At 40.2% G+C, this 121,896-nt stretch overlaps 3 protein-coding genes across 10 annotated transcripts; all 3 read left to right on the top strand.

The window, feature by feature from the left end:
- Window positions 1–2,426: 2,426 nt before the first annotated feature.
- Window positions 2,427–36,947, top strand: elmo2 (engulfment and cell motility 2). Of its 4 annotated transcripts, none has more exons than XM_067431132.1 (21): window positions 2,427–2,639; window positions 7,899–7,978; window positions 9,579–9,619; window positions 10,412–10,484; window positions 13,622–13,672; window positions 13,797–13,966; window positions 15,071–15,170; window positions 15,886–16,037; window positions 16,265–16,343; window positions 17,964–18,014; window positions 18,611–18,733; window positions 19,573–19,692; window positions 21,308–21,412; window positions 21,761–21,869; window positions 23,859–23,995; window positions 24,560–24,723; window positions 25,932–26,044; window positions 26,127–26,234; window positions 26,313–26,395; window positions 30,485–30,562; window positions 35,581–36,947. In XM_067431132.1, the coding sequence occupies exons 2-21, from the start codon at window positions 7,901–7,903 to the stop codon at window positions 35,779–35,781; spliced, it is 2,136 nt and encodes a 711-aa protein (XP_067287233.1). In that variant the 5' UTR covers window positions 2,427–2,639; window positions 7,899–7,900; the 3' UTR covers window positions 35,782–36,947. The 4 variants fall into 4 exon arrangements, with proteins under 4 accessions (XP_067287233.1, XP_067287234.1, XP_067287232.1 ...); XM_067431133.1 differs by having other exon boundaries at window positions 2,427–2,658; window positions 15,886–16,031; XM_067431131.1 differs by having other exon boundaries at window positions 2,427–2,658.
- A 486-nt stretch (window positions 36,948–37,433) lies between these two features.
- itga7 (integrin, alpha 7) lies at window positions 37,434–84,676 on the top strand. 5 transcript variants are annotated; one of them, XM_067431156.1, is made up of 28 exons: window positions 37,696–37,765; window positions 41,566–41,649; window positions 42,091–42,303; window positions 46,176–46,492; window positions 55,772–55,893; window positions 55,982–56,061; window positions 58,468–58,723; window positions 60,029–60,133; window positions 60,338–60,545; window positions 60,616–60,809; window positions 65,220–65,308; window positions 66,118–66,245; window positions 67,490–67,585; window positions 67,763–67,824; window positions 67,917–68,086; window positions 69,979–70,128; window positions 71,540–71,655; window positions 71,833–72,016; window positions 72,094–72,168; window positions 72,250–72,329; window positions 73,700–73,777; window positions 73,952–74,054; window positions 77,046–77,246; window positions 77,327–77,440; window positions 77,536–77,649; window positions 79,267–79,365; window positions 79,446–79,571; window positions 84,102–84,676. In XM_067431156.1, exons 3-28 carry the CDS (start codon window positions 42,121–42,123, stop codon window positions 84,249–84,251), a joined length of 3,600 nt encoding a protein of 1,199 aa, XP_067287257.1. In that variant the 5' UTR covers window positions 37,696–37,765; window positions 41,566–41,649; window positions 42,091–42,120; the 3' UTR covers window positions 84,252–84,676. The 5 variants fall into 5 exon arrangements, with proteins under 5 accessions (XP_067287261.1, XP_067287260.1, XP_067287257.1 ...); XM_067431157.1 differs by lacking the exon at window positions 37,696–37,765 and adding an exon at window positions 81,590–81,750 and having other exon boundaries at window positions 41,581–41,649; window positions 84,102–84,240; XM_067431158.1 differs by lacking the exon at window positions 37,696–37,765 and having other exon boundaries at window positions 41,580–41,649; window positions 81,590–84,244.
- Window positions 84,677–103,532: 18,856 nt separating this feature from the next.
- LOC137058870 (uncharacterized protein DDB_G0286299-like) lies at window positions 103,533–108,709 on the top strand. The gene is made up of 11 exons (XM_067432372.1): window positions 103,533–103,757; window positions 104,848–104,905; window positions 105,004–105,083; window positions 105,881–106,035; window positions 106,127–106,183; window positions 106,477–106,729; window positions 106,824–106,958; window positions 107,123–107,268; window positions 107,360–107,416; window positions 108,428–108,596; window positions 108,686–108,709. Exons 1-11 carry the CDS (start codon window positions 103,629–103,631, stop codon window positions 108,707–108,709), a joined length of 1,263 nt encoding a protein of 420 aa, XP_067288473.1. The 5' UTR covers window positions 103,533–103,628.
- Window positions 108,710–121,896: the final 13,187 nt, after the last annotated feature.

Here is a 121,896-nt window from a genome sequence, read left to right as displayed (position 1 = left end):
TATATTTACAGTCCACGAGACAGAAAAGGACTGTAAACATCTCAAATGTAAAATATCTTATTCAGGACAGTATTAAATAATTTAAAAAAAAACAAAACATGATTTTTGTATAATCCCTCTTATTTTGTTAAAATTATTCACATTTTGCAGATTCTGAAAGGGGTGTGTAAGCTATTGAAGACGACTGTGAGCATATCTCAGATGGTGTGGATCACGCATACACTGTAAAAAATTATTTAGAAACAAAGTTACCTGGTTGCCTTAAAATTTTGAGTTAATACAATGAACAATTTTTGAGATTCGACAACCTTTATTAAAATATTTTTAAAAGATTGTGTAAGCATATTGGGTAATTGTGTTTTATTTCTGATGCTGCGGCCCGATAGTGCTATTTTCATGATTTATCAATTTTTTTATGTGGTTCAGATACAAGAATATTTTGAGTTTCTATTTATTAAAAAAAATTCCTTCATTATATCAACTAAAATTTTTAATTTCAATAAACTCAAAATTTTAAGGCAACCAGGTTACTTACTTTTTTAAGTTAAACCAACAAAAAACAACCAATTTTTTTTACAGTGTAGGCTGTGATGGGAACTTGGGAAGTAATGTTTGGTTGTGAGCGTCTGGGAAAGTGGAATCAGGAGTTTCTTCATGAAAACGCGTTTAAATAGACCATAAACAAAGGCATTACTACTTTAACTGTTCTCATGATGTCCGCCTGCAGGCAGATCTGGGGTGTTCCTCAAGGCTCAGTTTTGGGTCCTCTCATGTTCTTCGTATATGCAGCTCCTCATCCAAGCACTTGTCATTTCAAGACTGGACTACTGCAATGTTGTGCTAGCATTGCATCTTCCGGTTCCTCTACAACAAAGTCACCTTCCAGACCCTGAGCTGCCGACCTCCACCTTTACTGCTGAGAGAGACCATCACATCTGAAGCGGAAGGCACCCATCCACAAGCACTGATCCAGCCAAAGCCTCAAATGATGCATTGATCATTACGGAAATGCATCTTTCTGGTGTAATTTTAGAGTGACACAAAGCTGAATGTTATCTAAATGTTTTATAATGTGTTATCCTAACACAGTTCAAAATTCTGATGTTGGAGGACTTAAGCGAATACTCAAACCGTAGCATGTGGTGCTTGCAGTGACAATGTCACCGGGTTCAATATTCCTAGGGAACGAGCCAGCCCATCAGTGCTTATATGTCCAAAATCATTTGTTTCCATGACGACTGAAGCTGTAGCCATAGCACCGACTTGCGGCTCTAAAAAATGAAATTCTAGAGGTGACATAAGAGCATTAAACATGGTCACACTCAGTAAACTGCTGAACATGTGCGTCACGTTTCATTCAGCCCAGAGGAAGGCTCCTCTATGCCATTGATGTCACATGATGGAGCCTCCTGTCGTGATGTCAGCCTACAAAGCCATGAGAGGAGCCTGACGAATCAAACTTCACTGACACACACGGCGTGCATGTGGTGGTGTGCAAGATTTAATTCACGTTAACCAACTAAGACCCAGGAAAGAGAATGTTTTGAATTTAGTGTTTTTTTTATGTTATTAGAGCATAAATAAATAAAAAATTCCCCTTTGTTTCTTATTTTTATTTTTATTCATATGTTTTGCTATGCCATAAATGGGTTTTCCCATGTTGATTTATGATTAAAAAAATGTGAAAATCAGTCAGATTTAAATAAATATATTGAATATTTAATGCTAAATTTGATTGTTCAGTCATTTTTAAAGACCAAGGAGAAGTTTTCCTGGTAAAACCTCAAAACAAATGCCATTTCTGAAAAGCCCTGAATGTGCTCTACAGGACACTCAGACATTAAACTGAAACTCACTCAGATATAATGTTTGATTGAAACGACATTTGACATGCGCACCCTTCACTATAATGTGCTCCTGTGTGGACAGTGGCACCCAGGAGGTTAAAGTTTGATAGAAACGTGACACTTCACGTGTAACACACACACACACACACACACACACACACACACACACACACACACACACACACACACACACACACACACACACACACACACACACACACACACACACACTGTTAGATCTGATGTGTTGATGTGCATCTCTTCACTGCTGTGATTTAAAACTCTTTCTGCTTTTTTGCATTTAGTTCTAGGCTACTTAAGATGTACTGTATGAGCAGGTCATGATTGAGATATGTTAAATAAATCATCCACTTTATGATTTTTGCATGTTGGAATTATTTCCAGTACTTTTTTATACAGCTACTCTACCCATCTGTCTCGAGTCAACCAGTCATGAAGTCGTTAACCAGATCTAGTCAAGGACTGATGAGGTCTGCTGCAGTGAATCCTAGGGCGGGGCTTGAGCACATCAATCACTGCAGTCTGTGTGCTGATTGGCTCGTGCGAGCTGTGGGCGGGATGAGATGGAGGGCTGAATCATTCATGCACAACACACCGATTAAAGCGCGCTCTGTACTGGAACTGGAATATACAGAGGTATAGATCAGATGAATGTGATGATCAGAATGAAGAAGAGTGCGGTGATGAAGATGTAACGCCGTAAACTCCGCCCATCAGCCTCCATCTGAACAGCCGCTCACACATCATCGGTGTTTTATCGCTCGTTTTGGGGTAAGAACATCACATGAAGGTAAAAAAACAGCCTATGACAGCGGTGTCAGAATGATATTTGCGCTATTTGCATGCCTCCAGATTGCGATTCCGCGCAGATTCATCTCCATTTGACATTTTATGACCGATGCGTCTGCGATGGTTGCGGAAACGCGTAACGTGTGTGAACGCTGCCGAAAGCGACGCGATTTTAATTCACATTACATCGACGCATATTCAACAGCGTTCGGGTTTAATAGTGTTATTGAGTGGCATCGTGTTTGTGCTCATTCTGTCATGTGTCGAAGTATGCCATTAATAGAAGTGGCACTATCACACACAGACGCACGTCAGTGTTCATTTCGATGTGAGAATAGTCTGAATACATTCTTATTCTTTAGTTCTGAGTTGTGACGTCATCTCGATTATGTCATAGAGGGCTCGATTGTGTTGCAGAAACGTTCTAATTTAGAATCATGTCTGTTTAGTAACCATGGCGATTCAGTTCACTTAAGAAAATATAACTTTTTCAAATCTTGGTCATGCTTCAATTTAAGGTGTCCTTACCCTGTAATTACACAAATTAGTACTGTGATATTAATTAAAGGGTTAGTTCACCCAAAAATGAAATGTATAATGGCTCACCCTAATGTCGTTCCACACCCGTAAGACCTCCGTTCATCTTCAGACACAGATATTTTATATTTAGTCCGAGAGCGTATGCAAGTGTATGCACACTATACTGTCCATGTCCAGAAAGGGAATAAAAACATCATCAAAGTAGTCCATATGTGACATCAGAGGGTTAATTAGAATCTCTTGAAGCGTCGAAAATACATTTTGGTCCAAAAATAACAAAAACTAAGACTTTATTCAGCATTGTCTTCTCTTCCGTGTTTGTATTGAATCCTCAAATAAAGATTAGAACGGTTATGAATCAATGATTCGGATCACCAATGTCACGTGATTTCGGGAGTTTGGCGCGCGATCCGAATCATTGATTGATTCACTGATTCATAACCGTTTGAATCTTTATTTGAGGATTGAACACAAACGCGGAAGAGAAGACAATGCTGAATTAAGTCGTAGTTTTTGTTATTTTTGAACCAAAATGTATTTTTGATGCTTCAAGAGATTCTAATTAACCCACTGATGTCTCATATGGACTACTTTGAAGATGTTTTTACACTCTAAAAAATGTTGGGTTGTTTTAACCCAATGTTGGGTCAAATATGGACTAACCCAGCAATTGGGTTGTTTTAACCCAACAATTGGGTTGTTTTAATCCTGTGGTTGGGTTAAATATTTGCTTAAGACAACCCAATCTCTGGGTTAAAACAACCCAATTGCTGGGTTAGTCCATATTTGTTTTTTCCCTAGAATTTTTTAGAGTGTATTCCCTTTCTGGACATGGACAGTATAGTGTGCATACACTCATGAAGGAAGAGAAAAGCTCTCGGACTAAATATAAAATATCTTAAACTGTGTTCCGAAGATGAGCGGAGGTCTTATGGGTGTGGAACGACATTAGGGAGAGTCATTAATGACATAAATTTCATTTTTGGGTTAACTAACCCTTTAACTACATGGACTCTATTTTATAGTAGGCTACCTTTACCTTAAGTGTACTTACCTAAGAAAGTACTGAGTACTGTAAGGTAATTACATGGGTTAGGGTTAGGTTCAGAGTTATATTGCAATTACTATACATGTACATGGGGAACATGGCTGTAAAACAAAGTGCCACCTGGTTTAGGCTTGGAATTATGCATAATTTACTGTAGTATGTACGGTAAGATGTGTGACATCTGTAAAATAAAGTCAAGAATTAAGGTTGGGAAGATGAAATTGAGGAGAGGAAAGATGGAATTCACGGTGCTAAACCTTTGAGCTTTAAAGGATTAGTTCACTTCAAAATGAACAATTCCTGATAATTTGCTCACTCTCATCTCATCCAAGATGTTCATGTCTTTCTTTCTTCAGTCGAAAAAAAAGTTCCAGGATTTTTCTCCATATAATGAACTTCAAGGTCCAAATCAATGCAGTTTCAGAGGAAGGGCTTCAGAGGCTCTGCACGATCCCAGATGAGGAATAGGGTCTTATCTAGACAAACCATCTGTCATTTAAAAAATAAAAATAAATAAAAAATAATATAATTTTTAGCCTCAAACGTGTGACTTCTGTGTTCTTGTTCTTTACTGTGCATGACGTCATCACGTCTGAAAGGTGATGCGTGACGCTGGTGGAAGTACCAACCCAGTCTTAGAACAAACGTGCAATGACCAAATCAAACGCCCTTTACAAAAAATAAAAGGTAACAACGATGTTGGACCATTTTAAAGGAGTTTTCAGCACTGGGCTGGTACGTCCACCTACGCCACGAACGTGACCTTTCCGGCATGATGACGACATACGCTGTTGAGAAGAACAACACAGAAGTCCTGCAGTTGAGGTTAAAAAACTCTATAAACATTTACTCTCTACATTTTTTTTTTTTTTTTTTTTAAGAAAATGGCTGATAGCTTGTCCAAATAATACCCTATTCCTCAGCTGGGATTGTGCAGAGCCTCTGAAGCCCTTCTTTTGAAACTGCAATTGAACATTGGTTTTTGGTTCTAATTCATTACCATTTATAAAACTACAGTTTTACCACAAATACCATGGTTAAAGTAGCAAAACCATGGTTCATTTGTGGTTACCATGGTTTAACTATAATAACCATGTTTTTTTGGTTTTATTTGTAGTAAAACCATGGTTCGTTTTCGTAAGGGTATGTGGAGAAAAATCCTGGAATGTTTTCCTCAAACATTTCTTTTCAACTGAAGAAAGACATGAACATTTTGGATGAGATGGGAGTGAGTAAAATTTTCATTTTGAAGTGGACTAATCCTTTCAATCTGATCCAGCTAAGTCATTGAGGCTTATTTTAAAACTTCAGCTCTGGTGTCATTAATTCAGAGGTGGACAGTAACTAGTACATTTACTTGAGTACTGTACTTAAGGACACTTTTTGAGTATCTGTACTTTACTTGAGTATAATATTTTCTGGAAACGTATGACTTTTACTTTACTACATCTGAAGGACATATATCGTACTTTTTACTCCACTACATTTTTATTAAAGGTGCACTATGCAGCTTTCTGTCCACTGGAGGGCGCCTATTCAAAACAAATCGTAGTTTGATGACGCAAAGTGTGAGCGCAGCATCTTGGGAGATGTGGTCTTCTCATCACAGCCGGTGGAAAATAGGACTCGGGCAGAAATCACGTTCATGCATGCGGTTATTAACGTTACTGTAGTCTAAAGCAGAGCAGAACCGAGTGTAATGGACCTGAGCACAGCTGCTGGAGCGATTGTTAAACAAATACCCGCCTCGCGAATACCGGGACTTTTATTATGACGGGACGGGACACAGTCGCCGGGCGCCTGCACAGATCCGCTCTTCGGTTATGATTTTGAGGTAATGTAGCTCTGTTTATCATATTAGATACATTTAAGTGTGTTTAAAACGATGTTATGACTTTACTCCGTGCGTTCACTTGTTCACACTGCTAAGAGTAAAGCGCTCCAGCCAAAAGCCGAAACCGAGGGTAGCGCAGAAATGACGCAATTGACAGGCGACTCCCTCAAATGCAATGCTGAAACGTCCCTGCCCGTAGTTAAAATAGCAATTTTCTCACAGTTTACAAATAGTTGGAAACTTCTGGGATATTGTAGGTACTCAACTGAACAAAATATATAACACCGGCCTAGTGGTTTTTGGATATTTTACTGCAAAAATACTACAATAGTGCACCTTTAAAGTCGAAAGTCTTTTCTGTAGCGGCTTTGAAAGTCGGTGGATGATTTTTTTCTTCTTTAAAAGGTGTTTGGGTTTTTGCAGAAAGCCCATCAGTAATCACTTTTGTAGTCTCGTGAAGTTCAATGATTTCACAGCATTTATTAAACACTGATCAGTTTATAGCAAAACAGAAGAAGACGGATGTCAAAATGTTCATTTTGTCGAGTATTCACATTGAGTATTCACAACAAGTTGATTATGTCTTAAGTTAACGTAAATAGTTGGAGAATATCAGATGTGTATCAGTGTATTGGATCCGTGCATTTGGCCTTAAAGTGACAGCAGCTTTGTAAAGAGCTTTGTAACTTTTATACAAGTTTAAATGAGTTTAAGTTAGTCGTATGGTAGTATGTCAGATGGAGCATCACTGACTGGCTTAAACCATGATGGCATAGCTTATATTCATACAACAACACTAAAATAATGCGCTGACATAAAAAAAGAAATGCACTTTTGATACTTAAGTACTTTTGAAAACAAATACTTCTGTACTTTTACTTAAGTAAAAATCGTTTTTTACAACTTTCACTTGTAACAGAGTAATATTTGACCAGTAGTGCTGTTACTTTTACTCAAGTAATGAAGTTGTGTCCTTTGTCCACCCCTGGATTAATTATGGTTTTGACTCAGTTTTTCAGACAGTAAAATCAGAGTTTTAAGTCTTGATGGACATCTCTGTTGTGTCAGTTTCACACATCAATTTTGTCGCAGATGTTTGTAATAAAAGTACATTAGAGAAAGAAAACTATAGACTGGTAAGTGAGCATGTCATAGCAAATGTTACTGCCATTTAATATTTTATTCGATCGCATCACTTACTTTGAGTCATTTGGGACAGTTTGCTGCTGCCGTCTTGATTTTTGCTTAAGAGATATGCATTTTCTTGGGGGTTTAAAGCATTATTATTATGCTTTTCACCAGTATCTTTCATAGAAACACGGATGTAAAATGTTGGTAAACGCATTAAATGAAACTATTTAAGAATCTTATTGAGCCAAATTTAGATTTAATGTTCTCAATGTAGGCTAGTTATAGAAAAAATCTAGAGAAAAATGTTTCATCTTTTTCAATTAAAACAAGGATTTGAAACATAACATAAGTGTCTGAGAGATTCATCAGCTTTACTTGAACTCTGCTCACATTTCTATAAGAAAACATGTCAGAGTTTCTCGATGTGGTCGTGTGTGACATACTGATGTGTGTTCAGCGGTTCTCAGCCAGCAGTCATTGAGTTTCTGTGAGAGTTGCCGACCACTGGCGAAGCGACAAATATGCAAATGAGCTGAGAAGTGATGCAGAGACTACCAATGGGAGAGCAGGAACTGATATACTTTGCTGTGTAAATATGTTGTAAAGATGCCTTTGCTGATTTGATATCTGTCTGTAATGAGATAAGCGTGTCATTGATATGTGTGTGATCTGATGCCGTGTGTTTCAGTCATGCCGCCTCCGTCTGACATCGTGAAGGTGGCCATCGAGTGGCCTGGTGCAAACGCTCAACTCATCGAAATTGACCAGGTATTGTATATTACTCATATATTAGACAGATCGTTTTGTTGTGCTAGTGTTTTTTTTTTGACCTGCTGACATTTTTCAGGATGCACATACTCTTAAATACTCTTAAAGCACATACTGATTTTTTATTTTCTTACCAAAAAGGAACCATGATAATATTTCAGTCATAGTCATACTAGGTGAATCAGCCACTACTGACATTAAAAGGAAGAGGATAATGAAGGAGATCACCACATTCATCTGAGAGAATTTAATAGTAAAAACAATGTTTATAATTGTAGTGGTCGAATGATATTGATTTTTGATGGCAGATACCGATATCTTAGAGAGCAGATATAACACTGATATGATATCACACTAATTCAAAGATACTAAAAAAACAAATACATAACAGCTACTGAAATTAAATGTATAATTATTTTACTAATTTAGAAATAAATAATTTGAAAATGAACATGAAAAATATGAATATGGATTGCAACTTCTTGTGTTGGAACTTACGTATTTTATTTTCATTGTGTTTTAGTTTCAGTTCTGTTCTGTTACTTTTTGCCTGAGTTCCCAGTTCTATGTCTGAAATCGCCCCCTATGCCCTTCAATAGGGCATATTTGAGGGGACAGCCATTTGTAGTGCTGTCTGAAACCATAGTGTACCATCTATTTATTTTCCAAACCACTGGTCCAGCGTAATATAATATCATACAGGTATACATTCCTGTTTAAAGGTTTATACATATATACTATATTGCCAAAAGCTTTATTGCCAAGGTGCTCAGTGAATTGAAGCGTGGTATCGTGATAGGTTGCCACCTGTGTAAGAAGTCCATTCGTGAAATTTCCTCACTAAATATTCCACGATCAACTGTTAGTGAGATTATAACAAAGTGGAAGCAATTGGGAACAACAGCAACTCCGCTAAGAAGTGGTAGGTCACGTAAAATCATAGAGCGGGGTCAGCACTTGCTGAGGGTGTGAACTTTTAGACACTAATGCTGCATCCCAAAATCGCATACTTCCCTATAGTTGGTGAAAAACTTTATGTGACAAAAGAAGTATGTCTGAATTCATAGTACTCATAAAAGAGTAGGCTAAAAGTCTCCAGATGACCTATGAGATTCTGAAGTGTGCATACGATGGACACTTTACTATCCCATGAGGCCACGGGAGAGGATTTGTGAATGGCAGTGAAGCAACACTGGAAGGTCATGATAATGACAACATGGCGACTGTAGTACGTCCAGATTACATTCATACTGTACAGAACATACTTTTTTGGCAGTCGTAATGTAATTACTTATTAACAATTAGTACCTACTCAAGGGAGTATGTGATTTCAGACACAGCCTAAAGTGCAGGTGGTCTCATCGCTTTCAAAATAAAGTCCTGTTTCGAACACATGGCAGAAAACAGAAAAATCTATTAGTCGATGCTGATAATTTAAAAATGCCAAATAATATGGCCTGATATATAGGCCATGGTGATATATCGGTTGACCACTGGTAATTACTAGTATTTGTGCAGAAGCTACATGTGCTGTTTGATTAAAGAGATTCACAGCAGAGCATCTGTAATGTGTGTGTGTGTGTTTGTGTGTGTGTTGCAGAAGAAGCCGCTGGCGTCCATCATTAGAGAAGTGTGTGATGGGTAAGTCAATGTACACTGACAGTGTACTAAATTCACTCACTTGCGTCTCTGAACGACCTGAACCAAACCTGACCGTAGAGTTTTATATCACTCATTACTAACTGAACTCTCAGAGAAGCGCATGAATCTAGTATGAAATGAAAAAATATTGATAGTCAGGTGACAGATCTTCTGTTAGATCATGTAATGACTTGCTTATTTTACATCCCAGTAATGGTTTATATCACAATAAATTTGTTTGGTGAAAAATGTCTAATTTCAGTTTGTATTTAAAAAAAAAAAAAATGGTATAACAAGTCTTCTAGAACTGTATGTTTATACATGCAAACGAGTTATTGTCTAATTAAAAGTGCATTCATTTTCATGCATTTCCACTTCTCTTTCAGGAATAACATAACATCATGGTGTAAACCAGAAAGAATGATATATGATCAAACCTTCAGAATATAGACATGAATAAATCTGTAAAGTTTGGTGTGAGTAAAGCTGCTGAAGTGAAGATTTCTGATGTTCAAATATATGGATCGGAATTGAAATCTACAGACACAAATAGATAAAATTATTTTAAATTTTGAATATTTCTTTCTACTAGTCTGAAAGAAGGCAATGGAAGCAAAATTGACCAGTGCATGAAAAATCATATTTCTCTCTAGGGCTGATGTTTAGGTGATAATATTTCTGTAGAAACATAATTCATCATTAGAAAGCTGTGATTCTTTGGTGTGTGTTTCTGGGTCACAGTGACTGAAATGCTGGATCAGGTGACATGAATGTGTGTTGTGTTTGTTGTAGATGGTCTCTGTCGGGATCAGAGCAGTTTGCCCTGCGTTATGCTGACGGGCCACAGCTCTACATCACTGAACAGGTGAAGATCGACTGGAACTGGAGATCCACTGATACTCATAGTTTTCACGTCATGTCTCCATTGTCAACCTCCAGTCATTTTTACCAGTTTTGTACTAAGTACTAATGCAGCAAGACAGTGATATTAAAGACCAAATTCAACATACACTATATTGCCAAAAGTATTGGGACACCCCTTCCATTCACTCCCATGGCCAAAGACATGCAGACGCTTCTACAAACATTTATGAAAGAATGTGTCGCTCTCAGGAGCTCAGTGAACTCAAGCGTGAGACTGTGATAGGTTGGCACCTGTGCAAAAGTCCATTCATGAAATTTCCTCACTACTCAATATTCCACGATCAACTGTTAGTGGGATTATAACAAAATGAAAGCAATTGGGAACAACAGCAACTCAGCCATGAAGTGGTAGGGCATGTATAATCACAGAGCGGGGTCAGCGCAAGCTGAGGGTCACAGTGCACAGAACTCGCCAATTTTCCACAGAGTCAACAGCTACAGACCTCTAAACTTCATGTGGCCTTCAGATGAGCTCAAGAACAGTGTGTAGAGAGCTTCATGGAATGGGTTTCCATGGCCAAGTGCACTTACATCACCAAGTGCAATGTAAAGCGTGAGCTGCAGTGGAGTAAAGCAGCCTCCACTGGACTCTAGAGCAGAGGAGACGTGTTCTCTGGAGTGACCAATCACACTTCTCTGTCTGGCAATCTGATGGACAAGTCTGGGTTTGGTGTTGCCAGGAGAATGGGACTTGCCTGACTGCTTTGTGTCAAGTGTAAAGTTTGGTGTAGGTTCCCAACTTAGTGGGAACAGTTTGGGGATGGCCCCTTCCTGTTCCAAAATGACTGCGCTCCAGTGCACAAAGCGTCGGTTCATAAAGACATGGATGAGGAACTTGACTGGCCTGCACAGGGTCCTGAGCTCAACCCGATAGAACAGCTTTGGGATGAATTAGAGCGGAGACTGAGAGCCAGGCCTTCTCGTCCAACATCAGTGCCTGACCTCACAAATGTGCTTCTAGAAGAATGGTCAAAAATTCCCGTAAACACACTCCTAAACCTTGTGAAAAGCCTTTCCAGAAGAGTTGAGGCTGTTATAACTGCAAAGGGTGGACCAACTCCATATTACCGGTAAACCCTACGGATATGGAAAGGGATGGCATTAAAGTTCATGTGCATGTACAGACTGGCGTCCCAAAATGTTGGCAAAATAGTGTACATCTAATTGATGATGCATACTGTATACAGGCAAGCAGATGAACCCAAAATATAAACATAACACATTCATTTTTCAATACAAACATTTTTCCATAGAAAACTATTATAAAGAAAACCTTTCAGCAAATTGGTTTCATATCCTGGGTTCATCTGTTTGCCGGTATAGAGTATGCATCATCAACTTCTTGCTGTTTTAGTTCATTTGCAAGGTGCTTTAAGTGTTAAAGCATACAGTGAGGAAAATAAGTATTTGAACACACTGCTATTTTGCAAGTTCTCCCACTTAGAAATCATGGAGGGGTCTGAAATTGTTATCGTACGTGCATGTCCACTGTGAGAGACATAATCTAAAAAAGAAATAAAAAAAAGAAATCACAATGTATGATTTTTTTAACTATTTGTATGATACAGCTGCAAATAAGTATTTGAACACCTGAGAAAATCAATGATAAATTTTGGTACAGTAGCCTTTGTTTGCAATTACAGAAGTCAAACGTTTCCTGTAGTTTTTCACCAGGTTTGCACACACTGCAGGAGGGATTTTGGCCCACTCCTCCACACAGATCTTCTCTAGATCAGTCAGGTTTCTGGCCTGTCGCTGAGGAACAGGGAGTTTGAGCTCACTCCAAAGATTCTCTATTGGGTTTAGGTCTGGAGACTGGCTAGGCCACGCCAGAACCTTGATGTGCTTCTTACAGAGCCACTCCTGGGTTATCCTGGCTGTGTGCTTCGGGTCATTGTCATGTTGGAAGACCCAGCCTCTACCTATCTTCAATGCTCTAACTGAGGGAAGGAGGTTGTTCCCCAAAATCTCGCAATATAAGGCCCCAGTCATCCTCTCCTTAATACAGTGCAGTCGCCCTGTCCCATGTGCAGAAAACCCCCCCAAAGCATGATGCTACCATCCCCATGCTTCACAGAAGGGATGGTGTTCTTGGGATGGTACTCATCATTCTTCTTCCTCCAGACACGTTTAGTAGAATTATGATCAAAAAGTTATATTTTGGTCTCATCTGACCACATGACTTTCTCCCATGACTCCTCTGGATCATCCAAATGGTCATTGGCAAACTTAAGACGGGCCTGGACATGTGCTGGTTTATGCAGGGGAAACTTCCGTGCCATGCATGATTTCAAAACATGACCTCTTAGTGTATTACCAACAGTAACCTTGGAAACGGTGGTCCAAGCTCTTTTCAGGTCATTGACCAGCTCCCCCTGTGTAGTTCTGGGCTGATTTCTCACCTTTCTTATGATCATTGAGACCCCATGAGGTGAGATCTTGCATGGAGCCCCAGTCCAAGGGAGATTGACAGTCATGTTTAGCTTCTTCCATTTTCTAAAGATTGCTCCAACAGTGGACCTTTTTTCACCAAGCTGCTTGGCAATTTCCCCGTAGCCCTTTCCAGCCTTGTGGAGGTGTACAATTTTGTCTCTAGTGTCTTTGGACAGCTCTTTGGTCTTGGCTATGTTAGTAGTTGAATTCTTACTGATTGTATGGGGTGGACAGGAGTCTTTATACAGCTAACGACCTCAAACAGGTGCGTCTAATGGTGGAGTTGAGGTGGACATTTTAAAGGTAGACTCACAGGTCTTTGAGGGTCAGAATTCTAGTTGATAAACAGGTGTTCAAATACTTATTTGCAGCTTTATCATACAAATTAATAGTTAAAAAATCATATATTGTGATTTCTGGATTTTTTAAATTTAGATTATGTCTCTCACAGTGGACATGCACCTACAATGACAATAACCCATACAGTGTGTGATGGTAACTAAATAGTTTGTACAAAAACATAATATTCTTTATCAATATTTAATCATCATTACATATACTGTATATATTATTCTAACCGGAGAAGGTCCTTTTCTGTAGGTGGCACAGAAGTTTAATGGATATCCATCTGTCTTTGTCTTTCAGAGCCGTTGTGAAATGAAAAACGGCACCATCCTCCGACTGGCCATCTCTCCTGTGAGTCTGACAGCAATGGCAACACGTTGTGCTGGAGTGAAATGAATTCTGATTCCCCAAGATCAGCACTAGAAGTGTGAAGACTTGATGTTCACTATCTTGATGGGATTGTTTTGTGTGTTAGATGCGAGCTGCTCGACAGCTTCTGGAGCGGATCCAGTCTCATGGGATCGACGCCCGTCTGGAGGCGTTGAAAGAGCTCGCTAAACTCTCTGCTGACCCCACATTCGCCACAGAGTTCATCAACATGGAAGGCCTGGCGACGCTGGCACGGCTGGTGGAGAGCGGCACACAGTATGTGTCAGACACAAACACGGGCGGCCACATATGATGGGCTTGATGGAGGGGCAGCTCATACACAGTAGTGGCCAAAAGGGATGTTTGATTTTGTTTTTAGTGACCCTACAAGCTCGATTATGAACCATCAAAATATGAGGAAAATATATAAAATATGAGGGTAGAACATGTTGGTACTTATCTGACAAAAATTGTTTGGCAAAAAAGGCAAACTACAGCTACAGTTTTTTTTCTTTTTACTATGCACAAAAAAATTCATAGAAAGCAAATCGCTGACAGGAAAAATCACTCATCAGACTACAACATAATCAGTTATTAATGTTTGCCTGGTTCTGTCTTGTCGTGTTTATAATTTCTTTGTATCACAAATTAAACAATCGACTACTACGCAATATGACTACAAAATCCTTAACACATTGTTAATAATATTTAAATAAAGAGTGAAGATGTCAGTTTTCATCACTTTTGGCCACTACTGTAAAATCTTAATCATGCAAAGGGATCACAAAAATATGACAACATTTTACCTCTTGATAAATAGGTAAATAAATAGATACAGTATTTACACTATTAAAAGTCTGCTTACCAAGGCAATTTATTTGATCAAGTATACGGTAAAAACACTAATATTGTGAAACATTATTGAATAACTGATTATATTAAGTGTAATTTATTCCTGTGATCTAAACTGAATTTTCAGCAAAATTACTACAGTCTTCAGTGTCACATGATCCTTCAGAAATCATTCTGCTCAAGAAACATTTCTGATTATTATAAGTGTTTAAAGCAGTGGTGCTGCTTAATATTTTTGTGTCTAAACCGTCAAACATTTTATTTTTCAGGATTTTTTGATCAAAAAAGATAAATATTTATATATTATATAATATTTTATCAAATAATTTTTTTACTGTCTCACTTTAAGTATTGGTTTCTTTCAGAAAAAATCCTATTGACCCCAAACTTTTGAATGGTACTATATATATATATATATATATATAAACCATAATGTAGTTATCTTAAATAGAAGATTCAAGATTTCTAAGCCCCTGTTCAGAGACGTGTGTGTTTCAGTGCTTTCACGTGTGTGTTTTATATGTGCAGTTTTGGGGAGATGTTGGCCTTTACTCTCACAGCGTTTCTGGAGCTCATGGATCACGGCATCGTGTCCTGGGATCTGATATCTGTGTCCTTCATCAAACAGGCTAGTAAAACACACACAACGGAAGCCTTCTCAACCTCTTTTAGCTATTTGACTTTTACTCCCTGAAAGGTGTCCATCTGAAAATGGGAAACATGTTTTTTTCTCAGAACATGCAGTATTTCAGGACTTAATTGAATGTATTTAGCATCCCACAAGTCCACTGCCTGGTTTATGGGTCTTTGGCATTGGACGAGATATTTTCTAAAGATGATGATTGTCTATATCTGATGGGGGTTAGAGATCACTGCTGCGGTAGGTAAAGAGTGTACTGGACCAGTTGCAAATACTAATTTGTAACTAGTTAATAGCTAATTTCAAGTAATAATTTGTATATACACTATTGCTAAAACTACTAGCTTAACTAATCTAAATTTAATAACCTACATTTTTAAATACAAGTAAATAGTCAGTAATAAAAGAAGAACAACCTATAAAATTACAAGCAAAAACACAAATAAATGCTTTTCAGGCAAGTCTAATAGTTTTCAGGTACCGAAATGTAATAAAGTAGGCTAATCAAATAAACATCAATGCAATAGTCTTTATATCTTTTTTTAAATTCAGGAGCGTCGTTCACGTTTGTTCAAGTTGTCACAACATCGCATTGTCAGAATTCCAAATAAATTGTATTGTTATGTTTTTAATGTTTAGTTACATTTCCTTGTAGACTGGTGTTTATGTCATGTAATAGTCATGTCAGTTTGGTGTGTGACAGATTGCGGGTTACGTGAACCAGCCCATGGTGGACGTGTCCATTCTGCAGCGCTCACTGGCCATCCTGGAGAGTATGGTGCTCAACAGCCACAGCCTGTTCCAGCGCGTGGCGCAGGAGATCACTGTGGCGCAGCTCATCGCACACCTGCAAGTGTGAGCACATACACGCACACACACACGCACACACTCACTGCAGCGCAGGTCACGTGCTTCTCTCCTGCACGCACGCACGCACACTCACTGAACGTGCCTAGCTGTGAATGGAGACCTCTGATCAAAATCTCCAGAGCTCCAGACAGTGACATGTGATCTAGAGTCCAGAAGTGTTGGAGTCCAAGAGCAAGATACCTCTAACTGTGTGTGTACCATCAACTCTGCAGGTCCAATCAGGAGATCCAGACGTACGCCATTGCTCTCATCAACGCCCTGTTCCTCAAAACCCCAGAGGACAGACGCCAGGTGAACACACACACACGTTTGTTTTTGTGAAATGTGGGGACATTCCATAGGCGTAATGGATTTTATACCGTACAAAACCGTATTTTCTATCCCCCTACACTGCCCCTGCCCCTAAACCTACCCATCACAGGAAACATTCTGCATTTTTACTTTCTGAAAAAAACTCCTGTATGATTTATACGATGTTTTCTTCATGGGTTCCAAAAAATCTCCCCACAAGGACAAGGATTTTGGATATTGCCATCTTTGTGGGGAACAACCCACACACACACACACACACTAGTAACTGTGAACATGTACAATCAAAGTAGGAATGTCCACACTGTCTTTTACATGTTCAAAGGTAGGGACCATAGACCGTAAAACAATATGGACAATGCAACTTCATTCTTTTGTCAAGAAAACGGAAGCGACCCGAGGTCTGAATATGGCGCTGATATCTTGTGCAGATTTGGGACAGAGTCTACGTGGTAGTGACCATCTTTATGAATGAGTTATTGACTCATTCACTCAACCAATTTGTTCGTTGTGTATTACAGTTTTTCTCAGTCGCTTTGGTACATTTCTCGAATCAAACTCACAATTTGCAAAACTGTAAGTGCATTTCTCAAAACAATTTGTTCAAATAGCAAAACACCATGGATAACCTGCAATAGCCACTCTCTTGCTCAAAATCCTCCGTTCATCTCTCAAAAGGAAATATCTGTGTCAATGAACATGTCAGTGCCATCAGAATGACAAGTCATTGTGTACGGATAACACAGTCAAATTGTTTAGTCATGTTGTCAATATAACAGTTTACTCTGAAGGGATGTTCTGATGGAAACTATGGCTAAAGTTTTCATGACAATTATTGTCAATTGTAAGATACATCTTAGTGTGTGTGTGTGTGAGTGTAATTGCAAGAGAATGGAAAAGATTCAAATTTACACTCTTACTGTTTGTACTGTATTTTATTGATTGAACATGTCATTGAGATACAGAAATGAAAAGACAGCACTGAATAGCACACACACAAAAAACCTAAAGAAGAAATGTGGACATAGGAAAAACTGTACATGCGGTGCTGTAGAAATATATACCTGCTAGTTGATGTTTCATGAGAAGCACCTTCGTTAGAGAAAGTCAAGATTCACCTGGGAGCAATTTACCAATTCAAAAAGTCTAATGGAAATATAGAAAGTATAGAAATATGCTTGACATATTATGATAACTTGTTCAACCATTTTGCATGTAAAGACTTATACTATGAGCTTGTGCCTAAATGTTGTGGGGGTGAGACTATTCAACAGAGACCCAATATAATACATTCTGATCAACATGACATGAGCAACTGATAATGTAGGGAACAACAGAGAATTGTACACAATCATTTGCATGGATGTACCAAAGCATTTGCAACTTGTTCAAAGAAATGAGAAACTGCTTTTTTGATGTGCACAAGAGACACAATGATGTGAGAATTGAACAGGTAGTTTTGAGAATTTCAATTCTGATCTGAAAAATGTACCACAGCGACTGAGAAAAACTGTATTTGCTGTGTATCTGTCTATAGTCTGTGTTTGGAGTTTAGACATTCACAGACCTGATGATGTGACTCTCTGTGTGTGTTCATGGCAGGAGATGGCAAGTACACTGGCACAGAAACACCTCCGTGGCATCATCCTAAATGTAAGTGTCAGCACGTCTGCACATAATGGCATCAGATTCACCGGTGATATCACTAATGACAAATCCAGCAAAGAGCAGGTTAAAAACTTGTTAAAAAATAGTTTAATGAAGCAATGAGGATTCTTTGTGTGTTTTTAGCATTTTCCCATGTTCTGCCACCACATGTATCGAAGAAGAAAGGACTCAAACACAAAAATGTAGGCAAAAGCTCACAGAAATCTTAAATCAAGGCCATCAGAAAAGTAAAGAAGTGACAAGAGAAACGTTTTAGTTCAATCTTTTGCCAGTGCTACTGACCAGTCCCTTTGCAAGCCCTGTCAAGAAAAAGGATTGATTTATTGGTTGTTTAGTTAGTTTGTTGGTTAATTGATTGATTGTATGCATGAGGGATTTGTTGATCGATCGATCGATCGGTCGGTCGGTTATAGATAGATAGATAGATAGATAGATAGATAGATAGATAGATAGATAGATAGATAGATAGATAGATAGATAGATAGATAGATAGATAGATAGATAGATAGATAGATAGATACAGTATTATATCTAGAAATAGATTTCTTAAGGAGTAACAGTATTGACAACCTGTTTTCCAGCACATCATCCGCGGGAATCGACCCGTCAAGGCTGAAATGGCACATCAGCTCTATGTGCTACAAGTTTTGACCTTTAACCTTCTGGAGGAACGCATGATGACCAAAATGGACCCCAATGACCAGGCGAGTCGCACACCACTGTAGCAGACACTCTCAATAATTATGGTGTTAGATCACTAAGATCAATAAAGCACAACAGAACTTCCTAAAAATCCGTATATATTGGATTTAGGCTTTTGAGTCTGTCTCTTCATGTAATCCCAGACTGACTGATGATGTTGAGATCTGATCTCTGTGTGGATCAAAACATCTGTTTCAGGACTCAGAAATGTATTATTACAATATTTCCAAAGGAACGTTTGGAAATGTAAGATTGATATTTAATTTAAAAATGGACTTTAAGACCAAGCACAACATCTGACAAGCCTCAGTTTGGGTCATTAAAATAATTAAATAGTGTAGTAACATTTATGAGAGAATAATAGAGTGGCATTTAAATTGCAAAATTGTTTTGTGCAATTATGCTTTAATTTATTTACCGGTACATGTTCAATAATATGTAGACTATTCTGGATCTGAATTGTTCATATGCAAGATCTGAATCCATGTCATACTAATAAGAGTCAATGCTTCGAACACAGATCAAGAGCTGTAGTTCAGCCACACAGTTTCGTGATGCTGTTTGAAAATGTTTGTTAAAATGACGATTTTGGAAAACAAAAAACATTTGAACATCGGTAACAATTGAACATGACTGACTGTAGAATATGCCTTATATAAACTTGAAAATTAATGAATAGCTAGCTACTGTTTGGCCAGCATACGCATCAACGCATGGCATGAAAAGCCCAAAATTAATGATTTGTTGTCATACTTGGAAAAGTTGCGTTCTTTTATCATCTTCAAACTGCTCGAACTATGTAATTATGTTTTTGTTATATTCCGGCCTCTCTTATCTTTAGACACAGAGAGATATCATATTTGAACTCCGAAGAATCGCATTTGATGGAGACAGTGATCCAGGCGGAACAGAAAAGAGAAAAGCCATCTACACTAAAGACTACAAGATGCTGGGCTTCACCGTGAGTGATGTTTGTTGTCATAACTTATGTCAGAGTCCTGCACGGGTCCATTTTTGGAGACCCGCCCCCGCCCGTACCCGCAAGGTTTAGCACCAGATCCGACCCGTGACCCGTGAAAATTTCAAAATTAAATCCGTACCCGCCCAGACCCGTTAATATTTGGCCCGTTACCCGACCCGTGCCCGCGATAAATCACACACGCTAAAACATTCAAATTAAAATGCTTTATTTTTTTATCCTACACCTCTCTCAACATCAACAGCGTCATGAATGGGCTAATGAAACAGGCAAAAGTGCCTTTAAAGACTCATTGTCAACAATTTCATATAGCTACTCCACTCACCAGCTTTACTTTTACTTCATCCATTGCTACTCCTGCAACGCTTGCTCCTTCAGCGCTACGAGAGGCATCAACAAGTTTCAATGTCGCAGTGGTGGTGACGTGGATGGGTCAAATGGTATATCATTGTTGCGTGTATGTGTAATGGTAATTTGGACATAGAAAGTGTAATATCCTACAATATGTTGGATGGGGGAAGAAGGAGGCGGGAACCGGCGAACATTTAAAAGACTTTAACCAAACAAAACGAAAGTAACGTAGCCCTTCATGGACATCTCCCATGCGCACACGCATAATAAAACATAAACACAACTCAACGTCAAATCCAGGTCTGGTGATCTCTCGTCCTTATATGCTTCCGAGCTCCCTCAAAGAACTCGAGACCGGTGTGGCTCGCAGGTGACGCTCATTCACAATCACGCCCTGGTCTCTCTCTCTCTCGCTCTCGCGTTCACTTTGCCACAGAAATATTGCACATATTTTTCATCCGCCCATCTACTACCCGCCCGCACAGAGTTAATTATCCGCCCGCATCCCCGCCCGTGAATTTTATAAATGTCATAATCCACCCGTTTTAGCCACTTTTATGCGGGTACCCGCGGATACCCGCGGGTACCCGACCCGTTGCAGGACTCTGACTTATGATCATTTAAAAGATGATATTAAATTGCAAGAGATATTTGCATTTCCTTTTCAAAAGAGATGCTAACATGTGTGAAGTAATATTCTATTTACGATCAGAAAATTTGGAATAAACCACTGATTCGTATCGATTCGTTTTACAATCTCTTCATGAAGCGTCAAAGGGGAGGTTGCTCGGACTGTCGATGGAGGGACAGAACGTTTATGCTTAAAACAAGAACAAATATCTGTCATTTAGTATGAAAGTTACTTATATTTGAATAAGGTTGATTCCTATGAACCAAATGGCAGATATTTGTTCTTGTTTTAATCACTTTCACAAGAGAGATTCACAAGAAAATAAGATTTCTTATTTCAAAATTTAGGCAATTTTTTGGTCAAATTAATTAAGTTAAGTTTTTAAGGAAATTGTATTTTCAAACTTTGAAATGTTGCTAATACAACTCAATGTGTGCTTCCTAGACATTTACTTGTAAAGAACATATTGATGTATTTCCCCTTCAATTTATTCCTTAAATGTTTTTTAATTGAAACCTGTGCTGTGTTGAACTGTTTGTGATGTGGTTTAATGGTGATCAGTGATAGTGATATGCTGATGTGTGTGTGTGTGTGTGTGTGTTGTTTTGTGCACAGAATCCTGTGAATCCTGCCATGGATTTCACTCAGACGCCACCGGGAATGCTAGCGCTCGACAACATGCTGTACCTCGCCAAACTGCATCAGGACACGTATATCAGGGTAAGACTTTAGTTCATCTTTAAAACACCAGATATTTTTAATGAAACCTGAGAGATTTCTGAAAGTACCAAAGCTCATAAAGTAATCCATGTGAATCGATCGGTTTGATCCAAGTCTTCTATAGAGACGTGATCACTTTATATGATCAATGACAGATTTTAAGTTAATATCTTATCAAATCTGGTAAACAGAATATCAAACATACTTGATACGCAAGAACAAACCTCAATGCTTTTCGTCCGTCAAGCAAATGTTTCTGTTTGTGTGGAGTTGGGAATACAGATTCTAAAGCAAACTCAAAAGAGTCACATGGCTTTGGTCTGTACATGTCGTGCTTTCATTTTTCAGATTGTCCTAGAAAACAGCAGTCGAGAAGATAAACACGAGTGCCCATTTGGTCGCTGTGCCATTGAGCTGACGCGCATGCTGTGTGATATTCTACAGGTCGGGGAACTGCGTAAGTGTGTTGCGATGTCTGCGATTCCTCAGTTGACTCTGAATGCTGAGGCTCTGTTCGCTTTAGTTCTCGCATTTCTCAAACTCGCATAGGCTGACTCTCAGCTGATTCATTCCTGCCTATAGGAATACGGCACCTATCACAGCATATCTCTTTACACCGATTAGGCAGAACATTACGACCACTGATATGTAAAGTGAATAACACTGATTATCTCTTCATCACAGCACCTGTTAGTGGGTGGGATATATTAGGCAGCAAGTGAACATTTTATCCTCAGAGTTGATGTGTTAGAAGCAGAAAAAATGGCCAAGCGGAAGGATTTGAGCGAGTTTGACAAGGGCCAAATTGTGATGGCTAGACGACTGGCTCAGAGCATCTCCAAAACTGCAGCTCTTGTGGGCTGTTCCCGGTCTGCAGTGGTCAGTATCTGACAATCAAAGTCAATCAAACAGACTTCAGTACTGTAGCTCAAATTGCTCAGGAAGTTAATGCTGGTTCAGATAGAAAGGTGTCAGAATACACAGTGCATCTCAGTTTGTTGCGTATGGGGCTACACAGTCGCAGATTAGTCTGGGTGCCCATGCTGACCCCGACCCCCACCGAAAGTGCCAAGAGTGGCACGTGAGCATCAGAACTGGTCCACGGAGCAATGGAAGAAGGTGACCTGGTCTGATGAATCACGTTTTTTTTTTTTACATCACGTGGGTGACCGGGTGCGTCCTTACATGGGGAACACATGGCACCAGGATGCACTATGGGAAGAAGGCAAGCCGGCGGAGGCAGTGTGATGCTTTGGGCAATGTTCTGCTGGGAAACCTCAGGTCCTCCATCCATGTGGATGTTACTTTGACACGCTCCACCTACCTAAGCATAGTTTCAGACCATGTTCAGCCTTTCATGGAAACGGTATTCTGGTGGCTGTGGCTCTTCCAGCAGGAAAATGCTCCTTCCACAAAGCACAAATGGTTCAGGAATGGTTTGAGGAGCACAACAACGAGTTTGAGGTGTTGACTTGGCCTTCAGATTCCCCAGATCTCAATCCAATCGAGCATCTGTGGGATGTGCTGAACAAATAAGTCCGATCCATGGAGGCCCAACCTCGCAACTTAAAGGACTTAAAGGATCTGCTGCTAATATCTTGGTGCCACATAGCACACATTCAGGGGTCTAGTGGAGTCTATGCCTCTACGGGTCAGGAGTGTTTTGGCAGCAAAAGGAGGGACAAGACAATATTCGGTCATAATGTTATGCCTGATAGGTGTATAGAGTCCATTCTTTGTTTTATTTGTTTTATGTGTAGCACTTTGGGATTGTTTTTAACTATGAAAAGGGCTTTACAAATATATTATATTATATTATTATTATTATTATTATTATTATCTCTACCTTATATTGTTTCTGTTCTGTTTACCCTAAGGGGTGTTATCACTGCTCTCCCTGCTCTTATCCATGGATGCTCAGGGAGTTCTTGCCCAGAAGGGAACCATACCTCCAATCTCAACTATATGCTAATTGTCAATCATCTTTGGTGATAGTGATCCAGCGGGGCAGTTCTGCTCCAGTCAGATGCTATTGAGATGCTATTATAATAATAACCCTGCAGTGTTAAAATCAGTGTTTTTTTGAACAGTGGCGTAACTTTATTTAAAAAAAGTAGGTGGGACAGGAATGAGGGCAGGGTTTTTAATACAGTGTCCAGAAATCGATTTCAATAGCACACAAGTTGACTTTGCACAGGAGCCATTTTCCATTACAGACATATTTTAAATATTTGGTGGGAAATAGAGATCTGATAAGTGTCCTGATTGGATGCTTGATTGGATCACAGTGATCAACCATCGATGTCACTCTATATTCAGGTTTGTTACATTTTTAGAAGTGACAAATGTTTCTAGTACAGTCAGTGTGTGTATTTCTGTGATGAACATGCGGGCACATTAAGAGAGGCCTGTGGAAATGCAAACGTAAACTTGTTTGTCTCTGCAGCGAATGAAGGGTGTAACGACTACCATCCTATGTTTTTTACCCACGAGCGCGCTTGGGAAGAGTTCTTCTGTGTTTGCATACAACTGCTCAACAAGACATGGAAAGAAATGAGGGCCACTGCAGAAGATTTCAACAAGGTGAGTGTGTGTGAGTCAGCTAGAGGACAGACGGGTTGCGGAATGCATGTTTGCGCCAGTGAACACTTTGTGTGTGTGTGTGTGTGTGTGTGTGTGTGCGTGCTTGTTTTTGTGAAATATCAGGACACAAATTTGTATAATGACATGGATATTCCCTATGTCCCCACTTTTCAAAAGTTTATAAATAATACAAAATTAGTTTTTTTTTTTTTGAGAAAGTAAAAATGCAGAATGTTTCCTGTGATGGGTAGGTTTAGGGGCAGTGCAGGGGGATAGAAACTACGGTTTGTACGGTATAAAAACCATTACGCCTATGGAATGTCCCCACATTTCACAAAAACAAACGTGTGTGTGTATCCGCTAGAGGAAATATGGGTTGTGGGGTGCATGTTTGTGTCAGTGAACACAGTTTGTGAATGTGTGTGTGTGTCAGCTAGAGGATGACGGGTTGCATCTTTGTGTGAGTGAATACAGTGTGTGTGTGTGTGTGTGTGTCTGTGTCAGCTAGAGGACAGACGGGTTGCATGTTTGTGTCACTGTGAACACTGTGTGTGTGTGTTTCAGGTGATGACGGTTGTGCGTGAGCAGATCACCAGAGCTCTGGCCATGAAGCCGCCGTCACTGGAGCAGCTGCGGGTCAAACTGCGCAGTCTGAGCTACTCCGAGATCCTGCGTCTGCGTCAGTCTGAGAGAATGAGCCAGGATGACTTCCAGTCGCCTCCTATAATGTGAGTCAAGGCACTCTCATTTATCTCCAATCACTCTGATGTACTTAACACGCTAATGATATGTCTTTTGAAGGAAAAAAACAAAATAATAGGTCAAAGTCAGCATTAAATAAAAATTGCGACCGTTATTGTTGTAAAAAACTGCTTTTTGAATGAGAAGAAATAATGGGTGGTTCATTGGATCGCTGTCGTTTGCAAATTGACAATTGAGATAAATTGTGATTTAAAAAGTAAAAATTATGACACAATTTCAAAATTATGACATACTAATTTGAAATTATGGGAATAAAATGTAAAAATTAAGAGAAGAAGTTACTTAAAAGTCATAATTATGACATAAAACTATGAAACTAAGAAAATATGACTAATTATAATATCATACTAATGTGAAATTGTGACTTGAAAAGTCAAAATTATGATTTAAAGTCAAAATTATTACATAAAATATCAAAATAATGACTAATTTGATATTATGAGAATAAAAAGCCACAATTATGAGAAATTCTAAATTGACATACTAAGTTAAAATCATGATTTAAAAAGTCACAATTATGACAATAAATCAAGATTATGACTTAAAAGTCATAATTGAGATAAAAAGAGAAAATTATTGTTAAAAGATACTTATGACCAAAAATGTAAAATTGATGACATACCAAGTCGAAATGATGACAGTAAAGTCATAATTATGACAATAAAAGTCGAAATTTACTTAAATAGTCAAAATTATGAAGTTGAAGTGAGGATTTAAATGTTAATTATGAGATGAAGCTGGGCGGCAAGGTTGGTGGTTCAATCCCCGGTTCCACCTGACCAAGTGTCAAGGGGTCCTTGAGCAAAACACCCAACCTCAGCTGCTCCCGACGAGCTGGATGGCGCCTTACATGGCTGACACCGCCGTCGGTGTATGAATGGGTGAATGTGAGGCTGTTAAATAGGGTCTGTTAAAAGTGCTATATAAATGCAGTCCATTTACCATGAAAAGTATGACAAATATATAATTTCTACTTTATGAATTTACAAATACATAATTCCTTAACAATTATAACTTTTTCATAATTCTCATAATCTACTTGGTGTGTCACAATTTTGCTGCTTGGAAGTTTCTTAAGCTGCACAGTTGAGCCACTTAACATAGAGTAAAGAGCAAACGGCTCATCTGAAGGACTGAGATCCGCTGATCTGACGTGTTTTCTGTTGACCGTCAGTGAGCTCCGAGAGCGGATCCAGCCCGAGATTCTGGAGCTGATCAAACAGCAGCGACTCAATCGCCTGTGTGAGGGGAGCTGCTTCCGCAAACTCGGCAATAGACGGAGACAAGGTGACGTGACCTCACATCTGCCGCCATCGATCATTTAATGTTTAAAATGAGTTTTTCTGATGATCTTTGGTTCCTCTCACAGAGAAGTTCTGGTTCTGCCGTCTGTCGTTGAATCACAAGGTCCTTCACTATGGAGATCTGGACGAGTCTCCGCAGGGTGAAGTGGCTTTTGAACTGCTCACCGATAAGAGTGAGTCGATATAAAACCACTCTGTATTATTGGCATGTCTGCACAGTGAATTGAACTCTTGTTGTCACTGTCACACAGTTCCTGTGTCGGACATGAAGGCCGTGCTGACAGGGAAAGACTGTCCACACATGAAGGAGAAGAGCGCACTCAAACAGAACAAGGTAAAACACTGACTTCGGTTCCTATCATACACTCGGTGCAATGCGACTGCAGGTGTTATGCAAGTGTTTTTTGCTAGTTTCATCCCGACGGAGTAATTATTTTCACGTCCAGCGCGATGTTTAAATATCAAATGCACTCGCACTCATCTGTTCACCCATGGGCATCTGGTCTGTAAACCAGGTGTGTTCAGGCGCATTTTTGGTATGTTGCTATTTTGAGGAACTGAAAACAACTGTGCCTTTGACCAACAAAAACCTGGGGTCTGTACCATGAAGCTGGTTTAGCCGGCTAGCCAGATTTGTTTAAGCTTAGTTTGTGCCAATCCTGGGTTTTAGGTACCATTAAAGTGGTTTGGCTTTTAGCTGTGTTCATCACCATAGTAACTTATGCTCCAAGGCTAACCTGCTCCAGGGCAGGTTATGTAATGGATAAGAGATCTCAATCTGAAATTGGGCCAATCAGCTGTGAGTAAAGTGACACACCTCTGATGCCTCTGATAAAGCAGAGGTTTTTCTACTCAAAATTAAATGTCACTGCATACTAGCAAATGGTTTTTAAAGACTAAAGTGTCTGGCTTTTAACAATGCTTATTTATAAAAACTAATAATTTTGAATGATTTAGATATAATTTATGTAATTATTATACCTTTAATCAATTACACATTTTATCATTTTAGTTAATCAATCATTAATAGGCACTTTGTTAAAATTAATACATAAGTCATATAAATAACATCACCTGCATAAAGTCATATGAATAAGCTTTAAAATCAATAAATAAAAAAACTAAAAGCTTTAAAATCAATTTAAAAAAAAAGAAGCTTACTGAGCTTAAATGTTCAATTTTCTCTATATCAACTAAACTAACTTCATAACTTTTACTTGCATTGACGTATACTTTTTTTTCTTAAAGTTGTCCTCTTTCATAGACAGCTTTTCTTCCTACTCTGTATTTTTTTTTTTTTAATTCTTAATATTTTTCAATCATGTAATATTCTGCAGAAGAGAGAAATTAATCTCACTGATTGTCTCGCGAGAAGTTCATCTCAGTTCCACAGCGTGTGATTGGCTGTTCACTGCTGATGTCACAGCTAAACTCCTGAACTCAGGATCAAAGCCTGAGTTGACAAAGAAAGTTGATGATCAGCATCATGGGACCAACAAAGCCTTAATACAATGGTTTGGTTTTGTCAACTCAAAACTAATCCTTTAACCCTTAAAGACAGAGACAGCCGCCCGCGGCTAAAAATAACTATCGTTCTAAAATGTTTAATAACTTTTAAACCGCTAATCCAATCTGTATGCTGTAAACTGCACCATAAAGAGGAGAATCTCCGCTTTCCATTGGTATAATATGTCTCGCGATTGATCATTCAGAGGCTCCATAGTCAGCGTGAATGTGTCATCAAAATATGCAGCATTGATTTGTCCAGGAAACACACAGGGGTTGTTCCCCTGAGCCAAACAGAATTTTTTTTTTTTTTTATTAGTCCCACCCCCCGTGCCCAGATTCGTTTGAAACTTTCATCAACTCAACCAATAAACACAGTGTTTGGTCTTTTGAACCACGAATCACGTTTCTCTGAAAAATGAACGTGGGTGTGAATTTGCGCGCATCATGAAACCAATCAGAAATAAACGCGTGCAAAGCGCTCTCTCTCAGAGCACAGCCAGTATATTTCTCTATTTGTATGTAGTTTGTGTTTTACACAATTTTCACTATAATATTTTCCTCAATTTGTGTTTGAGAAGATTATGTGCAGAGAAGTTGAAATGTCCGTTTATGAAAATAGCCGCCCACATGTAAAAGTAGCCTCAGTATATTTCATTTCACGGTTTGTTGTCACAACTTGATGTATTGTTTGCGTTTGTTTTTCATGTTCTGAAGAAAAATGTTTGTTTCAGTGTTGTTATTATATAACAATCTTTCTATTTACTTTATTACTTGAACTTTTTAGGACACATTATCAGTAAATTAAATACACCTGTTTTCACTCAAAAACCTAGAAACGCCTAGAATAATGTTATAATAAATGGCTATAACTTGCTGAGGGATTGTTACATGTAGACAATATTTAATCTGGAAGTGTAAAACAACCAAGTCTAGCTTTCTAAAGGAAAAAATCCAAACTTCATGAAGTTCTGTTCGAGTTCACAGTAAAAACATCACATTTTTGCTGCCATTTTTCTTGAAATTATATTAATTTAATCCATTCTCAAAATAAATAAATGTAAAATTGGGACATCAAATGAGCTAGATGGAAACTTCAGGTTCTCCTGTTTAAAATAATATATAGCACTTGATGCTAACTGCTAGAATGGGGGAGAAAAACAAAGAAAAGTAGAGGCACATCAGGCGCCCCAAAAATGTTCTAGGTCTTTAAGGGTTAACCCTGAGTTTGACTACCATCATGGTACAGGCCCCTGCTCTAGAGTCAATACACGCATACACTCTGCTTATTACACACACAAGGATGCGCAGCAGCACACAAACATGCCAAATATAAAAAAAAAAAAAAATCTTTCTGGAGAAGCTTTCGGTCTTTCCACCCACAAATTCCGCCATGTAAATAGTGAATCTGCCAAGGTGCAAGAGCAACTGGCTTTTAAAGGGTTACTTCACTGCCTTTTCAAATTAAACTATGTTATTCCCTTAACTTAAACGAGTTGATACATACCTCTCTCGTCTCAGTGCGTGCACTTAATCTCTCTGACGCGCGGTGATGATCTGATAGCATTTAGCTTAGCCCACTAAGCCCAGTTCATTCACTATGGTACCAAACAGAGATCAAGTTAGAAGTATCTAACACCTGCACGTTTCCCTATTTAAATACAGTTACACGATTAGTTGAACGATCAAGTATGGTGACAAAATAAAACGTGGCGCGTTTCTAATCGGATTAAAAAGGAGAACTATAATGTAAGGCGGATAAGCACTTCTGAGAGTACTTCGGCTCGGCGCAGTAAAAAGTCCCGGCCGAAACATCTTCCCTCACATCTCCCTATTGACAGAAATGAGAGAGGGAGGGGGAGATGTGAGGGAAGATGTTTCGGCCGGGACTTTTTACTGCGCCGAGCCGAAGTACTCTCCGAAGTGCTTATCCGCCTTACATTATAGTTCTCCTTTTTAATCCGATTAGAAACACGCCACGTATTATTTTGTCACCATACTTGATCGTTCAACTACTCGTGTAACTGTGTTTAAATAATGTATTAAAAAATAAATGTATCAACTCGTTTAAGTTAAGGGAATAACATAGTTTAATATGAAAAAGCGGTGAAGTAACCCTTTAAAGGAAATGGGAGATGAGACTCTCCCAAAACACACCCATGACTTAAGAGACAAGGGACAACACTTTAAGACCAGGAACCAAGGCCAATTGTATAAAAAACAGCACTTAGATCAAATAAAACTAAAGCAACATGTTGTCCTATATATATATATATCATAGTAACCTTAAGCAATGCAGATTCAGTGCTGTAAAAGGTCCTTAAGCCTGCCTGGAATGTGTCTAAGATATTAAAAATATTCAAATTTTAGTTGAGCTGTGTAGTAGTAGACCACTTTTTCTCGGAAATATAGAGATAAGAGACAGTTTAGAAATATTTCTGTAGTTATTATATACTGTATGATCCAAATGAGGAGTTCCAATCCACTGAAGACCAGACAACTTTGTTGTCTTAACATTTTTGGAAGAATGCTTGCTCATAACTTTGAGAGAACCTTGTTCTGAGAACGTTCCCTGTTAGCTGGGTTGGAATAATATGTATTATAAACACAGGAAAATCAGAAGTAGTTTAGAACACAAACAGCTGGTTAACACTCACACTTACAGCAAGCGTCTCTATTATCACTACAGGTCTACTGTACGTATTATCACTGGTCTACTGTACATATGTTACATTATATTTCACATTAATGTCACCTTTTGTACATTTGGTTACTTGTTTACTGAACGCTCACAGACCTCATCAAAGCATGGGGAACAGTATATCAGGACTAGTGAATCTGGATTGTGTTAATGTTTCTGCAGGAATCTGTATTCCCTGACTAACAACACACTTTTTTAACTGTGCTGTGTTTGTAGGAAGTGTTAGAGCTGGCATTTTCCATCCTCTATGATCCTGATGAAGCTCTCAACTTTGTGGCTCCCAACAAATATGAGGTGAGTCTGAAAAACATCTTAATGAAATCACAATGATGACAGTCTGTTAAGAATGTGACTGTTTGACTGTATGTTAATAACTATACTCTATATAGTTAACTCTTTCCCCACTAAACACAGAATGTTTCGGGTTTCCGTGTTTTCACTGTCAGACGCTAGGGGGCGGTATTACACATCTTCTGAATGAGTACAGAAGCTCCTGATCAAAACACACGTGAGGAAGACGCAGTAAAACAAGCGATCGTATGTAAGCAGATGCATATGAAAAATAACGTGATCATCCTCATTAAACATCATATAAATCATAACTATCTAATGTTACTGAATGAAATGGTGACCCATGACGAGCTACAGGACTGTGTAAGCATTAGGGGTGTTAATGGACTCGATCTAGTCCATCTGTGTTTGATCATCACTCTGAATCTGATCTGGGTGTTGTTTTTGACAAAAACTTGATGTTTCTCAGCTTTTTTATTAAAAATGTTGCTTTTTTATGAAACTTACCCACATTCAAGTGTTGATAAAAAAGAATGCATGGTTAAAAAAAGAGGGTCAGCTTTTTCTTTTGATATATTGCATACTCAGATATTCATATTCAAAACAAAATATTCTATGGTCTATTACATTTTTGTGAAAACGGCCAAAAACCCTGGCGGTGGCTGGTTTCTTTTTTTAAAGCTCCACTGTGTGATATTTTCCCCCATCTAGTGGTGAAAAGATATATGACCATCCAGTGAATAATAGTTTCTGCTCCTCTCAATTCTGTTTTCGTTTCAACTCCTACGGTGGCCGATTTAGTCATGGCTTCCAGTTCGACCTCGGTGAGTGTTGCTTCAACTCAAGTGATGAGCTAATTTTTGAAAACTATTATAATTTGCAGTTATTTCATTTACCAAATGATCTATGATCAAATTAATCTATGTAAAATGAATAATAGTTTTACGTTTTCGTTATTTTTAACCAGTTCATTGCTAACATCAGCTATCGGGTTCCCAGACGAATGCAAGCTAATCTTAGTAAAGTAACTTTTATCAGTGCTATCGTTATTCTGTATATTGTACAACACCACTAGCCTAAGGCAAACAAATTATAATGCAGTTAAAATATTAATCTCATGTTATCCGTCATAGAACACGGATTTATGTTATAAGGTAAACAATACTTTTTCATCATTGACGCGAGGAAAACTATCCTAGACGTCGTTCTAGTGTTATGCACAGCACACCATGATATAATTAGCAAAGCAACAATAAAACTTCCAATATACACAAATAGGCTGAATTAATATTACCTGTCGAGAAGAAAGCAGGCAACGTCGGCGTTCTTCTTAAAATCGTTGCTCCTCATGAGCTCTTTCCATCTTGGAAAGGCCACTCCAATATTGACTTTTGTCTTGTTGATTTGCCCGTCGCGTTGCCGTCTTAATTCTCTTTTCCGCTTCCTTGGCGACTCTGATACATATCCCGCAATGTTACTAGGTCCCCGACCCGGGTCGAATTCGGTAATCAATTCTGGGACGTGGTTGCTTTCATACAAAAGGCGACCCGGCAATGCTCCGGGAATATTGCGGGTCCGACGTGCAGTGTGAAAGGGGCTTAAGAGTGATCCTCCATCATCATATAGCAGCCTCAAGCAATCCTCCTCTACACATTCGACACGGTGCCATCGAGTGTAAAAACGCGAAAAGCGAAGCTTGAATTTACAGGTATGTCCCTCTTTGGCTAATTTACTTTCAAGATGGAGGAGCAACATGGCGACCGCCATCCGAACCCTCAACACGTATGTATTTTCAATGGTATATTATAAAATTACGAGAATGCATTATTACTTGAAAGAAGTAAATATACATTAATGAGCACATATATTTTTGAAAGAACTACGTGATTTTAGCTAAGAATAAACTAAAAAAGTTACACAGTGTAGCTTTAAAAACGCTGGTGGGGAAAGAGTTAACAGGGCTGTGAATCAATTAAAATATCAATAATTGCACGGATATAGTTGTCACATTTGATCTGTTCTGTTGTTTTCCAAGGAGTCTTATTTTGATCTCTTCCATGGACTGTCAGTTTGTATTTTGTTTCATTCTAAGAATATTCTCTTCCTGTGTTTCTTCCTCATGTGTTTCCTTGGTTAAAGATGATGTGCACCTGTGTCTAGTTTACCCTTTGTTTCCTCAGTTGATGGTCAGTCCTTGGCCGTTTCTCAATAGGCGTTCTTGTCTGTACTCATGTTCTTGTGAAACGTCATCAGTCGCTGTTCAAGTACTGTTCCGATTAAAAGTTTACATCTAGTCAAAATTTGTCCCCCTTTTTCCCCCAGACCTGCTGCTGTCTGTATTTCCATCGCGGTCTAAAGTACCATGAAGATTAGTCCGGCTATGTAGGACTGCATAAGAGTCCTCTGCAAATAAACGTAATAAAGCCTGAACCTCGTCGGCAGCCATTTTCCATTGTTGATCCGTATAGCAAACAACTCTTATTGCACACACCGCAACAGACTTTTAGGTTGAAATAAAATGCTGTGTGAACTCAACCAATCAGCATGTTCAGCGCCCAAGTCCCACCCCCGAAACTTCTATTAAAAAAGTACTACCTTGTGAGAAGGCCTGTTTTTAGAGGGAAATCTTTACCCAGAACTTTATTTAGACCCCGGTTCCTTCAGTCGTACCACCCCAAAGTTTAATACAGTTCCTTTTATCTAGGATGCATCAAGAGCTGACTTGTGCAGTCATTTTGTTGAGTCAGCCAGGTATCCCAGAATTCAAAAAACCTGCGTAATTACAAAATACTATTGTTATTGTGTCACAAAATTAAGTTTTAATAGTTTTTCTAGCAAGAACAGTTTTTTTAAGCTCAAATCTGGGTTTTAATTTTTTTAAGAGAGTGGCCATTTGAAAATACGTTTTTGGAGATTGTGAGATCCAGTCGATCAGTGGGCGCTCAGCGCTCATTACCCCGCTGAGACCGGCTCACCTTACCCTTACCTCTGCTAGACCTTCTGATGTCTACCGCTGGCTCTGATATTATTCGTCTTGTGTAGATCTAACTGCCGATCTTTGGTCTCGTGAATCTATAATTTGTTCCCTGGCAAATCGTTTTGGCTGAGAGCAAAGTGAAATTTCAGCTGACTTTGTATGTTTGACTGAATTTTTTTCTATGTTTGCCTTATTTTTTATAATCGCTATTATTGATCATTAACATTTAACAAAAAGAGACAGGCTTGTGTTTTATGTGGTATTTAACTTTATTACAGTGAAGATAATCAGAGTACATAAGCACATATTGCCTGAACCACATATTAATGTTTAATATTTAAATGCAAAACGAAAAGAGGCAGGGTTGTGTTTTATATTTCGTTTTGTTATAAATATATATGCAGCGAAGATAATTAATGTACTGAACCAAATTTGTGTGGCTTTTTTAATGTAAATGAAAAGAGGCTGAGTGATGTTTTATAACATATTTCGTTTTATTGTAGCCTAAAATAGGCTACAATAAAGCCTCTTCTCCTTCCTCTTCCCTGCCCCCGGTCTCCTACCTCTTCCATTCCTCTTTCCCTTCCTCTTCCCCTTCCTCTTCCCCTTCCTCTTCCCTGCCCCCGGTCCTCTACCTCTTCCCCTTCCTCTTCCCTGCCCCCGGTCCCCTACCTCTTCCATTCCTCTTTCCCTTCCTCTTCTCCTTCCTCTTCCCCTTCCCCTTTCTCTTCCTCTTCCCCTTCCCCTTCTCCTTCCTCTTCCTCTTCCTCTTCCCCGGTCCCCTACCTCTTCCATTCCTCTTTCCCTCCATCTTCTCCTTCCTCTTCCTCTTCCCCGCCCCTGGTCCTCTACCTCTTCCCTTCCTCTTCTCCTTCCTCTTCCTCTTCTCCGCCCTCGGTCCCCTACTTCTTCCCTTCCTCTTCTCCTTCTCCTTCCGCTTCCCCTTTCTCTTGTCTTTTATTTTATATTGCTTCCCTTGCCCTCATGTGATCGTGTCATGTGCTTCCCTTGTCTAAAGTGTCATGTTCTGATTGGTTGTTTTGGTTGTTTTGTGTTTTCTCATTGGTTCATTGTCTTGATTGCTTTCAGGTATGTCTTCTTTAATCTTACTTTTCTGCATCCCAATTTGCCTACTTTGCCTAATATAGCCTAGAAGTATGGACTGTTTTTGTGATGAAAAAGTTTATACTTTTGAGTTTGTCTTTATATTTACCACACACGTAAAAAATAAAAAGTAAACACTATGAAAAGCAGTTATAACTGTAAATAAAAATTATTTATGAAAAATAAGATTATTTTATGATTAAAATACTTTACAAAAAAATTACAAAAATGTTTAACATTTATTTTAACATTTTAAAATATTTTAAATAATAATATTTAATATTCTCATTTTCACAAGCTTTTTTGCTTATTCATTTTCATTTGGACATGCTCTTTTTTAATATATATATAATGTTTAAATATATTTGGTACGGTTAGCAATTAAATAGGTAAAAATTAATAGGAAATCAAATTTACAGAGATTCTGCGGCCCCCCTAGCCAGTTGTCATGGCACCTACTTTGGGAACCACTGCTATTGACCTTATGCACCAGAGAAACAAGCATGTAGCAATCTTTCCAATTGTGTGTTTGAACTTCCATTTTTCCTGTAGCTCTGTATATTTCTATGGCATTGATGTCGAAGAGTAAATAGCTGGTGAAGAGTACAATTTTACTTATTGTAGAGTTCATTAAAGTTGTCATGAAAGCTGTAATGTTTGGAGCAGATGTCATAACAGACGCCAGTAGACCAAATGAGCAGTTCTTTCATAAATCTGTAAGATCTTACCTTCATGCTGTGGAAATACAAACCGGAAGACTGAACACAATAAGCGTGGCGCTGAAAAGGGGCAGGGTTTCAGAAGGTCTATAGGCCATGTGACCCCAGTGGATTGTGTAGTTTGAATGGGATATTTGACACTTAATTCTGGAGAATTCAGAGTGTTAGAACAGATTATTTGTCGTAAGATAAATGACATTTGTGATGTTTCTGTCGAGCAGTACTGCATCTGGACGGATGGACTCTCGGCTCTGTTGGGGAAGGAGTTGGGCAGCGACCTCACACGAAGTGACCTTGACACATTAATGAGCATGGAAATGAAGCTTCGCCTCCTCGATCTGGAAAACATCACCATCCCCGAGGCGCCGCCCCCTGTGCCGAAAGAGCCCAGCACGTACAACTTCACCTATAACTACGGCTGAGACGTTTGTCCATTCACGCAGTCTGTCTGTTTCTGTGTCAGAGGTGAAGTGTGTCACTAACATACTTTCTTGCCAGTTGAGTCCCTGGTAGTTTGACGTGCTGAAGAGTGTGGCGATCTGTTAGTTTGAGCGACATCCGACGCGACCGACAGCACACTTTCAACATGGAGCAGAACTGACACACTTCACCTTTCAGCTAGTGTATGTGCCTACTACACATGAACTACAAGAGTATTTTTTCAGTCCCTTTTCAAATGTTTGTAAGGCAGAAAAACAAACGGTTCTTCTGTCTTCAATTATTTGAGTCAAACAAGAAAAATTCATTAGACATCATTCAGTGTTGAAATATTGTAAGGCATCTACTTCCATGTGCTGATGTGATGTTAAAAGCTTAGATGAGTAACAAAACTGAACAATTAGTAACTTTGTACCTGTCCGAAGATAACTAATATTTACTGACGTTTGCTTTTGTCAATAGAAATATATTTTTGTACTTGATGTGAAAGACACTATATGATACATTAGTTTGCATGAAACGGTGCAAGAAGATGGAAAAGTATTATGCTGAATTTTGACTCGTAGTTGATGTTAAACAGGATGAACTGAAGTACTGCGACTGCGCTGTGATATCAGCATTGAAAAATCCCCTGCTCCTTCAGAAACCGTTTGTGATAATAGCCATAAGATTTCTTTCGGGTTGTTACAGTGTCCAAACAGGGAGACATACCTGCTGAAGATGTTTGTCTTCTCTCTGACTTTAATATTTTCTTGTCATAATATAACACAAAAAAACCAGAGATGTGTCACTGACAGTTTCATTAATTATGACAGACTTTAATTATTTACTCAGATTTGCGTCGTTTTAGTGACAGGTATCAGTATTTGAGCTGAAATATTGTACACATTATAATTATATAGTGCCTTCAGAAAGTATTAATTCCCCTTTATTTCTCATTCAAGAGATGATTCCAGGTTGGTTTTGCTGTTTTTGATTTGTAAGTGTTTTGATTTTATTTTCATTGAAGGAATACAGAAATATGTCAACATTTAACAAAAGGGTGTGAATACTTCCTAAAGGCCACTGTATATGAACTGTATTGTGCTGCCTTTATCACAGTAATTGCAATGGATTTGTGTGCAATAATAAAATGTGATTTTGCCTCAGATTTTTAATGAATCCTTTGAGCTGTGCTGCACATTCACTATCAATTGCAGTTATCTTTTCAACTAGTAGTAAACGTAAGTTGATGAAATATCTTATAAGATGGACCTTATACCAGAGATATACCAGACAGCGATGGCCCCATTTATGCAGTAAACTTAATTATTTGCACCATTACATGAACACAAGTGGTGGTTAGTAAACATGACAAAATAAAAATGAATAAATAAACATTTATACTTAATAATAAGGTCTCTTTTGTTAACATTAGTCAATGCATTAAGAATATATATTTAATTTTTTATGTTTATTTTTGTCTATGTTAACATTAGTAAAAATGGAACTGTTCATTGTTTGTTCATGTGTCACAAACTCCCATCACTAGCCCAGTCACCTTAGCACACTACATTTCCCAGCATCCCTCCTGTCCCTCACCTGCACCACTAGCATATAATGGTGCCAGTACGTGCTATCGTAAATACGAGTTTCCTAGTTAAAAACGACATGAACTCCATCTCAGGTCAAAATTTCAACGCAATGAACTCGTATCACGACCTCAGAAGTGGAAAGTATACGTTTTACGATACCACGTGATAGCGTCTCAATCAGTTCATTAGCTCCCTACCGCGTGAATCAATATATCGTGTACATGAATTTGGGCACTAGTACGGACGCTGGCTCTACACATTCGGACACTGATGACTATTTCCGGCGACGGGACGGGACAACGTCCTCTTCTTTGTACAACATCACTACTGGCCAGTCAGAAATACCAAATTGCTCTGGAATATCCATCCATTCCTTCTATCGAGACTCTTGCAGGTAAAAAATAAATTAAATTGTAGCATCAAGCAATATCTAATGAGTTAAATTGTCCAAGTATAGATTTTAGAACTCTAAATAATCATCTGTCCACTACTGTGGATATCATGCATCAATATTTCAGCTATGATTGATATTATTATTGTGACTGTTGTTTTGGAAAATACATTATCTGCAGTAACTTTTCCTGACTGTAAATAAATGTGTTATTAGAATGTTATTTGCATTAACATCAAAAAAGTAATGTGATTACGTAATGTATGACTTGTAATTCATTACTTTACTTGTTACATCAAAAAAAGTAATCTGATTATGTAATGCACAGTACTTGTAATGCATTACTTGTTAGATAATAAGTAATCCGATTGCATGTTGCTTGTAATGCACCTGTGTTTTGTACCGGTGCATTCTGGGAATTTTTTAGGGTGCGAATGCCTTAAACTTTAACATGTCTGACTCCCTGATCAGAACCCTGGTTACTGAACTAGGGAGCTGATTGAGATGCACCTATTGGCTGTGCCTGAAATTGTCCCATACCCTTTGATAGGGCATTATTTCAGGGGACATTTGCAGTGGTGTCTGAAACCATAGTGGACGGATTTAACTAGGCTACTATATGGGCTTATACACAAAATATACTCGATTTAAATAGAATAAATATTATATATAATATTATAAATTATATTTACACCAAAAAAAATGGTATATTTTTCAGACAAGCACCTGTTTTCTCTGTCTAGATTAAGAAGCTGTACACACAACCGTATCAGAGCTAAATGGGCATATTTGCTGACATGACATGTTATCATTTTTGCGTAGACTTGAACATGTAGAGTTGGCGTGTACTGTGCTCATTCACATATAGCCAACAATACATTTTGCAGCAACTAAATATTGGCCAGTGAAAATTCTGAGTGGCTAGTAAATTTGTGTAGTAACGACAGTGGCTGGTGAACAAAAATGTCAATGTCAAGCCCTGCTTGGCGAGTCCAACGATACCAAACGATTTTTTTGCTTGGAAAAAGTCTCCAAAAGTCTTTATTTCCTCATTATAGCTGTTGGTCTGCTCACTGCTGATATCTTTGTTGCATGCTTCTGTTGTGTGCGGCCCCCACAAGTGCTGCTTGCAGCTGTATTTTATTTATTTGAAGTGTTTATTGTAGTATAGTTGTATTTATGTATAAACAACAAAATGATATCTTCTTTTAAGAAAATTAATACAATTATGGAAATGGGAATAGGAAAAGTACAGAGTTAGTAGTACATCACACTCTTCCATGTGATGAGAGTGAGGATAAGTTAGAAGGTTAAATGTTGGGGATCTACTTATTTTTGGTTTGCTTGAGTTCTAACTTTCAAGTATTTATATTGATCGATTTCTAAAAGAAATGTGAATTTAAATAGAAGAGAAAATCGTAATTTTATTGAAAAACTACTTTTTCCATTGTGGTACACCATATAGTAAAGTTTCCCCATGACTGCTGTGTTTTCATAGCCTGACAAGCCAGACCCACATCTCACCATAGACAGGGCTCAATCCGAGGGGCGGGATAAACGGTTGTCTTTCAAACTCCCTCTGCACGCGATAGGATAGCGCTACACCAACCAGAGCAACGACGGTGAAGGGGAGCTCGCTGACTGATTAAACATTCGCCGTATCCTGTCGGCTAAACTCCGAACACATCTTCCCTGTTTAAAGCCCTATTCCGACTGGATTAGTTTAACATGGGGACATGGGGGTAAAGTCATTTTACCTCAGGACGTCTGTAATATTAATGGCCAATTCGCACGGGATAAGACATCTCAGTAAAACTAGCAGAAGTGGGAGGAGTAACTCGCTTTACGCACCTTCTTGACGTCATGTGCGTATGACGTTACCGTTATAACGTGAGCAAACACAACCTGAGCGCCAGTCTGAACTCCGTCTCCAATATATATGTGTTTTAATAAACAGTTAGGTTCAGTCTAACGATTCTGATTGGATTGTGTTGGTAATAGACACTTTCCTAGAGCTAAAATGTGTTGTGCCTCTAATAAGTGCTTTTGATCGTCTTTTTGCTTTAAACGATATGCGGAAAATACTGGACATTTTCCACAGATTTGTCCCAACACCTACAACGCAACCGAATGCTTCAAGCGCCTCCAAGGTCGCAAAATGCGCTTTTTTAAAAAACTTTTAAACAGGAAATGACGGAATTTTACCATACATTTTTACAGCAGGTCTATTCGAACGGGACTAGTATTACCCGAGGTCATTTTTCCAGACCTTTTTACAGAAGGTAAAAGTCTCGGTAATCTTTACTGACATTGTCCGTAATGATTACCGAGATGGCACATTCGGACGGGACTAAAATCAACGAGAACCTCTGGTAATAATTACTTTACCCCCACGTCCCCATGTTAAACTAATCCAGTCCGAATAGGGCTTAAGAATGACTTCAGTGCCGCTCTTTGTTCTTTTCTCAGAGGAAAGCTTAACTCTAAAGCCTCGTTCACACCGCCAGCGATTTTGTCGCTGCATGTCGCCAGCGCCAGAGATTCATGTCGCTAGTGGGCGTTCCCACTACGGGTTCCCTTTAACGTCATTAGCAGGGAACACCCTCCCAGTGCAGAACAGACTGATCACATGCACTCCACTGACTTCACTCCTATTGGTTGTCGCTCGCGATAATCGCTTCTCATTTGCATAAAGTTGAAATTTCTGAACTTTTGTCGCGCGTCTCGTGTCGCTTGACACGCCCACATTCTGTCGCCAACGGTCACTGTCGCTCGTGTCGCCGGAAGTCGCCAGCGCTCCATTGAAATGAATGGGATCGTGTCGCTTTGTCGCTGCGTGTCGCTGGCGGTGTGAACGAGGCTCAAGTCTTCGCGGGCAGAGCTGATTCGAAAGACCGCCGCCGTTCGCCAGTTTCTGTGTTACTAGAAGCACGCAAACGCAACTCGGCCGTCGTCATTATGGCCCCCCCCGCCGACTCTATAGCCTACACGATGTGATTGGGCCGTCCAGATTCTGAGGAATACAGCTCAGATAGGTATTGAGAGTTGCTAGACCACACTTGCGGGCAAATTAAATATGCTGCCGCTAGGGTGCGTCTAGATTTCTAGGCTAATGTTTTCAGCCAAACGGGCAACCTGTGATGTCGAAATACTATTGGGTAAACTGGCTGCGTCCGGGTTCTCACAGACCATAACAAAAACAGACAATCCGCCACGGAACGCACATTTCAAGAGAATAACTGGCTGTAGCATTGCTTTTCAGAGAAACGAGTTTGTGAACTTAGAAGGTTTCCTAAATATCTGCAAACATGGTATTTTTATGCTTTAGTTTTAATGATTTAGTAAATGTTGAAATTACCATAGGGTTCATAAAACACTAGGATTATTTCTTATTGTTCATTTGTTAGTTCTTAATGAAACCTTATTGTAATGCATTACTAATAATACTACTAGATAATAGTGGGTAGTAGTAAAAAAGGTTTCAAATGTTTCATGCTTCATTGAAGTGATGCTGAAAAAGCTCCTCACTCTGAGCAAAATCACACTCTGCTTCCCAATCTGAAGCACACATTGATTTATATTACAAGAAGCATTTGAAGGACAAATAAGTAAATAAAGATAAATAACATTAATGTAAATGGCAAAGAGTTCACAAACATTTAGTGGTGAAACAGATGTACAACGGGAACTGTTTATCCTAAAATATTTAACCTATATATTCACATAACTATTAAACTACTAAATGTCAATCCCCTTTCTGTGTACAGAAACATGTTTATAGCTTGTGAGATCTTGACTTATAGTTGCATGAGGTCAGAGAGGAAGAGAGGAGGTCACATGACTCATGGGAACAGCTGTGGCCACATGTCACACAACACTGCCAACAGGTCAGGCCAGGATTACTGCACAAAAGCATCTTTACATTCTCTTTATCATTCATTCATTCATTCATTCATTCATTCATTCATTCATTCATTCATTCATTCATTCATTCATTCATTCATTCATTCATTCATTCATTCATTCTCATTACAGCTGCATCAGTGTCATTATCTGATCTTTTCTGTCTTCTTTCTTGCTTTAGTGATACACAAGGGAACAGATGTTCACATGTCCATAAAATAAAGAGTGGATGTTATCAGAAATGACAAAAGTATCTTGAAAGTTCTAGAGTCGTCTGTATTTTCACTGCTTTGTGTGAGGAACGGACCAACATATAGATGTGTATTAAAGGGTTACTTCAGCGATTAGCATATGGCTTTGTATCAGTAGAAACCCTGGAGTATATTCAAATGATTGTGCTTCCCCTCCTCATATCCCCCTGACAGAAGAGATTTATTTCTGGAAAAATTCCTCCCATGACGCAAATATCGTCAATTTGCGTAATGGGAGGAATTTTTGGCCAGAGGCTAAAGACTACAGCCAGCAGAGGGAGCCATTTCCACATGTTTTCAACTCGCACATGGGGGATGGGAGGTCACACTCACAGCTCAGCTGGCACCCTCAGGCATTCATGGAAACAGTTCGGCCGGAGGAGCAAAGTAAGTGTTTCAACTTCTCAAATTAATTCCTATTAAAGTTAAGCTTCCAAAGGCATGAAGTGAAAACGCGCCAGACTGAACACGCGCTGTGAATCTATCCAGCGAGTGTGGTCGCGTTTACCTCAGCTCTCATGACGAGATCTCATTCAACGCATCACGAATGAATGTAATTTGACTCCTGCAGTTTGCGCTGTGTGACACTCCCTCAGCGGCTACATCACATTATATTGAACAGACACGTTCCGTTTTTAATTGTAGTGTCTGTTCTCTAACTGAACTGATTTTATGAAAATGGTTGCGGTGGGAAAGTGAAAGTGATCCAGTCACAGTGATTCAGTAGTGGTGGCTGTATTGCCAAAAGTTTTGGGACGCCTGCCTTTACATGCACATGAACTTTAAAGAGATCCGATTCTTAATCCGTAGGGTTTAATATGGAGTTGGCAGCTTCAACTCTTCTGGGAAGACTTTCCACAAGGTTTAGGAGTGTGTTTATGGGAATTTTTTACCATTCTTCTAGAAGCTCATTTGTGAGGTCAGGCACTGATGTTGGACGAGAAGGCCTCGCTTTCAGTCTCCGCTCTAATTCATCCCAAAGCTGTTCTATCGGGTTGAGCTCAGGACTCTGTGCAGGCCAGTCAAGTTCCTCCACACCAAACTCCACATCCATGACTTTATGGACCGACGCTTTGTGCACTGGAGCGCAGTCATGTTGGAACAGGAAGGGGCCATCCCCAAACTGTTCCCACAAAGTTGGGAGCATGAAATTGTCATTTACACATTTACACTGTAGGTCTTGATGAACAATTCCTATTTGAGTGACTATTTCCCGTTTCCTTTTTTTTTTTTTTTTTTTTGACAAATGCAATATGCGATATGCAATTGATGCAACTGATGCAGACAAAATGATTATTCAGTGATTTGCTTTTCACACCATCAGTTGACGTCCTTCGCCTCTGTCCCTTTTTCCAATTACGTACAATTCTCATTTAAATCATGGAATATCCGATTTGACTGTTTACATGGCAGACGCAAATGCACATATCCGATTCACATCGGATTTATTACCACCATCTAAGGATATCGGAATTCATGCATTTTTTTCCTGCAGGGGAAAATTGGGTCCCTTGACCCATGTAGCGTAAATGGGGCCTAAGGGTTCCTTTCACTGGAATTAAGGGGCCAAGCCCAACCCCTGAAAAACAACCCCACACCATAACACCCCCCCCCCCCACCAAACTTTACACTTGGCACAATGCAGTCAGGCAAGTACCATTTTCCTGGCAACCGTCAAACCCAGACTTGTCCATGGGATTGTCAGACAGAGAAGCATGATTGGTCACTCCAGAGAACACGTCTCCACTGCTCTAGAGTCCAGTGGCGGCTGCTTTACACCACTTCATCCCACGCTTTGCAGTGCACTTGGTGATGTAAGGCTTGGATGAGCTGATGTGGAAACCCTTTCCATGAATCTCTCTACACACTGTTCTTGAGCTAATCTGAAGGCCACATGAAGTTTGGTGGTCTGTAGCTGTTGACTGTAGCTGCAGAAAGTTGGTGACTTCTGTGCACTGTGACCCTCAGCTTGCGCTGACCCGCTCTGTGATTTTTACGTGGCCTAACACTTCGTGGCTGAGTTGCTGTTGTTCCCAGTTGTTTCAATGTTGTTATAATACCACTAATAGTTGAGTGTGAAATATTTAGTTGTAATAAAATCTCACAAATTGACTTATTGCACAGGTGGCAACAATAGGGTGGAGGGGTGTCCCAATACTTTTGGCAACATGGTGTATGTTGCATGTATTAATAACTGTAAATTATGCATAATTGCATGCAACTAACCCAAACCCAAACACTACACTCACCTAAAGGATTATTAGGAACACCATACTAATACTGTGTTTAACCCCCTTTCGTCTTCAGAACCTCCTTAATTCTACGTGGCATTGATTCAACAAAGTGCTGAACGCATTCTTTAGAAATGTTGGCCCATATTGATAGGATAGCATCTTGCAGTTGATGGAGATTTGTGGGATGCACATCCAGGGCACGAAGCTCCCGTTCCACCACATCCCAAAGATGCTCTATTGGGTTGAGACCTGGTGACTGTGGGGGCCATTTTAGTTCAGTGAACTCATTGTCATGTTCAAGAAACCAATTTGAAATGATTCGAGCTTTGTGACATGGTGCATTATCCTGCTGGAAGTAGCCATCAGAGGATGGGTACATGGTGGTCATAAAGGAATGGACATGGTCAGAAACAATGCTCAGGTAGGCGGTTGCATTTATACAATGCCCAATTAGCACTAAGGGGCCTAAAGTTTGCCAAGAAAACATCCCCCACACCATTACACCACCACCACCAGCCTGCACAGTGGTAACAAGGCATGATGGATCTATGTTCTCTTTCTGTTTATGCTAAATTCTGACTCTACCATCAGAATTTCTAAACAGAAATCGAGACACATCAGACCAGGCAACATTTTTCCAGTCTTCAACTGTCCAGTTTTGGTGAGCTTGTGCAAATTGTAGCCTCTTTTTCCTATTATGAGTGGTACCCGGCGGGGTCTTCTGCTGTTGTAGCCCATCCACCTCAAGGTTGTGAGTGTTGTGGCTTCACAGATGCTTTGCTGCACACCTCAGTTGTAACGAGTGGTTATTTCAGTCAAAGTTGCTCTTCTATCAGCTTGAATCAGTCGGCCCATTCTCCTCTGACCTTAAGCATCAACAAGGCATTTCTGCCCACAGGACTGCTGCATACTGGATGTTTTTCTCTTTTCACACCATTCTTTGTAAACCCTAGAAATGGTTGTGGGTGAAAATCCCAGTAACTGAGCAGATTGTGAAATACTCAGACCCGGCCCGTCTGGCACCAACAACCATGCCATGCTCAAAATTGCTTAAATCACCTTTCTTTCCCATTCTGACATTCAGTTTGGAGTTCAGGAGATTGTCTTGACCAGGACCACGTCGTGCGCCTAAATGCATTGAAGCAACTGCCATGTGATTGGTTGATTAGATAATTGCATTAATGAGAAATTGAACGGGTGTTCCTAATAATCCGTTAGGTGAGTGTTTATTAAGTACATCATTAATATTACACAGTACTTAAATATACAATTACACTGTAACAAAGACACATTAAAATAAAGTGTAACCCAGATTTTACTATAATGACAGCATCATTCTTTTATCAACTTGTCAATCATATTTTTTGTACATACATACATCTTATGTTTTGTTAGGTTTGTCGGTGGGATGGTCTATATTAGTCATACCTGATACTATTATATGATGCTGTCATTATAGTAGAATTTGGGAATTAGTGTAATTATACATTTAAGTACTGAGTAATATCAATTAACATGTACTTACTATAGGGTTTGGTTTAAGTTTAGTTGCATGTAATTATGCATAATTTACTGTCATTACTACAGTAAGTACATGTAACGTGCAACAAGGACACTGTAAAATAAAGTGTTACTGCATTAGCTTCTCTTCGTAATAAATGCATTGAAGCATCAGGAGGTCTAGTGCATGAACTGTAAGCAATCAACCCAGTTAGTCACACAGTAAGCCTGTCTATATCATCTATAAAATGTAGCCTGAGCGCCGTCAATGCAATTGAATGACACTTTCACATTATGTGTCTGAGGGCATGTTTGAAAAGTTACATGAATTTACATTGGCCTTTTCTAAACGTAAGTTTTGTGAAGTGACTCAACACAGATCTGCAGCTGCGGGTCCTTGTATTCTTCAGCGTATCCTGATCAATGTGGCACGGATCGCTGAGTGATGATGTCAGCTGAGGGGGGTGTGGGTGGTCTATTCACGGCTCTGCGTGTGTGTGTGTGTGCGGCTGTGCACTTGTGCAGTCTTTCTTTGGCAGTCTTAGTCCCGGCTGGAGCCGATCTCAGACTGGCAACAGCAAACAGACACTTATCACTTCTGAAGACCTTCTAGTGTCTTGTGTTGGTGATCAGGACTCATCCAGGACTGTCATGTCCGTCTGGTACACGCAGCGGAGGAGAGCGGATGGACTCCTGCTCCTGATCCTGCTCGCTTTCTGCTCCCGGATCTCAGCGTTTAACCTGGACACAACAACCATCCTCATCAAGGAGGGAGAGGAGGGAAGTTTCTTCGGCTTTTCTTTGGCTTTACACCAGCAGCTCACACCTGAACCTCACAGCTGGTGAGTCTGCCACAATATGATTTTCTAACTTAGTATTTTTGTCTTGCTTTCCAGGACGAATATCTTAACATTTTTAATTCAAGATACATTGACATAAGCAAAATTACATACGATATTAAGTCTCGCTTCATGTAAAATGTATAAAAATGAAGTTTTTGCTTAAAACAAGAACAAATATCTGCTAATGGTGTTATCCCTTTGTATTAAGATGATTTGCGCTACACTTTATTACACTGTAATTATACATTTAGGTTCTCAGTAATATTAAGTAACTACAGGGTTAGATTTGAGGTTTGGTTTAGGGCTAGTTGCATGTAATTATGCATAGTTTATAGTTATAGTAACTAAATGTTACATCTGCAACAATGACAACGTAAAATAGTGTTTACGATTAATTTTCAGACCCCACTAGCAGATATTTGTTCTTGTTTTAAGCATAAACTCACTTTCCAGTAAACAAGACATAATATCTGAGGTCATGTTGCTTCTCCTGTAAATGTATCTTGATTTTAAGAATGTTTAGATGTTTCTGCTGGAAAAAACAAACAAAAATATTAAGTAAGAAAATAATTTTTTTGTAGTGCATGTCCTGCATTGATCCAGCTCATGTTAACGGCAAAAGATCTCATTGCCGAGAACGACTGTGACTTGAAACATGATCTTATATAGCAGCATCAGTGCAATACTTAATAAATAACACATGAAGGCTGTTATTTATCTATTTGGCATGTGCATCTGTGTGTGTGTGTGTGTCATGCTGAATGACTTTGCGATCAGAGACGGATCTGTTAATATTCAGGATGATGTTCAGTCAGTGACACAGCAGATCTGATCAAACACATCTGACACCGGTAAAGCTGGACGCTTCTGTTCTGTCAGACATACAGTATGTGTATGAGATGAGTTACAGTGTGCTGAGCTGAGCTCACTGCTTATTATCAGCTATTATTAGAGGCCAGCATCACTGTTATTGTTGCTCACTTAACACTTCAAGCAGCATTTGTGCTCCAGACAGAAATGATTCCTCAAATCATGTGATCAGATGGACCTTTTTCACCGGCTGGACCAGAAAACAGAGGAAAATACTTGATAACAATGTTTAAACTATTGGTGCTTAATAATGTGGAGTTTATTTCAATAGTCTACTTAAGATTTTCTACTAACTATATTTAACTACATGTTAACACTCAGTAATTAGAGTATTCGTAGACTGTTAGTTAAGGGTTCGGGTTAATAGAATAAGTTGATATGTAGTTGTAAAGTCACTTATATTCAGGAGACTGTTTGTTGAGGAGTATCATAATGAAGTGTCTCTAGTTGACATGTAGTTGCACAGTTATTAAGCATGTCTAAGTGGACTATCAAAGTGTTACCAAATTAAAGGCATGTATATTTATTCAATTCATAGTTCTGTGACAGTGTGAAGAACGAGTCAGGACTGACTTCTATAAGTCCCACGATCACAGCAGAAGCACAGCTTTATTCACGATCATGCTCTCAGAGAAAACACCAGGCTGCACCATGAACTAAAGTGCTACTTTGACCTGTCATTGAACATTAATCTGCAGTAATTTGAATGGAAACCAGGAGCAAAGCATTTATCCAGTGCTATAATCCAGTCTATAAATCATAATTCATAATAGTGTAGGTCAGGATGTGGTCAACTTGATGCACACAAAATGGGAAATACTTTTGAAGTCGTCATCTGATTGGTTGAATTCTACGGGATTTATGGGAGACGTGTGTGTCCCTCTGGAAACAAAGCCGTTGTGATGCCAAACCCTCTCATGGAAGAAGAAAGCTGTCATGTTTATTTCTAATGAGCTCTTATCAGAAACGACTAAACACCGCATTTTAAAAAGAATGTGAAGTTTGACGTGCCATGGTTGCAGCAAACTTACTTGCTTGCTTACTTACGTTCTTGATGAATAATTTATTAGATGCACACCACACTCAAAAAATAACTCAATTGAATTGAGGGCAGGTTTATCATCCAATAATTATGTGTAGCCCCAACTCATGAAAAACAAATTCATGCAATGAAATGTAATTGAGCTGTTCCAACTCAATTTGTGACAAGGTTATGTACAATTTTATCAGATACAGTTTAAATGATATTTATATACTTATAACATCATACACAATGTATGAAATGAAACTATACAAAAGACACTCCAGACATAAGCATAGATCACTGAGTGGCCACAGTCTAGGCACAGGTGCCAGTCTTCAGTATAGTTCAAACCACATCATTCAAAAACATTATAGAAAAACCTCTAAATGTCCAACATAACTGAACTTTAAACACTAACATCAACTACCAACATATTTTCCTTTACAGAAAAACACTTTAATCCCTAAATTCACTCCCTTAATGCAGTCCCTTGCAAAGCATGCTGGGAACTACACATCCAATGTACCGCCCAGTTAATGTCAACAAAACTAATTTTTAAGTAGTTTAAACCCAAATTAATTAAGTAAACTTCAGTTTTAAACATATTAGGCTGACAAAATGTGATGTTTTTAAGTAAAGTGAACAGAATTTAAATGTCATGTCTATGAAGGGCCTGCATAATTTTTTTGAGTAGGACATCGACTTTACCTTTTCACACCCATGAACGTGAAGCAGTACAAAACAAACTGTGATTTGTTGCTTTATCAGTTTTGTCTCAAGATGCACACCAGTAATGCTTTTTTCTAAGGCACTTTTATAAACTAAAATGCCCTAATTGAACTAAGGCTTAACCCTGGCTTAGTCTAAGACCTGTCTTTGAAACCAGGCCTATATTAAATATATTATGTATAAACACAGTCAGAGCCTTAAAGGAGTCCATCAGGCGCTTCATATATAGAAGCTTCCCATCATGGGATCATTTTTTATGTGGTTTTAATTAATTGAACCAAGTTTTAAATCATTTTTATTTTGTATTTTTTGAGTTCTTATCCAGGAGTTTAAGTTATATATTTATAACTTCTCTGAGAATTATTACGGTGCTGACAGAAACTATACTGTAAAAAAATAAATGATCAATAAGTTATGACGTTTGAAGTTATGAAGTTATGATGTTTTTACATTGCTTTAAAGGTGGAGTAAGTGCTATCTGGTAACCGTTGTTGGTATTTCAAATCACCAAAACAAACACGCCCCTTCCCCCAAAAGGGTCTCGCCCCTATTTTGATAGCGCCGCCCCACACATACGTAAACCCAGAGGCATCAACGGCTATGGCAGAATCTCTGTGTATCTAATCCAGGTCGAATATTCAATGAACAAGTCATCCCTTCTATCACAAAAACACAACCCGTTCTCATGAACAACTCGATAGTACACGAGCACGACAGTCCAACTAACGAACATATTACAATTAAGACAAGGTTATAGTTATTGCGATCACAACTCGATAGTACACGAGCCAACAGTCGAACTAACGACATATTACAATTATGACATGATTAGTTATAGTGATCACAAAAACACAAACTCTTCTCATGAACAACTCGCTAGAACACGAGCCGACAGTCCAGCTAAAGATATATTACAATTATGACCGGATAAGGGTTATATAGATCATGAAAAGAGGAAACAAACATATAGAGTAAAGTATCCTACTTGTTGGACACATTGTGTGAGCTGATGCTTGAAGCACACAGTGAGGAGATTTAGATGCTCCATACGGTGTGGAAATGAACGGGGCTTTATCATCGCTGAAGTGAGACACAATACGATCGCAAATGGACTAACAAGTGAACATGACACACGAGCATAGTCAAGCAAAAGCAGCATATATTAGGCTAGTTCTCGGCTAATGTCTGTCATGTGTGACTCGTGTGTTTTGAATAATGACGTGCACCGAGCGAGAGCGAACGCTCTTCTCACCATCATTAGACACGCCCCTTACCTGCTGATTGGCTACAAATCTGTTATTCCACTCGGCCCGTGTCCTTTTTCTAAAACGGTTTTCAAATAACACTTACCCCACCTTTAACTCATCAAAATAAGTTAAGCTGTTTTCAACTTTTTTTATACAAGATTTACAAGATATTATTACAAGACAAGTTATACAAGATTTAACACATTTAACACATTTTTAAAGTCAATTTAATGTAATTTAAGTTTAAATGACTTTGTACTTTGTGTAAAAATAATAGGCATTTTGCTTTTTATTGTATTGAGTGTTGTGTGTAAGATGTAAAGTTAAAATGGTTTAAAACGTGTCTTTTTCACACACCTGTGATGTGATGTGTCTGTGTGTGATTTATACAGGCTTCATCATTCCTATCTCTGTGTTTTGGCTTTGCCTTCTCTGTTTGTCGCTCTCTAAATGATGTGTATTTCTGTTCATCGTGTCCATCAGAGCTGTATATTTACTAGTGTCCGACGACTCACACTGGAGCCCGTCTGTCTCATGAGCATCTAAAAGGAGGTTGTGTGTGTTTAAGCTATAAGGTTACAAGATGCTTTTTTAGCAAGAAGCTGTTAAAAGCCGTCACATTAAAAAGGATTTTAGTCTAGGCCCGAGGCAGAAAGGGTTTGTAGGCAGTTGCATAAACTTAGCCACTATTAAGAGTTAGTTTGACCAACTAGCAATTAGTCTTACTTGTGATTCAAAGTAGGCCGATCTACCTTGACTTTTAAGAAACTTTAGTCTAAGCAGTTTATGAAACCAGCCTGATGATCTTTCTGTTCACTTGTTAAAAAGTGACAAATAATGTGTGTCCAGTCTTGTTTGCATTGCTTTATGAGCTGTTGTCTTATAGCATTAATGTATTAACGGTTTTATTTCCATTTTCTCAGGTTGTTTAATATATAATATATATATATATATATATATATATATGTATATGTATATGTATATGTATATGTATATATATATATATATATATATATATATATATATATATATATATATATATATGTATATATGTATGTATATGTATGTACGTCTATTGATCCTTGAGGGGAAACTTCAGAACTGCAGTCAGACATAAACCCAATCTCCATGACGCACTGACTTCTGGTGCTTTTCTCCCTCTTTATAAATGTTTTAGATTACGAAAGTTAGTGGATTTAGAGTTTCATGTTATCCGATCCAGGGAAATTCCCTGAATAAATGACTGTAGACCGACATGCAGTTTGTGAGATCTTCATTACCGACGCCTCTGGCATGCCGGTTGAGTCCAGTGATCTTTCTCTGACTCACACCGTGAGATCAGATCCACCTTTTCCCAGTGTAAAGGCAGTAAATGCACATTTGGACACAATTGATTGGCCTTGTACAAGGAAGTCATGTGGTGTCGTCTGGCCTGCTGTTACTGTGTGTGAGCTCTATTTATACTCGTGTGAGAGCGGCTGCCCGTTATAGCCACTGCTAAAAGAGACGTGACTCGACCTCACAGCCTCCTGCACTATAGGGCAGGCCTGTTTGCTGCATATTCGGATGATTATGTAGTTGTTTAGAAGATTGTTTAGGGAACTTGTTTTTTGTTAAATACTGTCACTGTCGCCCACATCCATCTACAACATAACTTTCTTACAAAGGTTTTCAGAGGGTCATGATACAAATACTTTATTTTGACAGTCCCCCAGGGTACAAGAGGCAGACCTTAAAGGGTTAGTTCATAGCCTGACGTGGTCATACTCAATTCTAGTCAGAATATGAGTCTGATGCTCCATTGGGCTGTGATTATGGGGCGTGTTTCAACCGAACCAGGAAAGACCTCAATTGGAGCGACCTACAACCAATCAGAGCAACGAAGCGACGCATTGTCAAATGTCAACAGAGCTCAACTGCACTGTGTTGCCAAGTCCGCGTTTTTTTGTTTTTCATGTTTTTCATGTCAGTGGGTTGAAGCGACTATTATGTGATATATAGACCCATGAGTGTGAATTTTAGCAGGCAACCTTGCCTAAATAACACACATTTTACCCCCCAAACGTCATTTTTTTCCCCCCGGAAAACCCCCTCTCGAGAAGCTATTGTTTAGGGCTAGTAGTTGGCGGGTTTTGTTGTAAAAACTTGGCAACCCTGTCTGCACACGCGCTGGAATAAACGATCCGGTGTTGTAAAAAAATAAAAGAATTTAATGATACACAGAGTACTTACCCAACATGATCATCATTTTTGAGAGAAATAGTGAAGGTGAATGCAGATACAAACAAGCTCTCCGTTTAGGATTCGGAAAAATATAATCCAAGCCCCTTTGATGACGTGATGATTACGTTACTGTTGATCATCTGTCCGTCATCGTCTAAAGCCCGCCCTGATGATTTCATTGGTCCGAACAGTTTCTGTTCGGGGATAATTACTCCTCTATGGAGCAAGGCCAGACCGAACCGCCCGACCTAAAAATGTTGTGGGCGGGGCTAAATTCGGCTGGCATCCAGGCTAGTTAGTTCACCCCAAAATGAAATTTCTGTTATTAATTCCTCACGCTCATGTCATTCGACAGCTGTAAGTGCATCTTCAGAACACAAAATAAGATATTTTTGTTGAAATCGGATGGCTCAGAAAGGCCTTCATTGACACCAATGACATTTCCTCTCTCAAGACCCATAAAGGCACTAAAGACGTCGTTACAAAGCCCATCTCACTACAGGGGCTCAACAATCACTTTATGAAGAGACGAGAATAGTTTTTGTGCGCAAAAAAAAAAACTAAATTGCAACTTGTATAGTGATTGCCGATTTCAAAACAAAGCTTCGAACCGTTATGAATCAGTGAATTGATTCAGGATTCGGATCACCATTGTCACGTGATTTCAGCATTTCACGCGATCCGAATCATGAATCGATTCACTGATTCATAACCGTTCGAATCGTTGTTTTGAAATCAGTCATCAATATATAAGTCGTTATTTCGTTTTTTTGCGCACAAAAACTATTCTCGTCGCTTCATAAAAGGATTCTAGAGCCACTGTAGGGAGATGGGCGTCTTTAGTGCCTTTTATGGAAACAGAATCAACTTAGTAATATTAAACACATTTTAAGCTTAATATAAAAAAATGCATTGTGCAATTAACTACTCCCAAGTAAAGTTTAATTTTAATATTTAGTCTAAAACTATATGTTAGTAAAAAATGTAATGTTGCAGATTGTCACGTTTGAGTTGAGACCAGACTCTTGCTTGTTCAATTGAGCTAAGTAGAAGAAACTTGTTCTTTTCTGTGTTCTGTATGACAATGAAAAGTGTATGTGTGTGTAATGTCCCATATATACTGATCACAGCCTTTACTAAAGGAATGCTAAAATGCATTAAACGAGAGGCGCAGTAAATGTACAGCTGAAAGAATTATTGAAATGGAGCAGGAGGGGAGGATCAGCTCATTGTCCTCCATTTAGATGCCTTTCACACAGAGTCTTTCTCATGCTAATGAGTTCCCAGAGTTTTTGGAGCACTTGTACCACATCCAGGCGCCTCAACACAAAACCAAGGGCAAGACTCAGACCCTCACATTCTGTCTTCAAAGATCTTCAGCTTTCTTTCCCACTCAGTAATACAAAGCTTGTTAAATACAGTCAGGGGCTCAGAAAAGGATATGCAATGCCTGGACATTTGTGGTTCTTGCAAAACCCTTGTATTAAGACAAATACCTTAAAAAAACTTACAAACTGGCAAATTTAACAGTTTTTGCTTCACTCTCTCTAAACCATTCATTTTAATAGCCTCCTACTTTCTAAATAACACTTTAAAAAAGTGATTATAGAGCATGAAATCAGTCGTCAGTCTACAATGTCAAAAGGCATACATACATGAATGTAAAAATTGCCTGTAGGCTCTGAAAACTCAAGCAAATGTGTAGGTTTTTCCCTGTCCCGCCATAACACTTTATTTAACAATTAAAGCAAAGCATTTATTTTAAATAAAATATGCACTAGCACAATCACCAATACAACATTTAAAGAGGCCATATTATGCCCTTTTACAAAGTCTTGATGTTGTTTTTTGGGCTCTACTACTACTATTACTACTACAATTTGTTACATTTACACAACATTTACATTTGCGTTAAATTTACATTTGTCACATAATAATTGTAATTGAATAGCGCTTTACATCTGGAAGTGGGGAATCTCCTCAACCTCCACCAATGTGAAGCATCCTCCTGGATGATATGACGGCAGCCATATTGCACCAGAACACCCACCACACACCAGTTTATTTGCAAATTGATTCAGCTGAATAACTCTTATATGTATCACAAAGAATAAACAAGCTGACCGGCCACCAGGTCCTGGGGACAAACTCCAGCTGGAGTATTTTTGGACTCAACTGTCCACATAATAAAGTAGTTGTAACTAAATCCCACTGAGAGGCGAGGTTTAGAAACCAAACACAGTTTTATTAATTCAAACTTAAATCTAAACATAAATAAAAGACTTGGCTTGGTAAAAAACAAAGAAAAGAGTTGACTTAACATAAGTTCACCAACAACAGGTTACAAATACAATAAAAGGCAAGGACACGTGTCAAACATGAGGGCTTAAATACACAAAGACTGAGGACTAGACAAGACCCGCCTGTGAACAATGAACAAACAATGAACCAATGACATGACAGAACACAAGACAAGGGAGCACATGGCACGATCACATGACAAACCAGGAAGTGCATGACAGAACATGACAGTGAACATGAAACATGAACCCAACACCAAAACACCCTGTGACAATAGTGTTCTGGTTGATCCACATGCACTTTGGCAAACTTACAATTCCTTCCTTCTTGTTTTGAGAGTACATCATTGTTGTGCAGTGTTTGCCTGATGGAGGAGCAATAACCTAAGCCAAAGCAAGAGCGGTCAGAAGATCCGTAGATGTTTCCCTGGGGTTTTACATGACCACCTGGAAAATTCTGGAACCTTCATGCTTAAGGAGTAATTTTTGTTGGACACCCATATTTGAATGACCAACATTTAAATTATTATATACCAACAATCCTTATGAGGTAGATACATGTATATTAAAGAACTACAACTGCATAATTTTAATGTCTCCACACATTACACGTCCTAGACTTTCTTCCATTGATCTGATTTGAGTGCAAAATGTGCAGTGCTGAAGGCCTCTAGGATAGGGTTAAGAAACACTCTGCCACTATTGAAATGAATTTGATGTCCAATTAGAAGCTTTCTCCATGTACTTCAAAGCAAATGTATCACTAATGGGAGAAATTGGTAAGGCCAATATGGCAGCTCTAGTAAAGTAAGTTCTTCATAAACAGTGTTTATTAGTTTGACTTAGATCTAGGGACAGCCTTTAAAGAGTTAGTTTTCCTCTACAGGATATTGGTTGGGGCCCCTCAAGCCCGAGGAGTGGGACCTTTGCAGATGAGCCGCCCTGGTGCCCTCTATCGCTGTCCGGTTACATCGGAGAAGTGTGAACGAGTGGACATTGATGGAAATGGTAACATTTCAGCTTCATTTTCATGTGATGAGCTTTTAGCTCTGCTAAACTATCCATTTAAGGTAAACATGTTTCTTGTTTTCTCAAGTGAGTCTGGACCAAGAGAGCAAAGACAACCAGTGGTTGGGAGTCACAGTCAAAAGTCAAGGGATTGGTGGAAAAGTGGTGGTGAGTATATCTTATACCTATGACAGGTTGATCAGAGATCTGATGTGAAGTGGTCATTGGCTGCGTATAACATTGTAACGAGGCATGGTATTATGGGAAGAAGGAGGTGGGAACCGGCGAACGTTTAAACACTAGGAACTTTGGGTGGTACTTCGTGTGTTTAGACCGCAGGAACCAGGGTATAAATGAAGTTCCGGGTAAATATTTCCCCCTCCAAACGGCCCTGCTCGCGAGGTAGTACTTTTTCAAAGATCAGGAACTTTCGAGGGCGGGACTTGGGCGCTGAACATGCTGATTGGTTGAGCTCACGCAGTTCAACCGGCATTTTTAAAAGTCTTTTGCGAGGTTCGTTCTGCGTTCAGTAAATATCAGTCTTGCTCTCTGTCTGATGGCGCGCGTTTGTCTCAGCCATCTCACGTTCAATGTCCGTAATAGCTGATAATAATATACATTGTCATTTTAAATCTAGCTTTACAAGCTTTCTGAATATGCTGCATGCTGCTGAATCTGCATATTAGTGCTCTTTTCTGTCATTGTTAATTACCTCTTTAGTAAACCTATACATAACCAGCAAAAGCAGCACAGCTTGAATCTCTTCCATACTCGTTATTAATTTTTTTTCACCATGTAAACGACCTGACCGATTACTTTTAAGTGTGTGTCCTTACATGACGTGACGGCGCGCGCCGCGCTCATGTTGACAAGAGAGGAAAGCTCATTTTTCTGAGGGGTAAACTTTTTATTTCGTAAGTTATGAAGATAATGTTGGAGTAATGACACAGCGTATATTGCCCCAGGCAGTTTTTACTTTAACTGCGCCTGACAGAAGATTTTTTTTTCTGAGATGATTATTACACTTTACAACAAGTCCTGGTGGCCGTTAAGAGTTGCTATGGCTACAGTTAACACACTCCAGCTGCTGGAGAAAACAGCGTTGACATTTTTAGGTGCGGCAGACAAACTGCATGTCACAAAATGATTGCGATTGAAAGTCATCACATGTAAACACCAGATCGGTTTAGATAACGTCTCATGTAAACAGTTCACTAAATCTTTCAATCGGTACACTTAAAAATGATTACTGTCCTTCACTGATTTGGAGGAGCAGTCGCGCGCAGTCCTACATCACCGGACTAATTTGCCTAATCTTCTCGGAACTTTATCGCGGTCGAAACGCAGACAGCTGCAGGTCTGGGGGGGAGAAAAGTTCCTGTAAAAAAGTTCCTGGTACAAATTGTTCCGGGTAATTTTGGTGGAAACGGGGCTATACATTAAAACATAAACAAAACACAACATAAAGTCCAGGCCTAGTCCTTTTTTTATCCTTCACTGTTGTCACTCCTCCTTTTATGCATCCAAGCTCTTCCATGAGAGATTCGAGTTCGGTATGAATGGAGGCCATCTAGTAAGAGCTGACGCTACACACAGAGAAAAATGGTGTCACAAGTTTACCTTTAGGGGGTACAACCCCTTGCCAGTATCCTTAAAAGGACATCTTTGTACCTTTTTTGTACTCCTTAAAACTGCATATTCGTACCGTAGAGTACAAATACGGTACTACAATAAAAATGTTTGTGGTAAAAAAGGGGTATAATTTCCTTTTAAGGGCACTGCCCCAGTGACAAGCTGTTGCCCCTAAAGGGACAGTCTTGACACCTTTTTTCTCTGTGTAGCGACTGCAATCTTTGGTGTCCTTGTTAGCGCACCTGTCTAGCCTCCCACACTGGAGATGTCAATTCGAGTCCCGCTCGGAGTGGGCGAGTAGGAACAGAGGGGTGGCAGCTCCTCCTGGAGGGCTACTTAAATGCAGATTTCGGCTGCGTCCAAAACCTGGAAAATGCTGCCTTCGGAGGACACATTTGAAGTCAGGAAGGCATCAATCCACGTCCGAATCTAATGTTTGCTTCACTTCCTGTCTCCTGAGATACCTTTATCTGATCGATTTTTGAAGGCAGCATACATGTGTCCTTCGCTGCCTTTGATATCCCACAGTCCTGTGCTTTCCATTCTGTGATAGTTGAGCTGAGAAAATAAGATGGCGTCTAAAGGTTGTGTTTGCTGGTCAGTTTGTGTGTAAATGTATGTTTTTTTTTTACCAATATTTTCCACTTGTGATGTCATTTCTAGCGAGAAATTACTAATGTAGTAATTAAATATGTGTTTAGTTCTCACCAAAGCTCGCTCTATTTTGCTGTAGATCATTAAACTATTACACTGCCTAAGAAGTGTGCCTGAAATTAGTTTTGTGAGGTGCCTTCATTCACACAATGCTGATAAGGCAACGAGTCAGCTGCCTAGGTTCTCGGACGCAGTCAGTATCTCTAGTCCTGCTCCATCAGCAGTGGACTGGCAATGCTAAAATCAATACTAAATGGGTCTTGTCTTTGTTCTGATGTCATCTTACAGACGTGTGCTCACCTCTATGAGCTCAGACAACATGTCAACCAGACGTTTGAGACACGTGACCCGATCGGACGCTGTTATGTGCTGAGTGAGGATTTGACTGAGAGAGATGATCTGGACGGGGGCGAGTGGAAGTTATGTGAAGGCCGTTCTCATGGTCATGAGCAGTTCGGATTCTGCCAGCAGGGCCTGTCAGCTAGTTTCACAGCTGACAAAAACTACATCCTGTTTGGGGCTCCGGGTACTTACAACTGGAAAGGTAATGGGATTGAGAGCTTTTCAAAGATTTATTGGACCACGGATCAGAATGATCAGTTACACTTTATTTTGATAGCCACTTGAGATGTTCTACTAACTGTAAGTCCTATAATGTCATCTAGCAGTCATTAGAGTATTAGTAGACTGTCTGCTTAATATCTGCTAACACTATATTAAGAGATCTCACTCCTTGGCCTCAAGAGGCGCACTAGTAACACTAGATGCTGCGGTCTTTGGCATACTTGTTAGTGAGTCCACCTCCCACGCGAAGACCTGGGTTTGAGTGACCTGGATGGAAGTGAGATTTAGGGGTAACGAGTTTAACGTAGGTCAGTAAGAGCGTTGTGTGGAAGCCTCACTGGCCTGAGCTCAACAGCTCAATGCTGTGGTCTTTGGCATCCTTTTTAGCACGCTTGACTCTCATGCCGGAGACCCTGGTTCAATTTGCAAGTACATCAACGTATTCTACTAGCCCTAACCCGAACCCTAACCTAACAGTCTACTCATTTTCTCAGGAGAATTAGTTGACATGTAGTTTCAAATGAATGAGAGATAGCTGAGTTTATATTTTATAGTTGGTAGAATGTCTAAAGTTGACTGTCCAAATAAAGACAAATGATCACATAGGCCACAAATGTTTTCTTATGAGTTGGTCATTATGTTAAGGCACACATTTTTAGCTATTAGGTATTCTAATATTTATTTGTATAGTTGTCCCTTTGTTACGCCTGGTCTAGGGTTGAAGGATGCAACATGAACTTGAGAATGAAACAATAATAGTTTGGGAAAATTGAACATTTTAATGGCTGTGATAAATGGCAACATATTTGGCGATTTTTGAGTACATGTGCCGACTAGGCCAAAATAACAATTAGAAAAGCTAATCAGTATTTCCCTTTTACAAATCCTAGTCACAAAAAATAAAATAAATAAAAGGATAAATTAAGGTCCCTAACCCTCTAATCATAAACAATAAATACGTTCAAACAAAAATGGTGTCAGACTCCCTACCTCCCAAATACTATCTTAAATTATATACGAATGGAATATTTACAATGATGAGCATACAAATCCATAAATGATAGAATTGAGAAGCTCTACAAGATGGCTAAGTTTGATCAGTTGGAGGACGAAGGAGTGAGAAAATTAGGAAGCGTCCATCTGAGTTTTAGGGGCACGCAAACTTCCCCCATCAGATCAGAACCAAGGGACGTGCCACCCTGGAGTATTGTTTGTGATTTAATTGATGTGGATGTTATTTCTGTAAATCATCTGAACTCTTCTCTCTTCCTGTCTGTACTCTCAGGGCTGTTATTTATGGCCAGTCCCGTTGAGGATGCTCTGGTCTATAAAACTGTGGAATCAAAAGCCAAAAGCTCCTTTGAGGACGTCTCTCAGAACAGCTACCTGGGTTTGTAGACAAAGACCATTATGGCAGAACTCCTATGCAATATTTGAATACCTTTTTCAATTGCAAACTCCAAATGTATTGGTATTGACTGCTGATAGTGGTATCCTGACAACACCAATACACTCACATACCACATTCCTATGCAAGACCAAATTAAATCAGGTGCAAAATCACATGTGTTCAGTTGGCATTATTCTGTCACAGGTTTCTCTGTGGACTCAGCCAAAGGTCTTATGAGTAAGTCTGAGCTGACGTTGGTGGCCGGAGCTCCTCGAGCCAATCACACAGGAGCTGTGGTTCTGCTGCGGACGGACATAGTCTACCGGCTGATGCCTGACCATATTCTGTGGGGTGAGGAACTGGCCTCCTCCTTTGGCTATTCTGTGGCCACTGCTGATCTGAACAGCGACGGGTAAGGCACTTTACATGCCCCTGTGTAAAGCTGACGCGCTCAATACCTAACAGGGAGATTTCTTCTACAGTTGGACAGATCTTGTAGTGGGAGCTCCAAATTTCTTTGACCGAAAGGCAGAGATTGGAGGTGCGGTGTATGTGTTTCTGAACCCAGCCAGCCACTGGGAAAAGGCACGGCCGATCCGTCTCAACGGAACGTATGACTCCATGTTTGGGTTGACTGTCAGCAGTACTGGAGATTTGGACCGGGATGGTTATGAAGGTAAGAACAAAACAAGTGCGCTTCGCCTTTGTGGTATCTTAGATTGACCTCTGGGTTTGGTTCTTTGTGCAAAGTTACACAGGTAGGTGATTCTCTTTGATGGTAAATTTAAAAAGAAAAAATGTTTATGTAAGATCATATTACAGTTACAGTACAACATGAAGTAATTACACCTCTGTGCAACATAACTTATCAAAGATTGAAAACAGTACAACTTAGGTGAACAGTAGGATATGTTCTCTAACTGATTGGATTTACTGGATTAAAAATACAGGCCCCCTCAATAGGAACTCAATGCAACACAATTTGTGATTCAAATCTGTTACTTTATGCTTTCTTTGTCCGCCTTTATTTTTGATCATCAATCCTTCTCAGCACGGAGAATAAACAACAAAAATAGCCTTAAGGTGTATTCAAGTCAGACGACATACTTGGCCAGGCCACTTTTTCCATCTTTTGAAACTGATTTTGGCTGATGTACAAAAAAATCCTCTGCAGACTGTCAGCCAGTATTTTGGTATATCCACAGGAATTCTTGGTGCCTAGCCAGGTTCATCTGAGATGGACACATTTATCTTGGTCTCATTTGATCTCATCACTTCTTTCATATCCTTTAGCGAAGTTTAATCTTGCAGTTTTGTGCTTTAGAGGAAACAATAGGTTATTATGCGATACAATGTCTTTCACACTGTCAGAGAAACTCTGATTCAATTGATAACCCTTGTGCCATGTCTAGAGCACTAGCTTGTCTGTTTTTCAAGGACATGAGCACAGTGTCTGTGGCGTTATTTTAGGAGAATGGTCACTATGTCTCTGGATCATCTTTGTGAAGTCTCACAGTCCAAAACTGAGAAGGTTCTGGTGTTCACAGCTCATTTTATAACCAAGGTCATTGGAAATCACAGATGTTCTCAGTTTTGTTCCAATGAATACAGGTTTTCTAACTTGTGTGTCAGTCATAATCTTTTATTGCATTAGTGGCCGAAAGCAAGCCTGCAAGTGCGTCCCAGGGCCAGTCGAGTTTCCACTTCCTCGGGGCCAACGACCAGGAGTTTTTGGCGCGTTGAATGTAGAGTCAAGAGACGGACAACACCGCTGAACATTTCTGATATTTTCTTATCAGGCTACCAGATATCCTCAACATTTAAGTAATTTTAAAACTCTAGACACCAGAAAGTGTCTAAAATACACAATATTGCCAAAAGTTTTGGGACGCCTGCCTTAACATGCACATGAACTTTAATGAGATCCTATTCTTAACCCGTATGGTTTAATTGAGTGTGCCCAGCCTTTGCAGCTATAACAGCTTCAACTCTTCTGGGAAGGCTTTCCACAAGGTTTAGGAGTGTGTTTATGGAATTTTTTAACATTCTTCTAGAAGTGCATTCTGACGTCAACACCTTTGGGATGAATCAGAGCGGAGACTGAGAGCCAGGCCTTCTCGTCCAACATCAGTACCTGACCTCACGGTCTCTGCTTTAATTCATCCCAAAGCTGTTCTATCGGCTTGAGCTCAGGACTCTGTGCAGGCCAGTCAAGTTCCTCCTCACCAAACTCGCTCATCCATGTCTTTATGGACCCACGCTTTGTGCACTGGTGTGCAGTCATGTTGGAACAGGAAGGGGCCGTCCCCAAACTGTTCTCACTAAGTTGGGAGCATGAAATTGTCCAAAATGTCTTAGTATGCTGTAGGGGTGGAACAGCTTCCATTTTTTTAAAGTTGACATTTATGTGATGAAAGTCGAGTCGACAACGACTAGTCGCTGATGACGTCATTAATTAACGAATAAACCTGAGCCTCGAGCTGAGACGCGAACACGGGTCTTCTTGTGCACAGGACAGCTATGACATATGACACAGAACTGCCCATAAGGATATTGGTCCTACATAACAGCTTTTGTATCAGTTCTTTTGTCTTATGGTCGTTATATTTCTCACAGATTTCTGCTCGTTCTGAATAAGATACCGATAAAGTAGCACAATAAAGTGATTGCATGTGAATGGCTGCCAGGTAGAGTTACATTGCATGTACCTCTACCTGGCAGCATCTCTCTACTAATAGTGAAGCTGTGAGTTTTAGTTATCAAGAAATATATGCCAGAACTTTTCAGTTTCTAAGCTATTTAATTGATAAATCACAGAACAGTGTTGATACATTTCTGCGCTACTGAATGGTTTTCTGTGAGGCGCGCGATCTCCGCATGATGTGTGATCGGCTATGTGTGTGTGTTGCAATGCAGCACGCATTAGTTTAGCACAATGATTTTTATAGCGCGATGATTAGTTTAGTGCGATGAACTTACCTGTACAATAAGCGTGCATTCTCCCGATACATTTTGAGCATCCAGATGGTATAGTCAAACATGTCTTGTGGAGAGCTCTTGGAGTATGCATTAATTTGTCATTTTTAACTGTTCAAAACAGAGCCTGCATGTCAGGAAATTGTTTACCCTGTTGCGCCCTCTATAGGCCAGCGACTAGTCGACGTCAAGCTTAAAGCGTCATGACAGAGCATTAAGGTCTAATAGTCGGTGCAACCCCTAGTATGCTGAAGTATTAAGAGTTCCTTTCACTAGGACTAAGGGGCAAAGGCCAGCCCCTGAAAAACAGTCCCATGCTATAACACCCCCTCCACCAAACTTTACACTTGGCACAATGCAGTCAGGCAAGTACCATTTTCCTGGCAGCCGTCAAACCCAGACTCATCCATGGGATTAGCAGACAGAGAAGCATTATTGGTCACTCCAGAGAACACGTCTTCACTGCTCTAGAGTCCAGTGGCGGTGTGCTTTACACCACTACATCCCACGCTTTGCAGTGCACTTGGTGATGTAAGGCTTGGATGAGCTGCTCAGCCATGGAAACCCATTCCATGAAGCTCTCTACACACTGTTCTTAAGCTCATCTGAAGGCCACATGAAGTTTGGAGGTCTGTAGCTGTTGACTCTGCAGAAAGTTGGCGACTTCTGTGCACTGTGACTCTCAGCTTGCGCTGACCCCGCTCTGTGATTATACATGCCCTACCACTTCACGCCTGAGTTGCTGTTGTTCCCAATTGCTTTCATTTTGTTATAATCCCACTAACAGTTGATCGTGGAATATTGAGTAGTGAGGACATTTCAGGAATGGACTTTTGCACAGGTGGCAACCTATCACGGTACTACTCTTAAGTTCACTGAGCTCCTGAGAGCGACCCTTTCTTTCTCAAATGTTTGTAGAAGCGTCTGCAGGCCTAGTGCTTCATTTTATAAACCTGTGGCCATGGAAGTGATTGGAACTCCTAAATTTAATGATTTGGAAGGGCGTCCCAATACTTTTGGCAATATAGTGTAACTTCCTATTGCTAATAGATCACTCAAACCTGCTCAGATCGCATAATTCTGTGTAAAATTAATATAAATCATTCTTTCTTAAGATATGTGAACAAATGGTATTTTATCAATATTAAAATATTATAAGCCTTTGGACTTAACCTTAAAGGTGCACTATGTAGTATTTTTGCAGTAAAATATCCAAAAACCACTAGGCCGGTGTTATATATTTTGTTCAGTTGAGTATCTACAATATCCCAGAAGTTTCCAACTATTTGTAAATTGTGAGAAAATTGCTATTTTAACTACGGGCAGGGACGTTTCAGCATTGCATTTGAGGGAGTCGCCTGTCAATTGCGTCATTTCTGCGCTACCCTCGGTTTTGGGTTTTATTTGGCAGGAGCGCTTTACTCTTAGCAGTGTGAACAAGTGAACGCACGGAGTTAAGTCATAACATCGTTTTAAACACAGTTAAATGTATCTAATATGATAAATAGAACAACATTATTTGTTATGGTATTTGTTTAACAATCGCTCCAGCAGCTGTGCTCAGGTCCATTACACTCGGTCCTGCTCTGCTTTACACTACAGTAACGTTAATAACCATATGCATGAACGTGATTTCTGCCCGAGTCCTATTTTCCACCGGCTGTGATGAGAAGACCACATCTCCCAAGATGCTGCGCTCACACTTTGCGTCATCAAACTACAATTTGTTTTGAATAGGCGCCCTCCAGTGGACGGAAAGCTGCATAGTGCACCTTTAATTAGTAGTTTTTTGCACTCCTGTGCTCACAAAAAATGGAAGGAGGCTTGACTAAATAAGCATATGGTTTTATGTGAAATAAATGATAAATACTGTTTGATTTAACATGATTGGGGCCTGTGCTTTCACTAATTGTCTTTCTAAAGTATTAGTTTTTTGTTTGTTCATAAGATGAAATACTCTACCTGTGAGCTTGTAAATAATGCAGTTATTATCAAATATCATTTGATAGTTCAGTGATATTACACAGGGGTGTACTCATTTCATGTGTATATAGTATAGTATTTTCTCTAAAATCTAGTTAAATTGGAATCTGAATGTGTTTGTTTTTAGACATTGCTGTTGGAGCCCCGTTTGATGGCGATGGGAAAGTTTTTATTTACCGTGGCACTTCATCTGGCATTGATACCAAACCTTCACAGGTAAACCTCTCTCTCTCTCTCTCTCTCTCTCTCTCTCTCTCTCTCTCTCTCTCTCTCTCTCTCTCTCTCTCTCTCTCTCTCTCTCTCTCTCTCTCTCTCTCTCTCTCTCTCTCTCTCTCGAGCACAATCACACACGTACACACACGCACACATGCTGGAAAAGTCTTTTTTTTTTGTGTCAGTAGAAAAAATAAATAAATTTACATTTAAGAATATTCCATATGCACATATTACAGCCATTGAGATTTTTGTTAAAAAAAAAAACACTTCTGAGTTGTTCTATAGAGTCACAATTATGAATTAAATGATATCAACAGTTCTTGAATATTAACATATTCAATATTCAACAATTAGTTCTGGTCCCCTAATCTGATTGGCTGAGAGTGTCCAAGAGTGCTGTGCTGATAGAGCAATCTAACAGCACTGGGTCAGCACTGCGTATGAGTGAGTCTTTGAATCCTTCACTCAACTGATTTTTTCGAAAACACTGATTCATTCAGAAAGATGTGCAATGGTTAATTATGCTGCAATGTTTTATTGGCAGAGCTAAGTTAAAGCAGTATGGTGTAAAATGTCAGTTATCCAATATTAATTTCAACTGAATGAAAGCACCATTACATGTGCTCCATACTTTTGGTCTGAAAATCAGCAAGGCTAATCATGCTGATATTCAGAACAACAGCATGACTTCTTGTGTGATATTGATTCATTCTAACAGCTTTCAGTAACACGTTCAAGGTTCTATTTACTGAAAAGATTTATTGATGTGTTTTGAGTTTAATTGACGGTGAATTTATGATCATATAAAGGTTCTGGATGGGCTTAATGCAGGAGTCAAGCGACTGGGCTATTCCATATCTGGAGGACTGGATATTGATGGAAACTTTTATCCAGATCTAGCTGTCGGCTCCCTCAGTGATCAGGTTGTGCTATACAGGTGAGATCTGAACTGCTGGTTTATTTTTTTTGTGACACTGGAGTTGCAAATGAAAATGTGTGTCCGGAATAAAAGATGTCTGCTGATGAATATTAAAAAAGTAGATGAAATGGCAGTTATTTAAAGCCTAAAGCCCCGTGTATACTTCAATTTCCACGTCCGGACATGTCTCGCACTCAGTCGTGTCCACATAGTAAAGTATACTCAACCGCGGGTGGGCGAGTTCGACACATGCGCAGTACAATTTTTAAAAATACTTTTATACTCTACTAGACATCAGAGGGGAGCACTGAGTTGTCATCAACAGGACATTCGATCGGCAGGAACGGAAAAAAAAAGTAGTGTATCACCATTTCAACATAGCTCAGAAGAAACAATGCACAATCTTCGCACAAACGCACGTCAAATTTGCCACTCATTGTGTTTTCCTCCTCCTGTTTCAAGCGTGTTGTTTTTTAATCACTCTGTCCACACTCTTCTTCGATGACTGCACACTGTGCACAGTACTGTGCGTATAGAGTGGTGCAGGTATTACATCACTTTGTAGGCCAAAAATTTAGCTAAAAACTAAATTTTAGCACTTAATTGTCCCAAAGTCAGTAGGTTTTTTGAACGGTGTTTTGTTTAAAGGGCTGAAATAAAGTCTGTGGTGAACACAAGCCCAAGACACTTTCATGTTTTATCCTACGACCCCTACGATTTTATTACCCCACTCGTGATGTTTTGAAGCTATTACGTGTCTTGAAAAAGGCTAACAAGCAGCTAAATGAGACTATTGAGGAGATTAAACGTCATCAGTTAAACAGGTAAACTCAGTCCGCTTTTAACGACTCATTATGCTCATAATTGTACTCTTATAAACTAGTCTAACTCAAACATTCTTGGAAGTATCATAAACTTGTGTTGATTACGGAGCTTGTTTTTTGCGATAATCCAAAAGTCCATTGGGTTTTTGTCGAGGTGACCAGCGTAATGCAAACTGCCGGTCGGCCTACAAAGTGACGTTAAATCTGCACCACTCTATTTCAACCTGGTGGACTCTTCTGTCGTTCTTGTGCATGCACTGTTGTATGTGACTGTCTGCATGGTCTCAAAAGTTGGGCTGCACATGGACGGGGTGTGCAGATGTCCGCAAACACTCCTGATGATGGGAATTATGGACAGCCAAAGTATACTTTAAACTTAATCAGTAGCTACTCTAAGATGCAAGATGTTTTCAGACTCGTTGATTGTTTGTCCCTCAGGTCACGTCCAGTGGTCCATGTGATCCGAGAGATTTCCATCGAGCCTCAGTACATTGACCTCACCCAGCAGAGCTGCCAGGGCCAAGATGGTGTTTGGTCAGAAGTTACTTATACATTTTCTAATGCTTTTTCATTGTGTACATGACATTTTGCTTGGAAATTAAAAGCACAGTGATTCATCATACATATATTCATTACATAAAGTATAGATAAATCCATTTCAAAATGATATTTTAATCTGTAACAGCAGCATTGTGTGTTGTCTTCATCTAGTGTGGACGTGAAGGCCTGCTACACGTACACCGCCTATCCAGACTCCTACTCGCCACATATCAGTAAGATATTCTGCATCTACAAGCACAACATTTGCTGTAAGTGCAGATATACGTGGATGTGTGATTGTTTCTGTGTTGCTTCTCCACATCAGCGCTCGGTGTACATTTTGAGGCGGACTTGGAGCGTAGGAAGTTGGGTCTTCCTCACAGAGTTCAATTCCTGGAGCGCAGTTTATCAGAGCTGGAATATGTTCATTCTGTGGAAGTGGAGCTACGTGGACAAAAACATCCGGACTGTCAAACAGTGACTTTTGTTGTGCAGGTACAACTAGAGATGCAGGTGAATGTGTCCTCTTTCCTCCTGGTATGGAGATGGTATATGAGGTGCTTCTTTGCCGAACTCTAAATACAGGTGGAAACAGGGACTAAAACATTTTATGAATGCAGACACTTTTATTTATACCACTTTTTTTGTTTCAAAGCCGCAATCACTAGTATCATTATACATATCTCCATCTAAAGTTGCGAATTTAACTTTGGCGTAAAATTTAAATATCGCATAAAACATTTCGGAATAAAGCATTGTCTCTATCCCATGTGTACAAGAGAATAAAATGGTCACTTCCTTGTAAATTGGCACAAAATATCTGTAATAAGGCTGTAAGTTGTTGCAACCGGCGAAGCCACTGTGCCCTACGGTGCGTCTTCATGACGAAGGGGCAGACGAAGACAATAAATGTCTGTTATGTTCTCTTGCATTTGGGAACAAAATAATGTGAGACGTTTCTCAAACCAACCTTTGAGATATGGTGCAATGCGAATGGTCCACTGGTTAGTCCAGTTATCCAATCAGATCGTCTTAGACAAATTCATGTTTTTCATGTTAGTTTCCATCGTAGTTTGTGCATTAGGGGTAGAACGTTTAAGTTGACATTTATGTGATGAAAGTCGACTAATCATTAAATTTCCGTTCTTCGCGTGTTTGCGAAGCTTTGATTATGTTTACAGTGTGCAATATAACATGAGTTCATGTTTCGCATTTAAAAAAACAAAGTATTTTTCACACAATTTACTTATCTGTACAGCGCTGTTTCCTCTGTCCTAAAAACGGCCTGATGATTTCCTTGTTCTATGAAGTCCCTCCTTCAGAAACACGTAACAAGTTCTGATTGGGCCAGCGTTTCCCGTGTTGTGATTGGACAGCAGCTTAGCGCACTTTGCCTGGAAAGGTCCCGCCTCTTACCATAACGGGGAGATACAAGCGCTGAATGTGCGCTCTTCTCCACGTGGGAGAGCAACGAGACCACGCCCCCTGTTTTGCGTGTTCTTGTGGGCGGAGGGTTAGTCAACAAACGGTTCTAGTGACGTCATTACAGCAGGAAGTGCAGCGGTGTAGTCCAAACCGGCCGCTCGCTGTAGGCTTTGAAAGGGAACTTCTGTTAAATAAAAGATCTCGCTTGGCATTGAACTTTGAGCTTTATAATTTTACAGGTATTATTTATGCTCTAACAGCAACATTACACACTAACTAAAGTTTGAAAGATGGAATCGCGAAGAACGGGACCTTTAATGAACAAATAAGCCTGAACCTCGAGCTGAGACTCAAACGTGTTTAACGTGCAATAAACCAATCAGTGTCATCTCGCATTCCCTTTAAAAGCCAGTTGCGCTCGCGCCATGGCGAAGAAACTGGTTCATAACTCAAAACAATGAAACAATTCAGATTGCTTAGTGTGTGAGTTGTGTGAATTCAATGGAAAAAGTATGTTTTAAATTCTCATAAAAGTTAATTTGATTGAACTAGTTTGTTTAATTGAAGTTTACCCTACTTAAACCAATTCATTAATTTGAGCATTATGGTTTACATTGTAGCCTTAGATAATATCTCACATGCTCTGCTCCAGAGTTCGCATTTGTCATCCGTACACGTCATTGGGAATGTCTCATTTGAACAAAAAAATTAAAGTTATTCCTCGTGTGGCAATACATTGGTTATTTTTTCCAAATGAGACAGACTTCCCGAGGGCACAGCCTTCAAACACAGCTAATTGAAACCTGAACATTGTGAAAAAATCAACACGTTGAACATAAAACAGGGGATTCAAACTTTGCTGCCAAATCAACAAAGTCCGTACACGATCGGTCAGAGGAGATGCATGTTAATCTCAGGGCAATCACAGGGCAATATGAACTCTTCTGTTCTCATTTCACCAGGAAAACATTCTGGACAAGCTGCGGCCCGTCTCTCTGGCTATCACACACACTATACGGAGAAGCAGACATCACCATCACACGGGCCATAAACACCATAACCAGCTGAGCCCTGTCCTGAGCCTCAGTCCCTCCAACACACTCTACTCTGAGGTACAACAGATGAACATTACATGCTCTACCAGCCACCATTTCTGATTTGGTTTGTCTGATTTTGGTTGTGATTGGTCACTTAATGCATTCTGTGTTCAGATGCTTGTGTATAATGACTCTACACTGTACTTTTGTCTCAAGAAAGAGATTCTTACATTAGTTTAATATTTCTCTCATATCACTCTATGTAGGGTTGGACAATTAACCCTCTCGGGCTTTTTGTCTATAGGTCATAACACACCTTTTTGTTAATTATTTTAATGAAATTATTTAATACCTTTATATTTTAATACCAATTTTTGTTTTGTTTTGTTTGATTTTGTATTTTTAGTGTATTTTATGGTGCTCAACTTTATTTATGGAGTAGTTATCCATTTATTCACTTTGTGAGTATAGACCTTAAAATTTAATTTATTCTAGTGCCCTATTTTAATGTTCTGAGCACATGGTGCTTGTGCACTTTAGGCGTGTCCGAAACCGTTTTGCTAGTTTAACGGGAAAATGGTCGTCACTCCAGGCGCATGGTCTAAAATTGGACCACTAATGAGTAATGGGTGTGTTTTGGGCTTAATGTGCTATAAACCAATCAGAGTCTCATCTCTTATTCCCTTTAAAAGCCAGTTGCACTCATACCATGGCGGATTCGCTATTTATGCAGTGGAATACAGACACCCTCAACCTGATGAGTCAATCGAAATACATGTGTGTATTGCTTAAATAAGTAGCCAAGGATTGGTTAAATAGCCATTTTCAGTTCCTCAAATATCAACACGCCAACAATGCTCCTGGACACACCTGGTTTTCTGACAAGATACTGTTTAAACAACGCGCCGCTGGACAGTGTTGATAACGGCATCAGCAGATTATTGCTCAAGTAAAAAAAATAAAAATAAAAAGTTGAAAAAATTTTACGTGGAAAAAATACCATTTTCAATTTTTATATGAAAAATATATTTTGCAAAACACGTTTTACTCTAAAACTATGACAAAATCAAAGCCATAAATCTAATCTAGCTGTGTCCCGAATTTAAAGTTGATATTTAAAAAAAAAGTTTCAGCTTTAGTGAAATATCCTGATTTTTTATTTCTTTATGCCTTATAGTCGCATTTGAGGTGCACGATTAATATAATATATTATATATTAATATAATATAATTACATTTTGTTCTATAGGCCTCACTGTATATGAGTTTACATTTATATCTTTCTTTGGAATTATTAACATTTTTTTTTTGCTTTTAACCCAAAATCAATATTGCATGTATCCATTTAATTAAGTATGAAGTCTGCTTCATATCAGAGTTTATTTTGTAAAAATTACAATCTGTCTGTATATTATCCCTCATATGTTTATTAAATTGTAATTCCAGTCCATCAGGAACCAGTAGTATACGTAAATGTCTGTTCTCAGGTTAATTTCGTCAGGGAAGGATGTGGCGAGGATAAAATATGCCAGAGCAACCTTCAGCTCGTCTATCAGTTTGGCACAAAAGCACCCATTTCAAATGCCTTCACTCCTCTACCGCGGTATGTTTCTGGAGCGACGTCTCAGTTGCTACAAACCATTCATAAATTGCCTGTAAATATGAAAGTATTTTTCCTAAACCAGTGCAAGTATTTCACTCACAGTGTAAAACATGTTCTGGGTTTAATAAAATAACAAAATCTCCTAATGCATAGAGGCCCTCATTATTTTCATTTTAGAGACGGCTCTGATGTGCCGGTGTTCTCTCTGTCGGATCAGAGGTCAGTAGTTCTGGAGGTTACGGTGACTAACATGCCGTCTAACCCAGAAACCCCGCAGGAGGACGGAGATGATGCCCATGCCGCCCAGCTGCTGGTGTCTCTGCCAAACACGCTCTCGTACTCCGGACTCATGGGGCAGCAGGTACACCATCAGCAATACTGAGTTGTTTATGTCGTATGCCGTTCTCATAGTCTCCCGATGCTGGTCTTGTGTTGAAGGTGTTGTGTGAAGTCAATCAGAACGGCTCTCAAGCGCTGTGTGATCTGGGCAATCCCCTGAAAAGAGAAGCGACGGTACAGTAACGCTCTCACATGCACAGTTACGCAATTCTGACCTTCAGGAAACTCAAATTGACCATTGATTCTTTATGTCAGGTCAAATTTTATCTCATTCTGAGCACTTCTGCGATCACTATAGAAACGACGTCACTGTCTGTTCATCTCGCACTGTCTACGTGAGTTTCACTTCTGTTTTCTGCCTGACATTTGAAAATCATGCAAATTGTTGGATGAATCTCACAAAGAAATGTCTGGGCCCTGAAGATTATGACCATATTTATTTCGCATTGTAACATTTTCATGACAACAGCACATTTCCCCCCAAAATACCTTTTACTTTTATTACATTTTTTTTGGTAGTTCTTAATTTTACAGTCCTGTACTTATTATAGTAAAGACAATAACTGGGTAATAACTTGGTACGGTACAACGGGGCTAAAGGCTCCATGGGATAAAAGGCTCCTTTGATTTTATTTTCCTCTAAACCACTAGATGGCACAAAAATATATTTTAATTTGTTTATTTTTTACATTTATTGATCGATTGATTCATTTATTTTAACTTTCCCGTGTGCGACATGGAAATGAGGAGGGCGGTCCTTGTGTTGCTTCAGCGCATCATTTTTTCCATCGACTGCGTATGCCTCAGTCATAGCCAAATGTTTTTGTACATTTTGTTTGGTTTGATAAATTGGTCAAAAAAGGAGTAGCACCTTTATGACCATGCTTTAGCAGTTTGCACAGCTTCCACAAAACATTTTCATGAGCTTCTGGGATTGTAAATTCAACTTTTTTTCTATAGCGTTTTGTACAATACAGATAGTTTCAAAGCAATTGTCAGGGTTGGACAAATGTAAGACAAATTCTGCTGTATAACAGCTCTACAGAAGACAATCGTGTCATTATTAATCTTAAATCAATTCATTGTTGATTCAATAACTGTAAAGTTTATCAATTATGAAATAAGTTAAATTTTGGTATAATCAGCTCTATAGAAGACAATTGCTTTGTTATTCTGTTCAGTGTTTCAGGTAATCCTGTAATCCAGTCTTGGGATGTGAAGTCAAATGGATCTGTGCTGTTTTAGTCTTTAATTTGTCTAAACACTGTTGCTTGGCATATAGTTTATAGTAGTGATCCTCACAAGATGGCGCCACTGTCCTAGCATGCCACATATATTCACATGCTCTATAAGGTCCGCTGCAAAAATAACGGTGTCCATGCCTTTTCATGGCTAATTTTTCACTGCATGTCTTCAGTTAATCTCTGTAGTATTTTTTAACAGCAGAAGAGGGATTGCTGTTAGTAAATCTGGCCCTTTGAGTGTAAGACTATTATTTTATTTCTTCTAACCACTTGCTATTTGGAAAGGAGGCCATTTAGCACCTGAACATAATAATATATTTGTTTGCTCAGCACAAAAAAAAAAAAGCTTCCTGGTGAAATGTAACCTGGACATTGTTGTGAGATTCACCCTGTTGCAAAAATGCCAAAACAAATGGAATGATTTCAGCCATGCTCATGCCATATGTGTCAATCCCACACAGGATAAGCGAGCAGCCGGCTTTGGTCCCCGTCACGGCGTATGCGCGAGTGGTGATCGAGCTTCCTCTGGTGCTCAGCGGGTGTGTGTTCACTTCCTTTTCTCTCTGATCATGATCATTAGTGTTTCTGAAATAGCTTATTATCTCAGGAATGCTGATGACGCTATAGTGTATAATCTCATAAGTGGATCTAATATTAAATGTTCTCAGAAGCTATTCCTAAAATGTGGTGTGGTGATGGTGGTTCTCCTGTAGGCTGGCCCGCCCTCATCAGCTGTTCTTCAGCGGAGCGGTGAGGGGCGAGAGCGCCATGACATCACTGGAGGACGTCGGCAGCGCTGTGGACTATGAATTTATTGTAAGTGTGTGCTCAGAAGATTTGATTGCTCAGAAGGTGCTCTATCATATCTCATATATTTAAAGCTGCACTATGGTCATTTTTGGTTTAAAAGTAAAGCCATTCCATTATTATACAACAAGTCTGGTAATAAAAGCCTTTATGCAGAAGGCATTATAAAGGTGTACCTAATGTAGGCTACATTTAAAATGCATATTTAAACAAACAAAAAAGGTTGTAACCAAAAATTAGTCACGCGTTTTAATGCATTATACTATCTAAAGATGTGTTCAGTATAAGTATTATAATATATTGTAACTGTGGTTACAATATTTTGTATACACCTAATTATAAGGTGTATAACAAGGCATAATTAATGATTTTAAATATTTTTGTAATACATTATATAAAAAGGCTTTAATTAAAATGTAAATTTTAGTTCTCAGTGTTACTGAACACTTATTTTAAACTTTTTAACATTTGATTTACATGATTTAATTATAAAACTACATTTCGTAGAGCTTTTGGAACCCAAAGTGAACTGAAATACCGCAGAGACCACACATTGTAGTGTTGAAAAAGCTCAGGTTTCTCAAAGAATCGATTCAGAATCGCTAAAGACAGAACTTTCTCTCCTACCACTAATAAGTACTTTGTGTAATACTCTGATTTGTGGGTCTCGATGAATCCGTGCTTACCGAGTATTATGTTGTGCCCACTGGATAGAGGAGTCAGACCAAGACCCCTGTGCTCAGCGCTCAGAACTTCTGTGTTTATTTCAACAATCTTTTACTGTTGCCTCCTCTCTTCTCCCGCACTTCCCCTCTTACGTCTTTTTTCTCGCGTAGCAATCTAACTTTATTTAAACCTCCCCATCTCACTTTTTACATTTGTATTAAATCATATGGATATTAACTGTGCTGGGGAAAGTTACCTGTAAAAGTGATGTTATAATATTGCTTTACTTGCTAAAAAGAAACTATTTTTTAATGAAAACACACAAACACACACACACACACACACACACGCACACACACAACATTTGACCAATGCTATGGCCCTTTCACACCAAAGGTAACATTTAAAAGTCTCAGGCTGAAGGAAATGCAAATTCTCGTCTGTACGGTAGAGAGTGCCGCTCAAACCTTTCAGCTGTGATGTCATTCTGTATCGAAGAACAGGACGCAGGAGAAGAAAGTTTATCACCCTTACTTCAGCAATAAAAACAATCAACAAATACACAGACGTGATGTTTAAAGTCTCGTATGTTTAAAGTTAGTATGGATGAATTGGATCATCGAAGGTTAGCAGCAAAGACATTGGTTAATAAAGTGAGATTTAATACATAAAAGTATAAAAAAAAAGTAAAGTAAAAGTATATTTGTGTTATTTAACATTTAATTCTTGCAGGTGTGCATAGTATTCTGAGATTGCATTTGACTGATTTTATTCATTTTGAGGAATGGTGAATCTGTTTTTGTGCAAGTGAGATAAGAGAACTACAATAACCATACATTTTACACACAGCGAGAAAACATTCACGGTTTCTCTCAACATAAGGACAGGAGAGCTGTCAGTTAGTAAATAGTAAACAAAGTAACTCAAGTTACCTATTTGACAAAGTAACTCTGATATTTTGTTGTAAATTAAAGTTACTTGACAAAAGTAATCTGATTACATAATACACCAGTCTGTCACCAGTGTGTTTAGTTTCTGTCTATATGAAGAAAAACTCCTTCAGAAAAACACAATGTGTTCTGATTGGTCGGCTAGACCAGTGTATTGTGATTGGTCAAGCGCTTTGAAAGTGTCCCACCTCTTACCATAACCACCAGTTTCAACGCGCTACTAATGCTTCACGTGCTTTCGGAATTATCATAAATACACTAAAATACTACATGGGTACTGACGTATAATTTTGGTCTTTATAAGATTTTCCCAATAAATAGGCAAGAATAAACCTGACAAGCCAGACCCACATCAAGATGTTTGGTCTGGAAACTCACCATTGACAGCTCAATCCGAGGGGCGGGATAAACGGTTGTCTTTCAAACTCCCTCTGCACGCGATAGGATAGCGCTACACCAACCAGAGCAACGAAGGTGAAACAGAGCTTGTTGATAGATTAAACATTCACCGTATCCGGTCGGCTAAACTCTGAACACATCTTCCCTTCTTAAGAATGACTTCAGTGCTGTTCTTTGTTCTTTTCTCAGAGAAAAGCTTAACTCCAAGTCTTCCACAGTCAAAGCTGATTCGAAAGACCGCCGTTCGCCAGTTTCTGTGTTTAAAAGAAGCACGCAAACGCAACTCGGCCATCGTCATTATGGCGCCGCCCACCGACTCTATACACGATGTGATTGGCTGGCAAGAGTTTGGCGATTACAGCTCAGAAGGGTATTAAGAGTTGCTAGACGACACTCGCGGGCAGATTAGATTTGCTGCAGCTAGGGTGCGTCTAGATTTCTAGGCTAGCAAGAATAAGGCTGGTTTCCATGATGCCTGTTCTTTTCGAGCACAAAGCACCTCAATGCAACAAGCTCATAATCATGACTTCTGAAGTGGAAATTATGACATTTTCAATAGAATGTGAGGGTAGCATTACCAACTTAAGCAGGCCCCTTTATTCTGCATATTAATTATTTAAATTAGGAATATTGTGACATGTATGTTTATAGAAGAAAACTCAACAAATCACTATATCAGTAACACGGATATTGAGAAGGGACTATGGAACTTTGCAGAGCTCAAACAGCAACATTACACACTAAAGAAAGATGAACATGAAAAAAAACATAAGAGGTCAAGTAGAAGTTTTAACTCCGTTTCAGAAGAGATCTAATCCTATATCTCAAAATTGCAGATTAGATCCTTGTGAGATTACTGTGAGAAAATGGAGACTTTAACAGAAGTTTCTATTTGCTCTCCAAATCATCTAGTTTTTGGAGAAACTGTATGGAGAAATGGAAGGAACAGGATATAAATAACTGATGTGGCAATGTGTGATAACAGGTGTCTAATACTGGGCAGCCTCTCCAAACGTTCGGCTCGGCCTCTCTGAACATAATGTGGCCGTACGAGCTGATCAATAAGAAGTGGCTGTTGTATCCGAGCTCTCTGCAGGTCGGCGGCCATCCACACACTCGCTGTGAACCACAATCTGCGCTCAACCCTCTGAGCCTCCATCAACCGTCACAAGCAGAACACCTCAAGGTACTCGCAAACACCAATAAAATGAAGCTGCTGGTCATCAATAAATGCAAGAGATGTTAAAATGGGTCATCTGTGAACAGAGCAGCAGAAAGGTACGCTCGCATCCGACCGAAGAAGACGTGGCCCCCAAAAACCCAGTTGGCAAAATCACTCCAGCTGTGTCTGCGTCTGAGAGAAGGAAGTCTCTCACACTGGTGAGTTTCAATCAGAGAGTAGACATTTGCACCCTACATATTATTCCGTAACCTGCTGTTGACTGTGCTTGATCTGAGCTACTGCTGTGTTTCAGGATTGTTTACTGGGCTCTGCCCGCTGCCTGCTCTTCCGGTGTCCTCTAGACACGTTCTCCGACTCCATCCATATCAGGATCCGAGCAAACTTGTGGAACAGCACTTTCATTGAGGTGAGAGCCACTCGATGCTCTTGAACGATAGTTTTCTCTGTTGATGTTAACTTATTGTCAGTTAAAAGATGGAAATACATTTACAGACAATCACCTCAAACACATAATTCAAGCCCACAGTCAGTGAATTACTGTCCATAATTGTGCCCAGGGTTTATAGTGTGTCTATATGTACACTATTTTGCCAAAAGTACTCCGCCACCCCTCCAAATCATTGAATTACAATCACTTCCATGGCCATAGGTGTATAAATCAAGCACCTAGGCATGCAGACGCTTCTACAAACATTTGTGAAAGAATGTGTCGCTCTCAGGAGCTCAGTGAACTCAAGCGTGGTACCGGGATAGGTTGACACCTGTCCAATAAGTCCATTCATGACATTGCCTCACTACTAAATATTCCACACTCAACTGTTAGTGGGATTATAACAAAGTGGAAGCCTTTGGGAACAACAGCAACTCAGCCACATAAGGCCACATAAATCACAGAGCGGGGTCAGCACATGCTGAGGGTCACAGTGCACAGAAGTCGCAAACTTTCTGCAGAGTCAACAGCTACAGACCTCTAAACTTATGTGGCCTTCAGATGAGCTCAAGAACAGTGTGTAGAGAGCTTCATGGAATGGGTTTCCATGGCTGAGCAGCTCATCCAAGCCTTACATCACCAAGTGCAATGCAAAGTGTGGGATGGGATGCAGTGGAGTAAAGCAGCTGCCACTGGACTCTAGAGCAGAGACGTGGAGACGTGGAGATCTCTGGAGACGTGTTCTCTGGAGTGACCAATCACACTTCTCTGTCTGGCAATCTGGGTTTGGGCGGTTGTCAGAAGAATGGTACTTCCCTGACTGTATTTTGCCGAGTATAAAGTTTGGTGGAGGGGGGATTGTGGTGTGAGTTGTTTTTCAGGGTTTAGGCTTGGCCCCTTAGTTCCAGTGAAAGGAACTCTTAATGCTATAGCATACCAAGACATTTTGGACAATTTCATGCTCCTAACTTGTGGGAACAGTTTGTGAATGGCCCCTTCCTGTTCCAACATGACTGCGCTCCAGTGCACAAAGCGTCGGTCCATAAAGACATGGATGAGCGAGTTTGGTGTGGAGGGACTTCACTGGCCTGCACAGAGTCCTGAGCTCAACCCAATAGAACAGCTTTGGGATGAATTAGAGCGGAGACTGAAAGCGAGGCCTTCTCGTCCAACATCAGTGCCTGCCCTCACAAATGCGCTTTTAGAGGAATGGTCAATAATTTCCGTAAACACACTCCTAAACCTTGTGGAAAGCCTTCCCAGAAGAGTTGAAGCTGTTTTAGCTGCAAAGGGTGGGCCGACTCCATATTAAACCCTACAGATTAAGAATGGGGTAAAGGCAGGCGTCCCAAAACTTTGGCAATATTGTGTATGTGCAACAAGGCCATAACCATGTATGGAACCAGTTTTTTAATAAAGCATAAAGAAATGGAACAGTGAAGGAAATAGTTTGGGAAATAATAATTTTGAAACAAATTATATTTTCATTAATTTGTCTATGGTGATTACAGCCCTGGTGTGGAGTCTAATGGACACACAAATGGATTACAGATGCAAACTCTCAGTACAGTGTTCACTCTTTCCGTTTATTAGGAGTTTTCATCTGTCAGTGCCGTGGAGCTGCTGGTCAGAGCCAATATCACCATTAAATCCGACATCAGGCATCTAGTGCTGAATGATGCTGCTACACAGGTCAGACAGCACACATCATCACACATGCTCACACCTCTGTGTGTGTTCTTGTTAGTGCATCAATGTTTGTGTTTGTGCAGGTGTCAGTAATGATTTACCCAGAGCATGGGCTCACAGACCAGCACAGCATCCCGTGGTGGATCATTCTCATTGCCATTCTGGCTGGAGTTATTGTTCTCGCTCTGCTCGTGTGTGTACTTTGGAAGGTGAGTGTACACCTGAAGCCACTAAACAAGCATCTGCTTTTATTGCACAACATGCACACAGCAAAAGATGAGTTTTTTTCTCAGTATTTTTGCCTTGTTTTCCAGTACAAATATCTAAACATTCTTTTTAAATCAAAGATATTAAGTCTTGTTTTTTGAAAAACAGAAGTGCCCCTATTATGCTATTTTAAAGCCTACTAATATAGTTTTGACGTCTTCTAGAACAGGTTTACATGTAGCTACGTAAAAAAAAACACTTTAATTTTCTCATAATATCCATTGCAGCATCAGCTCTTTTCTCACAGTGTCTGAAACGCTTTGATCAAGGATTCGGTCTCTCCGCCTTTCCGGGAGCCTGCTCTGCTCTGATTGGTCAAATGGCCCAATCTGTTGTGATTGGTCAACCACTAACAGCTTGTGTTGGAAACCAAACATCCATTAGCATTTCTGAATTTCAGCTCTTTCACAGCACTTCATACACAGCAATTGCAGCCGTTTTACCGTATGAATCTCTTCCATTTGGATTTGCTTTGGCAGCAGAAAACAGCGTCTTCTCCACATGAACAACACCGACCAAACTCTTCCAGTCTCAGACACAACTACAGCGCTCGAGGGGCAAAGAGACGCCGTTCAGCCAATCAAGACCAGAGACTGGCATTATGCAAATCAGTTACAAACCTACAGCAGGAAGTGAGACTGGATTTACTGACGACTTGTTTCAGTTCAGTTCTTTTACATTCACAAACAGCTCTATTACACACTATATGAAAGGGAATATCCAAAAAAGCTTAATAGGGACACTTTAAAACAATAAGCAGATTTAAAGCAAAAACTTACTCAGTTAGCTTGTCATTTTTCTAATCAAGTAAATGTACTCTGATATAAGAAGGTTTAGATAGTTGAATTGGAAAAACAAGACAAAAACGCTGTGGAGGAAAACATTTTTGCGGTACAACCATGACCTCGATAAGGATTTTTCAGCCGTTTGACCATGTACAGTCATTGTGGATGCCCAAAAGAATAATTTGTCATGCTGTTTGACCAGTCAGTAGAGTGGTGGTTTAGTAATGTTGATCATGGTGTGATTAATAGTGAACTTACTGGTTGCCATGTTGTCATGTACTTTTATTTTTCTGGCCAAAAATCACCCATGTTTTATGAACTTTTTAACAAGTCATGTGATTGAATTGATTGCCTTTTCAAATTATTCATACTGTTGTCTATATAATATTTCACCACTTCTAATGATTTAAAGGGTTAGTTCACCCACAAATGAAATTTATGTCATTAATGACCCGTAAGACCATTCATCTTCAGACACAGTTTAAGATATTTTATATTTAGTTCCAGAACATATGCAAGTGTATGCACACTATACTGTCCATGTCCAGAAAGGGAATAAAAACATCATCAAAGTAGTCCATATGAGACATCAGTGGGTTAATTAGAGTCTCTTGAAGCGTCCAAAATACATGTTGGTTCAAAAATAACAAAAACTACGACTTTATTCAGCATCTTCTCTTCCGCATTGTTTTCAATCCTCAAATAAAGATTCAATTGGTCATGAATCAGCGTATTGATTCATGATTCGGATCGCCAATGTCACGTAATTTCAGCAGTTTGACACGCGATCAAAATCATGAATCATTCCGTTGATTCATGAACAATTGAATCTTTATTTGAGGATTGAAAACAATGCGGAAGAGAAGACAATGCTGAATAAAGTCGTAGTTTTTGTTATTTTTGGACCAAAATGTATTTTTGATGCTTTAAGAGATTCTAATTAACCCACTGATGTCACATATGGACTACTTTGATGAAGTTTTTATTCCCTTTCTGGACATGGACAGTATAGTGTGCATACAATTACTTATGTCTTACGGGTGTGGAACAACATTAGGGTGGGTCATTAATGAATTTTTGGGAGAACTTACCCTTTAACCACCCATGGCTAGTTCAGGTTTTCTTGTCTCTGTACCTACGCATATGTCTGTTATATTTTTCCCGTCCGCTGGCAGTGTGGTTTTTTCAAGCGCAGCAAGAGGCAGCCTCACTATGAGACGGAGTATTACAGCGCTCAACTGCAGCTGCAGCCGTCTGATGTCGAGAGGAAGCAGGCCACTGAACTTCAATAAGAGCCTCGTCCAGCCTGATCTTCCTCTAGCACATCAGTCATGTGGTACAACTCAGTTCTGCCGTGGAGTGTGTGCTGCTGTGTTGTGGCTTTCCAAACAATGGCATGATAACCAGTATCTACATAATAATAGGAACGCCTAACAAGAGCTTAAAATCCATGATCTAATAAGAGATGCATTGAGGCGATGACACTTCTTGGCCAGACCTTCTTGTTTTACAGCACCACTAGGGAATTTATTTAATATTATTCTAATATTTTGCCGTAGGGAAGATTCAGAATTAATTTATTTGAAATGTATATTTGTATAAATACAACAACTTTTGACGGCAGTAGTGTAGGATGTAAGGCCGAACAAGCAATCACTCTCTGTAATAAGAGAAAGTCAATATTGAATATTGTTGCTGTCACAGGGCTTGAATTTTGCCGTGGGCATACAATTGTGCATAATTTTACTCTTTCCCGCAGTTAGGTGTGCGCACACCCACACATAAAGCTGCCTCTCTGCACTAAATTGAGTTTTTTTTGCTGCTCATTGACCTTTTTAATGTTTTTTGTTTTTACCTTTGAAGTGAGTGTAAGCGCATGTGTAACAGTATAATGGATCTGTGCAACACGTCTTAAAGTGACAGCAGCCTCATAAACCTGCTGCCAAATTATAGATAATATAAAAGATATCTATATGGCAGTTTTCAAAATTGAGTCACTAGTACCTTTGAAAAATTACTAGCCACAGTGGCTGGTGATCAATTTTTTTTATGTCAAGCCCTGACCACAATCGTAATTTCTTTTTAGAAGTGGAAAACGTTGGTCAAAAGCGTACATTAACACACAAACTGACCACCAACTGCAACGTTCAGACACTCATTTTATTGTTGTTAGCTCAACTATCACAGAATAAAAAACACAGGATTGTGGGATATCAAAAGCAGTGAAGGAAATATCTATGCTGTCTACAAAAAACAATCTGATGAAGGTCTCATGAGACAGGAAGTGAAGTTAGCATTGGATTCGACGTGCCTTGGTGCCTTCCTACCTCGAAATGAGTCCTCCAGTGGCAGCAATTTTAAGCTTTTGGACGCAGCCAATGTGATTTGAGCACTTAAAAATGAAAGTCCACTAGATCTTTCCCTGCATCTTTCTACGCTCACGGCCATGGAGTATACTTTAAATGGGACATCCCTTTTAGCTGTGCCTAAATGCAGGACCAGTTATCATTTAAATTTATAAATTGACTTGAGTAATGAGTAATGATAATGCAAGAGGGCTTTGTATGCATGTAATGCACAAATAACGAACAATAAGAAACATTCTTCAAGACTTGTGGCCTGCAGTCATATCACCCTGTAGCCCAAGACTGGTTTCCCACTGAAGCAGGGCTGAGCCTGGTCAGTACCTGGATGTGAGACCAAATGGGAAAACCAGGTAGCTGCTGGTAGAGGTGTTAGTGAGGCCAGCAGGGGGCGCTCACCCTGTGGTCTGTGTGGGTCCTAACGCCCCAGTATAGTAATGGGGACACTATACTGTCAAAGAGCACCATCTTTCGGATGAGACGTTTAAACGGAGGTCCTGACTCTCTGTGGTTGTTAAAAATCCCAGGATGTCCTCCGTTAAAGAGTAGGGGTGTAACCTCGGCATCCTGGCCAAAATTTGCCCATTGGCCTCTGTCCTTCATGGCCTCCTAATCATGATACTGATTGGCTTCATCACTCGGTGTCCTCTCCACCAATCAGCTGGTGTGTGGTGAGCGTTCTGGCGCAATATGGGTGCCGTCGCATCATCCAGGTGGATGCTGCACATTGGTGGTGGTTTAGGAGATTCCCCCTTCTATGTAAAGCGCTTTGAGTGCCTAGAAAAGCGCTATATAAATTGAACACATTATTATTATTATTATTATTATTAGTTGTTTGAAGAATGATTTTGTACTTAGTGCTTTAGAATGTTACATAGAGGTTGATGTTCAGGACAAGGAATACTACTGAATCCTAAAAGTGTGATCAAAGTATAAAAGATGTGCAAAATATTAGTGTTTAGACTTTATCTTCTCTGAGAAGGGCATCAAAAGACATCATGTTCTGTTAAAATGTGATGAGCACTGAATAACTTTATCACCTTAAAAATAACAGTAAAAGAAAAAAGCAGCTTCAGCTGAAACAGACCAAGCATGGCGTGAACGAATGCCAGTGGTATCATTACTGTATGCAACTATGGAATGCAACTTTGAACGTAGACCTCATGTTCTAACTTTATTCTCTTGCATTTTATGCATTAAAAAAAGCTGTGAGCCAACCATTCTTTTATACCCTGAGATCAAGGTTGCACAGCGTGTCTTAAGGTGATTTTATTTTGTGCTGGATATAAATCTTTATCTCATTCAACCTCTTTCTGTCTTGCAGTGTGGTTTCTTCCATAGGGTTCGGTATGAAGATCAAGTGCCTCAGTATCAGGCTGTGAAGATCCTTCGGCAAGAGACGCCATTTCTGGACAAGACTTTTATTTTGCACAAAAAGCAATGGGCGACCCACTGGAGTGATGGGACGAACTAATATTCATCCTTTTGTCCTCAGAAACATGGACGCTGACCAGAGACTGCAGTGGACTTGCACTGACCATAAACATACACTTCTACACATTTTTATTACAAGTTTTCTTCAGTGTTCTGCAGATCGAAATACATTTTTAGGAGGAAAGCTGGATATAGCTGGAGATAGACAGTATATAAATATGCACCTAGTATTAAAAGTGTTATTTAACGTATTAATGTTGAATGAGTGTGATGGTGTTTGTAAACTCATAAAACAGCTGCAGTTCAGTGCCTTGGGCAGTTGGGAATTTTGAAACAGTTGTTTCATGTTTAAGGGTCTTCATATTTTATCATGAAGTTTAGAAACTTCATCACTTAAGTACACATCATCCTAAAACCATCATGACATAAAGTTAAGTACATTTTATTTGTATAGTGCTTTTTTTTTTTTTAACAAAACACATAGCAGCTTTACAATAGTCATACTGTTGTCTATAATGCCATAATGCTTTATCATCGCCCTATGGTTATATGCAACAATGACATAATAGATGATATCAATTAAATCTTCCTCAGCAGTAAGAAAATAAATGTCTTTTAAAAGAAACATAGGCAATATATAACATTGTAGGCACATTTTACGATGGCAATCAACAAAAGAATCAATTATCTGATCTGTTCTGAGTAAATACTTAGGTCATTTGAAGCATTTATTTCGGAACCTAGTGTATTTCTCCCTTAGTTCAGTGAGTTTAGGCGTATATGAACATGGCAATTGCACTGAGATATACAGCTCTGGAAAAAAATTAAGAGACCACTTAACATTGTATATAGCTGTATATAAATATGGCTATCATTTATCAGAGTGTGAATATCGGCTAGTTGGTGTGTATCTCAACAGCTACTGATAAAGCCATGATAAGCTTGTAGAGAGTTCTAGTCATCTTGATGGCTGACAGAGGAAACTGACCAATAAGAGGACAGTTGTTCTCACGTGACTTTCATAAACACATTTTGGTGTGCTTTTAAATGTTGCCAAACCAAACCAAAAAGTCCTGTTTCAAAACAAAGCAAACAATGTACAGGTCTGAAACACAGACACTCGTCCACACAGAGACACATTTAGCTATTTACGTAAAAAATGTTTTATCGTATCAGTGTTTAGTCCAGACGGATCTAGCATTTTAAGAGCCTGAAACCAGGTCCCAGAGTGAATAAATCTGAAACCGTCACTCTTGCGTTTTCGTGTCCAATCCGTATATTTATTGAAATGGTGATGTAATCACACCACATCTTGCGCATACTTCAAGTGTCTCAGGAGACAGGAAGTGAAGTTAACTATAGATTCGGACGAGGCTTGATGCCTTCCTGCCTTGAAATGTGTCCTCCGAGGGCAGCAATTCCCAGGTTTCGGACGCAGCTGTCATCTCACCACGTCTCGCGCATGCTTCAAGTCTTCTCCGTTTTTAGTGTAACCCTGTGGCAGAATTACAGCGCCACATACTGGTCTGGCAACTGCTATGAATACTACATTGTTTTGAGTCTTGTTCAGTAGTTTTGTATTTATGGAGACAATATTATAGATATTTATGGAGACAAAGGGAAAAAAGATTTGATAGGGAAAGCTTTGGCTTCATGTGGATGTGGCCTTAAATGTTGGCTAGATATGGCTTGGATTCATATTTGGAGGGCAACTTGTGGCATTACTTTGGGGTCCATGTCTTGCAGTAAAAGTCTGCTTGCAACTGATTTACTAAAGAATCCAAAGTGAAATGTACTAAACAAACAAATAATGCGGAGACATTGACATACAGTAGTTGAAAATAAATGAGCACTTTCATTAGCACTAGCATTAGGACCCTTTGGAAGGTAATGTTTTTTTTATTCCAGAGATCCTGTTTCTCTCTTCTCTCCTCGTCATCTCACTAACATGCTAGTGGGCGGAGCCAAAGATCTGATAATGTGGAAGTAGGCATTGATCTGATTCTGCAGTCTTGCTTTGCTTAATGCAAGCACATTACGTCATAATGCGACAAAATACAAAACAAGTCATTGGTTTCAATGAATGCTGTTTTTGGACTAACAAGGACGTTTTTAAACTTACAGGATATTTTTATAGTATATTGACCTATTGTATGTCAAAATATGTGGATCATATGTTTCTGTGTGGAAATTAATCGATTTCGGTCTCCTATAAGATGTTTTGAACAATCCATTGCATTGATCCCCAGCAGGGATCTCTTTAAGGGCCAGAAATGGCTGTGGATGTTCAGAAACTGATCATTCAACAGATACAGACACATTTACACTAAAGCCACACTGCAGTCACTGGGAGATTGTGAAGCAGAAGATCTTTGGCACTGGGGTGATGGTGATTATTTTGAAGTATGTGGGAACAACAGTCTGTTTTCTCTCAGTTCACTGCTTCAGCAAAGACACATCAAACTGTGTCCCTGTTTAGGACCCTTGGATCTCCACGTGTAATTTGTTTATCAAGTTTACCGTACATAGGGGCTCTTGATAATGATTTCAATTAAATAAATACACATAAACAAATATGAGTACATTGTGAGGAGAAACAACTCAAGGCCACACATACACTCTTTATTCACAGGTGTGTGTGTGTGTGTGTCTACATCATACATTTATACTTGTATTTATAGTTTCACATGTATGACTGTTTATAGAGATCTATTGTAATTACCCCTATTCTTATTAGCTGTATGAAAAAACTGATCTGTAATAAAATAATAATACAGTTTATTAGTTGCATTTCAAGACACTCAGATAGGTTACAGCATAGAAAGCTACACTATATTGCCAAAAGTTTTGGGACACCTGCCTTAACATGCACATGAACTATAAAGACATCCTATTCTTAACCCGTAGGGTTTAATATGGAGACGGTCCACCCTTTGCAGCTATAACAGCTTCAACTCTTCTGGGAAGGCTTTCCTCAAGGTTTAGGAGTGTGTTTATGGGGATTTTTGACCATTCCTCTAAAAGCGCATTTGTGAGGTCAGGCACTGATGTTGGACGAGAAGGCCTGGCTCTCAGTCTCCGCTCTAATTCATCCCAAAGCTGTTCTATCGGGTTGAGCTCAGGACTCTGTGCAGGCCAGTCAAGTTCCTCCACACCAAACTCACTCATCCATGTCTTTATGGACCGACGCTTTGTACACTGCTGCGCAGTCATGTTGGAACAGGAAGGGGCCATTCACAAACTGTTCCCACAAAGTTAGTCCCATGAAATTGTACAAAATGTCTTGGTATGCTGAAGCATTAACAGTTCCTTTCACTGGAACTAAGGGGCCAAGCCTAAACCCTGAAAAACAACCGCACACCATAACCCTTCCTCCACCAAACTTTAAAATTGGTACAATGCAGTCAGGCAAATACCGTTCTCATGGCAACCGCCAAACCCAGACTCGTTCATCGATTGGCCTTAAGACAGAGAAGCGTGATTGGTCCCTGCAGGTCTCTAGGGTCCATTGGTGGACAATTTGCATTGCACTTGTTTATATAAAGCTTGGATGAGCTGCTCGGCCATGGAGACCCATTCCATGAAGCTCGCTACTAATTTTTCTTGAGCTAATCTGAAGGCCACACTAGGTTTGGAGGTCTGTAGTTATTGACTCTGCAGAAAGTTGGAGACTGCTGTCCCCACTCTGATTTTACACGGCCTACGACTTTGTGGCTAAGTTGACTGTGAAAATTTTTGTAGAGAGCAAATTTGGACTCTTTGCGCAGGTGGCCACCTATCACAGTACCATGCTTGAATTCACTGAGCTCTTGAGAGCGACCCATTCTTTCACAAATGTTTGTAAGCGTCTGCAGCGTCCCAGCAGCAGTGTGAGCCACCCAAACTCCATCCATGTGCCTTCTACTCAAATAAAAACTATGATATAGGTAACAGCAAACTGCTGGCAATCAAACTGGCCTTAGAGGAATAACGAGAGTGGCTGGAGGGAGTCAAACACCCATTTACAGTCATCATGAATCCCAGTAACCTTGAGTATCTTTGTGATGCTAAAAGACTCAACACCCAAAACCCATTCTCCCTCCAGCCACCATTGTCAGTCCCATTTAATGGGTGCTCAATGAACAGATCACTGAAGCCATGCGGTTGGAACCTGCTCTGGAGGATGGTCCTGAGGGACGGATTTATGTTCCTACTCTCCTTTGTCTGTCCCTCATGGTCTAAGTCCACATAGCTCTGAGCTCTGGACAGCCAGCAGACCCTCTCGCTAATCACCAACCGGTACTTGTGGTCCAAGAGGTCTCCCGATATGTTTGTGGCTGTTCAGTCTGTGCCATCTCCAAAACTCCTCAGAAGGCATACTCCTACCACTACCAGTCCCAAATTGTCCCTGGTCAATTGACTCAGAGTCGACTCTTACTTTTGAGAGATAATAGCGTTATATCCTACGGTGCACTTCCAGATTTAAACCTCTGAAGGATGTTTTCATTCACTTAGAGCTATGTTACACACTAAATGAAAGGAAATGTTAAAAAAATATCCATAATAGGAGCACTTTAAGTAGTTTTCATTTTTAATTGCATTAAATGCATAGCCTATCGCATTAAACCGTTATGACCAGCAGGTTGCGCCAGTGATTCAATCGCTTCAAAACAACAGTAGGTCATTTTGCTAAGCAAGTAAAAGCTCAAATTCCTTATCACTGCCTCAAAGTACACTGAGCAGCCTTTTTATTCAAATTTTGGCAGGAAGGCCTACATATCCTCTTCATCCAGTCCTTTGTTTGTTCTCTGTGTTCAAACTAAACTCAAATCAGATTCAGTCCACATCAAGATGGAGGTTGAACAAATAGTTTTGAGAATTTCTGTTGTGATCTGAGAAATTTACCAAAGTGAAAATCTGCAAACCATATTTATCTCAAATAAACTGCCAAGTTTTATTCAAAAGATAATTGTTCAAGTAAGACCGTTACCTTTTAAAACAATATAACCATTTTTTTCATTATAAGTAGGCAAGGATGGAATCTTTCTTTGATTTCACTTTAAAAAACAATAGTTTTTTCCTTCTGTCAGTGGCGTTCAGTATAGAAAATGTGTCCAAGTCAGACTCAAGTTTCCATTTCTGACTACAACTTTCCCAAACGTTCTTTTAATGATAAGAACTGCTTCTGAAGTAGCACCTTCACTTGAGATGTGATGAGAGATCGACACATGAAGAACAGATGCGAGACAGATGGTGGAACGGTGTCACAAACAGGGCAGGTTAAGTATCCGGAAGACGCATCTCATTCTCTCAGCTGGACCTTCACAGTATCAGAGGTTAGTTGTGAAAACTGGTGAAAAACCCACCTTGCTAGCATATTTTGAAATCAGGAATATAGTGAAAAATGCAAAGCACTCAACTCTCTGGAGATTTTATAGCTGAAAACTATTTCAGCACATGCAGCAGCACACACATTTTCCATTCCTCCTCTCTTTCTCTCTCTGAGGCTGCACTACTGTAGCTGATGGACTAACAATAACATGTGCTTGAGCTGATGAAACTTAAGCTTGCCAGTGATTCTGGCTGTTTTGTTAAAGGCCCCACTCCCATCTATAAGTATGGAAATACACAGTCGCAGCCCAAACCCAAGCAGTACCACATACAACCATAAAAATGATTCAGGCCCTTCATAGACATGACACTTCTGTTCACTTAACTTAAATATATATATATATTTCACAACTTAATTTAATTTTGTTGAGTCAACCTAATGTAGGCCTATTTAAAATGAAAATAGTTTACTTAATTAATTTGTGTTAAAATTACATTAATCATTTTGTGTTTACTTTTGACAATTTTTTACAGTTTATTTTGAATGACTTATTAAATATTGAAGTTTAAAAATGAACTGTATTACGAGGACTAGAGTATATTGCCATTAAATGCAGATCATATGCAGCTGTACCCTCATTCCAAACTGACACGGCCACCGTTTCACCACAACTTGAATAAAGGAACTTCACTTCGGCTCAACCTTGTGAACACCCTGGCCACTGCCCAGCCCTCGTCATCCATCAGTCGACCACAACATCACGCCAGCCAGGAAAGCCTGGAGGTGGTGTTTGATGGCCAGTTAAGATCCTTAAAGTGTTTAAGTGTTTAACCAAGTGTTTATATGCCCATGTGGTGTTTTTATTATGCTTTAGGACAAACCATGTGCATATTCATCAGTCAACACCATTCCTGCGTATTTTCTCTTTATACTGCTGTTAGCAAACACACTCAAAAACACAATAAGAAACCGCCCTGTAACCCCCCCCCCCCCAAAAAAAAAAAAAAACTGTCTGCAGGGTCCTAGAGCACACAGGGCCTGAGTTACACACTTTCAAAACTGAATTTATAAAATAAATATTAATCAAAAAGCGCCTAATTTTTTATTTTTTTATGTTTTTTTGGGGGGGGGGGGGGGGGGGGTTACAGCTTTATATATATACAGTACATGTTCCCTTATAGCAGTGTTTTAGGTAACTTCAAAGGGTTTCCTGTAAAATGACACCAAATTTGTTTTAACTTGGACCACTATATGTATGGGAAGCAATTTGGGTAAGCCAAATCCATAGCCTGGATGCCAGCCGAATTTAGCCCCGCCCACAACATTTTTAGGTCGGGCGGTTCGGTCTGGCCTCGATCCATAGAGGAGTAATTATCTCCAAACAGAAACTGTTCGGACCAATGAAATCATCAGGGCGGGCTTTAGACGATGACGGACAGATGATCGACAGTAACGTAATCATCACGTCATCAAAGGGGCTTGGGTTATATTTGTTCAAATCCTAAACGGAGAGCTTGTTTGTATATGCATTCAGCTTCATAATTTTTCTCAAAGATGATGATCATGTTGGGTAAGTGATCGGTGTATCATTAAATTATTTTATTTTTTTACAACACCGGCAAAGATCGTTTATTCCAGCCCGTGTGCAGACAGGGTTGCCAGGTTTTTACAACAAAATCCGCCAACTACTAGCCCTAAACAATAGCTTCTCGGGGGGGTTCTCCGGGGGAAAAATGGTGTTTGGGGGTAAAGTGTGTGTTATTTTGGCAAGGTTGCCTGCTAAAATTCGCACTCATGGGTCTATATCACATAATAGTCGCTTCAACCCGCGGACATAGAAAACAACCGCAGAAAAAAACGTGGACTTGGCAACACAGTGCAGTTGAGCTCTGAATGCGTCTCTTCGTTGCTCTGATTGGTTTGCTCCATTGGGCTGTGATTATGAGGCGTGTTTCAACCGAACCAGGAAAGACATCAATTGGATAGACCTTTTTAGGTCTATCCAATTGATGTCTTTCCTGGTTCGGTTTCAGACTATGAGTATGACCACGTCAGGCTACCAAATCCAGGCAGAAATCCCAAAAATGGTACCAGATGTTAAGTGGTTAGACTTTATATCACACAATTCTGACTTATATCTAACAATTTTGACTTTATATCTCACAATATCTCGCAATTCTGACTTTTTAATCAGACAGAGAGTCGATGGCTCAAGCGACGTCCCAGGCTTGGATATCTCTGTGTCGCGCGGCGACGAACGTTCAAGGTGTAGCCAGAGTACCGGAGGGCTGAGGTGAAGTCGGTGTGACAGATGACAGAGGGGAAGGAGGAAACCACTGCAGTCGTATATGGGTGGAGGGCCAGACTGCAGCGGATGACCCACAAGTCAGTGGCTGAAGTGGTGTGATGACTGACCAGGGGGAGCTGGCAGATGGATGCAGTTCTGACTTTGGGCCCTGTTTTAATGAGCTGAGCATACGGTCTAAAAGAGTTGTCCCTATTCTCTTCATGAGTCATGGGTGTGTTTCGGGCATAACATGCAATAAACCAATCAGTGTCTCATCTCCCATTCCCTTTAAAAGCCAGTTGCGCTTGTGCCATGGTGAATTCGCAATTTGCAAACAGAAAAACTGATTGATTCTCTAATGAGGAAACGGATCTGCTTGTCCAATGACGCCTGCTTGCTCGTCATTCCTGTAAATAGGTAGGCTACATTCTGATACATGCAATGACTATTATGAAATATATGTAAAAATGTTTGGGTGCTGCAGCTGCTGCTGTGTGTACTAAGCAGAGTGTACGCATGTTGTGCACCTGACTATAGGCGCATATTACCAATGCGCTCTTTAAAAAACAAAAAAATTATAATAGATACTTTGCCATTGACTTTAGAGCAGGTTTGTGTTGGTCAATGGTGCACACTTTTGTGGATTGGGCCCCTTAAAGTTGGGGATGCAAATATTTTTAGTTTACCATTATTGTCATTGCATGTGACATAGCTCTCATAAAAAACTAACTGTATTACACACACACACACACACACACACACACACATATTACATTTCAGTAATATGGTGATCAAATCACACCAGAAAACAACATCATACATTTGTAACTTCTGAAGGAAAGATGTTTCAATGATGTATTGAGAGTTTCTTTCTGTTTGATGTTCATGATGTACACAGAGATGAAAGCTAAAATGTGCATTTGGCAATAGTGCGAACGTCAGACCTGCAGGCTATTTTTTTCTTCCTGAGAGCTGCAAATCAAAAACAGAGAGTGATGGTTTCTTGATATCATTACTCGAAATTCACCACCATTGACTGCACAGAAAATAACAGGCGACAAAAACAGATTAAGTACTAAACAATCAACAGATAGCACTGTTACTCCTGTGTTATCCACCATCATTAGGGAGTAAAGTATTTTAAGCATGTTATGTATAACTGCAATGAGGACTCAGTTTAGACCATGGATGCCATTACCATCATAGTTGTGTGTGAGCTGTTCTCCAGACAAACAGCTGAGGAGACGAACACTGATGTGGGCAAACACAGGGCCGCTGTGACGTCTGGGAAGGCAAGTAATCAAAGCTCCTGATGGGTCTGTGGAAAAGCTCCTGCTTTAGGTGAGGACTGAGAGTGAGTAGCTAAATGAGTTCAACTAAAAAGCATTCGAAAAGTAGTGTCCAAAATCACAGTACTGATTATTTGTTCATTTCAACTAATGCAGAATCATCATCATGGATCACGGGTGCATGTAGTTAGGAAAAAACGCTCAGTTTAATCACAGGTCATCTAAAGACAGGCAATAGCAAAACACACATTAAAGTGTGTTTAATGTTGTCATGAACTGGCTTAAAAAAAAAAAAATGATACTGTTGTCTGAGGTCATCTAATGACGTTTGTGTGGTTTTTACATTCAAAAACATCATAACTAATAAGTAATATAAGGCTATTTTCTACACTGGTTTTAAGGCTCTCTCCTGAACGCTGGGTTTTGATGGGCGTGTCACACTAGAGACTTAGAAGTAAACGCCCACGGCTAGGATTGGATAGGATTTGCATATTTAATGAGCTTCAGCTCCAGTCATATATATGCCCCTGTCAGTTCAGTTCACATAAGGGAGGGGTTGTTTTGAAAGCGGCAACTGTAATGATTCAAGTGCATCTTTATCAAACAAACACAATGATTTATTTTTCATCCACCTGCGATTGATTGGACTATTATTTTTGTATTACATAGCTGCACGATCGGTTGATATCATAGACTGTAAAAAAAAAATATGGATGTAGTGTCCGTGATGTCACCCATAGGATTCCGAAAAGCCTTTCTGAAGCATAAAGTAGGGGCGAGCTGGGCGTTGCCATCTTGCCAGTGTGTCATCGCGCCGCACACCCGGATTACAGAAAATGGGCAAAGTGCGGGATGTGGGCGGAGCTTAGGAGACGCAATGACTACAGACAGCAGATAAATGGCTGTCCACCTGTCAATCAAAGTAACTACACCTTTAATTATGCAGAACTTTAAGGCTTTATATAATGTAAACTAATGAGTTTAACCCCCCCCCCCCCCACCACAGTTGTCATGAAGGGCAAAAATAGCTGTATAGACCAAAAATCACAATTTGTAACAGGCTGTAAACATGTTTTTTTCTGCTGTAAATTTGGTATTTTTAACATGGGAGCATTAATTTTGCTCCCTTCAGGAGCCACATAAGTAAAACGATCTATAAAAATGCAATACTACTACATATAAAAAACTTTACTCACACAAGTGTGTTGCACCATTCCTGTCGGATCCAATATAGAAGATAGACAATATAGCATTGTGTTTTAATCTCAAATTTCTGCAAACGATTCCACAGTGAAATAAAGTGAATACCATGTGACGTCAGCTGGAACTTCATTCAAAATAAAGTTCAACCACACAGTCCTAATATTAGGATCCGAAGGAAGCTTATGCAGCAACTGTGTTCTTCCACAACCAGGAATAGCGCAATATCTTGCTAGCTTCTTCTCAACTCCATAAGTCGGTGGGCAAGGCTACTGAATTAGACGTAGAGACTTGTGTTGTCGCGCAATAATATAAGGATGAAGCACACAATCATTTTCTGGGCCTGGTGTCTATAAAACCTTTTCTTTGACTAACAGGGAAGTTTTTAGCTCTGAAACTTACAGGATATTCTTATATTACCATGACCTTTTTATACATCAAAAGCTCAAGGAACGTTGATTTCTTAATTCATCACTCCTTTAAAATAATGGTGACTGGACAAAGGTTGCAGTAGTGGACACAAATGAGCACGATAATAGCACACAACTGACACATTAACTAATAATTACGGCAACCAAGAAAAGAGTTGAGTGGTGGGAATCTGAACAAAGAAATGTGACAAATGAAAACTAACTAAAAGTGCATTGTACAGAATGCCTCTGTCAAGCTGTGACTCCATGTTGTAGTAGAGTGACACAGGGAGGGATAAAGGGGGTTCTGAAGGGGGACGTGGAGATGGTGAAACGATGCAAGAAGGCAGAAAAGAAGGGATGGGGATGGCAGGATGATGAGAAAAAGTGATGGTTGGACGACGATCTCCTGGTGGCGACGTCCCAGGCTTTGAAAATCTCTGTGATGCCGTGGCAATGAACGTTCAAGGTATAGCCAGAGTACCGGAGGGCTGAGGTGAAGCCGGTGTGACAGATGACAGAGGCTACGCCGAGGGGAAGGAGGGACCCACTGTAGCCGTATATGGGTGGAGGGCCAGATTGCAGCAGATGACCCACAAGTCCATGGCTGAAGTGGTGTAATGACTGACCAGGGGGGAGCTGGCAGGACGAGGGTCTCTGGTGGAGCCGAAGGTGGGAGAAGCCAAGACAGAGCTGGCTGGTCGACAGACCAAGATGAGGCGAAGAAGTCGAAAGCCGGGAGTTGAAGCACCAGGATCCTCTCACATGGGCGCTGCAGATGGATGCACAACCTGCAGCTCCACTTCACAGGGACTCCCCGGAGACAGGGCAGAGCTTTAGACACCTGCCAGCAGTGTTTTCAAAAGGACTGACCGCTTGTCTGGCTATCACCAGACAAAGCTTAATTTAAAATTGAATATTGGTCTGGGGAGTCTGCTCTGTATTTTCTACTCAACAAGGGGTGTAGTCAACTGGCATTATTAAAATAACTCAATTACAATAACCTACAAAACTACGCAATTAGTTAATCTTTCAACCACTCAGACTACAAGAGGCATGATCAACAGGCAACGACTCATCGTTTCTCTATCTGTCATTGTGTTAAATCCGCCAATAGCGTGCCAGGTGGATAAGCCAGTCTGTGATTGGTTCCCGCAAAATGTAACAGAATCAGTAAAAATAAATGTACGGGTTTCCAGACTGAGTTGCAGGGCAAAATCAAATCGCTAGCAGATCAGGCTGGGTTTACCCAGTCTAACTGGCTGCGATACCAAATCGGTACTGAAATTAAAAAATATGACTCTTTGAACACTGTTGAGCAGAATCGTAAACACCTCTGACTGGCCATTGTGCTCACGCGCTCATCAAATAGATCTGTGATTGGCTACGATGATCAGCACACAGGAGCATTTGAAAGAACACTGAAGTGTTTGAAAGTGTTTTGAAAGGGGGAGCAGGAGCGCTTGAAAGCACAAGCAGGAATCACCCTGCGGACCGGTAGGCTGATAGACGCCTGCATTCAAATGCTCCATGTCTATCTGTGTAAGCGCTCTGTGAAAAGCGTCATTGATGTACACTCACTTAAAGGATTATTAGGAACACCATACTAATACTGTATTTGACCCCCTTTCACCTTCCGAACTGCCTAAATTCTATACGTTATTAATTCAACAAGGTACTGAAAGACTTTTTTAGAAATGTTGGCCCATATTGATAGGATAGCATCTTGCAGTTGATGGAGATTTGTGGGATGCACATCCAGGGCACGAAGCTCCCGTTCCACCACATCCCAAAGATGCTCTATTGGGTTGAGATCTGGTGACTGTGGGGGCCATTTTAGTTCAGTGAACTCATTGTCATGTTCAAGAAACTAATTTGAAATGATTCGATCTTTGTGACATGGTGTATTATCCTGCTGGAACAAGCTATCAGAGGATGGGTACATGGTGGTCATAAAGGGATGGACATGGTCAGAAACAATGCTCAGGTAGGCCGTGGCATTTAAAGGTGAACTATGTAGTATTTTTGCAGTAAAATATCCAAAAACCACTAGGCTGGTGTTATATATTTTGTTCAGTTGAGTACCTGCAATATCCCAGAAGTTTCCAACTATTTGTAAATTGTGAGAAAATTGCTATTTTAACTAAGGACAGGGACGTTGCAGCATTGCATTTGAGGGAGTCGCCTGTCAATTGCGCCATATCTGCGTTACCCTCGGTTTCGGCTTTTATTTGACAGGAGCGCTTTACTCTTAGCAGTGTGAACAAGTAAACGAACAGAGTAACGTCATAACATCGTTTTAAACACACTTAAATGTATCTAATATGATAAACAGAGCAGCATTACCTCAAAATCATAACCGGAAGAGCGGATCTGTGCAGGCGCCCGGCGACTGTGTCCCGTCCCGTCATAATAAAAGTCCCGGTATTTGCGAGGCGGGTATTTGTTTAACAATCGCTCCAGCAGCTGTGCTCAGGTCCATTACACTCGGTCCTGCTCTGCTTTAGACTACAGTTACGTTAATAACCGCATGCATGAACGTGATTTCTGCCCGAGTCCTATTTTCCACCGGCTGTGATGAGAAGACCACATCTCCCAAGATGCTGCGCTCACACTTTGCGTCATCAAACTACGATTTGTTTTGAATAGGCGCCCTCCAGTGGACGGAAAGCTCCATAGTGCACCTTTAAACAATGCCCAATTGGCACTAAGGGGCCTAAAGTGTGTCAAGAAAACATCCCCCACACCATTACACCACCACCAGCCTGCACAGTGGTAACAAGGCATGATGGATCCATGTTCTCATTCTGTTTATGCTAAATTCTGACTCTACCATCTGAATGTCTCAACAGAAATCGAGACTCATCAGACCAGGCAACATTTTTACAGTCTTCAACTGTCCAGTTTTGGTGAGCTTGTGCAAATTGTAGCCTCTTTTTCCTATTATGAGTGGTACCCGGTGGGGGTCTTCTGCTGTTGTAGCCCATCCGTCTCAAGGTTGTGCGTGTTGTGACTTCACAGATGCTTTGCTGCATACCTCAGTTGTAACAAGTGGTTATTTCAGTCAAAGTTGCTCTTCTATCAGCTTGAATCAGTCGGCCCATTCTCCTCTGACCTTAAGCATCAACAAGGCATTTCTGCCCACAGGACAGCCGCATACTGGATGTTTTTCTCTTTTCACACCATTCTTTGTAAACCCTAGAAATGGTTGTGCGTGAAAATCCCAGTAACTGAGCAGATTGTGAAATACTCAGACCGGCCCATCTGGCACCAACAACCATGCCACGCTCAAAATTGCTTAAATCACCTTTCTTTCCCATTCTGACATTCAGTTTGGAGTTCAGGAGATTGCCTTGACCAGGACCACGTCGTGCGCCTAAATGCATTGAAGCAACTGCCATGTGATTGGTTGATTAGATAATTGCATTAATGAGTAATTAAACAGGTGTTCCTAATAATGCTTTAGGTGAGTGTATATTTATAGCATGTTTGAGAAGCGCTAACCGTTGTAGCCACAGACATATTTTATGAGCGTGTGAGGTCACAATGACCAGTCAGAGGTGTTTATGACTCCACTCAACAGCGCTCAAAGTGTCACCTTTTTTAAAATTTCAGTACCGATTTGGTATTGCGGTTTGTACTTTTGACAACACTACCTGGCAGCGGAGAGGCTGAGCTTCATGGAGCTTTCCGTCTGCGGGGGTCCCACACTAGTACACTGTGGTCAATGGAGGTTATTCAGGCTATGGGTCTGGCTGTGTTCTGGACCGGAACATGACAGCTCAGTCCAGTGGTGTCTGGGAGGTCCACGGGGTGATGATAATTTACCCCGATTAAGCACAGTTACTTCGGGGTCGCGTCGTCATAATAATAAAAAAAGGATTAAAAAAATTGTGACTCAAACCTGGCTGTGTAATCCATATTGGGTCCGGTCATCTGTCACGGGTGTGTGCAGGCAGGAAGATGAAGACAGACGAATACAGTTCCAAATGTAGTTTAATCACAGATAATCCAAAGACAAGCAGACAGGCAATGGCATAACACACTTAAACATAATGATGACCAGACGAGGAGTGTAGGAGAAGGAACAACTTAAATGGTGAACACAAACAATGATGATAATAGCACACAGCTGACATATATGAACTAATACAGTAACTAAGGAAACAGATGAGTGGTGGGAATCAGGGCCCTATTGCACAAAACTAGGATAAGGGGTTAAGCAGTGACATCTTGGTGATCTTGTCATCTGTGTGCAAAATTTAGTACACCACTGTCGTGCAAATGTACCCTAAAGGCACACTCACACCAAGAACGATAACGAAAGATTACTGTATATTAGCAGATAAATTGAGCCAGGATCACCAAGATATCCCAGCTTAATCCCATATCTTAGGTTTGTGCATTTTTTTTTTCTCAACATTGCATATCTAATTAGCTCCAAATCCCACACAATGCTAGCCTAGAAATCTAGACGCACCCTAGCGGCAGCAAATCGAATCTGCCCGCGATTGTCGTCTAGCAACTCTCAATACACTTCTGAGCTGTAAACGCCAAACTCTGGTCGGGCCAATCATGATCGTGTATAGAGTCAGTGAGCGGGGCTTAACATAATGACGGTCGAGTTGGGCTTGTGTCATACCTGTCAGGTATCCCGTTTCGGGCCGGGAAAGTCCCGTATTTTACCCTTCTTTCCCGCTGTCCTCCCGTATTAGTATTTTCTTGTATATATATCCCGTATTTTAACCTGCGTTATTAAAAAATAATAATACCGGAGGAAAGAAACTAAAACATTTTCAATCTGAGCTCTGTAACTAGCCTCGCGATAACTGCCATATGCAATAGCCTACAGTAACGTAACTGTAGGTGGCCATTGTCGCGAGGTTAGTGTGTGAGGTCAGATGACGAGTGAACACGGGGTGGAAAAAACAAAACAGAGACGGATGATGGATGTAAGAGACGGAAGGCACTCCTGCCAAAAAACCATAACCCTCATGTAAATACCGTGATCAATGGGACAGCGAATTTAATTTCTCTGAAGAGGAGCAGGTGGGGGACAGTCACGCGTTTGGTAAGTTTTGTAACTGCGACTTCAGCATCTCATATCCATATCATGTGCGACAGCGGAAGATCTTTTAAAGTGACAGTAATCACTTATAATGACAATGTAAAGAACGAAAGTAATTGCTCACTAAATATGCTCAGCCCTTGACTAAATAACTTCAGTACCTTTAATACGGATTAATCTAGATTAATAATAATAATAATAATTCATAACATATGCAGTGCAAACTGATAACAATGTATATTTCCTACTTGTTATACAAGTAGGAAGAGCACAGGTACAAATTAAAAGTATTATTATTATGGTTCTATTTGAGGTTTGATGCCACCCCGACCCCGCCCATCTGAACAAGTAACATGTGCTTGGTCTGACCAACTGAAGAAAAAAGCATCAAAATAAATCAAACAACCAATGGTGATTAAATCTAATGATCGCTTAGCCTTAGCTCATATCACATATCGTAAAACCATGTAAAATATTATTATTGTCATACTTTGTTCTCAAATTGTTCATGTAAACATTAAGCATTGTGTGACTACGTGTATTTAGTGTGTATTAGCGTTACCTGTAGATTTCAATTTCTGTACAGTCTAATCTTTTGCTTTTGACTCCGGGTGAATCTCCAGTTGTGACTGATGATTGTCGGATGAATCTTTCTGAATTACATCTGCAATCAAAATAGGTTTAATTATTCCAGCTGCTGTGAGAAAAGACTGTAAATGATCCTCCACCTGCAGCATCCTCACATGTGATACACTAGCCGGACTCCTTCTTTATGTTTACAGACGTGATGCAATGACGCAAAAACAAACGACAGCAAGCTCGTTTTACCCAAGGAAAGATACCAGTACCAATCAAATTATAACACATTATTACAAGCTTACTTTTGTGAATTGTGTTAAATGTGATAAATGAGTTAGGTCAAAAGTAGTCTAAAAGTAATCAGATTTTATTACCATTCCGCAATTCATTACCATTATAAATGTGTAATATAATGGATTATGTTACTAACTACACTTTTTGTCATGTCATTTGGAATCAGTAACCGTCTACAATTTGTAAGTGATCCACCCAGCACTGAAGCAGTTGGTCTAATTTTCTCTGAAATCTTAGACGCGTCCCACTTCCTGCTGGGATGGGGAGGAAGCGAGTGCCCCTCACGGCATTCCCTGAGCTCCGGCTAACAAAGACACAACTTGTGTTCACCACAGCGGATATTTACGTCATTCACTATTTGTATTTCTTATACTTGGTTTGATCTTGATACATGTCATTCTCATCAGCATGGAATAGCTTTTGTTATATAGAAATAGAGTTTTTCTCTTTGACTAAATGCTGAGAGGATAACATGGTTGTTAAATTAAGAGTGTACTCTTCATTCAAATGTCAAAGAGACAACCTTTAAAGACTCAATGTCAAAGATTTAGGACCTCAGCTAGCCTCTGCACCTGCTCACAAGCAGTGTTAGTTGTGCTAGACTTCGTCATTTTTAATCTGACACATGCTGGGTTTAATTCACTAGGTTTTGTCACTTTTGTGATGCGGTGTATATAAAGCTGCAACATGACATTTACACTTTTTATGATTTTATAACAAGCCACTTACAATTGAGGAACATCACAAGCAATTTATCACACTGTAAAAAACCAAAACATCAATATATTTTCCAGTTAACATGACCTTTTGAGTTACAAATGCACACTGAATAAACAAATGCAAATGGTTGAAACTACATAAAACACATCTAGTCAAACACAAATTAACAATATGCCTGAAATGTTTGTAAATTCCCAGCATGCATTGCAGCTTGAGTAAATGTAAGGTTGTTTTGATGTTCACTGATTTTATTTAAACTTTTGTTGTTGTCAGGTTTATGTCATGTATTATGTACTTTTAGTTTACATGTCCTTGTTTCACTGAGTTCTGTTCATGCTTATTTTGTTCCCTACTATTTCCTACATGGAAATGTTTCGGGTATATAAAGCGTCGTAAAAACAAAAGTCACACTTGTCTCCTTCGCGGTCAAAAATGACCGCCACGATCCGGTTCTTCCCTCTCTCTATCTGCGCTATCACTTTTTCTCATTGACGCTCACACCCCCTCATCTGGTCATTATCTCCCTCAGCTGTTTCTCTTTGGCGTTTAGACGCCACTTGTTCTCCCTCACCTGATTCGTTTTCTCCCCTCATTAGGATCTCTATTTTGTTTCCCCCGCTTTCTGCTCGTCTTTGCCTGAGTATTACATTTTTCCCTGCATGTAAGAATGTTTGTTTACCTAATGTCTATGTCTTAGTCCCGTCGTGTGGGAGAGGCTGATTTATATTAGGGGAACTCCTCTAAACGCTCTAAACCGGTGAAGCGCCACGATCGCCACTACCTCTCCCTGGGAAGGGCCTGCCCGCTCTCACTCCCTGTCACACGGAGAATTCTCTCACTCCCTCGATACCACCGCGACTGCGCTGCCTACTAGCCGAAACCTGAGTTTGAACTTTATTCTACGACTACTACCCTGAGTTGCTTTATTGACATTATTTGTATTGCCTGAGCTCGCTGGCAAGCCTGGTGTTGAGCTTGCATAATTTCTCCGCATCTGCTGTGATCCTTACCTTCATGACAAAATGAATGGGAAATACGCAAAAACACAAAAACTCAGGGAATCTTTTGGTGATACAAATCAGCCATTAACCAAAAAAAAGTACACTCTAAAATACCAAGAGTGCAAAATAAACACAACCAACGCTACCCCCCCCCCCCACACACACACATTTGAATAGTGCGACACAGAGCGCATTTTTGCAAATGTGTGAAAAAATCTATAATACAGCCATAATGCAGTAAAAAACAACAAGGAAGAGGTTACACTCTAAAACATCAAGAGTTCAAAACAGACACACACTCAAACACACACACAAACCACAATATACACGTACAAATGAACTGGTATGGCTGTCATTATAAATGTGGTAAAATTGAGCCAAAATTCTCAAATAAGAGGTAAAAATCAGATCAGTTATGCGGTGATAAAACATATGCTACCTGTTCATTTCTGTTACATTTTGATTGAATTTTGATGTTATATGTTCAAAATGTCCTCCTGTGCTCATGTTTGAATGTAGTAAAATTAATGTAAAAACTGACATTCAAATCAACATAAAAAATATATATTTTTTAAAAATCTAAACCATGACAAAAAGTAATCTTTGAGAATATATAAGTATAAATCCAAATCCACAACCTAATTAAATAAGTATTCATGTCTAAAACACTGCATTTATAAGCCACTTTATATAGGCTAGTTCTACAGGGCATAACATCAGTTTTTCTTTTTTTACTGCCACCAGAGGGCAATAACTACCTTCAAACAGCACGGAGGTAATGTCATGTTTGACCATTAACTTTTAAATGCTTCATTATATTCAAATTGTAAACAGACTCTACAATATAGAGACGATGGCAGATCAACATGCTACTACATTTGTCTTTAATTATTTTATTAAATTGAATGTGGAGGATTTTAACTGTGGCAAGCTGATTGACAGAGCAGTTTAAACTAAGCAACAGAGTTAAAGATGAAGTATATGTCCCAAAGCTTGCATACTCTTCTGCTACAGACTCTTTTGGGGACGCAGCGTATCTTTATGGTTATCTTTAAATCAAAACAATCCCCCGCGGCTGCAGTGTGACATCATAGGAGCGCGTTCTATTCGTGACGTCACAGTACTGGAAGATTAAACTCTAGACTGGATTTATATTTCTGAGCAACTTCTGCATCTTCTACAGCTCTCGATCCGTTTGCGGTTTTGAACGACTTCCTTTCAGCATCTGATTGTGAATCAACATTTTGACAATTTCATAATGTATAAAAACAATTTTCGCAAACTCAGGCCTGCTCAGAGCGGACAACCATTGTTGACCCCAGCAAAGCCTGGACTGCAGCCACAACCACCACCTAAAACCAATGTGGTGAAGATTTTGATGAAGAAGGTAAGAAGGCTGTCATACTATTGAAAGTGTTTTTTTTTACAACCACATCGGTCATTATTAATATTAAGCCTGCGTTCATATGTTCAGGGCTTCTGTGAGTCTTAAAAAGGCCTTAAAATGATCTTCAATTAGGGCAGAAAGTCTTACATTCATAAAGTCATGGCATTTAAATGTGCACTGCAAAAAATGATCGTCTTTCTCAGTATTTATGTCCTGTTTTCCAATACAAATATCTAAACAAGTTTGAAATCAAGATAAGTTAACGTTACATTGTGATGATGTATGAAATACAGCCACCATATCTGTATCGGACGATATATGTTTATTAATGTTATTGTCATCAGCCCGCATATTTTTTGTCCGATATATTAAAGCCAATAATATGTCAAATGTATTATTTCCTTCAGGTGAGACACTTCAGATGTGCATTATTTACTGTGATGGTTATAAATAGCTTGAAATATGATTGAAATCACTTTTTAAAAAAAGGAGGAAGAAGGAAAATAAAGTTTGTCTGCACAAAACTTGAGATGCAAATCTAAAATGTAAAAAGTCTTACAAATGTTATAAAATGAAGTGATTTATGCTTAAAACAATGTCAAATATCTGTCAGAACGTCTAAATGGAGCGCATCTTTCTGAGCCCATTGCAGATATTTGTTCTAGTTTTAGTCATAAACTTCACAGAAAACAAGACTTCCTATTCAGTGTCATTATCCAACTGAAGTAAATGTGTTTTGACTTATGAATCTTCAGACATTTGTGCTGGAAAAAGAGAAATCACTTTCTGCAGTGTGATCAGAAGGGGTAGTAAAAGTTATTCCCATTTTATTGTGGTTCTGAGCAAAACCATTAAAGCTTTTTTTAGTAAAATGAATTAAAAAATGCGACAGATATCTCCAACTCTGAAGTGTTTCTCCTTAAACATCTACATTTAGAGATCACACTGCTGTTGTGTTACCTTCATTTTATTCCTTACATGTTTGTTACTTATTCTTAAAAAGGTCTTTAAAGTACCTTCATGAAATCTGCAGAAACCCTGTTTGTGTTGAGAAAAGTCTTCATGTGTTGGTCTCATTTATCATCAACAGGAGCTCAATCTGGAGAAGCCTGTCACCTTTCCTCCGATCTTTGGCTCTTACAAAACCGGTTTGTAACATTTTAATTCAAAACATATTATTTGAGTATGAAGTAAGTTACTTCATGAGAACCATATTAACATGAAATGAATGTGATGTTTTATGCAGAACGGTATGCATCACCATCAGTGTATGGCATTGGCTTTGACCAAAGCAAAGCAGAACGTTTCAGACAGGCGCGCTATGAAGTAAGTGAATTTTATATATCCTGATTGTTCCAGTTCATATGAATAAGAAATTGTGAAATATGTGACCCTGGACCACGAACCCAGTCATAATGAAATTTAAATAAATAATCAAAGTAAATACATAAATGAAGATGTTTTTATCACAATGATTTCATTTCAAGTGTTCGTTTTTTAAAAATAAGTTTATAAAAACGGGGGGTGTGACGTCATGATTGACAGCTGAGATTGACGGCTTCTCTGAGTGAAGTTGTCGCTGAGGCACTAACGGACTTTTTAAGAGACTGAGGCGTGGACGGGCTTTTGATATCGCGGCTCTTCTTCCTGCTCTCTACTGCGCAGACTCTGTCCCAAATCTGCGCAAGATGTCAGTGCCATATTCAGACCTTCACCAGTTGTCGTCCATATTTTTTTACAGTCTATGGATAGGACAATATTTGGCTGAGATACAACTATTTGAATATCTGGAGGTGTGCAAAAAATCTAAATATTGAGAAAATCACCTTTAAAGTTGTCCTCGTATTACTAATAATAGATTTTTGATATATTTATGGTAGGACATTTATGACATTTTCATGGAACATGATCTTAATATCCTAATGATTTTTTGCCATAAAAGAAAAATGGATCATTTTGACCCATTGTTGGCTATCATCAAAGATAAACCCGTGAGAGGCTGGACTGTTTTCATGCTCCAGGGTCACATGTGAAATATCTACTGCTTGTTAATTGTGTGCATTAGGTTTTTCATTTGTGTGTAGCATCTGTACTCTTCTAACCTTTCTCTCATTCTTTCTTAGTGTTATTTACAGCATTTGAATGTGGCCCAGCTTAAATATCCGGAGAAAAGTGCCGTATCCGAAAGAGAGCGGAAGGCAAAAAATGATCGGATCAAGTGTGAGGTCGATCCCAAACCCTGTTTCAAAGAGCCGATTGCCCCGGAGGCCACGAAAGCGTAACTACCTTTACATCATTGTTAATGTTGATGTGTGTCAATTCTGGAGGCCAGACACTGATTTCTGTTTTTTTATTTGGTCATGTTTCAGAGCTCAGGATCAGATGAGGACAAGACAAGCAAGAAAAGACATTACAGCTTGTGAAAGGTCAGCACAATAGTACTGTCATGCCAATGTGCACAATGGATGTTCTGCCGATGTGTAACGGTGTAACGATGCACTCGTGTCTCGATTCCATGCAAATCCTGATACTAAACTCACAATGCGATATTTATTGCGATATTTTAAGCCAAAACAAGAAGAGCTGTTTTTTTTATTATTACTTCATTATTATTTAAATGATAATAAAGTCAATAGTGCAGTTATTTAAATATTGTTCATATGTAAGAAGATTCTGCTTCTGACAACATTATTCACAGCCTTCTCCGTTACCGTTTCAGTAAAGTCCGTGAGTCTGGACAGCCCAAAGAGCCAGAGGAAGAGGAGGAGAACATTAAAAAGAAAAGAAACATTTCTAAGACTTTTCTGATAGCGCAGAGAAAAATGATGGAAAAGGAGGAATCAGCAGCTAAAGAGACGGTGAAAAAGAAGATAGAGCTGAATAAGGTTATTTCTGAACTTCCGCTGCTAGACATTACTCTTGCAAAACAAGAGACTGAGAAAGCAGCATTGTGTCTTGAAATAAAAGAACTGGTAAATACACACATACATTTACATAGACAAACACACACTGATGTCTCTGTACAGTTCTGTCTCTAAGATCACTGACTGCTCATGTGTTCTTCAGGAAATAACTGCTAGAGAATCACAGCAGCAGAGCTTCCAGTATTCCAAGCTGACGGAGTGGGTCCAGAACACATTTGACAAGGTTATGGAGTGTGGACACCCTGAAATAAAGGACCCCATGACACAGATGAGCATGGTGAATAATGCACAAATAATTCTGGCAATCTAGAAAGAATCTGTATTTGTTGTTGATATGATTTTTAAAATTAAAATAAGGCTCAGTAGAGTTGTAAAGTCAGCTCACAGCAATGTGTGATCAAATGAAACACGCAAGCTGATGTTTTGTAATTCTCTCTCCAGATTCGGGACTTTTTTCGGCTTACAAGAAGTGCAGACCTCGGAGAAAATGCTTTGAGACATTCTTCTAAAGTGAGATCCTCTAAGATCTCTGGGAAGTCTCGAACGTCTTTTACCCGGATGCAGATTGCCCCAGAGGCCACGAAAGCGTAACTACCTTTACATCATTGTTAATGTTGATGTGTGTCAGTTCTGGAGGCCAGACACTGATTTCTGTTTTTTTATTTGGTCATGTTTCAGAGCTCAGGATCAGATGAGGACAAGACAAGAGAGAGACGAGATTACAGCTTGGGAAAGGTCAGCACAATAGTACTGTCATGCCAATGTGCACAATGGATGTTCTTCAGATGTGTAACGGTGTAACGATGCACTCGTGTCTCGATTCCATGCAAATCCTGATACTAAACTCACAATGCGATATTTATTGTGGTATTTAAACCAAAAGCAAGAAGAGATGATTTTTTTATTATTATTATTTAAATAATATTATTGTTATTTTATTATTATCAGGACAACTTTCCCCCCATTGCATTATTATACATTATATTCTACACTATATATAGTAGTTCAGGTAGTAATTAGGGATGCTCCGATCAGGATTTCTGCACCCGATACTGAGTACCGATTTCGGCCGATCCCGATCCCGACGCTTCACTGATTTGTAAGCTCTCTGGTCACTGGTAACCTTTTTTCAGATAAAAAATACTATAGATTTTGGTTTTATTATATTTTTGTTACATTTTTATGGTAAATATGTAATGTAATGCAACTATTGTTTGAACAGGGTACTAAATCACAAATATTAATCATTAACCAGTGAACTTTTTAATATGCCTTTAAAATGCGCTTTCTGCATAACACTGTACATATCAGGATACTTAATAGGGCTGAGCGATATGGACAACAATATATGTGTCTGTTTGCCGCGCATGGACACGGCGGTGCTCGTTCACAGGAGCCTGAAATTTAGCGGAGATTCACATGCAGAAGGCAAAATGAGGTCTCATTTGCATGACTTTCTAACATTTACAAATGGACAATATACTTGTGAAATGTAAGTTATGCACTGTCGGAAAGCACCAAATTTCAAACACATTAAACAGGGTGAGTATTAATCTGTCAGTCAGCACAAGTACACACATGATTGATTATATTGATGATGCCTTTATGACATTTTGACTTACTTCACCAATTAGTACTTTGTATCATTAGAAACCCAGAAACACAGTAAGCTGAGCCTTGGATGTTTCATATGCACATTGAAGATACTGCTTCTGATAACATTAATCATCTCTGTTACTGTTTCAGTGAAGTCTCCTGTGACGGTGATGTCTGCTGTGACTCTGATGAAGAAAGTGATGGCTCTAATGATAATATAGCCTGGCAGTATATGACCTTCGTGGAAGACCATGAACAGATCCTCAAGAGCTGTCAGGATGAAAGGGAAAGGATGTATGTTTCTTGTGCACAACCATGTGTTTGATTTCTACACACTCCCAATCTGTGGGAAGTCTAGGAATTGAAGAGAGCAACAGTGTTTGACCATCTTTTTGTCCTTTTGTGCAGAAACGAGAAGATAAACTGCTTTAGAGAAGAGGTAGAAAAAAATAGAAAACAGGTGGTGAAAAACAGGGAAGCAATATCACGTATGAAAGAACAACTTAAATACCTGCAGTTCTGCAAATGGGACCCAATGACTATAAGAAGGAAGGTAAGACATCGTGGCCATCACAGCACTACACACACATAATTTATTAAAAGACTGTACGGCTGATCTCATCATTTTGCTTTTGCCTCACCAGATCAGAAAGTTAAGTGAGAAGATCTCAGAGTTTTATAACGAGGCCTTAGGCCATTTGTGCAGCCCTTCCTTTCCCTTGGTTATGCTGGCAGATTTGGAAGAATGGCTTTTAGATACAATGAAAGTCATACCATCTGAGACATGCCGCAGAATCCAAAAGGAGCTTTTTAAAGCCTATGATGTCATGTAAGATATAAAAATACATGTCTTCATAACACAAAGCGATAAAGATACTGTGATGATCATGGTTTGTGTGATCTCTTCATAATCTCCCTCCTTTACAGTTTCAGGCAACAGAAAGAAGCCGAGTTGGAAGCACGTCGAGCAGAACGGAGGAAGAAACAACTGGAGTTAGCTTTAGCTCCTCCTCCACCGAAAACAGTAAGTGCTTCACAGAACCAGCACTACATACCCCGTACTTTTGTCTTGCTCGTCCAATATTATAACATGGATCCATAGTGGGATGCTGACTTAAAAATCACGTCTCTATTGCAGACCGAAAAAAAGCTGGTGCAACGCAGCCCGCCTATAGCAAAGGGTATAAAGAAAGAGGAACTGTTGAAAACCAAGAAGTGGGAAATATGAGGGATCTCTGAGGAACCCAGACCTCCTCCACTGCCTTCTCCAGGCTCCAAGAAGAAAAACCAGCACCCACGGTTAAAGACAGAAATGACGAGAGAAAAGGAGATCCTCCGGCGTCTGGGGGACCACGACGGGCCCCGCCGGACTCAGGCAAACGCTGGCCGCAACTCCTCTCCTTCTTAATTGATAAAGTCTGGTTCCTAAAGCGCACTGCCATCCGGCCTTCTACCAGCCAGGTAAACTCCTCCAGGTGATGCCGCTGGAAATGGACGGCTCTGAGTCCTCACGCCTTGAGGACGACGACAGCCCCGCCGGCTTCAGACAACCGGCAGTGAGTCCCACATTCCCTGCTCCATCTAGATAGATAGATAGATGGATGGATGGATGGATGGATGGGTGGGTGGGTGGGTGGGTGGATGGATGGATGGATGGATGGATGGATGGATATAGATAGATAGATAGATAGATAGATAGATAGATAGATAGATAGATAGATAGATAGATAGATAGATAGATAGATAGATAGATAGATAGATAGTAGGGGTGTAACAGTACACAATCTGATGGTTTGGTACGTACCTCGGTTTTGAAGTCACGGTTCGATACGATTTCGATACAGCAGTTTTACAAAATTGCTTTTTATTTATTTTTATTCAACAGTGGTATAAATACTGAAAAAAAATTGTCCTTAAATTATTCAATTATAACTAAAAGTTTCTTAAAGATAATGCTGTAAACTAAATAGGGAGTCCTTACTTAGGCTACATTGTAATATTAAAGGTTAACAACAGAGCCCATCTATTAGACTCAATTCAGTTATTTATTTTTAGATATAATAATCAACACTGCAAACATGCATTAAATAAACAAGACTATTTTCTAAGACTATAAACAAGACACCCGGCGACTGTGTCCCGTCCCGTCATAATAAAAGCCCTGGTACTCGTGAGCCGTGTGTTTGTGTAACGGCCGTGCTCAGCTCCACAACACTCGGTCCTGCTCTGCTTTACACTACAGTAACGTTAATAACCGCATCCATGAACGTGATTTCTGCCTGTGTCCTATTTCCCACCGGCTGTGAGGTGAAGTGAGGCGCTTAAAACAAGCCGACTGTTAAATCAGCACTGGGTAACTTTTGCTCTCGGGGGTCCCTCTACATAAAAAATAATGTCCTCAACTACTGTCGTAAACTCTACAACAGGGGATGCCATCACGCGTGCATTTGTTGACATGACAACCCTGATAGCCCTGAACTAGTGAAGCGCGGGTCGTCTCATAACCCGCGGACCCCGTATGTCTATTTAATGGTCGCGGGTTGTAAAAATATATACAGTGGTGCGGGGTGGGCCAAATAACTTATTAAATAACAAATAACAAATAACCCGCCCCGCGGGTTGGTGCAGCACTAACAGTTCCCCTGAACACTGCAGGAGTTCACATGCAGGTGTTCTTCTGGCGGCGCGTGTGAAATGTCTTTATCCCAGGTACAGTCAGTGGCATGTTTCAGCATGTCATATGAATATAATTTCATGGGTTTTATTTTTTTCAAACGCCAAATAATCATGATGCTCACATTTACAAGCCAGCGTCATTATAGTAGTCTATTGGTTACCGTTTTACAGAATCCATATGATACTTAAATTCAATGTTTGAGTGGTAGCTCACCGTAACAAGCAGGACAGCATCGGTCGGGCACGCCTCCTTCAGCTCACGCCGACGAGCAAACGCTGGTCACATGTTGATCCTCGTCCTGCCTTTAATCCCATCACTTTTTCGTTTCCTCTTATTGCTTTCCTCCAACAAAACCTTTTCTTTCTTATGTGTCTGTGCTGCTTCGGAAATGACTATATTATCCGACAAACAAAGCTGGGCTTGCACGTCCGAATTTAAAGGGTCATGAAACCCCCTCTTTCAGCTCAAATCCACCTCGTAATCTTTTTGAAAAATGCTACTTAAATGGGCGTGCATGCCCGTGAAAAGAGGGGAGGGGGTGGGTGTGGCAGAGCGAGGCAGGGGAAGAAAGAGGGGGGCGAGCAACTGTCATCTATCAGTGCAGAGCAGTGGCCCATGCCAAATCTCAACAAAAATATGGGGTTAAACGTAACGAAATGCAGGATTTTTAAAGCTGGCAAAATTAAAGTCCAATAAAATACACTGACAACCGTCTGTTTGACCATTTAAAGTAACCGAATGCCTTGCTACATATATTAGATTAATCGGAATTGTTTAAAATATAGAAATGCATACACAATTATTATTGTCATTTATAAATATAGAATTATGTTTGTATACACAGTATAAATGCATATTTTTTTATTGCAACTGAAGTATTAGCGAAATATATAAATTATTATAACGCATGATTATTTAGCAAAAGGCAAATCAAATTGTTAGGGTTAAATGTGGCATACATACCGAAGTAGAAACGATCGAAAAGTCCTCCGGACTTGGTACAGCATTGCCGGCAAGACGCAAACTGCGTTGCTGAGCAAAACCGAAGTCCACCTGTCTCCAGTTCTCGTAACTTTCATTCGAAAAATGTTTGTTACACACATAAAGCTTTGAGGTGTCGCTAGTTGATGGCCAACCAACCGCCCGCAGCCAGAGACTAGCCCTGGCAGCATCGCGGGGAAAGCCATGCAACACACCCGAATCTTTACACCAGGGAAACAAACACTTACGACCCATCATAAACTCCTCTCATCTACTCCGTGAACACGCAGACTGTCACTTCTGTCATTTGAAAGAACCACGTGCTGTCATGAATAATTAAGAGACGGTGTCTTCTCATAGGATAAGAAAACTCAGTCTCATTAATAATAATGAGACACCGATGCGTCACGTAGCACTATTAGAGCGATGGTACGTCACAAGCTGTGACGTGGACGCAATGTAGTTTTTAAACCCGGAAGACGAAAATAAGGTGAAAAACATAAAAATTGACCAGATTCCCCTTTTAATTAAATCTAACAGATGCTAACATTATGTTCAATGATGTTCAACACACATACCTCTGTTAAAATCTCAAAAATTTAGCTGTAGGGTTTCATGACCCTTTAAGGAAGTGTGGGTGTTGGTGGAAGTGACGTATATGCCGTAAAGCAGTCGAATTTTGTAGTTCTTTTTGTTCTCGGGTTACTACCCGAAACCCGAAGTTTAAAAGTACGATTAAAAACGATACAGACCCCATCAGGCTATGGCAGACGTGTCATTCAACCTATTGTAAGTCGATGTATCATCACAAGAGTCTTGAAAATATATTATGAAGGTTAAAAGGTTACCTGGTGCTGCTTTAACTGTTAGAGATTGCATTTGTACAGAACGAATCGGTTCGGTTCGGTTCGGTATGAATACGTGTACCGTTACACCCCTAATAGATAGATAGAGTAGGTAACGTGGGACTCACTGCCGGGTGTCTGAAGCCGGCGGGGCTGTCGTCGTCCTCAAGGCGTGAGGACTCAGAGCCGTCCATTTCCAGCGGCATCACCTGGAGGCGTTTACCCGGCTGGTAGAAGGCCGGATGGCAGTGCTCTTTGGGAACCGGACTCTATCTATTAAGAAGGAGAGGAGTCGCCGCCAGCGTTTGCCTGAGTTCGGTGGGGCCTGTCATCTTCCCCCAGTCGCCGGAGGAGTCAGAGAGCTGGCCATCGAAGGGTTTCCAGCGGCTTCGCCTGGAGAAGTTTACCCGGCTGGTGGTAGGCCGGATGGCAGTGCCCTTTGGGAACCAGACCCTCTCCCGCTTTGCAAATTTATTTAAATAAGCAAAAAATCACATGTGTCAATACTTTGTTAAAGCACCTTTGGCACCAATCACAGCCAAAGTGAGTATGATGTCACAAGCTTGGCTCACCTATTTTTGGGCAGTTTCTCCCATTCTTCTTTTCAGGACCTCTCAAGCTCCATCAGGTTGGATGGGGAGCATCGGTGCACAGTGTTAAGGGATAACAGTTTAAGACCCAAGACCAGTAGTGAAAAATTAAGACCAAAAGTTAGGAGTGCAAATAATTAAAGAATAATTTGCTGAAGAATAGTTTGCCGTTTCAAAAGCAGAAGCCAGCTTCAAGTCTCAAGAGGAGTTTGTAGGCTGTGCTCCCTCTCTCATCGTCTCGTCGCCTCGCCCTATCGTACATACAATTGTCCCAACAGTTATACTGTTTTCAAGGTCTATCCACGTCATTACTGCAAGGTGGATGATTCTGATTGGCTCAGAGAAAATGAACAGTCATGGTAAATTTCCACACATTGTCAGTTAATCAGATTCCCATGTCCATAAATCACTTGTTGATGCTTTCATCCCGGAATTAGGACCGTAGTGACCTTCCAGATCTAAAGAAGGAGCCAGCTTGCCCAGAACAACTGTCACTCAACTGTAAATCAACTGTACACCTTCTCAATACTGATCTGTAACACAGAATACAGCGCACATATCACACACTTAATCATATGTTGATTAAGCTCCAGTTCTGACCAGAAAGTTTCCCAAAACATACTGATAATATGTGCTTTCTCTGAGTGAAAATTACAGCCGGGCTAAGTGAGCAAGCACTGTTACTGCACTCCTGTCATGTTAGGGGTGTGTGATACCTCCAAAATCCAAACACACAACAAGTTCTGCTATGTGGTTGTGTGTGAAAATCCCAGTAACTGAGCAGATTGTGAAATACTCAGACCGGCCTGTCTGGCACCAACAACCATGCCATGCTCAATAACCTTAAATCACCTTTCTTTCCCATTTTGACATTCAGTTTAGATTTCAGGAGATTGTCTTGACCAGGACCATACCCAAAAATGCATTAGTGCAACTGACATGTGATTGGTTAATTAGATAATTGCATTAATGAGAAATTGAACAGGTTTTCCTAATAATCCGTTAGGTGAGTATTTATCTGTGTTCCCCTCTGTGCCAAGCACATATTTATATAACATGCTGTATATAGGTCATTTACATAATAAAAGTAACCTTAAGGTTAAGATATGCCTCTAGTTTTAATAATTTAAATGCTTCTGTGTGCTGTGTACATGCTCTAATCTGTTAACAGATTATCTGTTAACTAATCTGTTTATAAAAAAATAAACACATAAATCATATTTTGAGCCATGTGCTCTTGTCTTCTATATGAACCAGCCCTTTGTTACAAACAGAGGTGACATGGAGAACTGGAGACAGTGCTAAACAGTTTATTGAACACAACCAGGATATGAGCTGAAGAGGTAAGTGATGGCAGGTTGAATCCAAGGGGAATGACACAATGGTAATACTGTATGTCTTGCTTTTAGCTGACTTGCATCAGAATCTTGAAGCACAGTGTCAACTGAGCTCGCCATTGAATGAGACGCCTGGCTACCACGCGAGTCTGACGGATGGAAGGAAGCAAGCTTAGTGTTCAATACAAGCATGGGCGTAGATTACGGGGGGACGTGTCTATCCCCGCAGTTTTAATAAAGTGTATTTTCATCCCCCGCACTTTTACTGGGTCTCCCCGATCCTAGTTGACCCGCTCCGAGCTCCCAGCGTTACCTGTGCGAGGGCAGGCAAGTTAACAGGGACGCTAAAGACAGCTTTCTCTACCTCGGTTGATTGTGCGCTTCTAATGTGAATACATCACGATTTATATTCAGAGACAAAAATTAATCTATGCATGACCTGTCATTTTATTCTTATCTACAGGTCCTTCTCCAAAAATTAGCATATTGTGATAAAGTTAATTATTTTCCATAATGTAATGATAAAAATTTAACTTTCATATATTTTAGATTCATTGGACACCAACTGAAATAGTTCAGGTCTTTTATTGTTTTAATACTGATGATTTTGGCATACAGCTCATGAAAACCCAAAATCTCAAAAAATTTGCATATTTCATCCGACCAATGAAAGAAAAGTGTTTTTAATACAAAAAAAGTCAACCTTCAAATAATTATGTACCGTTATGCACTCAATACTTGGTGGGGAATCCTTTTGCAGAAATGACTGCTTCAATGCGGCGTGGCATGGAGGCGATCAGCCTGTGGCGCTGCTGAGGTGTTCTGGAGGCCCAGGATGCTTCGATAGCGGCCTTAAGCTCATCCAGAGTGTTGGGTCTTGCGTCTCTCAACTTTCTCTTCACAATATCCCACAGATTCTCTATGGGCTTCAGGTCAGGAGAGTTGGCAGGCATTTTGAGCACAGTAATACCATGGTCAGTAAACCATTTACCAGTGGTTTTGGCACTGTGAGCAGGTGCCAGGTCGTGCTGAAAAAGCTTTTCAGCAGATGGAAGCATGAAGTGCTCCAAAATCTCCTGATAGCTAGCTGCATTGACCCTGCCCTTGATAAAACACAGTGGACCAACACCAGCAGCTGACATGGCACCCCAGACCATCACTGCCTGTGGGTACTTGACACTGGACTTCAGGCATTTTGGCATTTCCTTCTCCCCAGTCTTCCTCCAGACTCTGGCACCTTGATTTCCAAATGACATGCAAAATTTGCTTTCATCTGAAAAAAGTACATTGGACCACTGAGCAACAGTCCAGTGCTGCTTCTCTGTAGCCCAAAAGTGTCTTGACCTGGGGAATGTGGCACCTGTAGCCCATTTCCTGCACACGCCTGTGCACCGCGGCTCTGGATATTTCTACTCCAGACTCAGTCCACTGCTTCCGCTGGTCCCCCAAGGTCTGGAATCTGTCCTTCTCCACAATCTTCCTCAGGGTCCGGTCACCTCGTTGTGCAACGTTTTTTGCCACAATTTTTCCTTCCCACAGACTTCCCACTGAGGTGCCTTGATACAGCACTCTGGGAACAGCCTATTCGTCCAGAAATGTATTTCTGTGTCTTACCCTCTCGCTTGAGGGTGTCAGTGATGGCCTTCTGGACAGCAGTCAGGTCGGCAGTCTTACCCATGATTTTGGTTTTGAGTAATGAACCAGGCTGGGAGTTTTTAAAAGCCTCAGGAATCTTTTGCAGGTGTTTAGAGTTAATTAGTTGATTCAGATGATTAGGTTAATAGCTCGTTAAGAGAACCTTATGAATAATATGCTAATGATATGCTGAATGATATGCAGATTTTTTGAGACAGGAATTTTGGGTTTTCATGAGCTGTGTGCCAAAATAATCAGTATTAAAACAAGAAAAGACCTGAAATATTTTATTTGGTGTGCAATGAATCTAAAATATATGAAATTTACATTTTTATCATTACTTTATGGAAAATAATGAACTTTATTACAATATGCAATTTTTTTTAGAAGGACCTGTAAATATAAGGAGGGCACTCTCACAGAAAGTCCAAAAGCGGATTCGTAGAAACTTACTGTCACGCTGGAGCTGCAGCTGAAGGAAAACGTCTCGGGTTATGTATATAACCCTTGTTCCCTGAGAGGGAACGAGCACTGTGTCAGAACGACTCAGAAACATATATTGTGCACAAAATTTAATATCTATAAATCACGAACGAGACATAAAACACATACATACACAAAACATACATAGCAAGAGTTGAAGTGAAAGTGGTTAGAAGAACCGGGTCAGTATAGATGAAGTCTAAAGAGTCTGAAACCTTGAGAGAAACCATCGGTGACTACAAGCCCCTTTGTCTGAACAAAGGGGTTTACAGTTTTACTCACTATACAGCAATTTGTTTTGCATACGATACTTGCATATGGCTTGAGCCGTAGAAGACTGTCCAGGTGGAAATTGCAGGAGAAAGTTCGATGGTCTGATGGGTTTTTCCACGCATGATTCCTTCCGTGGTGAGTGAAGGAATGATGGTGAACTTGGTGAGTCTCTGATGGTCGAAGAAGAAGAAGGTCGACATGAAGTGTTGGGGCCTGTTGGCATAATAGCCGTGTGTGGGCCTCGGGTTTCTGGTCCCGCACAGCACATGGCTCTGTGTATGGAGGCCCTCCCTGCTTGGAGGGCCTGCATTGGTGGCCTGGCTCAAGGGCCAGCCACGATGACGTGTTGGTTCAGCCAGAGAGAGAAGAGAGAGGGGGGGAGGGCATCCGAGCACCTCTTTTTAAGGTCTGGGAGTAGTCACGCCCTCCTGGGGTAGACTTGAACAATGAGATTGTTGGGATTTCCAAGCGGGAAATTCCTCTGGAGATTTTATGGCTCTTTGTTTCATCTTTTGAATCAGTGGGTCTCTGAGGAACGCCACTTTAAGCATCAGATTCTTTGGTTCTGCCGACTCCAGTGGTTCGAAGGGGGCCTCAGCCAAACCCTCGAGCACCACTGCCAGATCAAAAGTTTGGACTCGTGCCCCATGGAGGAAACATACAACCAAATGGTGCCTACCCAGAGGCCCATCACTTAACGGAGCGCGGAAAGCTCCAATAGCTGCCACATACACCTTAAGTGTGGACGGGGTAAGCAGTAGGTCTATCCAATTGATGTCTTTCCTGGTTCGGTTGAAACACGCCTCATAATCACAGCCCAATGGAGCAAACCAATCAGAGCAACGAAGCGACGCATTGTCAAATGTCAACAGACAGAGCTCAACTGCACTGTGTTGCCAAGTCCGCGTTTTTTTCCGTGGTTGTTTTCTATGTCCGCGGGTTGAAGCGACTATTATGTGAAATATAGACCCATGAGTGCGAATTTTAGCTGGCAACCTTGCCAAAATAACACACATTTTACCCCCCAAACACCATTTTTCCCACGGAGAACCTCCCCGAGAAGTTTAGGGCTAGTAGTTGGCGGATTTTGTTGTAAAAACTTGGCAACCCTGTCTGCACACGCGCGGAATAAACGATCTTTGCCGGTGTTGTAAAAAAATAAAAGAATTTAATGATACGCATAGTACTTACCCAACATGATCATCATCTTTGAGAGAAATTGTGAAGGTGAATGCATATGCAAACAAGCTCTCCGTTTAGGATTCGAGTAAATATAATCCAAGCTCCTTTAATGACGTGCATGATTACGTTACTGTTGATCATCTGTCCATCATCGTCTAAAGCCTGCCCCGATGGTGGTCCGAACAGTTTCTGTTCGGGGATAATTACTCCTCTATGGAGCGATGCCAGACCGAATTGCCCGACTTAAAAATGTTGTGGGCGGGGCTATATTCGGCTGGCATCCAGGCTAGTTCTCTACACCAAGTGGCGAAAACATTCCACTTGAGGCTGTACAATCTCCTTGTAGACGGGGCCCTAGAACTAAGTAGGGTCTCTATAACGTCTGCTGGCAGCTCATCTTCTCGGTACCTGGCCCCCCCAGGGGCCAGATCCAGAGGTTCCATATTTCGGGGTGGGGGTGAAATATTGTGCTCCCTGCCTGCGATAGAAGGTCCCTCCTTAGAGGGACCTGCCACGGGGGACCCACCAGCAGAACTGTTATATCCGAGAACCATACTCGAGTCGGCCAACGAGGAGCCACCAGCAGGAGACTGACTCCTTGTTGCCGGACTGTCTCTTTAGGACCCCTGGGAGCAGAGCTATCGGGGGAAATGCGCACAGACGCAGCCTCTGCCACGTCTGAACCATGGCATCCAACCCCAGAGGGGCTGGATGCGTGAGGGAGAACCACAGTGGACAGTGGGACGTCTCTCGAGACGCGAACAGATCCACTTCCACTGGGCTGAACCTCCTGCATATTAACTCCACCACCTCTGGGTGGAGCCTCCATTCCCTGGGCCTCAGCCCCTGCCTCGACAGTATGTCTGCCCCCTGATTCTGTATCCCCGGGATATACATTTCCGTGAGGGATAACAGTTTCCCTTGTGACCAACGGAGAATGAGATGCGCCAATTTGCATAGGGGGAGCGATCTCAACCCCCCCCTGGAGGTTCAGGTACACCACGACTGCCATATTGTCCGTACGGACCAGAACGTGGTGCCCGCGAAGTTCCGGGAAGAAACTCCTCAGAGCTCTGTAGACCACCATAATTTCTAGGCAATTTATGTGCCAGATTGGGGGAGCGCTCTTAGAAGTCCTGCCGCAGCTAGGACTTCTTCCCAGCACCCTTCTTAGCGAGAAGGACGTTCCTTAGATCGCCCTTCTGCACAGAAGCCTGCTGGTGAGAGTGCCTCCTCTGTTGCAAGGCTCCCGGAGGAGAGGCTCTAGAGGCGACACTCTCTTTCTGCACCTGTCGGTGCGAAGAGCTGGCTGACTGCTGAGGCTGCTAGTGGCAGCCTTTCCAGATTTTGGCCGACGAGGGAGGAACTGTCGAAAGGCCGCTGATTGTTTCCTCGCCTCCTGAAACCTGTTGATGACCGAATTAACGGTGCCGCCGAACAGGCCAGAAGGCGAGATCGGGGAATCCAGGAGAAATGTTTTATCTTTCTCCTTCATCCCCGATAGATTGAGCCATAGGTGTCTCTCCACCGTCACCATAGAGGCCATGGAGCTGCCGATGGCACGGGCCGTCTCCTTGGTGAGCAGAGAGACTAATCAGCAGCTTTTCTAAGCTTGAGGATATCCTCCGGAGAGGGACCCTCACCCTCGCCTAACTCTTTGAGGAGGTTGGCCTGGCAGGCCTGCAAGATAGATAATGTGTGCAGGGAACTACCAGCCCGACCCGCCGCCATATATGCCCTGCCCACCAAAGCCGATGTGTCCCTGCATGGTTTGGTGGGCAGTAACTGCGCTTTCAGGGACGATGCCGATTCGGGTGACAGATCTTCCACTCTCGGCATCATCCCGTAGCCGGCCTCACGCGCCCCCATAACGTTTCCATAATCTATCAAAGGGGGATTGGAAATTTGCACGGAATAAGGCCTGTTCCAGGACCTGCACAACTCGTTATGCAGGACTGGAAAAAACGGCAAGCCCCGGCTAGGTGTCTGAGCCCGGCGCGAAAGAAACCACCCACCTCGATGTTGATCTCGTCCGGATCGTAGGACCCGGAGAGGATCAACATCGGATTCTCCACCCCGGGGGAAAAAGCCGCTTCGTGGGCTTCCACACGAGGTGGGAGAACCTCTGAACTGTCAGAGGAAGATTGAGAAAGTGCCTCGCTGACAGATCAATCTGTGAGCCCCATGATCTGCGACGCCGAGCCGCCTCGGCGGCCACGAGCCCAGAACCACGGGGCTCACATGGTTAGCCGGCCTCTTCAAAGACCGCCCCCCTAGACTGCAGTACCCTGACCGTCAGCAGCTCAACTATGACTCAACAATGACAAATGAACAAATGAACCTTTTCATGATATGCTAATTCTTTTAGATAGGAATTTTGGGTTTTCATGAGCTGTATGTCAAAATCATCAGTATTAAAACAGTAAAAGACCTGAAAAATTTCAGTTGGTGTGCAATGAATCTAAAATATATGAAAGTAAAAATTTTATCATTACATTATGGAAAATAATGAACTTTATCACAATAAGCTAATTTTTTGAGAAAGACGTGTATATGCACGTAGCGAACAGATGATGTACATCAGAGTATTTCACTGTATTACATTTTATACTGCATTTTTTATTAACCCTTGTATGGTGTTCGGGTCTGTTGGACCCGTTTTCCTTTTTTCTCGAAAGAAAAATCATATGATTAATTCTTTTTTCAAACTGAGACTCATTGGCCTTGGCTCATTTTCTGTGAGGAATATATATCAGAACACATTTTCAATGACCACACACTGTACACCCCCCCTTCACATTTATATTACACACAGGATGTTCGGGTCCACTGGACCCGGGGCTAATAAAAGTGTGGGAATTGCAGGTCCTGTGTACCTTTACTCTGTCCTCCTCCTGTCAGGGCCTGCTGTTAGTGTGTGTGTGTTCATGTATATGGTTTATGAGGACACAAATGTGTATAATGACATAGATATTACAACGTAAACATGGTTTATGACGATATCTGTGTCCTCACACTAAAACATACTAAATGGTGTTTTTTGAAATTCAAAAAATGCCAAATGTTTTCTATGATGGGTAGGTTTATGGGTAGGGTTAGTGTAGGGGGATAGATTATACAGTTTGTACATTAGAAAAACCAGTATGCCTATGGAAAGTAACCATATACCACATATCCAAGTGTGTGTTTGTGTGTGTGTGTGTGGGGGGGTGGGATGGGTTGTTGCGTGCGTGTGTGTGTGTGTGTGTGTGTGTGTGCATGAGTTTGTGTGTGTGTGTGTATGTGTGCATGTGTGTGTGCGTGCGTGTGAGAGAGATTGTGTGTAAGTGTGAGAGAGTAGCTACAAGAGTGAGTTTTGTTTCTACTCCTGCCGTGCCCACACAAGGTTGCAATTCTTAAATGGGATCTAACAAAGGTAAAGAGAAAATATTAACCATATATGCTATTTATATTGCTTGTAATTGGGATGAAGTAAACATCTGTTGAGTATTTTAACATAACATTTTTGATTTTTTTGAATTAAAAACCCAAAAATGCAGCGGGTCCACCAGACCCACGAACACTGGCTGCAACAAAAATATGAACACCACACAAGGGTTAAATAAATGCAGCACAC

This window comes from Pseudorasbora parva, chromosome 22 (assembly GCF_024679245.1).
Source record: "Pseudorasbora parva isolate DD20220531a chromosome 22, ASM2467924v1, whole genome shotgun sequence".
In the NCBI taxonomy this organism is placed as follows: domain Eukaryota; kingdom Metazoa; phylum Chordata; class Actinopteri; order Cypriniformes; family Gobionidae; genus Pseudorasbora; species Pseudorasbora parva.
The sequence above is the reverse complement of the archived record's forward strand: the minus strand, read 5'-3'. Positions and strand labels throughout refer to the sequence as shown.

What these genes read in the sequence shown, in the direction of transcription:
- elmo2 (XM_067431130.1), top strand. Translation starts at nt 7,883, where the DNA reads ATGCCGTGTGTTTCAGTCATGCCGCCTCCGTCTGACATCGTGAAGGTG. An exon ending in TCCGACTGGCCATCTCTCCT is followed by an intron (nt 13,673 to 13,796) that starts GTGAGTCTGACA and finishes TTTGTGTGTTAG; the next exon opens with ATGCGAGCTGCTCGACAGCT. An exon ending in CGGCAATAGACGGAGACAAG is followed by an intron (nt 26,045 to 26,126) that starts GTGACGTGACCT and finishes TTCCTCTCACAG; the next exon opens with AGAAGTTCTGGTTCTGCCGT.
- itga7 (XM_067431156.1), top strand. Translation starts at nt 42,121, where the DNA reads ATGACGCAAATATCGTCAATTTGCGTAATGGGAGGAATTTTTGGCCAG. An exon ending in GGGTACTTACAACTGGAAAG is followed by an intron (nt 58,724 to 60,028) that starts GTAATGGGATTG and finishes CTGTACTCTCAG; the next exon opens with GGCTGTTATTTATGGCCAGT. An exon ending in GGACCGGGATGGTTATGAAG is followed by an intron (nt 60,810 to 65,219) that starts GTAAGAACAAAA and finishes GTTTGTTTTTAG; the next exon opens with ACATTGCTGTTGGAGCCCCG.
- LOC137058870 (XM_067432372.1), top strand. Translation starts at nt 103,629, where the DNA reads ATGTATAAAAACAATTTTCGCAAACTCAGGCCTGCTCAGAGCGGACAA. An exon ending in GCCCCAGAGGCCACGAAAGC is followed by an intron (nt 107,269 to 107,359) that starts GTAACTACCTTT and finishes GTCATGTTTCAG; the next exon opens with AGCTCAGGATCAGATGAGGA. An exon ending in TTTCTTGTGCACAACCATGT is followed by an intron (nt 108,597 to 108,685) that starts GTTTGATTTCTA and finishes CCTTTTGTGCAG; the next exon opens with AAACGAGAAGATAAACTGCT.